This window comes from Equus przewalskii, chromosome 14 (genome assembly GCF_037783145.1).
Source record: "Equus przewalskii isolate Varuska chromosome 14, EquPr2, whole genome shotgun sequence".
Classification (NCBI taxonomy): Eukaryota; Metazoa; Chordata; class Mammalia; order Perissodactyla; family Equidae; genus Equus; species Equus przewalskii.
This window is the reverse complement of record NC_091844.1, coordinates 8,214,170-8,330,164: the sequence shown is the minus strand read 5'-3', so window position 1 is coordinate 8,330,164 and position 115,995 is coordinate 8,214,170. Positions and strand designations below refer to the sequence as shown.

At 42.1% G+C, this 115,995-nt stretch overlaps 2 protein-coding genes, 1 long non-coding RNA gene and 1 other non-coding gene across 4 annotated transcripts; 2 read left to right on the top strand and 2 right to left on the bottom strand.

Moving 5' to 3' along the window:
• The first annotated feature begins 30,629 nt into the window (after nt 1-30,629).
• CNOT11 (CCR4-NOT transcription complex subunit 11) lies at nt 30,630-45,273 on the top strand. Its single transcript, XM_070573463.1, has 7 exons — nt 30,630-31,238; nt 34,120-34,284; nt 37,718-37,870; nt 39,494-39,696; nt 40,997-41,199; nt 43,978-44,074; nt 44,156-45,273. Exons 1-7 carry the CDS (start codon nt 30,716-30,718, stop codon nt 44,351-44,353), a joined length of 1,542 nt encoding a protein of 513 aa, XP_070429564.1. The 5' UTR covers nt 30,630-30,715; the 3' UTR covers nt 44,354-45,273.
• A 1,496-nt stretch (nt 45,274-46,769) lies between these two features.
• RNF149 (ring finger protein 149) lies at nt 46,770-75,673 on the bottom strand. Its single transcript, XM_070573467.1, has 8 exons — nt 74,867-75,673; nt 65,102-65,352; nt 64,129-64,197; nt 60,339-60,421; nt 57,909-58,005; nt 54,301-54,499; nt 48,918-51,123; nt 46,770-47,063 (listed from the first exon to the last, which is right to left on the bottom strand). Exons 1-7 carry the CDS (start codon nt 75,321-75,323, stop codon nt 51,080-51,082), a joined length of 1,200 nt encoding a protein of 399 aa, XP_070429568.1. The 5' UTR covers nt 75,324-75,673; the 3' UTR covers nt 46,770-47,063; nt 48,918-51,079.
• On the bottom strand, nt 48,728-48,841 carry LOC139075879 (small nucleolar RNA SNORD89). Its single transcript, XR_011526791.1, has one exon. It is a non-coding gene; the product is annotated as a small nucleolar RNA SNORD89 (small nucleolar RNA).
• A 607-nt stretch (nt 75,674-76,280) lies between the features above and the next one.
• On the top strand, nt 76,281-111,935 carry LOC139075683 (uncharacterized). Its single transcript, XR_011526327.1, has 2 exons — nt 76,281-76,391; nt 110,788-111,935. It is a non-coding gene; the product is annotated as an uncharacterized lncRNA (long non-coding RNA).
• Nucleotides 111,936-115,995: the final 4,060 nt, after the last annotated feature.

Here is a 115,995-nt window from a genome sequence, read left to right as displayed (position 1 = left end):
CCACAAACAGAACTCACTGACCATAATCTCTGCTTTTACAGAAAAGGAAGACGGCGAAATTGAAGCACTAGCTTTCTAAACTATTGGTGTTAGCAAGTCATTTACGAATATTATTCAGACTGTAGAAATGACTTATGGTCAACTTCTGTCTCCGTAGTGGGTGGTAAGGGCTGGGGGTCAGGAAACACGGGCTCTTGCTCAGCTCTGCCACCAGTTCCAATTCCACGGAGCGTCCAGCCTCTCACTCAGGTTGCTTGTTTCTCTGTTTATGTAGGGCCCTTTGGGTTCTCCCCAAGGGGAGGGCTGAGGGCCTCCTTACAGGAGATGTGGGACCCCAGACCACATTGGGGCTGGATGCAGAAGGATGCCCTGACACTCAGTGCTGTTGTCCAGTGCCTTAAAATAACTATCAAAGCCCAAACAGGGAGATGGTGAAATTCTTTGGAGGAAAAAATCCTGCTGAGCCTTGGTCTTCGTGCTCTCTCTGATTTGTTGTGAAAGCACTCATTGATCTCCTTTCGTATGTCCTGGTTTTTAATTGCTTCAGCGGTACCCCAAGATCTCCTTTCCTCCTGAATCCCTCTTAAAAGTCTTAACTATTGAATTTCACGGTCAGGCGAAGGTTATGAGCAGGATTGTTTTACTGCCTTTCTTTGATTAGTGCTTAATTCTGTTTCAGAGGAAAACTACCCTTCCTGACTTGCCCCACCACACGTAACACAGCTGACAAAAAGACATTTGCAGAATCATCAACTTTTAATGATTCTGCTGAGATTGGCCCCCTCGGAGGCGGCTAATGGAGAATGTGTGTCTGCTCTGAGATTCTCAGCCGGTCCCCAAGGTGGCTCAGGTTCTTACCTGGCCTCTTTATCAAATCTGGCCATCAGATAGCATCGGATTGATTTCACCTGGGGCCCTTTGGCAGAGGAAGCAATCAGAACCGGTTGGCTGAGGGTTTAAGGTGAGCTTGAAAATGTTTGAGTCCTGGAAAGAAATGTTATGGGCTCCAAAATATGAAGAGAAAATGGTAAAATCAAATTAATATTTATTTCTACCACCAAATTGTAAAATCTTTAACATCTTTTGTAGCAACATGCATTTAATGTGGGATAATGGCTCCTGGAATGTGCCTGCTAGTGTGTGGCAGAGGGAACCCGGGCCTGGGCAGAGGAAAGACACCCAGGCCCCCGGAGGCATCTGGGCTGCTTTCAGCCTCTAAGGAGGCCCAGCCAGGCCAGAGTAGGTAGGGTGTGGCAGGTGAGGCACCCAAGATGTGCCACTTGCCCAAGGTCCTCCTCTTGGGTGCGGTCCTGCCCTTGCACCAACCTGGAGTGCCTCCTGCAAATGGGCACCCCAGGCACCCTGCTTGCCGCACCCTGGTCTGGGTCCTAGGTCCAGCTTTGGGTTCTACACACAACCCCTGGATCTGTAGCATAGATTCTTCCTTTTTGCTTAATCCAGCTTGAATTGGTTTGGTTACTTGTAAACAAAACTCTTAAGGCAAGAATCAGGACCCCTTGGCCATCCCACTCCCCCTTTCTACAGTAGGGCAATGTAGTTACTTGGTTAAAGAAAGCAATAAAATATTCAAAACTTGCAAACCAACTTCCACAGTAGGTTGCTTTGGAGTATCTGCTTGGATTGTCACTTTTGCTGGAAGTACCCAAATAAGCAGTTTGTTGCCTATTATATAAGTTAGTGTTTATTACATTTATTGTCTTGGGTCTGTCTCTTTCTGCCCAGATGCTAAGTTCTATGCAGGTATGGATCTTTGTTTTCATCCCTGTTTTATCAAGTGCCTGGTGGTGCTCAATAAAATGTCTTAGGAGAATGGTAAGCACCGTCTTGCTGGAAACACCCAGACCTAATAATAATCCTACTGTTAGAAAGAACCCTTTTGGGTCACTGTCAATTAAACTTTTTACATTACTTCCAAAGTGATTGATGACCACAAGCTAGATTTAGAAGGGACTTCCTAGATTATTTGATCTGGTCCCTTCAGTTTATAGATGAAGACAAACAGGCGCAAAGAAAGGAAATGTCCAAAGTCTCACAGCCCGAGAGTGACAGCCCAGGACAAGAGCCTGGGTCTCCTGGCTCGGCTCCCTGCCGGCTCCAGCACGCGGCCGCCCATTCTTAGCACTGTGGGTGAGACACTGGGCCAGGGCTGCTTTTTCCCTCTGCTCCCTGACAACACAAACACGCCACAGCAGGCACACAGTGACCGGATGGTGGGGGGTTCAGCTTTCCTGCCCTCAAAGCACCAGCAAAACAGAAGCTATAGACCCAAGGACAGTTTTCTTTCCACTCTAATCTATTAAACTAGCTTGAAGCTGGATCCTGATCCTGATCGGAGGGGGCAGCCCAGGCAGTTTCCAAGCTGAATCACACTTTGTCCTGACCCTTGATTTTCCAGACTCAACGGCTCCTTTGATGAAATAATCAATGTCCAAGTTGCTTTGCCCAGGCCAGCAAGATCTTGCCCAGGACAAGATCAGATCCCCTTTTGGTAGGTAACAGAAGAAATGACCATGAGTGTTCAATGGGACAGCATTTCATATTCCTGAAACTCCTATGGTTCAGCATGAGGAAAATAAAAAAAAATCTGGGAAATGCTGCTGGTCCAGCTCCCGAGGCTGCCCAGCAGATCACTGGGAAGAATCCAGGAGTGGAGCGGCTACGTGAATGTATCAGGACAACTCAGCAATGTGCCTCATTAACAGACCAAAAAACAAATCTATTCACCAAGGCCGCCCGTGAGAAAGTTCGGTGTGCTACTGAATTGTGATCATCTCAGAGGACTTCCATTTTATTTGCCATCCATGGTTTATAATGGCTCTAAGCATAGAAACACACACATGATGGTCAAGATACAAAAAGAAGTTAGAAATAAGATATAGCGATAACATGAAAAATCTGATAATCTGGCATGAAATTAGTTCCATGTATGCATTTTTTCTATAATATCCAAAACCTGGGACAAGCTAGATGCTTGGCATTTGGAGAACTCTAGGAATGGAGAGAGAGCCCTAGACACAGGAATATGGATGGTTACCCTAGAAATGGAAAACTGTAGTGTTTTTTGGAGAGGTTTCGCTTTAAAAAACAAAAAGTCCCTTGATTTGTCATCACAAGGGGGTGAATTTTTTTTCAGAGAAGTTTGCTGCACAGTCCTTTTATCTGAGATAGCTGCTCAAGACAAACTCTAGCTGTGGGTACCCTGGGCTGGCAAATAATTTGGCATCCCTTCAAATTGACATTCTTTAAATATCTTTCCAACATTTTCTCAGTGGGGGCAGAAAGAACAGATTGTCTACTAATAAAAACTGTACACCTCTTTCTTTATGTTCAAATAAAAGATTTATTATATGCCTGTGAGAGACAAAAATGCACCAGATAATTCAGGAGATGATTTTATTCAGGCTATTGCAAGAGGAAGAACATTCATTAATGAAGAATGCTTCAATGTAAAGGAAGGGACCTGGGTTTTATAGAGGCAGAAGACCAGGGAGTCACCCACCAGGTCTGTGGCATCGAGAAAGAGTGGACAGCGAGTCTTATCTGAGTCACATGGGCAAGGCAGGTTCTTTTCGACTACGGTTAGTTGTTTCCTGGAGTACAAAAGAGTGGTGGGATTTCAGGACATGAAAAAGTGGGGGGACTTAATGTCGCTGTTTTTCAGAGCACAGGGCTCAGGTCAAGTCCAATATCGTCATGCCCTAAACGACAACATTTGAACTTTTTTAGAATTGTCTTCCACATGACCATTTTCCTGTTCTTTCCTTTTTTTTTTTTTTTTGAGGAAGATCAGCCCTGAGCTAACATCTGCTGCCAATCCTCCTGTTTTTGCTGAGGAAGACTGGCCCAGAGCTAACATCCATGCCCATCTTCTTCTACTTTATATGTGGGATGCCTGCCACAGCATGGGTTGAAAAGTGGTGCCATGTCCACACGCGTGATCCGAACCAGCAAACCCCGGACCGCCAAAGCAGAACGTGCGCACTTAACCGCTGCACCACTGGGCCTGCCCTTAACCACATTTTGTTTATCCGTTCATCAGCTGGTGAACATTCAGGTTTTTTCCACTTCTTAGCTATTATGAATAACACTGTTATGAACATTTCTGTACAAGTTTTTGCATAGACATGTTTTCTTTTCTCTTGGGTATGTACCTAAGAGTAGAATTGCTGAGTCATATGATAGTTCTATGCTTAGCTTTTTGAGGAACTGCCTAATTGTTTTCCAAGCAGCTGCACCACCATCTTACGTTCTCAATGGCAGTGTATGAGGCTTCCAGTTTTTCCACATCCTTGTTGACACTTGTTATTGTCTATCATTTTTAGTAGAGCCGTCCTAGCGGGTGTGAGGTAGTATCTCATTGTGGTTTTGATTTGCATTTTCCTATTACTAATGACTTCAGCATCTTTTCCTGTGCTTTTTGGCCATTTGCTTCTTCTTTGGAGAAAGACGATTTTCATTTCTTAATCGGGTTGTCTTTTTATTGCCGAGTTGTAAGAGTTCATTATGTATTCTGGTTACTAGTCCCTTAAAAGATGCATAATTTGCAAATATTTTCTCCCATGCTGTGTGTTGTCTTTTCCCTTTCTCGACAGTGTTCTTTGAAGCACAAAAGTTTTTAATTTTGATTAAGTTCAATTTACCTATTTTTTTCTTTCATTGCTTGTGCTTCTCACGATGTTTTCGTGCCACTTAGAGCTTCGTGCCCGGGCAGCCAGCTGACGGAATTCTCTTGATCTTCTCCAGGCCGGGGACTTGAAAACATTGGAAAATACCACTATGTAAGGCGTATTGCCGTAATTACTGTCTTTGTCTTTCTCCTCAAAGATGGTGATGATGGCAGTTTCCAACCCTATGAGCAATGTCTCCGAAACCTCCAAGACACACTATAGGGCACAGAGGTGCCACCACTTCCCATTTGAAGTTTCAACAGACCTCTACCATTTTCAAGTCTCTAAGGCAGTCTTTCTCCTGAGTGAATTCTTTGGAATGTTCTTCCCATGGGACACCTGCAGAAAAAGGGCCCTATGGTCAAACAAGGGCATGCCAAACCTCTCTAGAAGATGCACAATATGTGTTAGAATAATAACGTCTCTGAGAAGTTCTGCAATAAATAAATAAGTCTAAACCAAAGCTTCTCAAATTATTTGAGCAAGAAACTATTACAAACAAGAAACTTGACTATTACAAACAAGAAACTTGACTTCACAGTTGAACGGGCAGGAAAAGACAGGCTATCTTAGTGACCTAACGCAATGAAAGTCTATCAACTTTCACGTCAGAGTGCAGCGTGGGTCCCAGTGCCCTTCTGCCATAGTCATACCATATGGAACACATGGCCTCCAAAACAGCCAGGGAAGGGAGAGAGAGAATGGAGGCGTGTGGCTGGGAGATTTTTATGGGCTGGACCTAGACATTCCCTTGGCCAGAATAGTCTCATCTCTCTAGGTGCAACGTGGTCTCACTGTGCACTTAGGAGGAAAGGGTTTGGTGACACGTAGTGTGGTACCTGCCACACATGATTCGGAAACACTGCTCGACTGCCTTGCACAGCTTCAGAATAGGCATCCATGTTGACTGACAGCGTATGAAGAAGCCCCCAAGAGTATCATGGCCTTCCCTCCTGGACCACCTCCTGATGGTGAGGCTCCATCGTGCCTCAGAGCCTGGCCCTCTTTGTGGAGCCCGGGAAAACAGAGCCTACTCTGACCCTGTGCTTATATCGCTATCAATCATGTGTACTTCTACAAAAAACAGGGGATCATTTGAAAGATCACATGCCAAAAAGATCTTGCATTTTCATTCCATCAGAGACAAAATTTGACAGGAGCAATTGAGTCAATGACTTTAGATTGCTCCACTGAAAATCAGGTCAGTGGGATACTAATGTGAGAATATGGCTCTGTGTGCCATCAGACCATATGGAACCCTGAAGACCTGACACAGCCAATGCATTAACACGGCCGACCTATGGCTGTTATTACTTAGAGTCCTGACACGCAGAAAAAATGAGGAGAGAAAAAAAAAATAATGCTAGTGGTAAATATTTGATGTTTTCCCAGAAAGAAAACTAGGTCTTGGTGTGGTTGGTGCATCTCTGCGGTTTAAGGACATAAATAGCCTGAAAGACGTGTTAATATTTTACACAAAAAATCAATAACTCCCTCCTGAGTGCATATGATGCCATTATGGCTTTTCAACATCAAGTGGTGTTGCAGAGGAGAAGGAGAGGTACTGTGTAGGTGGCGATGAAAAAGAAAGCGAAGAACAGATGATAAAAAGGGTCAGAAAAGGTGCTGTGTGTGCCTGCAATTTGAGGTACTTGGGAGGGTCTTCTGGGTGGGGAACAGGCCTGGTGCAGCCCGTCCGAGGTGGGTCAGCCTGCCCGGTGCCCTGGGCTGCTGCCAAGACCAGCCTAGGTCCTGCCCGACAGAGGTGGCTGCAGAGGGACGAGCCCCAAGGCAAAGCTTGTTTTGGAGCTGTGTGGTACCCGGCAAAGAGCACCCACGTTAGAGCCAAAACCTGGCTCTGCTGCTCTGTGACCCTGTACAAGTTCCTTACCCCCAGCAGGGCCCACTTCCTCCACTGTGCCCAGGACTGTAGTGAGGCCTGGAAATGGTTCCGCCAAGCCCTCACGCACAGTGGGCACTCCAGCATGGTGGCCATCCTATTGCCCTCTGTGTGCTCGTATTTCTTTTTCTCTCTTAGCATCCCCATCCCTCACTGCCCAGCGCTCCAGCTCTGATGTCAGAGACAGGGCTGTTTCTCTCCTGGCTCCACTTCTGAGCAACTGGAGCAGTCTTTTCTGTCTCCAAGGCTCAGTCTACTCAACTGAAAATGAGAAACATTTTAGTATCTATCTACTGGAGTGGTTGTGAAGATTAAACGTGGTAATGCACGTAAACTATGAAGACACCGCTGGACACAAGCAGACACAAGATACTAACAATTGTTATTTCATTGCTTAGGTAACCAGTGGTCCCAAAGCTAGTAGAAGCAAGAGTTTCCAAGAAGTGGTGATGGGTCTTGAGCATGCTCAATGTGAGAAAGGATCGAAAAAGGAGTATTGAGAAACACACCCATACACAGCACTGGTCAGTGTGCAGGGCATCCTTTCTCTACAGAGGGCAGCTGTGAGGAAGGAAGAAGGATGGCCTTCCAGATGCTTCTCTTTTGTCTTATAAATATTTCCCAAATAGCCTTTCCTTCATTGCAGTTGATTATTTCCTTACCTGAGGCAGAGAGGTCTTCTCCAAAGTGTCTGCTCAGCAACCTGGTTTTTCCCAATTACTGCACAGGTAAACCAGTAGGATTCGTTTAGGGGTTAAAAAGTAATATTGCAACCCAAATCTGACTGGGCTTCCCAGGCTGGCTCTTCTGTCACCCTACACCCCAAGGCCAAAGTTGTACAGCCATAACTTTTAAAACCCCAAACCCACTGAAAAGCATCGCCAAATAATGTGAATAAAGTTTCATGGAGAAGAAATGGAAAAGGTTCCACCAACATCACACCAGAAAACATTAGAAAATTCCGCTGTGACTCCTGTCTCCCAAGGTTCCACTTCCTTGGGCAGCCATGTGTCTCTTCTCCCGCCCTGCCTCCCGCCCCCAACCCTCCTCGTCAGCGTCCCTCCCCCTTTGCACACACTCTGTGCTTCCCCTGCAGGCTCTCTCTGCACCTCTGCTTATTTGCATGCCCATCCAGAACCTGCTCAAAAGAACAAAGCTTCACCCATAGCTGGCCACCCCCATAGGAAGGCAGGAAAGGAGAAATTCATCAAGAGGTAATAATTTCCTAGTCACAAGGTAAATATAAATTCATATTTAATAGTTTTTCTATTAAGCACATTTGCTAAGATTTCTTTTTCTCCTTTCCAGTAGCAAAGTAGCAAGAAATGAAAATCTCCTGTCTGGTTAGGGAAATGTAATTTACTTACTACTTCTCTCCCAGAAGGGCTCAGCCTGGAGAAAACATTCTCAGAATGTCTAAAGTGAAATTTAGTTTTTACTTTGCTTTGAGGCTAAGTAGCCTAGTAAGGAAATACAGGGGAGCTGAATTTTATGTGAGATTCGTTTTCCTAAGTATCCCATTTAAGTTAAAACACATACAATTGTATGGGAGGAAGACAATTCCTCTGCCCTCTAGGTCCTTCCGGCTGGCCTAAGAATTAGATTGACATGAGACAGAACAACAGGAGAAAACCAAACAAATTTAATAACTTGTATACATGGGAGAGACACAGGAAAACTCAGTAACTCCCCAAATGGCCAAAGCTCTCACCTTAAATAGATCTTCAGCTCAAGACAAAGGAGGATGTTGGGGGTGGTGGTGTGGGACTTCAAAGGGGAGGAATGCAATTCACATGGAGATAGAAAAGCTAATGTTTGGTAAACAGTTGTTTGCCAGGCCATGCAGAGACAAGGGGACATGGGGAGGACTTTGATCAAATGGGCCTTGCTAGGTTCCTCCCTGTCTACCACACATAGTTCATATTATCCTATAGTTATCTATCGTGATAGCTCCTTCCTGCAACAGGCCTTTTATCTTAAACTCTTTTAGGCAGTTAGGGGGAAGGTCAAAGTTTCTCCCTGAGTCTTTGGTCCTTAAAATAATCAGGCCAAAGAGACACATTTTGGGGTAGCAAACTCTGCTCCCCTACACGATTCAGAACTAATAATGGTGGGTATTTTTGTTTAGCAGTCAGTATATTGAGAGACAATTCTCCCTGGGTCTTGCAGAGCAAGGCACTGACTGCCTTTGTTCTGGATCATCTTTCCAAGGATCTGAGTATAATGAACAGCTTGGGGCAAAGGGTGGGCGTGACTAAAGATGTCCCTCTCTGCAACGAAGGTCAAATATGCTTGCCGCCCACTATAAGAGATGTGGATTCCACAAGCTCTGGGTCCTTCTCCTGCAACATGACCCACTATGATGCAGGTGTCACCTGGCCTTCTCGGTGTCACCCTGGGAGCTGGAGCTCTGGAAACTAGCACAAATGCTGCTTCTCTGGCTGCTCCTATTGTTGTGAGTAATAAACATTCCTTCTTCTCTGACCCAGGAGTCTCCTCCACGAGCAGCCATGAAACTGTGCAGGCTAACTTGTCAGGTAAAATCTCAGACTCCTCACAGGGCTTGACTAGGTGATGCTCTCCCAGGGGAAACGAGTAAAACAGTTTACCATTCACCAGGCTCTGCAGCTTGGAAATGGTGTGTTCAAGGTCTCCCTTGCACCTGAGCTCAGGAGCAGGGTCTCCACTAGATGCAAAGTCAGTAATGAGCTGATCCAACACCAGACTGCAGTGCCCGCACTCTGAGTTGCTGTCAGGAACTTTAGTGGAACTTGTTCTACTCTAGTTTTCTGTATTTTGAAGGCCGGTGGACTGGTCTCTATTACATTTGGTACATTCTTCTGTTAAAAGGAATTCTGCAACTTAAAATTTTCTCTACTTGAAGGCAGTGTAGGGGAGGAAGACATTTCCTCTACCCTCTCTGGGTTCGTCTGACTGGAGAACGAATTAAATTCACATGAGACAGAATAGCAAGAGAAAATTAAACAAAGCTTTATAGCATGTATACATGGGAGAGGCTCAGGCAAGCTGAGCAACTCACCAAAATGGCTGAAGCCCCCACCTTAAATATCATCTTCAGCTAACGACAAAGGAGGATGTTGGGGGTGAGGGGAGTCAGTTACAGGAGGTTACCAGAAACAGGAATAAGATTATTATGCAGATTTAAGTCCTTGCCTTTGGTATTGATTAAGAGTTTCTAGAGAGAAGGTCATCCCCTTTCTTCTTCCTGGTACAGAGAGGGAGGGACCTTTACAGAAGGAGATTTCCTTTACAATGTAAATGTCTCTTAACAAAAGGCAAGCAAGTTCCACTCCTCAGAGCCTCCTTCCCTGTCCCAGTTTATCAAAAGCAATCAGCCTCAAATAATCCTCATGCCAAAGAGACATATCTTGGCTGGCCAAGACCAGTCCCCCACAGCAGTAACCCCCATCATTGTTGCAAACAAGTCAGCATGGGGATGGCCTTCATCCCCAGAGTGAGGAAGGGAAGGAGAGCAAGAGAGATGGAGTTAGACCTCCTCTGACTGGGGAACCCTGAGCCCCAGAGAGTGCTCTCCAGGAAGTACTGAGACGCTCTGCCTTCCTCTGGCTCCTCCTGGCATTTTCCATATAGGAAGATTAGAACTAGTCAAATGCTAGGGAGAGACAAGACTTAATAGGAAATTACTTAAAAATTGAAATAGTAGACATGCCACTTGTGAAACTTTCAGACAATACAGAAGCTTATTATAGACACCATGTAAGTTCTCCCCAGCACCCACAGTTTGCTGAGTGTTCCATCAGGCCTTTTTCTTTGCCTATCTGGGGATGGGGAAAAATGTGTATATGAGGGAGGATATTGATGGCTCAGAAGAAAAGCCACGGAAGCTGGTGGGAGCTTCATGCATGACCAATTTAGGGGGAGGGGGCAGAGAACATTTCTGAAGAAGAGTCCAGAAGAGGAGAAGTATATCCAGGGGATCACAATTGTGTTTGTATCTTTGATCTCTTAGCCTGGGTAACGGGCATACAGGTGCTTAATGTAGTAATGTGTATAATTTTTTGTATGCCTAAAGTGTTCTTTTTTTAAGGGAAAGTGATTAGAAATAGGTAAAATTCATTCAGAAAAATAATTCCATATACCATAGATTTATATGTGTTTCATCAGATGTGTGTATAAAACACATCAGGTGTTTATATTGGAAGTAATTACATAACAGTTAATTACAGTTCATCTTCTGTTGTTGCTTAATTGTAAAATAAAGGAAGTGAAGTAATGGGATCGTCATTAGCTAGGGGCCTGGGCATGAAGGTGCTGGCTGGTGACATCTGAACAGTTTCTAATGCCATCTAGTGGTAACGACATATGCAATCTTTGGGAGCAGCCTCTCAGACTCAGCCTCGGAAACACTCCAGGAGCTTTTAAAACTACTGATATCTGGGCCCCGCCCCCAGAGATTCCAATTTAATTGGTCTTAGGTGCGGCCTGGGCATCAGGACTTTTAAAAAGCTCCTCAGGTGGTTCTAATGCAAAGCTGAGACAGAATCACCATCCTTAAACGAATGAGAGAAATGTTTAACGCCTAAAATCCTATGATCCCAGATCAGGCATTCATCCCTTCATTCACTCAGCAAATATTTACTGAGCACATATTATATGCCACGCACTCTTCTAGGTCCTAGGAAAGTAAAGTCATGAAGACATTCAAGAGCTCTGTTCTCATGGAACGTATATTCCATCTAGAGAAGAAAGACGTGAATGAATGCATACAACATCAAGAACCCGTCTGGCAGGGATGAGGACTGGGCAGAGAATGAAAAGAGGGTAAAGGGATGGAGACTGGGGGGATGGCTGCTTTCCTCGGGGTCAGAGAAATCTCTGGGGAGAAGCTGAGGAAGAAAAGACAAGAAGGAGGCAGCTCTTCTGCTGGCGGAAAGAGCCAGAGCAAAGGTCCCAGGCTGGCATGAATTGGCCTGTCTACAGAACAAAGGCCAAGGGGAACAGAGCGTGGAGGCGCAGGGACAAGTGACCAACTGTTCAAAGACTTGGACTTTGTAAACTAGGGAGAGGAGTTGGGATTTTATTCCAACCACACCAAGAAGCCACGGGGCTTTTAAGCAAGCTAGTAAATAATCCGTAAGCCTAAAATACTAGGAACATGCTCCCATTTATCTTAAAATTGAGGCCTTTCCATCAGATTTCTCTAAAGGGTATCATATTCAAGATTGTTTCTACAAGTAGCAGTTAGATACATGTTAATTGTTTATTAAAGCTGAGTATTCTGTTTTTATTAAGTTTTAACCTAAAAAAAACCACTGCAGGGGGCTGGCCCCATGGCCAAGTGGTTAAGTTCATGTGCTCCGATTCGGCGGCCCAGGGTTTCGCCAGTTAGGATCTGGGGGCACAGACATGGCACCGCTCATCAGGTCATGCTGAGGTGGCATCCCACATGCCACAACTAGAAGGACCCACAACTAAAAATATACAACTATGTACCAGGGGCTCTGGGGATAAAAAGGAAAAATAAAATCTTAAAAAAAACCCCACTGCAGTTCAGAGGTCTCCAAGACCACTCTCAGGTTCAGTGATTTGCTAGAAGGACTCGCAGAACTCAGAAAAGCTGTTGTAGGGGAGGAAGACACTTCTACCCTCTAGGTCCTTCTGGCTGGCCTAAGAATTAAATGGACACGAGACAGAACAAGATGAGAAAAACAAACAAAGCTTTATAACACGTGTAGGTGGGAGAAACCCAGGAAAGCTGAGTAACTCGCCAGAATGGCGAGTTGCCACTTTAAATACCATCTTCAGCTAAAGGCAAAGGAGGATGTTGGGGGGCAGTGGTTTGGGACTTCAAAGGGGAGGAAGGCAATTCACATGGAGATGGAAAAGCAAATGCTTGATAAACAAGTGTTTGCTGGGCTGGCTACAGACAATGTTATCTTATGGTATTAGCGCCTTGCTGGAACAGGCCTTCTGTCTTAAATTCTTTTAGGCAGTTAGGGGGAAGGTTTCTTTCAGAGTCTTTTGTTCTTAACAATAATCAAGGCAAAGAGACACATTTTGTGGTGGCCAATTCTGATCCCCGACACTGTTATCCTCACAGTTATGGTTTATCACACAGAAAGGATACAGACTAAAATCAGCTAAGGAAAAAGGCATACAGGGCCATGTCCAGGAGACAGCAGGTGCAAGCTTCCAGCTGTCTCTCCCATGGAGCCATGCAGAGCACCTGCTTCTCCCAGCAACAATGGGTGGCAACACAGGGCATTGCCAGCCAGCCACCTCTTATTTATTACTAAAAGTAATAGATAAAAAAAGGGCAGTATAAACGTCTTATCTAGGTGAGATAAGATGTTAGTAAATACCAGAAAAAGCAACTAAAAGAGTTGAAAGTGGTTGTCTCTGGGAAGAACTTGTGGGGAAGAGGGGGCCAGGGGACGCTGTTTCCTCGTTATAGGCCTGTTAGAACTACTTGATCTCTGGTGCAGCTGTCAATCTGCTAAAATAAAAATTAATGTTTCAACAAATTAAAAAGAGGGTAGAGAAAAGAAAACATTAGTACTTTTAAAAATTGTAAAAATAAACATTTTTTAATGTTTTAAAAATTTTAAGAAAGGATAGAAGATATGAGATATCCAGATGATGTTCTAGGAAGGAAAAAATGGCAAATGAAAACAAATAGTATTTCTCTATGTGATATAAATGTCTTGGATTATTTTGAGTACTGTTTTTTAACTGTTATTTTTATGGACTTGAAAAAGCTATAAGGGTTTTCCTAGGTTCGCTTGCAACATCAGTCCTTCATTTCTTCCCAAAGGTAGTGGGTTTCAACTCATATTTCTCTGAGCCTGTGGGAGGCACCTCCAGGACACCTGGAGGGTTAGTCCAGGAGAGGCAAAGTGAGTGGCACTCTGGGCACCCCCACTTCAACCAGAACGGCTCTCCTTTAGTCTGGTTTACATAGTGGTGTTTTCCACAGGATTTTTTTACAGGAGGGAAACCTCTGCTGCTAAAAGAATATCTGAAAAACACTGCTAGTCTTAGGTGCTGCGGGGATCCTGTGTTTGAGGAAGGATTCTATACTTACATTCAGAAATATCTCATCACATCTCTAGGTACTAGGCTCTTTATTTGGACAAGTTGTGCTAAGTTTGGAGAAGGGGCTGGGGGTCTGGTCCGCTCAGCACTGGCTCAGCAGCAGCAACAACAGGAAGTGTTAGCAGGTTCAAATGATCAAGTTATAGATGAGTGAGGGCTTCTTGGCTCTGGAGGGCCTCCTGGTCACAACATGGGGACTCTCGTGCATTTTTTGTCAGCAGACCTTTATTGAACCCTGTAGTGGACCAGGCACTGGGTAAGAGCTGTGGATCCAGAGGTGAAGAAGGGCGTGCACCTGACTTCACGATGGGCAGTCTAGGTGAGGATACAGCCAGTCCACAGGCAATTACAGGACATCACTGAGCCACATATCTTCCATCTGCCGCCCAGAGTCACTCTCCACATTTCTATACCCTGCCCTCCACTGCAGGAGGCTGGGTACAACCTCCCGTGAACCATGCCAACAGGCTCCCTAGGCTTCTGGCTTCCAGTTGGGTTTTGCCATTGGGCTGCTCCAGCAAGAGATCTGAATGGGCAGAAGAGTAGGGTATTTAGGGTATTTATTTCCCTAGGTCACTAATCCTACATGACTCTTTCCTTCCAGGTTCTGACAATCCCTCCCCCATTCGTCTCTTTGGGGTTAGAGGTGCTAACTGCTCCACTCTACCAGCCCTGGGTTATTGCAATATCCTTTGTGATTTCCCCATCTCATCCAAACTCCCCTAGAGTTGTATAATTTGAGTGTGACATCTGTTTCCTATTGTGACTTTGACCGGAGAAACTCTGAGAGCAATGTTAGGACGGGCACAGAGACTAAAACTGAGTAGGGAATGTCTTATAATGAAGGTGCGTGGAAGAGGTTGTGTGAGTCAGGAACGGTGGGGTGAATTTTGTTGTGTCCTGATTTGATTGGTTAATGGACATCTTGTGATTTAAAAGCCCATAAACAGTTTGGATTGTCTAAAGCAGAGGTCAGTAAGTTACTACCTGGGCCAAATCTGCCTGTTTTTGTAAATCAAGTTTTATTGGCACACAGCCACACCCCTTCATTTACATATCGTCTGTGGCCACTTTCACACTACAACAGCAGAGTTGAGCAGTCCTGATAGAGATTATATGGCCTGCAAAGCCTAAAATATTTACTGTCTGGCTCTTTACAGAAAAACGTTGCTGATCCCTGGTCTAAGGCAGCAGTTCTCAAAGTGTGGTTCGTGGAACCTTGGGAGGTATTTCTGACTCTCGGTCAGTGAGGTCAAAACTATTTTCACAATAAAAGTAAGACACTATTTGCCCTTTTTACTGCGTTGACATTTGCACTGATGTGAAATACCCAGGCTGGGCAAAATTGCTGGTGCTTAGCACGAATCAAGGCAGCGGCCCTAAGTCGTTCTGGCAATCATATTCTTCACTGTATGTACTCACAGGAGAAAAGGAGTAAAAGCCAGTATCACTTAAGAATGTCCTTGATGAAGCAGTAGACAGTATTAATTTTATTAAAAGTCATCCCTTGAGCACATGCTTTTTTAACATTCGATTAAATTTTTAATATCCTATTAATATTCTATCTGACACACTGGGAAGTACGCAGACAGCACTCCTGCTGCATCCATAGCGGTCTCAGAGAGAAGCACTTTGCGATTGTTTGAGTTATGAGCTGAATAAAGCCACTTATTTCATGGGACACCATTTTTACTTGAAAGGATGACCATCAGACAAATGATGGCTCTTCAGCTTTAGGTACTTGGCCACATTTTCTTGAAAACAAACGAAGTGAGCCTGTCACTTCAAGGAAATCTACTGATACTATTTGTTGCCAATGATAAAATTTAAACATTCATGTGAAAATTAGAATTTTGGAAAACTGCATTTGCCACTGTGAGCTTCACAGCTTCTCAACGCTTAAAATACTTTTCTCATGAGACCAGTGATGATACTGATGAATGCAATTTTTTACATTGTATCATGAAATGTTTATAACCAACATTTGGAAGATCTGCATATTGCAGTGAATAATATTTTCCAAAGAGTTAATGTATGATGATCCAAAAATCATCCACGGCAAAAGATCTACACAATGTGCAGGATGGATCAGTGGATTTTTTTTTTTAGGAAGATTAGCCCTGAGTGAACATCTACCTTCAATCCTCCTCTTTTTGCTGAGGAAGATTGGCCCTGAGCTAACATCTGTGCCCATCTTCCTCTATTTTATACGTGGGACGCCTGCTACAGCATGGCTTGATGAGTGGTGCCGTGTGCACACCCAGGATCCGAACCAGTGAACCCCAGGCCACTGAAGCGGAACGTGCCAACTTTGCTGCGCCACTGGGCCAGCCCTAGGCCCAATGGATTTTAATGTAACAAATTGAAAATTCTTTCATATGGTTTCAGATTCTACATCATAAAGAACCTTTAAGAAACTACAACTTTTTTTGTGCAACAATTTTGGTGCTGTATCAAAGAAGAATAGCCACAACTGTGTAAAAAGGCTATTAAAATACTGCTTGCTTTTCAACCACGTATCTGAGTCATTGTCTTCATATCCATCGACCAAAACAACAAGAGTCCAACAGATTAAATCCAGGAGCTGATGTGAGAATCAAGCTCTCTTCCATTAAGCTGGACATTAAAGACACTTGTAAAAACATAGTGTTACTCTTCTCACGAAACGTGTTTTATTTGGGAGAATATAGTAATTTTCATTATTATTTTTAAGTCAATAAATATTTTAACATTTTATCAGTTTTAATTTTTAATATGACAGATCTTGATGGATATAACCCATATCAATGAAAACTCTTTGAGGTCCTCAGTAACTTTTAAGAGTATAAAGGATTCCTGAGAACTGCTGGTCTATTTCAGGGAGCTCTGGAAGTCCTTGGACCTCGAGGCAGTGGTCAGGAGATGGAGACGCTGGGCAGTCTACAAACCCCAGGGCCTGGACGGACGCGATTTTAAATATCACAAGAACCCAGGTTTTGTGTGCTAGGCACTGTGCCAAGCCTTTAGAGTCATTATCTTGTTCACAACGAAGCTCTGACGTTGGTGCTATTAGACCTGTCACTCAGAAATGAGGAAACTGACTCGGATCTCAGTTCTCAAAGCTGGTAACTGGACTGGGGACTCAGATCGTGCCAGCTGGCTTCAGGTCCCATGTCCCTAACTATGACACCACATGACCGTGGACATGGGTCTAAGTCTGTTTTCCTTATGTTCTCTTTCCAATAAACTGAGATGGTGTAGTTTCCCAATAAACTGCAAATGCCAAAGGGCTCGCACTGTAGCTCTTACTAAGTTACCTTTGGTCATGCTGAATGAGTTCCAACACAATTAAATGAAGACAAAGGCAGTCGAAGAGTTCAAAATTATCTTCGGTAGGGAAATGAAAACAGTAACCACTCAGTTTTTCATTTGTTTCCCCTTATGAGCTCATAACTCACAATTCGCAATTTATAGCTGTTTTCAATTCTGTTATTGCCACTAATGAACTAAATGGCACTCCCAGTTCACATCAGCAGGATCGTTATTGCTGCGTGAATGGAAGGGGTCTTCAAAAATATCTACGTTCAGGGCCAGCCTGGTGGCACAGCAGTTAAGTTCGCACAATTCGCTTCTTGGTGGCCTGAGGTTCACCATTTCGGATCCTGGGTGCGGATATGGCACCACTTGGCAAAAGCCATGCTGTGGTAGGCGTCCCACGTATAAAATAGAGGAAGATGGGCATGGATGTGAGCTCAGGGCCAGTCTTCCTCAGCAAAAAGAGGAGGATTGGCAGCAGTTAGCTCAGGGCTAATTTTTCTCAAAAAAAAATATTCTTAAAAAAAAAGAATCTACATTCATAGGTCTGGTCTTTCTCATTGGAAGGATTTAGAAATACTTGAAATTAATTTCATGTCAGATGTCTCATGTTGAGGTAATCTAAAGGCTAAAATAAAAGTTTTATTGAAGAAGGTCAACAGTACAGCCAGTTTTATACTTAAAAGTCCACAAACAAAAATTAACTCTTTTCAAGAAGCTCTTTCTCAAGATAGGTAAGATGAGGCCGGGGAGCCCAGGAGAACAGCTCCCTTCCCTGTGGATTTTCTCTGTCACCCAGAAGAAGAAATTGAGGGTCAGACATGTCAACAGCTTGACCAAAGCTACAAAGTAGGGGAAGAACACTGAGCTCCTCCTCCTCTAGCCTGAAGGCTCCTCCTCAAGGGCAGGGACGGGGTCCCCTGCACGATGTATCGCCAGCTAGTGGCACAGGGCACGCAGTTGGGGTTCGGCAGGTGTTGGCTGAGCTGCGTCCAGGTCGCAGACCATGCAAGCCTGGTTCTGAAGCTCATGCTCACCTCCCTAGCTTACTACTGTTCTGATGGGGTTAGTCCTCGTTTGAGAGCCCTGATTTGAGAAGAAATCCCAAAGGATTGATGACTACATGCGGAACATCGAAGGGCTTTGGGGAGAATCAGAGAAGCGGAAAGAGCTTTCTGATGCTGACATAGTCACTGGAGGTGACTGTGGGCAGAAAACCAAGTGTCTTCACTGAAGCTGCCTCCCTCTTTTTGCCTCTCCCAGTTTTTCTGAAAGAACCACTTGGGAGGGATAAGAAACAAACTAACCGCGGGGCTATGGGACAGCACCACGGGGAGACTTACACTGTTTTGCCTCATGTTTCAGAGTGTTCCACGTGGAAAGTGGAGTGAAGCTGCTGTCAACAACCTAGACAGGAGCAGGCCGGTGTCTCAGGAGGCAGAACAAAGGAGAAGGCACAGCTGGTATGCCTTTCAGTTTGGGAAATGGGGAGACCTCAGAAAGAATATATGCATGGGCAGATGTCTGAGTGAAAAAGAACAAACTCCAATCATAGGCTTACGATGGATGTTCTCCCTCTTTCAAGAAAATTTTTGGGGGCTGGCCCCACGCATAGTGGTTAAGTTTGGCGCGATCTGCTTCTGTGGCCCAGATTCACAGGTTTGGATCCCAGTCGTGGACATACACCGCTTGTCAGCCATGCTGTGGGGTTCACCCATGTCTAAAGTGGAGGAAGATTGGCACAGATGTTAGCTCGGTGCTAATCTTCCTCAGCAAAATAAATAAATGATTTTTTTTCCATCCTAAAAATAATACATTTATTTGGAAGTCACATGAATGTAAAAAGAAAAAAAGGTATCCATCTAAAGACAATTACTGTTTACAACTTTAAGTATATAGGTGTGTATGTATGTATACACATACACACACATATATATCATAATTATTTTGCTTTAGCATTATGCCATAGGACTGTTGCTATATTTTTTTTAATTTTTCATTTTGAAATAATGGCAGATTCACAGGAAATTGCAAAAAAGTGTAGAGTTCCCATGTACTCTTCACCCAGTTTTCCTCAATGACAACATCTTGGGTAACTATAATACACACTCACAATGAGGAAACAAGCAATGTTACAACATGTGTGTATAGTTCTATGCGATTTTATCACGTGTACCTCTGTGCAGGCACCGTCATAGATAAGATACAGAACTGCTCCATCATCACAAAGCTCCCTCATGCTACCCTTTTAGAGTCACACCCACCTCTCTGCTCCCTACTATCTCTACTCTCTGGAAGCCATTAATCTATTTTCCATCTCTAAAATTTTATTTAAAGAATGTTATATAAATGGATTCATAAGTATGTGACCTTTTGAGACTGGCTTTTTTCAGCCAGCATCATTCCCTTGAGATGCATCCAAGTTGTCACATACATCGATTTTTCATTCATTTTTAATTGCTGAGTAGTATTCCGTGTATGGATTTATCTCATAATTTTAAATGGTTGGTAAACAACATATACAATGACTGCATAATATTCCCAGTGGTAGAGATGCTGTACATTTCCTAGCAGGTCCCTTATTTTTGGACATTTAGGTCTTGCTGATGAAGATAAATGCTGCTGAATATCTTGTCCAAAAAGGGTTTCCTGATTCTGATTTCTTTAAGATAGACTTTCAGAAGTGGAATTATTTAGACAAAGGACATTAATGTTTTTCAGACTCTTAATGCATATTACCAAATTACTTTTCCAAAAGGTGTATATATGTATATAGCCCCACCAGCCATTTAGAGATTACCATAAGAGGTTTTCCTAAATTACAGGCTGAATAATAAATGTGTATCTTGCTTTCTGCAAAAGCCAATTCAATACTCACAGGACAAGCTAATGAGCCCTGTTATGTCTGAGATGCATTTAGTTGGGTTTGTATGATCTAGAGTAATCTTGGTATTGTGCTGCCCATTGTGAGCAGCATGACTGGAGGCAAAATCTTGCAGACACGCTTGGTACAACGATGGCCAGGAGGCCTGTGTGTGCTCTGATCTGTGCTTTCTCTGGATTTTTGTTGGCTATGTCAGAGAGGCCGATCTCTGGAAGAAAAGAAGGAAAAGTGAGAGAATCAAAAAAGCTCAGATCTGAGAGGACAAGTGAGTGACATGGATGTGCATACCACTGACACGGACTGTTGCTATATTTTTTATAGCAAGCTGACAAGCTGAGCCCACCAGTGACAACAACCAGCTGAGAGCTCCATCTTCAGGACTGACCAGTAGTTTAAATTAAATCGACCGATTTGGGACCCTTGTTGTAACATTAGTGGTATTAATCAGCTAACTTCAGGAACAAAAATTAAATCCTAAAGGCGCCTCATTCACATAGTACAAAGATCTCTGAAATACTGACATTCCATCTAGTATTAACAATTGACAAATTTTGGCTAAAGATGCTACTGTCTTACCACTGCGTGTTCAGTGTTATAAGCAGCCCCACCCTCATCACGGGACACATTGATAGCTCTAGCCCAGGGAACTGCAATAAGCTCTGACCTGCCAGGACCTGGAGCCAGCTGGGGAAACTGACCAGGCGGCCAAACCTGTGAGAAGCTGGCCAACTCCAGTGGGTCCTCGGCCAGTGGAGTCGACAGGACCAGGAACCAGCACACCATCTCTGCTTGGAGAAGACAATGGTTCTCAACAGAATTGCACATCTCCTTTGTAAGTCTAAGAGATCCACTTGGACCTAGAAAGGGGAAATTGGAACTAAGGGGTTAAGATTTGTGGTTCAGCTCATAGAAGTTACTGCAACATGCTTCACTGAAGGCAAGCTATGCTGGAGGATTACAGCAAGCAAAGGTTACAAGCCAGGAAAGATGAGTCCATCAACATATGCAGCCCCCTCCACCTCATCTCCCCTGATGTTAAGGTACATAGCTGCAGAAGTCAGCAAGTACACACGCTCGGCATTGCTTGGACTCACACTCAGGACTGAGGCGGTCCCAGTCCTTCTGAAGTGCCTGGGTTTTATGCCGTGTTACAAACATAAAGTCCTGTAGGTGTTGGCCACAACAAATTCGGCTGCAAGAAATCAGGAACTTAGTCATAGGAAACCATTAATAGAGTGAAAAGCAATCACACAGTGGGAGGAAATATTCACAATACCTGTATGTGACAGAGGACTCACGTATAGACTACATAAAGAGCTCCTACAAATCCGTAAGAAAAAATCAGACGGCTGAATACAAAAGTGGGCAGAAGACTTCAGTGGGAGTCTTGAAACTCCCATTCATAGCATCTGAAGAAGTGCTGAACTTCCTTAGTTATCAGAAGAGTGAAAATTAAGAGCACAATGCGATACTGCTACGTACCAACTGGAAAGACTAAAAAGAAAAAGGAAAGTATTGACTGTTGGTGTAAGGAAAACCTCCTTCCTCTGTGCACTACTCACTGAATACCTCTGTGCTCCAAATGTGTACATTTTCCCCACAACAAGCAATTCTCCAACTCTCTGGCAGACATCACCTGACGTCCTACAATTTAAATCAATTCTGACACTATCTTCCTGGAGTTAGCATCAGACCACACAGGTTAAGGGCTCAGTCCCATACGACTGCCCCCAACCCCTGTGTACTCCACACACCAGTCACAAGTCTTGGTTGTCATCTGGGCTTCTGACCAACTGGCTATAAATTGGAGATCCTAGGACCCCCTCTTTGGGTTCAATAATTTGTTAGGATGAGTCACAGAACCCAGGAAAACAGTTTACTAGTTATTGCTGATTTATTACAAAGAATATTTCAAAGGGTACAAATGAACAGCCAGATGGAAGAGATGCCTAGGGCAAAGTAGACAGAAAGGGGCGCAGAGCTTGCATGCCCTCTCCAGAAGTGTCACCCTTCCAGCATTTCCATGTGTGCACCCACCTGGAAGCTCTCCAACATCCGTCCTTTGGGGTTTTTAGGGAGGCTTCATTATGCAGACATGATTGATTAAATCACTGGCCTTTGGTGATTAGGTCAACCTCTAGTTGCTCTCCCCTCCCCTGACATTGGGGGTAGGGACGGAAAGTTCCAACCCTCTGATCTCATGGTTGGTTTCCCTGGCAACCAGCTCCATCCTTAGGAGCTTTCCAAAAGTTAATTCATTAACATAAACTCCAGGGGGCCAGCCCTGTGGTGTAGTGGTTAAGTTTGGTGCACTCTGCTTTGGTGGCCCGGGTTCACAGGTTCGGATCCCAGGAGTGGACCTACACCACTCATCAGCCATGCTGTGGTGGTGACCCACATGAGGAAGACTGGCACAAATGTTAGCTCAGGACGAATCTTCCTCAGCAGAAAACAAAAACAAAAATACAAAACTCCAGTGTGGTTGAATTCCTGGGGTTTTAGTAGCTCTGTATCAGGAATGAGGACTGGGACAAATACATATTTCTTATTATAAATCGCCATATCACAGTTGGTGACTATGTCATACACTGCTGAGGGAAATAAAAGTTGGTACTGACAAATAAAAATGGCAAGCAATAGGATATATTGGAGTATATGAGGAAGCCATTTGGTATAAACCTAATTCGGCCTGACTTTGTTTTTTCCAAAAGGGCCTGGCTGTGGCTATTGAGCATTGCATATCTGCTTAGACATTTCCTATGGCCAGAACAAAGGCCCTTGAGATAAAGGTGCAACTTCCCCCCACATTAGCATTTCCTTAGGGATAAGCATTTTTCCTTAGGCTAGGAACTGATTGCTGCACTCATCTTTGACCACCCAACTCACCTGTGACCACCCAGCTGGAGACAACAGACTGCCACCCTGCTGTGTTCACTGAGACAGAAGACCTACCTGCTGTTTCCATCAATCGCTGTGCCCACAGAGCAGTCTCGCGACTTTTGTAAAAGGGACATTTCAATCCTATGTGAAACATCCTCTCTGGGGGTATATAACCAGTCTGTGCACCCCACTTCTTTGGTGCCCTTTCTTCCCTCGGGAAGAAAGGCCCTGGGTTATAATCCTCAGATTTAAGCTCAGAATAAACTCGCCCAAATTTTCATTTATAGATTGGTTATGGATTATTTTCGTCAACAGTACAAACACTTTGGAAAACCGTTTGGCAGAATTTACTGAAGCTGAATTTACTGAATTTCTATGAATTACCTGTGACCCATAATTCTACTCCTGGGTACATAGCCAAGAAAAATTGAAGCCAGGTACCTCAGGAGTAGTATAGATATCAAACCAATTTGCTGCTTCTCCTGTTTAACTTGAGGAGTGATTCAGGGGGGGTCTCAGGATTTGTGTTTGTGGGCTTGTTTTGCAGAAGAAAGAGAATGCCTTTTGGGAGGTTGCAATCACCAAATGACAATGGCAGGCCCTCAGCTGCCACTGAAGCCCAGAAGTCAGATTGCCCAGGGGCTTATCAGGAGTGACCCCTTCGTCTCCCTGAAGCTCCTCCTGCCGAGTCCCTTAGCTCTATAAAAACTCCTGCTTTCTGCTCTTCAGGAGCCAGATTTGAGGAAATCCAGGCTCCCGCCTACTCATTTTGGCCAATTTGAATTAATCTGTCTCCATCTCCAAGCACTGATGTCTCAGTGGTTGGCTTGCTGGGCATCGGGCACAAGAACTTGAGGTTAAGAGGTTCGGTATCAAAATCAGTGCCTAGGGGCTGGCCCAGTGGTGCAGCAGTTAAGTGCGCACGTGCAGCTTTCGTGGCCTGGAGTCCCCCGGTTCGGGTCCTGGGTGCAGACATGGCACCTCTCCAAGTCATGTTGTGGCAGGCGTCCCACATATAAAGTAGAGGAAGGTGGGCACGGATGTTAGCTCAGGGCTGGTCTTCCTCAAAAAAAAAAAAAAAAAAAAAATCAGTGCCTATATGTGCAAAAAGAGGTTCACTTGAATGTTCATAGCTGCTCTATTCATTATACCCCAAACCAGAAACCACCTAAATGCCCATCAACAACAGAAGGGGTAAATAAATCCCTGTAGACTCACTCATGGACTACTGTGTTGGTTATACTACAAACTGGGTGGCTTAAAAAAACCCCAGAAATCTATTGTCTCACAATTTTGGAGGCTGGAAGTCTGATATCAAGGCATTGGCAGGGTCGTGCACTTGGAGTCTAGGTAAGGATCCTTCCTCGCCTCTCCAGGTGCTGGTGGCTCCAGGTGTTCCTCAGCTGTGGCAGCGTCACTCCAATCTCTGTCTCTGTCATCACACGGCCATCTTTTCCCTGTCTGTGACTTTGGTAGGAGCAGCCTGTTCACTCGTCCCCCTTCGGTTTTGAGCTTCCTGGAATTCTTGCAGCCAATTGAGAGACTGGAACATTTCCTCGCCTCCTACCAAAGTTACTGCTCACTCTTTGTTGTGGGTTGAGTTGTGGTCCTCGTTGCCCCCTCCACCAAATTCCTATGTTGAGTTCTAACCCCAGTTAGAATGTGACTGTATTTGTATAGAATAATTAAGAAGTAATTGAGTTAAAATGAAGTCGTCAGAATGGGCCCTCCTATCCTGTTATTGGTGTCCTTATAGGAAGAGATTAAGACACAGATAGACAGAGAAAAGACCATGTGAAAATACAGGGAGAAGACGGCCATCTGTAAGCGAAGGAGAGAGGTCTCAGAAGAAACAGACCCTGCTGACACCTTGATCTTGGACTTCTAGCCTCCAGAACTATGAGAAATAAATCACTGTCGTTTAAGCCACACCGTGGTACTTTGTTACGGCAGCCCTAGCAAACCGAAACAGACTTCAAGCTACCTTTCAAAGGGAAATCCCTTGCCATAAAGCCCAGGAAAGAGAGTGGTGGAAGAGAAGTGTAAGGATTTTTACAAAAGGATGACAAAAGAATGTAAAGCAAACTCCCAGCCAGATTTTAGCTCAGATATGAATGCCAAATATGCATCAACCTCAGCTACCTGCATCTCAGCAAGGAAGGAGCAAACGATCAGGAAACTTTCTAAATCAGCATCACGAGATCAAGTTTCCAGCAACCACACACGCTCTCACTGCATCCTCTTGTTTGAACCCCAGCTGCAAGGTTTACTCTCATGGGAGAGTAACAACAACCCAGCAGAAATAGGAAAACTATAAAAGACAGACACAAGAAATAAAAAACTATAGCAATTGGAGGACACTGTGTGTGGGGCAAGTAGTTCTCTATGCCTCATTGGCCCTGTCATTAGTGTGTCAGAGCATAATACAGTTATAACAATAGCAAGGTTAGCTTATGTCTGTGCACTCATTCTAAAAAGAGAGGGAAATAAATGTGTGGTCCATTTTAGAAAGAATTTAAAACAGTTTCAGTGGGATGTTTTGATTAAGGTGAACTCAGTTATCAGGATGAAGTGAGGCTCCAGTGGGGGTTCTAGACTGCACTGATAGTGACTGGGGGGCTGACCAAGAGGCCACCAAGCCCCTTCAAGTGTTGTGAGGGCAGGGCTGGATCTCTTGGTCACTGCCTTTGAACAAGGCCTATAACACTGTCTGGCATAGAATAGGTGCTCAAACCATATCTGTTAAATGCCCAAATGCTGGTGGAGAGTTGAAGGGCAGAGATGAGGGGGTGTGGAGGAGAACCAACACATATGCTCAGGAGAGCTTAGGGCCTCTACTAAGTTGAACCACGTCTCCCCAAAATTCATGTCCACCTGGAACCTCAGAATGTGACCTTATTTGGAAACGGGGTCTTTGCAGATGTAATTAGTTAAGCTGAGGTCATCCTGGAGTAGGTGGGTCCTAAATCCAAGGACTGGAGTCCTTATAAGAAGGCCATGTGAAACACAGACACACAGGTGATACCAAACCTCTTAATCTCAAATTAGTGCGCCCGATTCGCAGCAAGCCATACACTGAGACCTGGGTGCTTGGAGATGGAGAAAGGCCCCATTCAAGTTGGCCAGGACAAGAAGGTGGGAACTTGGGTTTGCTCAAATCTGCTTTAATCAGAGCAAAAAGTGGGGAGTTTTTATAGAGCTAAGGGGCTTGGCAGGAGGAACTTCAGAGAAACAAAGGCGTCACTCTCAATAAGCCACTGGGCAATATGCAATGGCTGCTGGGGGTGTTACCACCCAAGGGGAGTCATCTGCCCGCCTCAAGACATGCCAATAGTTGAGAGGCAAGGTGGTAGGAGAGAAACGGTTTTATTACAGCTTGCTAGCAAAGGGGAAGATGGCTGACTAACGTCCGAAAGAACCACCTTCAGAACCAAGACTACAGGCCAGTTATATAGGAGGCTGGTCTCTGGGTGGGGGAGGCATCTGGTCTTCAGGTGAGGCAGACATCTGGTTTTAGGTCCTGATAATCTTGTGTTTTACTGGATGTGCATCAGAGACCTGAGCAACACCCTATACCCAGATCTTTCAGATGTCATCAATGGGATGGCTATCAGCATAGACTCTCCCTGGGGGATCATCACACTCCTAAGAACTCAAAAGAACAAAGTTACCAACTTCTCCCAGCTGGGAGGGTCCGTAAAATCTACAGAGCATGTATATCTCCTGGAGGATGCCTTTCCAACTGGGTTAGCTAATAGGAGGTCATTCAAAGTTACAATATGGTTTCTTTTCTACAACATGGCTTCCCTTATGTCAACCTTGTGTTGAGCCAGTATCAGGGGCCGGCCATCTGGTGATCACAATCTCCCTGAAGGCATTCTATTTCTTCTGCAAAACAAACTGACAAATCCTCGAGACTCAAGTCATCCCGCAAGTTAAACAAAAAAACAGCAAGTTGACAAGATTCATCCAAGTCTGTGTTGGGAACAAGGTCAAAAGGCAATCATGTTCTTATTGAATAGCTACAGTACCACTCAGGTACCCCTGCTTCACAGGGAAGAAGGCCATGTGACTGCAGAGGCAGAGATCAGAATGGTGCAGCTATATAATCCAAGGGGTGCCAGAGACTGCTGGCAACCACCAGAAGCTAGGAGACGAAGAAGGATTCTTCCCTGGAGCCTTTAGAGGGAGCAGGGCTCTGCTGACACCTTCATTTCTTTTTTTTTCTTGTTGAGGAAGATTAGCCCTGAGCTAACATCTGCTGCCAATCCTCCTCTTTTGGCTGAGGAAGACTGGCCCTGAGCTAACATCCGTGCCCATCTTTCTCAACTTTATACATGGGACACCTACCACAGCATGGCTTGCCAAGTGGTGCCATGTCCACACCTGGCATCTGAACCGGCGAACCCCGTGCCACTAAAGCGGAATGTGTGCACTTAACTGCTGCGCCACTGGGCTGGAGCCAGACACCTTCATTTCTCACTTTTAGCTTCAGGAGCTGTGAGAGAACAAATTTCTGTTGTGCTAAACCACCCAGGGAAGGTGACGTCGTGGTTATGAAACGGGAAAACAGTTAGCCATTGATCATTAGGTAGCTAGTAGCTAAAGTTCTTTTTTTGCAATTACTAATTACAGCTTTCAGTTGTTCTCCAGCCCATTGGTAACTGTGCTGCTTGGGCAATATGGTGTCTGACTCCCGCTAGGTTCCTAAAGATAACATCTTCCTGGCGCCTGGGTCACCATGATAACGATGGTTGAGCTGTTTTTCAGGACTTAAGACTCCCTGTCCAGTTCAGGCCGGTTGAGACCACCAACCCATCAAGTGGGCCTGCGCAGGTGTCCAGTAAGTGACCTTTTCACGTCAAGAAGCTAAAAACTCCAGCCTCAGATCATGCTAATGCCACCATTTTGTGAACATGCCTCCTATGAAGAGACATGAAATCTGACTAGGCTTGCGCAAATCCTCAGTTACCTCACCTCCAATCATCTATCTCCATACTTCAGATCACCTTGCTCCTCTACCCCATAAATATCCCTGAACCCCCACTTTTGGGGAACTTGAGGCTCATTCTCTCACTTCCTCACTTGGCTGCCTTGTGATTAAAATCCTCTCTCTGCTGCAGTCTCGTCCTCTCGGTGATTGGTTTTCCGGGCCATGGGCAAAAACGACCCGGGTTCAGTAACAGTTATTTGTTACCAGGAAACCAATGCAAGGCCTGAGAGTTGTTTTTGGGGAACATGTAGGAACTTTGGATATCATTTTGTGTGTGTGTGTGTAAGATTAGCCTTAAGCTAACATCTGCTGCCAATCCTCCTCTTTTTGCTGAGGAAGACTGGCCCTGAGCTAACATCCGTGCCCATCTTCCTCTACCTTATATGTGGGACGCCTGCCCAGCATGGCTTGATAAGTGGTGGGTAGGTCCACACCCGGGATCTGAACCATTGAACCCTGGGCTGCTGAAGCAGAATGTGCAAAATTAACCGCCGAACCATGGGCCGGCCCCTGGATATCATCTTAATTTTGAAAATACTCCTACAGAAAGAAAAGCATTTAGTCCTTTTTGGGGAGTGGGGGTAATATATAATGCTCAAAGATTTTGAAACATCTTTTAAAAGAAAGTAAAACCTATGCATGTAGGCTAATTGCTATAACAAATAGACCCCACAATGTAAAACGGCTCTGCTAAAAAGAAATAACAGACCCAAAATGGAGGCACTTGTGCTAAGCACTGCCAAGGCTTAATACCTAACCTAACTGCAGTTTCAGCCTCTCCCAGGAGCGGAAATAAATCAATTGGTCTGGAATTTTCTGATCAACACTAGCAAGATAATCTACCTGATGCGACCCCTTGCCTTCCCCTAAGGGAAGGTGATGTTGACACAAAATAGGCAATAACCATTCTACAGATAAGAGAGATAAGGTGAATTTTACTTGAGCCAGAGTGAGGATTACAATCTGCCAAGGCAGCGTCCAAAAAGGAAACAAGTGTTCCGGAGAAGCATGGTTTTCAGTACAGTCTTGTATCTTCTTCGAACAAAGAACATTAAACACTCTCAGTATACCCTCATCAAAGTTTCAAAGAGGTATTCAGTTGTAACTTAGCAAGGTCAACATGACCCCGAAGAGGGGAAAGGGATGAACACAGGTGTTACCCACAGGAAAATAGCACTGGGAGGGCAAGTCTGCATTCTTACCTTAAGACAGTGCATTCTTTAATAGTTAAAGCCATGTACAATCTATGTTTGATAGGCCATGTCAGACTTCTTTCTTTAGTTCAAGCCGAATCAGTTTTGAACCGGAACAGCTACCCCCTATACCTCAATATGTGAAAATTTCTTGTCAGTAACCTTGCCTGAAATAATCCTTGCCTGAAACTCTTAACTTCTTCATCCCATCCTCTTTCTGCCTACAAAACCCTTCAATTTTGTCCAGCTCCTTTCTACTTGCTAGATGAGATGCTGCCTGATTCATGAATCACCGGAAAAAACCAATTAGATCTTTAAATTTACTCGGTTGAATTTTTGTACTTTAACAGTTCAAATACAACAAAGATTTTTTTTTTTTACTATAGTAAAAAAATAAAATGAGAGTACTTTCAAGTTAATTCGAATCGGTTTCCCCAGAGTCTAAGGGTCAGCAAATTATATTTGCTGCCGTCAGGAATGTTAACTGGCAGGCCCTTTCTAGAGGGCAATCTAGCAGTAATTGAAGAAGCCTTCAGAACCTGCATACCCGTGACCCGGCAATTTCCCTTCCTTCAATTTTACTTTAGAATTAAGGCGGTGCTTAACTAATGATTTTTTTTTTTGAGGAACATTAGCCCTGAGCTAACATCTGCTGCCAATCCTCCTCTTTTTGCAGAGGAAGAATGGCCCTGAGCTAACATCCGTGCCCATCTTCCTCTACTTTATATGTGAGATGCCTGCCACAGCATGGCTTGCCAAGCGGTGCCATGTCCGCACTGGAAACCCGGGAACCCGGGCTGCGAAGCGGAAAGTGTGAACTTAACGGCTGTGCCGGGCTGGCCCCTAACTAAAGATTCTTGAGCTGCTAGCATTGTTTAGCGCAGACCAGAATTCCCAGACTTGCCTCCTGGGAATCGCTGGTGAAATCCCCCAGGTTTCCGGCGGTCTAGGGAGGAGCCGGCACTCGGCGGTTCTCAGCCCCGAGTGCGCATTCGCGTCCCCTGAGAAAGTGTTTCTGTTTTTTGTTTTCTAATACTGGAGTCATCATCTCTGGGGCTGGGACCAGGCACTAGTATTTTTAAAGGCTCCTCAGAGGCTGCCAACGCGCAGTCAGTGCCCAGAATCAGCGCCCTAGGGCAGGCTAAAGAAAAAGTTGCGCGACAATTTTGTAAATGAACATTTATCGGAAAAATTTTCCGGAAATCTTGTTAAAAATAACCGTGTACAAAAACTCATGTGCAATAAGATTGCATTACTGCAAAAAGGATTGTAAGACTGGAAATTAACTTTGGTTATGAGAAAGCGTGGCGTCTTTAGTTATTTGCATTTAAACAAATTTTACCGTAAATAGTCACGTACGTTATATTAAGGGAGCTATTTAGAATTCAAGATGCATTCTTCCAGACAATAATAAAGCCCACATTTATTGGGATCGTCTGGTACTAGGTAGCGCCCTGGGGACTCCTAAGCGCTCCGCTTCTGCTCGCCCAGGGGCGTACCCCACCCGAGCGCCAGACCTTCGCGCAGGCCTCTCGCAGCGCGCGGTCCAAGCCCAGCCGGCCAGCTCCGCCCCTCCCGCAGGCCCCGCCCCGATGTCCGGAGCTTCCCCCGCCCACTCAGCGTGGCGGGATCCTCTCCCTGGCCTCGCTCTCGCTCCACGCTGCCCTTCACTTCCGCGGTCATCTGGCTCCCGGCGTGTTTTGTTTGCGACGCTGTCGTGTAACAGCGCGCTTTACGGCCGCGGCGACGGCGCGAGCCGGCGCCAGGGCCACTCCGGCCGGGAAGCAGGACAGTCGAACGAGTTTGATGCCCGGCGGCGGTGCGAGCGCGGCGTCTGGCCGGCTTCTCACCGCCGGGGAGCAAAGAGGGGCTCGGGAAGCGGCGGCGTCGACGTCGAGGAGCGGCCCGGGGGGCTCCGGCTCGGGCGGCGGCGGCAGAGGCGGAGCAGGCGGCCCCGGGCCGGGGAGTGGAGGCCCGGGGGGCCCAGCGGGCAGGATGAGCCTGACTCCGAAGGAGCTCTCGAGCCTGCTGAGCATCATCTCGGAGGAGGCGGGCGGCGGCAGCACCTTCGAGGGCCTGTCCACCGCCTTCCACCACTACTTCAGCAAGGCTGACCACTTCCGCCTGGGCTCGGTGCTCGTCATGCTGCTGCAGCAGCCCGACCTGCTGCCCAGCGCGGCGCAGCGCCTCACGGCGCTCTACCTGCTCTGGGAGATGTACCGCACCGAGCCGCTCGCCGCCAACCCCTTCGCCGCCAGCTTCGCGCACCTGCTCAACCCCGCGCCGCCCGCCCGCGGCGGCCAGGAGCCCGACCGGCCCCCGCTCTCAGGTACGCCGGGGGCGCGCCGCCCGCCGCGGCCGGGTGTGCGTTGGGGGTCGGTGGGGTCATCAGTTTTCCACCTGCGCTTCTGGGAATTCGCCCGCAAGTGAAATTGCCTCCTTTTGAAGTTATCCCCCCTAACTGTAAAATATGGAGAAGCGGGGGCTTAATTATAAATTCATGGCACCGAAAATTATTGCTCTCAACACTACAGGCCGTCGAATCTTGCAGCTCAGTGTGGGCCTTGACGTTTCTAGTACTTCAAATACAGTTCTTTCTTATAAAGCTCGTCTGAGGTGTGTAAAATTGCGGCTAATGCCATACTGATCTGCCCCTGGTTTTCAGTCTCAGACGAGTAAGTAGAAGTCGTTATTCAGAACCCGAAGAATTTGGACGGAAATACGCGTTAAATAGCGTTTGAGGACTTTGCAGCTGCCTTCGTTGGTCTGTTGGGTGTCTTTGGATGATGTGATGGGGGCAGGGGATAGAGGTAGTCTCGTTCACGGCCTCGAGCAGAAGACGCGTGACGACTGGACGTGACGTAAAATGTATACTGTGCGACACTGGTAAGATCAGATCAGTGGGTTCCACGCGAGGCTGCCTTTTTTCTTTCTTTTAAATTCAAGCAAGAGATGCTTTATGAGACTTGACTTTAGGAGAAGACTCGCAGCCAGGAGAGGAGACGGTCACAGAGGGGATAGTGAGGAGGGATAAGGGGACCTGTAAGTCACAGACAGGGATCAAGGGGGAAGCTGGTAGAGGTGGGAACAGCATGATCTTACAGGACCTAACGAGTGGGAGAAGGGGCAGATGACTCTGTGAGGAGGGGCTGCTATAAAGGAGTCAGGGGTTAAGGGAGCGGATTTTGAGGTAGTACCAGGAAGTGTTTTGCAGCTCAGGAGGGCTTCTGCATTATAAGCTAGCCGTTGTCTTGCCTTGGCACCACTTCTACATCTAAAGCATTTTCCGGTTGGTTTTCTGCACTGCCCTTATCTAAGGGGCAGTCTTTGTGTTGCTTTTAAGGTACAAGTACTGAACCTGGCTTTCAGGAAGTTTGAGAATGCCCAGAAAGGGAATGCAACAGTTATGAGTGGTCAAAACCCACTCCCGGGGGCAGGGGACATGGACGGCCCCACCCAGGGTTTCACCGGTTCGGATCCTGGGCGCGGACCTAGCACTGCTGGTCAGGCCATGCTGAGGCGGCGTCCCACATGCCACAACTAGAAGGACCTACAACTAGAATGTACAGTTATGTACTGGGGGGCTTTGGGGAGAAGGAAAGAAACAAAAACCCACCACCCTGGGGTGCCCTTAGCAGAGGATGGGACAGTGTGGGATTTAGTCAGAGGGTCCTTCGAATTCAGAAGGATGGGTTAGGTAAAGGAACTATGACTTATATAATGTTCTCAAATGCAGTGAGTCTAAACCCAGATCTAGACCATAGACTGCATGGAAAGAGAATCCATGGATTGGTTATTTTACCTGTTTGTGCCTCAGTTTCTTCCTCTGTAAAATGCAGATGATAATTCCTAGCTTGTAGAGGAGTTATGAGGAACAAAAGTATCTGTGATAAGTGTTACCCATTATCATCATTACTTTTATTAAAGTAGGTAGGGATGGTAGTGCAATACACATCAGGGAGTATCAATGCCAAGGCTTATAATACAGCATGTGTAGTCTGAGCATATAGTGAGTATATTTTTAAAAAGTTTTGCAGGGGGCCGGCCCTGTGGCCGAGTGGTTAAGTTTGCGTGCTCTGCTTCGGTGGCCCAGGGTTTCCCCTGTTCGGATCCTGGGCGCGGACATGGCACCACTCGTCAGGCCATGCTGAGGCGGCGTCCCAGATGCCACAACTGGAAGGACCCACAACTAAAATATACAACTGTGTGCTGTGGGGATTTGGGGAGAAAAAGCAGGAAAAAAAAAAGATTGGCAACAGTTGTTAGCTCAGGTGCTAATCTTAAAAAAAAAAAAGTTTTTCAGATGATTCTGAAGCAGAGCCAGAGTTGAGAATGCATCTGGAGGTAAATAAGATGCTTCCCAGCTCTCAAGAAGCTTGCGGTGTCGTTGGGGACGGAAACATAGTCAGGGCACAGTGTGGTAAAGGGCTGTATGTAGTAGGTGTCACAGAATGCTCGGGGGCACAGAGGAACGTCCACCTGTGTAGCTGGAGAGATTGTCAGAGGACGTGATGTTTTTGGTGGATGTTGATTAGAGGTGGGGGTGGGTTGGGAAGGGTGTGGCCCTTTATTTAAGTTTTTTGAGGAAGATCAGTCCTGAGCTAACATCTGCTGCCAGTCCTCCTCTTTTTGCTGAGGAAGACTGGCCCTGAGCTAACATCTGTGCCCATCTTCCTCTGCTTTATATGTGGGATGCCTACCACAGCATGGCGTGCCAGGCGGTGCCATGTCCGCACTCAGGATCCAAACCGGCGAACCCCTGGCCTGCAGAAGTGGAGCGTGTGCACTTAACTGCTGCGCCACGAGGCCGGCTCTAGTGATTGCTTCCTTGTCTATTCAACTTCTTCACAGTTGCTGGTAGCAGCAGAGAAGAAAGAAAAGCATTTCTGAGTGCTGTGGTTTTGTTTGTTCTTGCTTGCATATGTAAGCTTTAACCTTTGCAGGAATTGCGGCATGTTAGAAAACAAAATTCTTAATAGTTACAAAACCTTTAAGTTTCAATTATATTGCCACAAATCATAGAATTTCAAATGACCTATTAATTACATTTTCATAAATGTATATATTTGGTTAACTAACACTTAATTATAATTTTGTCTTTAAAAATATGTGAGTTGAGGTGGCAAGTATAGCAAATGCTAATTTTACCAGATTCAATTTAATTTTTAAAAATAACCATCGGAGAAATCATTATACATTTTTGTTTACAGGATTTTTACCTCCTATAACTCCACCAGAAAAGTTTTTTCTTTCCCAGCTGATGCTGGCACCCCCAAGAGAACTCTTCAAAAAGACCCCTCGACAGATTGCCTTAATGGACGTCGGAAACATGGGCCAGTCTGTGGACATCAGTGGGCTTCAGCTAGCCTTGGCTGGTAAGGAGGAGTCAATGGTTTGGGCATGCTTGTGTGGTACTTAGGCCTTTTTTTCTTGAAGTACTTCATTTAAAAGGAAGGTCTTTGTCACTGCTAAAAGGTTAGTATCTTCCATGAAAAACGTAGCTTCAGTACTGGATCCTTGCCAGTATGGCATATAAATTCATTTTGAGTTTTCTCTTGAATTGATTGCTTTTCCAATGTAAAAAGAATGCTGGACAAAATTTAGTTTAAGAAAATTTTCCTGGGACTGGCCTGGTAGTGTACTGGTTAAGTTCATGTACTCCACTGAGGCAGCCCGGGGTTCACAGGTTTGGATCCTGGGCGGGGAACTACATACTGCTCATCAGGTCATGCTGTGGTGGCATCCCACATACAAAATAGAAGAAGATTGGCATAGGTGTTAAGTCAGGGACAATCTTCCTCAAGCAAAAAGAGGAAGATTGGCAACAGAAGTTAGCTAAGGGCCAATTTTCCTCACCAAGAAAAACCACTTTCCTGGTGTCAGTTCTATTCAAAGTGATTTACAGATTGAGTGCAATTCCTATCAAAATCCCAACAATGTGTTTTGCAGAAATAGAAAAACCCATCATAAAATTCATATGGAATCTCAAGGACCCTGAATAGCCAAAACAATGTTCTCTTGGTACCCTGGTTGAAAATCATTTGACCGTATGTGAGAGGGTGTCTTTTCTAGGCTCTGTCCTATATCACTGGTCTATATGTCTGTCTTTAGGCCAGTACCACACTTTTGATTATGGTAGCTTTGTACTAAGTTTTGAAATCAGGAAGGGTGAGACCTCCACTTCGCTCTTCTGTTTCAAGATTGTTTGGCACCTTCTGTGTTACACATATAAGCAAGTGAATAGGTGCTCTAGAAGCAAAAGCTTGTCGTGACAGAAAATACTAGAGGGACCTTGAGCTGGGTGGTCAGAGGAAGCAGTTCTGAGTCCTGAAGGATAGGATGAGGCAGCTTTTGCTCACCTGCTCTAATAAAATACAGATGCCTGGGTCTTAGCACTTGAGAGTGATTCATTAGGGAAATTCGAATAGAGAGCCAGACTTGTGAACCCTTGACCTTGTGAGTAAGGGAGCTGCAGTGTTAATTTTGACAGTGCCGCATCCTTAGACTCGTGCGCCTGTGACATTTGGCTTCTTAGAGAAGGTGACATCTTCCAGTAAACTACTGTTTTCTTTGGAGCATTCTGAACCTCACTTTTTAGCTACTGGGTATTAACCATACAACAATAGTTATTTTCTGAAACCAAGAGAAATCTTTTTAAGACTTTGAAGATTGCAGGTACACAAAAGTACTCATTAACTACTAGTGCCAGATACAATCTATTAACAGAAATGAAATGATTATTTCCTTAACCAAAGACATGAAAACTGGGTTACAGAGGTGATAGGCAATTTCAGTCACCTTACTCAGAAGCCATGTATGTTCTGAGGGTTCCAGCTTTGTATTCAATAAATTTGTATTCAATATCTGACCTCTTTTTTCAACTTGTGCTGACTTGAGTCAGCCTGTGAGGAAGTTTTAAAGTATAAGAAGCTCAGAAAGGAATATGTGACTAGAGTTAGATTGAGAAGCTTGGCAGAGTGGCTAAGCTTGCTGCTTGCTGTTCCCTAGCCGGATCGAAGGTGTCCCAATCTATTCATTTTCACAAGTGCAAAAAAAAAAACCACCAAAACTAATACTCTCTGGAGCTGGCTTGCATAGATCATCTCTGCAGAGGCCTGAAATTCCGATGTTTTAACAGTGTGCTCCAGGGACCAAACATGTACTTAGGGATGATGCGTTCTTAACTTAAAAAAAACAAGCAGACAAGTTAAACATAAGTAACTATAAGGGGCAGAATTTTACACTGTTAACAAAATGACAATGTTTATTTGAGAGGTTTCGTTAAAAGTCCTGCCAAACCCCTACACTAGCTAATTTACCACACAAGGTACCAATTTTAAAATTTTTCTTACATCTTGGTCAATAGTATGTTTTCCGACTTTTTGTATTTCAGCAACCTGAGATGAAAAAATGGCATCTTGGGATTATTTTATTTTGTTTTATTTATTTATTTTTTTGAGGAAGATTAGCCCTGAGCTAACTACTACCAGTCCTCCTCTTCTTTGCTGAGGAAGCCTGGCCCTGAGCTAACATCCGTGCCCATCTTCCTCTACTTTATATGTGTGACGCCTACCACAGCATGGCGTGCCAAGCGGTGCCATATCTGCACCCGGGATCCGAACCGGCAAACCCCAGGCCGCCGAGAAGTGGAACGTGCGAACTTAACTGCTGCGCCACCGGGCCGGCCCCTGGGATAATTTTAATTAACATTTTTTCATGTTAAGTCAGTGAGGTTGAACATCTTGTCACATGTCTAAGGCATCTTTCATATGTTTGGCCATTTTTCCATTGGATTCATAGTCTTTTATTGACTTTGGTAGCTCTTTAATCAGGAATTTAGCCATCTTGTGTTTTTAAAATTACAAAATCTGAAATATGGTACTTTATAAAACATGCATGTGCATTTTAAGGAGTTATAATAAAGTGAATAAAGAGCAGCCACCACCCTTGTTAAGAAATGGAGTATCCAGGACTTAGAGGCTCCTTGTGTGTTTCTCCCCATTGCTGCCCCCATCACTAACCTGACTTTTGTGGTAGTCATTCACGATTTATTTTATAGCCCTCCCTCTTGTGCATGCCTAGAGTTTCACTTTGCATGTTCTTGAACTTTATATATATAGAATCATACTGTTTATTTTTTTGTACTTTTTCCTGTTGGTGGTTATTTGTGAACTGAATCCATGTTGATGACATGTAACTGTAGTGGTTGCTTTTCATTGCTGTGGTGGTATACTCACACAGTGGAGTACCAAGTTCTTTATCCAGGCTACTGTTGATGGACATAATGTCGCTGTGAACATTCTTCTATGTTCTCCTGACATAACACGTGAAAGTGTTTCTTCTAGATGGAAACATAAGCACATGTAAAAGTTTACTAGGTCATGGCAAATTGTTTTCCAAAGTTGCTGTGGTATTTTTCATTCCCATTAGCAGTGTGCAAGTTACCTGCCAACCCCTTCTGCATTTGATAATGTCAAGCTTGTTAATTTTTGCCACTCTGCAGAGTATGTAATAGAGTCTTGTGTTTTAATTGATTTTTCCCTGGTTCCTAATGGGATTGAACAACTTTTCAGATGTTTATTGGCAACTTAAGCTTTTTTTAAAAATAAAATGCTTGTTGAAGTCATTAGCCTACTTTTCCCCTATTTTTTAAAATTGATTTGTAGGCGTTTTGAAAAAGTATATATATTCTGAATCTGGCCCTTTTTGTATGTGGTGCAGATAGCTTCCCCCAGTTAGTAGCTTGTCTTTTCACTGTCCTTGTGGTGCCCTCCATTTTACAATGTCTCCTACTTTAACCTTTTTCAGAACGCCAGTCTGAATTGCCAACCCAAAGTAAGGCTAGCTTCCCTAGTATTCTCAGTGACCCAGACCCGGATTCTTCTAACTCTGGATTTGACAGCTCAGTTGCCTCTCAGATCACAGAAGCTTTAGTCAGTGGACCAAAGCCACCTATTGAAAGTAGGTATATATAATTTTATACTCTTGGTTTTATTTTATCAGCATCCTCTGAGACTTTTTGGTTTTCTGAAACATCTTGTTATTTTTGTTACTGCTTAAACTTGAATTTAATGAGAAACTTCCTAGTATAGGGTCTAGAACATAGTAGAGATGCTCAGTAAGTTTCTTCTCTAATAAAATTACATACCAAGTTTTTTATTATATACCTATCATCAGCTACCTGAAGAGATATATTCTCTGATTTTACTGAAATGAGTCTATTTTTATACCTTATCACCTTTTTGTTTTATACCTCTTTATTAATCCATTCTCCATTGTAAAGTTTTACTTCTAGCTCTTAATTTACTTTAATTCAGAGAAAACACCTATGAACTTGAAATACCGTGGCTGCATCTTTTGGTTTTATAGGTTTCTCTGTGGTTTTAATGGTGAAGGCATGCTCTCTGCGTGGGGATAGGCACATATCTTCCAGATATGGTGTCACCATGAGTTTAAAACTTGCACTGTGACTTTTTCTGCCATTTACAGTAGATCTTTGACATAAATGGGTGTAATATTTGAAGTCTCAGCCAGTCACAAGTTTGCCTGAAGGTCCACGGCACATATGGTTTTTATTTAATACTTGCTCAGGCACATCTGTGACTTGCATGGGCTACCAGAAAGGTCTGTGAAAAGCAACTCAATCAGGTAGTGAGTCCAGCGCACCACCAGGCATCCCCACCACCAGGCATCCCCACCTCACGGGAACTTGATCACATAAGTAGTAGTTCTTGTGAAATGTTAAACGCTTCCTTGTGTAAATGGTCTGAAGAGAGATTCAGATGCTAGTTCTGGTGATGATAAGTGATGAGAGTGTAGTTTAAGAGAAAGGGATGGTTCTTAGCCAGAAAACAGACATGCTCAATAAACTAGAGACTAATCTCAGATTTCGTGGGGGCAAGTCTCCCTGCTAGGAATAACCCTTTTAGGCCCTTTGTGGAAACCAAAGTGAGGCAAGAAACTTGTTCAGCAGAAGTCCCAGCCAGCATTTATTTTAGTGGGTTTATAACTTAAAGATCAATCTTGTTTTATAAAACAGTTGAGGTATTAAGTTGAGTCACTTCATTTTCCTGTTGTATGAAAATGAACATGGCGTTTGTGAATTTAGGGATTTATGAAAGTCTCCAGATTCATTTGAGAATGTCAAAAGTCAATTATACTTTTTTCCCCCTGCCATTTCAAGATTATAAGATGTAAAGGTAAAACTAGTACAAATCATAGTGGTCTCTGAAGAACATAGTGGTAACTAAGAAGAGGATGAGTGAGATCAAAACGTATTTCATTTTTCCCATCAAAAGACCGTTACCAGTGTAGTAAGTTGTGTCCTTTTGCTGTAAGTGGTGATGATGCTTGAATTAAAAGTTGTCAGGTTGTGGTAATGCTTTTCTTTCCTCTCTCCAAAAATAGCTTTGGTTTCTTGTTTGTATTCTGAATAAAACCCTGACTTTGTATATCATTTCTGCTTCTCATTTTCAAGTCTGAGAGTTTTATCACATTATTCTTGTTAAAAGAGGTGTGGGTGTACCTCATTAACTGAAATACGTGTGAGGTGGGCACAGTCAAATATTACTGCTCTCATTACAGGCCATTTTCGGCCAGAGTTTATTCGTCCGCCACCTCCACTGCACATCTGTGAGGACGAGCTGGCTTGGCTAAACCCGACAGAGCCTGACCACGCGATTCAGTGGGATAAGTCAATGTGCGTTAAGAATAGCACTGGTGTAGAGATCAAGCGAATAATGGCCAAAGCCTTCAAAAGCCCCTTATCTTCTCCTCAACAAACACAGGTAGATATTTATTGTAAAGATTTTCTTATCTTCAATCCATCAAGTGTTTATTTTTGGTTTTCATAGTGATAAGTGACCAATAAAATGATCCTGTCAACATGAGCCAGCAGTAGGAAGTTTTGGGATCCAGAGCCTTTTGGATCTCCGAGGCTTCGTTCTGCTGCTCCCGCTGTGGTGGGGCATGAAGTCTGATGACTACAGACGCACCACCTTTCACTGGGGATCCGTTTGACTCAGGGAGAGAAGAGTAGGATGGGTCTCGCTTTGCACTCCGCTCCAGCTGTGTGCTAGCCGGGCATGTCACATATGTTGTTACACGTAAGCTGGACAGTCACTCTCCTGAGGGTTGGCAGAATCACAAACATTTTATGGCGGAGAATGAGGCCCAGGGAAGGTAAACTAGCACCCATCACCCAGCTGGTTAGTGGTCGATTTGAGATTCAAAATAGTCCCTGTTGTGCAACGATAAGACTCCCCACAGGGGAAAGGCAAGGACACCGCTCGGGGGTTTCTGGTTGGTAAATTGTGTTCAGTTTCCATACTTTCACATCAGATCTTGTCAGGAGATAGTGACAAAAATATTATTTTCAAGGTCAAGTAATAGCTGTGTTCGTAGTTCACCTTACTAGACCATCCTGAAATATAGTCCAGTGTGGTACATACAAGTAGGTAGGGGAAAGAGCATAGAAAATTTAAATGAAAAAGCACTTATTTGGCAGAAAAAAACTTTTTGAGGATACCCATTTGGATCATGCAGTGTGAGTGCGACTTGCCCAGTAAAATACTGCCGACTGGTGGGTGCGGCAGGTGAGAGCTCCCTCTTCCCCTGGCGCTCCTCCAGGGGTTTCTGTTCTCCACTGGGGCTAGGCGGGGCTCTTCCTGATGTTCCTCACTTCTCTGTGCTCTTCGGGAGAACCAGTTGGTGATTAAGATTATTTTTGGTTATAATGGATGACAGAAAAAAACCACCTACAAAGGACTTGACGGTATTGTTACAACCCAGACAATATGTATCCAACCAGACAATACTGAGTCTGGTTTAATGCCCAGGGGGAATCAAGCATATTTCTAAACTGTCTTAAAGGTGTTTGTATTTTACTATCTTGGCAATTCAAATATAAATTAAAAAATACCAAGACATGATGATTATGGGTTTGAGGGAAAAACTTATGAAGTTGGCTCAATGCAGATCATTTTATGGTTTTTAGTATAAAATACTTGTTTTTGTATGTAGGAAAGAAAAAGAATTTCTAATTTGACTCAAGAACCTCTCTTTCTTTAAAAATTTGATTGTATTTAGCTCCTTGGCGAGTTGGAAAAAGACCCCAAACTTGTTTATCATATTGGCCTCACTCCAGCCAAGCTTCCTGACCTGGTGGAAAACAACCCTCTAGTGGCTATAGAAATGTTACTGAAGTTAATGCAGTCAAGCCAGATCACTGAGTACTTTTCGGTCCTGGTCAATATGGACATGTCTTTACATTCAATGGAAGTTGTAAATCGGTAAGTTTCTATACTTGATCAAATCTGTGTGTGTTTGTTGGGGGGGGGGGGTAATAGATCCTGATTAAATGGCACGAGGGAAAAACTAGCAACAATTTTTATTTTCCTGATACTGTTAGCCTGAGAAAACCCTTTCAATAAATATTCTGAGCTATAGTGTTCACTGCATGTGAGTTTAGCATCCATTAGTAGGAACTTGAAGGATAGGACTTCAAATATTTAGCATTAATAGAAGCATAAATGAAACTTAATTGCTGAAATTTATTTCTCTATATATAGTTACATCTTCTTTACCTCTGCACAAATACAAACATTACATTATTGTTTTGTTAATGAGTAACGGCCATATCGTGGGAAAGTATGGGTCTTAAGAGCTGAGACAATTCTGGGAACGTCATCCTAGAAGTCCCTGACTCTTCTCCCAACCTTTTTCTTTTTGTTTTTTTGAGTAAGATTAGCCCTGAGCTAACATCTGCTGCCAGTCCTCCTCTTTTTGCTGAGGAAGACTGGTTCTGAGCTAACATCCGTGCCCATCTTCCTCTACTTTATATGTGGGACGCCTGCCACAGCATGGCTTTTGCCAAGTGGTGCCATGTCCACACCCGGGATCCGACCAGCGAACCCCAGGCTGTTGAAGCGGAACGTGTGCACTTAACCGCTGCGCCACCCTCCCAAACCCTTCCTGACTCTGTCTCCTGACTCTTGTCACTGTCCAGGAAACAATGCATTCCCTTTTTTTGTTTTTAAAGATTTTATTTTTCCTTCTTCCCAAAACCCTCCAGTACATAGTTGTATATTTTAGTTGTGGGCCTTCTAGTTGTGGCATGTGAGACCGCCTCAGCATGGCTTGACAAGCAGTGCTGTGTCCTCACCCAGGATCCGAACTGGTGAAACCCTGGGCTGCCAAAGCAGAGAGCATGAACTTAACCACTCGGCCGCGGGGCCGGCCCCCCTGCATTCCCTTCTTGATGTGCTCTGTACAGTGTTTTCCCATTTCATATTATTTTCCTTACTGACACGTTTTAGGTAAGTTATGAATTTAATAGGCTTGGGAGCCTTCTATTGTATTACACTGTTTATTATAGGGTGGCCGTATGTCCAGGTTTGCCTGAGGTAGTCCCAGTTTTAGGCTTCTTATTGTGGGCTTCCTTTCCTGTGTTCTGTTTTGGGTCCTAAATTATATGTCCTTTTGCTAACTGAGGAAATCCATTCTGAGGGCCAGGCAACTCCATTTCAGTTAGAGCACATTTTTTGAATGTTCATTTGTAAGTTGGAGATTATATTTTTTTAAGTTCTTGGAGTTGCACTAAAGAATATGTCTTTTGGGGCCGGCCCTGTGGCTGAGTGGTTAAGTTTGTGCACTCTGCTTTGGCGGCCTGTGTTGCACCGGTTCGGATCCTGGGCGTGGACCTAGTACCGCTCATCAGGCCACACTGAGGCGGCGTCCCACATAGCACAACTAGAAGGACCTGCAACTAGAATATACAACTATGTACTGGGGGGCTTTCGGGAGAAAAAAAAGAGGAAGATTGGCAATAGATATTAGCTCAGGGCCAATCTTCAAAAAGAGAAAAAAAGAACATGCTTAAAAAAAAAAGGAGATGGTTCAATTATATTTAAGGGAAAAAACGTATGTCTTTTAAGTTAATCAACTGGTGAAAGCAAGCCTACCAAGTATGTGCATAAGAGAGTGCTGTTTTGGGGGTGGGAGAGGGAGGAAGCATGCCGTTTTTAAGTTTATTTCTGTCACTGGCAAAACTAGTTAGCTGCTTGTTGAAAACGTGCCACTTCACTTCTGCCCTCTGCTTGTTCAAGCCGTTCCCCTTCCGCTGGGCTCGCTCTTCTTTCAGGGCTGCGTTCTGTTCAAGTCCCTGGGCTGCCCGGGCGCTCAGTGCTCGCTGCTTCCTCTTCACTACATTCTGGTAGCGGTTATTGTCTTACCAGACATTTGGCACTCAGTCCAAGAACAACTGCATGTTTTTATCAATATTACTCTTTCTAGAGAATAATTTCAAGGACAAGTTCTGCCCCCCTCCCCTCGGCCCCCCAGCACCTGCCACAGTGCGTTACCTTTAAGTGTGAAACACTTGTGGATGGCACACGCACATCTGCCTACGCCATCTTTCCTTGGAGCAGCAGCTCCTCAGTGCCTTATCCAGAAAAGTCCTAGTCAAGTAAGTTTAGAAGTACCTTTTGGAAGTTCATACCGTATAGCTAGTGTAGCATACCTTTATCTGAGCAGGGACTTCCCACTCCACCTTTTTTTTTCCTTAAAACCTTCCACAGAAGCCTTTGGAAAACCCCAGCCTCCCCCGTCAGGACTCTGCACTGACTCGGATACGCCGCCATGGCTTTTGTTACACTCCAGCCAGGTCTTCCCCACCGCGTTCCTGAACATGCCGATTCCAAACTTTACTCAGACTGTTACTACTTACTCAGTTATGAGGAACACTTCTCTCCTTAGCTTTCAGTTTAAGTAACTTGCCTTTGTAAGACTTTTTCCCAAGTCTTTTCACTTATTACTCTTTTTGCAAACATCTCATTTTAGTATTTAGTTATATATTGTAGTGTTTAGTTACTAAACTCACATCTTCCTTCAGACAAGTGTGTGGCTCCTAGGTTTGTTTATGTAAGTATATTTCAAACTAGGTAAATATTGGATCATATATCAGAAATTTACACTAAATTGACTGAAGGAAATTTTATATTTTATGGTTATGTGTTTTTTAATGTTAGCAAATAAATTAACAGCCCTCACCTTCTGACTTTATGAAACAGACTGACTACAGCTGTTGATCTGCCTCCTGAATTCATTCACCTTTATATATCAAATTGCATCTCTACTTGTGAACAAATTAAGGATAAATATATGCAGGTAAGTAATAGAAATTTCTGTAAATTTTATAAATACTTGCCAAGAAAATGAGCACACTAAAATTTGTTTCTTGTTTTTCAGAATCGTTTGGTGCGTCTTGTGTGTGTCTTTCTCCAATCCTTGATCCGTAATAAAATTATCAATGTGCAGGACTTGTTTATAGAAGTACAGGCATTCTGTATTGAATTCAGTAGGATACGAGAAGCGGCTGGCCTTTTCCGGTTGTTGAAGACATTGGATACTGGGGAAACGCCTTCTGAGACCAAAATGTCAAAATAATACCTCAGCAGAACCATCCATTCATTGTTCAGTTGTACTGTGATCGCATTTGTAAAACTGTTAAAACCCTGAGTGGATTGCTTAGTCTAACGCATTTAAACAAAGTGACTTTATCTACTTAAAGCAAAGTTTTGCTTTCCTGGATGACTTTTTCCTTTAGATGAGTTTTTGGTAAGAACTTGGAAAAATAGGTCTTCTAGGTGTCTTGCTGATGATTATCCATAGGAAGAATGGTTATCCCCAAAAAAGTTGTTGCAAAAAAAGTAGATGAGGTCTTTAGCACTTAAGAGCAAAGTGCTTGTTTTTGTTTAAAACACAAGTTATGGGCTTCTGGTAAGTCAAGAATCCAGTTTTCCTAAGCTTCCCATGTTAAAAGTAGTATTTAACGAGTAAATGAAGACCTTCTTAAGAGTTTCTTGTATTGCCCTTGAGATGAAGTCACTTGAGTGTTTTGAATCATCAGGTGGCGAACAGAAGTTTGATCCTTGAACCCATTTATGTGCACAGCTCTTAACTTCTCATTAAGCACAGTTTGAAGCAAGGACATACTTGGAACTTTATCCTGTCTTCTTATGAGGACTTAGTTGACAACAGAATAAATGCATTTCTTGGGCCTCTTAGAAACCTTTTTTGAGGCTATAATAGCTGGTATAGTTTTCTGGTTTTCCTCTCTTGAGATGTTCATTAGTTCTATTATTAAAGATAGTCATTTTTTTGTTTTAAGGAAAAACAGTGCTTTGGGAGGTCATATCACTGAGGGACTGTCATGTAAAACTGCTTGCCGAGTGTGTCTGTGCCTCCTGCCAGTGGTGGGGCAAGCGACCTATCTGAGGAGAGGAGAGTACGGGGCATCGTGTGGGCTGTTAGCCCTCATTTCACTTTGGACAACAGTGCCTTAAATTAAAGTTCTTTCTTATGAACTCTATTATCTGATGTACTTTTTTATTTGATGATGTGATGAAAACTTCCTCATTTACTGAGTATTTTTCAAAGCATATTCTTTATGGGGAAATCTTTCAACAGGAATTACCTTCCAATCCAACTCAGAGCAAAAGTTAAAGGACACCAAGCCTAGTGGTAGTGTGTTTTTTTTTTTTAAAAGATTTTATTTTTCCTTTTTCTCCCAAAGCCCCCCAGTACATAGTTGTATATTTTTAGTTGTGGGTCCTTCTACTTGTGGCATGTGGGACGCCACCTCAGCATGGCTTGATGAGCGGCGCCATGTCCGTGCCCAGGATCCGAAGAGATGAAACCCTGGGCCACTGAAGCAGAGCGCGTGACCTTAACCACTCGGCCATGGGGCCGGCCCCAAGCCTAGTGGTTTTAAGATGAGTACAAGTTCCAATCTTGCAATACTGTAATATTACAGTCTTGCAATATTTGTGAAAAAGAAGTATTCCTAGTTTTATAAGACATTTTATATCTTAGGTATTATGAAAGTAAGAGATTTATAAATATGTCTGCTTAAAGGAAATAAGGACCCAAGCTGATGTAATAGGGGAGTGCCTTCAGACATGTAAAATGGCAACAACCTTGATTTCTCCCAGTACCTGAAAGTGGGCGTCACTGTTGTGCATATTAGCACTGGGAAAAGAAACATGAACTTAGTCACATACTTTGTGGAATGGCAAAGTTTCAGCCACTGCCACTGCTGGAAGCAACGCAACCTCAGGCTCCAGGACCTACCAATTTGCTGATGCCATTAAACTGGCCAACAGCAGTGGAACTCATGGCTGAACGAAGCTGATCTAACACATATCTTCTCTGTTAGGCACAGCACAGCCGCCTTGTGCTTAGACCACACTTAAGCTCTATGCTTAAGGGCCATTTTAAACTGAAATCACCAACAAAAAGTACAAAGTTTCAGAAAATGTGACACTAAGTAGACGGTGAAAAGGACAGGTGTTGACAGTTTGAGAACTGAAACCAAGGCAGAGCATCCTCTTGTTTAACCTCAACTGGGAACACGTTTCAGGCAACTCACAACCTGTACCACTTGGTGGTGTCCAGATAACCGCAGAAGTGCACATACACTGATGCTGGGGTTACAGAAACATCTGAGTAAGCAAATTAGCAAACGTGGACTCTGCTAGTAAAGAGACTGACTGCTGCTAATTATTTCAAGATCACGGTATTGGTATTCACTTGGAAGAGGAAATACGTTCAAATTTATTTTTGTTTTTTTGGTGAGGAAGAGTGGCCCTGAGCTAACATCTGTTGCCAATCTTCTTCTTTTTGCTTGAGGAAGATTGTCACTGAGCTAACGTATGTGCCAATCTTCCTCTATTTTGTATGTGGGACGCTGCCACAGCATGGCTTGATGGGTGGTCGGTATGCAGGTCCACACCTGGGATCCGAACCTGTAAACCCCCAGCTGCTGAAGCAGAGTGTGTGAATGCAACCAGTATACCACCAGGCCAGCCCCAAAATTTATTTTAAATAAATAGCTTAGAAAGAATAGTTAGAGAACATTTCATTTAAAAAAAAAGTCAAGATTTACATTTACACCAGCAAAAGGTTCTTCAGTAAACATAAAATAGAAGAAAGTTTACCTGAAATAAAAGAAACTATAATCCTGGGATTCAGTATCTGCAATCAACTTTTAAGTGTAATCACATGAGTTCAAGGTAACTGTCATGTTTTAAAAAATACATCTTGAATTCTGTGGATTTTCTAGTTGCAATTTCTAGCTTTAATATCTTCATATCACCTGTTAAAAATAAGACAGCACTGAGTAACATCTTAGGGTAGAATTCAGAGAAGTTACTTCAATATACATTTTGTAATGATTCACATTCCCATGGAGAATGACAGATCACATACCTATTTTAAATATTTTGAGTGTTATCCCTTTAAGATAACATTTCAAGGGTATGGAAAATTAAGGCATGGGAAGAACTTTTTACATACTGGATAAAACTTCCCAGCCTCTACCTAAAGACATTTTGCTGATTTCATTTTATATCTGATCTGCCTTTTCCTCTTATGCAATCACTACTGCTCTTATGGGGAAAATCCCTAAGGTGCTTCCAAGAGCACCTGTGTCACCCTGGGATTCAATAAGTGTCCAGTCAGCCCTCAGAAGTCCTGGCGTCCCAGGTTTCTCATCAGCCCATAGTACAAAAGCCTACAACTCAGCAAAAAGAATGGACTGACTGACCTTTTACTTTTTTGAGGAAGATCAGCCCTGAGCTAACATCTGCTGCCAATCCTCCTCCTTTTGCTGAGGAAGACTGGCCCTGAGCTAACATCCGTGCCCATCTTCCTCTACTTTATACATGGGACGCCTGCCACAGCATGGCTTGCCAAGCAGTGTCATGTCTGCACCCGGGATCCGAACCAGTGAAACCCGGGCCGCCGAAGCGGAACATGCGCACTTAACCACTGTGCCACAAGGCCAGCCCCTGACCTTTTTTTAACATAATGCAAATACTTTTTAAAATTTACAACTTATTTTATACTTTGCTGTTAGAATGAGGGCAAATCTCTACCTGCATGACTGATTGTGACATTGTAGAAATTTCACTTGTAACTAGCAATACATGTATTAGTATTTTTGAAAATGAATCGCTTTAAAGTGTTTTTAAAACTTCAAAACCTACATTAACTGGGAAAGGTGTAGGTGGCTTTCCTCATTGGTTGTTGCATCACAGAAGCACAACGTGGGTTAAGCCACAAAACTAGCTTTCGTTCAGGTCAGCATCCTGTGCTTCATAAAAATCACAAAGCAGTTTTACACTGAGCCCGAAGAAACTGCTTTTGAGTAAAACGTATAATTACCTCAGATTCTAGTTACTAATATATACATACCAATTTAACCTCAGCCTTCATTGAGCAAATGAACTTTTTTTGTGGGGAAGATTGGCCCTGAGCTAACATCTGTTGCCAATGCTCCTTTTTTTCGCTTGAGGAAGATAGTCGCTGAGCTAAATCTGCGCCAATCTTCCTCTATTTTATGTGAGATGACAAGCAGTGTTGGGTCTGCACCCGGGATCCGGACCTGTAACCCCCGGGCTGCGGAAGTGGAGCGGGCGAACTTAACCACTCCGTCACCAGACCAGCCCCCAGATAAACTCTAATGTGAAGACACTGTTGCCAAACTAAGCTATCTCACTAAGGAATTTGGTTACACTGGGTATTTCATCTAAATGGGAACAAATGGGATCCAAATGGAAGTCTATGACTGTTTTTATGATCTAGCATCCTTGACTCAGCAAGGAGATCACAAAGTGTGCAGACAGGTATTTACTACTCGTTTAAGCCCCAAAACTGTCCGAAGGCTCACTGACTGCTTTTCCTTAAAACATTTGAGTGCTCTTTGGGAATGCCTTTCTTGGAAAGCTGCTCAAGGTACGGGGCTTCCAAGTTGCGGTTACTGAGGTCAGACCAGTGGTTCGCTTCAGGAGATTTTGTCATCGTGTACCCCACAAGAGAGCAAACTGCTGGAGGACACTGCAATTCGGCCTTTTACTGTCATCATTCCCCAGTAACCACAGGGAGCAATCTTTCAGGAAAGGCTGCGCACACTCAAGGTCCCCGGAAGCCGGCGCGCAGGAACGGTTACCTGCCAGGGTGCTGCGCGTCTGCCCCGCTCCAGACCGTCCGCTCTTCTGGCCACAGCGCGCAGGCGGCCACGGGCCGAGGAGAGCTCCACACCCACGGACGCGCGGCCTTGCGCACGCTGCTGCGGCTGTGAGCTAAAAAATACTGTTTCTCTATTGTTTGTGAGTAAATGGCCTTTATGACAATTGTTGAAGGAAAATGATTACTGCCATAAATAATATAACTAACCCTTCCCTAAACCTCTCAGATTTACTATCCTTTCTTCATTTACATTCCCTATAATCCCCACATTTTATCAACTTTATGTTTCAGCAAAAATTCTGGTTAACATTTGATCCTTCTTTATGCTTACTTCCATCTACAAAAAACCTAACAAAGGGAACTTTTTCCTTTTGAAGTACTGAAGAGTTGTCTCTTCTCTTGCTAACTTCTCTATCTGCTATTAAAGATGTGTGTTTCTAGAGATGAGGCTACTACAATTCTTCCAATCTCTTCTATTCATAATTTAGTGTTCAAACTTCTGAATTAAGGAAAGCTGTATTTGTTAGCTGCTGATCAAGATTAAGAAATCACACTTCCTTCATCTGTCACAGTATTCTTTTTAAAAGTCAGTTTCATTGGCTACTGGGAAGAATTGATTAAAGCATTTCTTGCTGGTATGTTTCTTCAAATACAAAGTGCAAACAATCTACTTAGTATAGAATCAAGGACATATTTTCCTATTCACAATAAACCACAGAAGGCTGACTCCAAGCATAACGGCTATTATGGAAACCTACTTTGAAGCTGTCTGTTAAAATAAGAGCTCACAGTAAGACAAATTTTCTATTTCAGTAGCTCCTCAAATTGAGTCTGGCCACAGAGTTGACGTCAGTAAAACTATTTGCTTACCAAGTAATTTCACTACGAGTGGCTGGAATCAAAGTGAGGCAAACTGAAGAAAATAAGCTATAGATAGATAAGCTTTCTATCTTCGATACAGCTATAAGAATAAATTTTTAAAAATTTTAAAACTCTATTTTTCTCAATAATCATTTTGACCCACAATATAAAGACATACACAGTAACTAGTTTAGAAGTTACAAAGACTACAATTTCAAGTTCTAAAAAAATACCTCCTTCATCATCCTTGACTCCCACCTCCTAGAAGTGAGAGAACAGAGTGAGAGTGTTTATTTAATCACTTTATATAAAACTCAGTCTGCACGAGATCTCCATTAGCCTGCTCCTTTCACCTACAACTAAGAACACCAAGTGAGTTTTTAAAGAAGACAGATGATTAAACAAGGTCACGGTCAGTAAGTTTCCTTTAAAGTTACTCAAGAAAACTGGTTACTTATTTATTTTGTTACAATAATCAAAATTCTCCATCTATCACCGTTTTAATTGTAAAGTTGCAGTTGGAACCAATATATTCATCATTTACCAAAAAATCAGTCTGCCTACTCGATTTCCTTAACAAGGCAATGAAGAAATTCATACTCATTGCAATACAGAATCTTAGCTTTTTTATTTCTAGAAAAAATGGACAAATTTGCCTCCTCTTCAAGATGTCACAAGAAATTAGGTAATAAAAGGGAAATATGGGAATCCTAAAGTCATCTAATGCTTTTCTCATAATTCCCAATAGAAAATAATAATTAAAAAGTGTTCTCAGGTTGTGAAATCTCTCTATGCAATACAGAGGTGCAGGAAAGCTGCAGACTTCGCTCACCTCATTTATAAGTTTAATGTACTCACAAAGTCCTTCCTCTAGGGAAATTCACGTGATCAATTATTGCATTTAATTACACAACTCCACTTCAACTAGTCTAAAAGCACCCTGGAGAAGCAGAGTTCGCTTCAATCCTACAGCGCCGTGGTAGCTGTCTAGTACTCAGAGCCACCACTGCCCTTTACAGGGGAGGCCTTCCTGGTTGTCCCCTCCCCAATGGTCTGAAACAACATATTCATCCTAACGATATATTTCAGTTGATATATAAAGACTAATCAAAAAGTCTCTTTAAGAATAAAATATCTTAGCCCTTTGCATATCAAATCAGAACCTGAAAAGTAAAAGAATGTACATTATTTTCAAATATACAAACTATGTGCTAAAGTAAAAATAAAGTGTCCTCTGAGTCAAGCCGAAACTCTGTCCATGACTCCAGCAGTGGACATGTGCTAGCAGACAGGTCCTCCCCGCTGAGGGTCGCTCCTGCCCGTCTCTACAACAAAGCACAAAAGCCAGAGTTAGGTTAGTGGGTTGGCATATTCTAAACTTCAGTTACATAAATGTTGTTACTTGTTTGGAGATTGTAATTCAAGAAACAGACTACAGAAAATTTTAAATGAAATTTACAAGTAAAGATGGCAACCCATTCCAGAGAAACAGTCAAGAAAAATAGATAACCATCTTCCTCACATACAGTATGAGAGGTTTTCTACTATTAGCCTACTCAATAGTAATCTGATCAGCACAGTGCTACAAAGAAAGATGCAGTCTGAGCTGGTGGCATTAGAGTATGTTTCCAAAAGTCAAACAAGTAGCTCTGGTGATGACGACGATGGTGTCACGGCCCATGAAAACAAGAGCTAGCACTTATTGGGCAATATATATACTGACACAATGAGAGAGACCAGCAGGATATTATTCCCATTTTACAGATGAGGAAACTGAGGCACAGAGAGGGTTAAGTATCTTGGAAGAGGGACAGGTATTTGAATCCAGACAGGCTTGTTGACTAAAATAAAGAGTCTAGGTTTTATTAGTGAAGGAGGTTACTCAATAATCAGCATGAAGAGTTTGAACCCCAGGAAAACAGTTCACAGAGCGCTCTGATGGAACGGCTCCGAGGGCTGTGAGTTTAAGTGCAGCTTGTATCTCTTTCACAAACGGTGTACGTGCAGGGAAGAGGAAAAGAAGAAAACCTTCAACTAGACTTCAAAAAGGGATAGAGCACATCGGGGCTTTTCTCTAGATTATACATTGAAGGTAACATAAACAAGAATTTCTCAGTTGTACATGAAACAAGTTCAGAGATGCTGACGGTATTTGTGTGTGGAGGGAGGCAAGGACCAGGGTTGTTAATTACTCCCTCAATCTCTAAGAAATGCAGCTGGAAATGAGAGCGAGGTCCCCCTTGATCTCTTCCTGCTGTGGATCTGTCCAGCTGCTGTCTTCAGTCATGAGACGTGCGGCTGCAAGGTCACTCTGACACAGGCTGAAGACCGCCTGCACTGCTGCCTCACAGCATGGCACGGATTTTACTGTACTGGCTTAGAGCCCGTGCAGCTTGCTCGCTGGATTTGCCTGTTAGACCAAGGAGAGGGGGCCCCAAAATCTGCCCAGTCTGATATTACCAGGAGGAGGAGTACAAAATCTCCCAATTGCCTGAGAATCTAGTCCATGTTTTCTCAACTCTAAGAGAAGCTACATTATATTCTGAAGTACTGTCTGCTAAGAATTGACTTTTCCAATTTAATATTTCTCAAATTATATTGTAACAATTTTAAGGTAGAAAGAACATGAACATATAAATTAGCCGTCAATTTACTAGTGAACAAATACTCGGAAATGGAAATACAGGGCAAAGAGAGAAACTAGAAAGCAAGCAAAAGGCGGGTGGGGGAGGGGCCCAGCTTCTTTAGAATGTGTCTGACATTCTGGTGTTTTGTAACCTAGACTCTTTTTCCACCTTTACTTCTATCCACTACTTCAAATTCTATTATCTTAGTTCCAAGAGGGCATTTGAGGAGAGAGACGGACAAACTAATGTGGTACAGGTTAACAAGAATGCAGAAAAATCTGGAGACCGCTTTTGAAGGACGTGCAGTCAGGATAAGAGGTTTATCTGTCTTTAAACATCTCAAGGGTGGTCAAGTACCAGAGACAGACACTTCGTTTCCTTTCTGGAGACTGAAGGCAATGGCAGCAATAACGGTGGTAGCACTTTGGGCTTAACACAATGTTATTCCTAAAAAGAAGAGCCATTTAACAGAAGGCGTTGCCTTGTGAGGTGGTTCAGTCCTAGCAGGAGCTCACCACAGATCAACCTTTCTAATTCTCTGAAATCTTCCACAACGCAATCTTTCTTCTTCTGGTCCAATTTAAAACTTAACTTGTAATATTTCAAACTATCTTTGCCTCACAGATCCTAAATATGTACACACACACACACAAAGACAAATTGATGCAGTTTGACTATTACTGACTTGGAAAAATATACTTTCTCTTCCAGGATGGCAAAATTCAGAATTAGAAGCATCAATTCTTCCAAGTTAAAATAATCTGTAAGTTAACTATAATAAAAATTATTTACTATATATACAGATGTTACATATATATAATCAACTACGACAAAAATCCTCATGGGATCTTTTATTTGGCAAAATGATTTTAAGATTAATCTTAAAAAAATGCAGAATAATCCAGAAATTTTTTTAAAAGAATAAAGATGAAGGAATTTGCCTTGATTTGCAAATATCAAAACATACCATTCACTAAGCAATTAAAAACTGGTTAAACATTTGGGAAAGAAATAGGTTAGTTAAATCTCCCCTTAAACAATGTGGATTAAAAATTTAAATGTAAAATACAAAACCACAAATAGCAAAATATAGGTCAATGTTTTTATAATCCTGAGACGAGAAAGACTTTCCTAAATTAGCATGCTACCAAAGGCAGGATCATGAAAGAATGTGCAGTTGGACTAGATAGAAATCAAAATTTTTGATTTGCAAAATTTTTGATTTCTATCTAGTAATACATCAAAAAGTCAAAGAATGCTGAAATTGGGGAGAAAATATACAATATATACGACAAAGACCAAAGACCTCCTACAATCAATATGAAAAAATTAGTTTCTCCATAGAAAAATAAGCTAAGGATGAAATGGGCAACTCGTAAGACAAAAAATACAAATGACCAACAAATATGAAAAGAAGGTAATCTCATCAATAATGAAAAAAAATTTGATTCACTGTTTTACCTATCTATCAATCAGAATGACAGAAAACAGGTGATAAATATATATACATAATGATGTCAGAGTGTTACTGATGATAAAAGCCCATCAACGGGGTGTGGTTTAAAGAAATTATAGTAAATCCAAAATGTAATAATGGAGCTACAAAATCGTTTTTATCTACTGATACAAAAAGAGCTTCATACATTAAGAGAACAAAACAGGGTACCTAATAGCAGCACATAAATCATCTTCTCCCCATGCTTAAACACAGAAAAAAATCTGAAAAGATATTTATCAAAAAGTTAAAATGGTATTTCTAGGTGTGGGATTATGGTTTTCATACTTCCTTTATGTTTTTCTGCATTTTAAGTATTTATTCATTTTCTTTCAACTACTGGTAACATCATTTTGTCTGACAAACTGCAGGCTAGTTACCTAGTAAGGCTGTGTTTTCACCCGCATCTTCTTTAAAGGTAGCATCGCACTGCGGCACGGACTCATTAGTGGAAGACGATGGCAAGTTGCTCCCATCACTTCTGTCATCATCTTCTAAAGTAATACTCAAGTTTGCAGCCAAAACGCTTCCAGGGGTCGATTCTGGAGTGGGCAGCTCCTGCTCATCCTCAAGCTCTCCCTTGAGAGTTAGAACAAAAGGAAACATCTTTTCTAAGTAACATGATCCAAGCTCACCTATCATCTTTTGCTCATAATTCATACAAAATATTTACTTTTATACATGGAATATGGCAAAAAGCACATCCATGTGTTCTTTATTTAGCATCATCAGAAAATGAATTACTTCTCAATGAGCAGCTTTTCAAGACCTAAATGCTTTTTTCTCTAAAATCCATTTTTCCCCTTGATACAAGCATGGCCACCTTTTAAACTATTTACTGCCGGAACGTGCTGTGTCACAAACGCACGTTCCTGCCGTCTTGAGCAGAGGGTGGGCATCGTCTGTCTGCCGACCACTTACGGCTGGAGCCGCGAGCTGGAAGTGCTGCCTCTAACTGCTGTGCTGTTTTCAGCGGGGCATAGGGAGCAAGGTTTCTGAACAACAAAGGGCTTCAGATTATATTTTGGTTCACTTAAAAATAATCACTTCTGGCTCCTTCCTTATAGACAGGGTGTCTGTCAGCTGTCAGTTTGCCACCAACTTCCCCCATCTGCTGCTTAAAGAAGAAAATAAGACAATGAAAGTGAGGGCTGGGACTCTACCTGCATTACTACATTAACTCTCCAAATCTGGAGCTATCCCGAAACCCTTTTTGATTAATACCAGAGTCAAAGCTGCGTTGTGATGAGAGGAGACTGCTGGTAACGTGACCCACTCAGTGACGCTACTGTGGGTTTCCTGTGGCCTGTGGCTGAGACGCCACCTCGGCTTCAAGAGAAAGCACCCACAGTCACGCCCCCTCCCCTCCTCTGGGCTCCTGGGACCAAGGGCACTGCTGGCCTGCTGCTCCCACTGCCAGCTCCACCAGTGTTCGAGAACCCTCCTCCACAGTCCGCATACCATGTGGTACACTGCCGCCTTCTCATGGGTAACTGAACACCCACAGGACACCACTCCTGACACATCAAGCAACAAAGCCTGTTGAGCTGCCATAATGTCCGAACTCCTGCTCAGCCCACCCTAATCTGTCTTTCCAGGTATTTATTGAACTATCTGCCAAACTTAAATAACTACTGCCAGCCTCAAACCCCACAGGTCCACAGTCATCAATCTGCAGTGCACTAATCTGTCGGACAAATCCTTTAACACCCAGCTCAGATCCCCTTTAAAAAGCCACTCCCTTTACCTTCCCCCTTTCCCCTGGGAGTCAATTCCTCCTTCCTCTGTGCTCCCACAGCAGTTCAAACACACCTCCATGCCATGCTGTGTGGGTATGCCCTGAGCGCTCACTAGTCCAGAGTGGAATCCACAAGAGCCCATGAGCAGAAGGCTGTGTCTTATTCATCTTTGTCTCCCTAGAGCCATGTTCAGACCTAGCACCTAGGAGAGCACTCCTTTGATAAATGCTTGCCAGATGAATGAAAATATTCAAGTTATGTGAGGCTGGCACATCAAAGTGGTTACAACCGCAAACCAAGGACCACCCCTGAAGTCTGTGTGGAGGATGCTACCAGGTCTCTCATTGCGTCATTTTCTTGCAAGTGAGTGTGTCATAACAATGCATAAAATCCAACGCAGGAGGGGTCAAGGGTCTAAAGAAAATGGCATAGTTGTCAAAAGAGGAAAAAAAGAATTAAAGGCAAGACAAGTTCATTTCTTAGTTTGACTTAAAGTTACTGTAGGCTTCTGTTCTTCAAAAAAGAAAGTAAGCTTTCTGGGAACACATAATCTAGCTTTCTGAAATTAACATTCTAAGAAAACAATTCAACTTTATGTAAAATGAAGAATCTTGCTTTTTAATATATGAAATGTTTATGTAGATATATTTCCAAAAACAAAACTCATAAGGATTAAAGTCTCAACGCTAAGGTCAGTGAAGTTCCTTAGATATGAATTTCTAGAAATGAAAAGCAAGTTTAAAATTACTGACTAATGAAGAAAATAACTTAAAATGAGCTTCAGAGTGTATCTAAGGAAAGAAAACTCTGCCAAGAAGACACCTGTCAAGCTCCTGTACCTATTGTTCAAAATGCTGTTCCAGGAAGGGGATCAGCCGAGCTCACGAGAAGGCATGTTACGCCATGCTAAAGTGAGCCATCATCATTAAAAACTATGAATAAACGAACGTTAGAAATTCTAGAGGGAAGACAAACTTTCTAGACATCAAAGCGGAAGTTTTCAGGCAGTCAGTCCTTGAACACTGACCTTCCCCCTTTCTGTGTACCTATGGTGAGGGCATTCTGGAACTCACACTGGGAAAACCTAAGTCATAGGAAAATCCAGTGGCTATGAAGGCAGCGGTCTCTCAACCATCCTCATGAGCTTGAAGCTGAGGGGCACCCGAAGCAGACCCGCCGCTCGGAGGGCTGTGACAGCTTTAAGTCACAGGAAATGATTTATTATCACAAAAAACCTCTTTGTAGTTTCCAACTCTATAATAAATGCTACAGAAAATTCTAAAAATATGTTTAGCAACAAGAAAAATATATTTGATATTTAAATTACTTCTTTCAAAGATCTTTACTTCAAAACTATTTAATATTTAATCAAGAATATTTTGACATATTAATAGATTATATGAAGACTCTAAAAACAACGTAAACTTAATCTAGAAAAATCTGTTTTTGCCTCCCTACGCCCTCCACTTTTGGGTAAGATAGTATTTAAGAGCTTGGACCCTGGAATTTAGCAAAGTTCTATCTGAAAGCTGATTCCCCATTAACTAGCTGTGTGACCTCAGATGAGCTACTTCAGCTTCTCCAAGCTCGAGTTTCTAATTAGCGAAATAGGAGGAGTACTAGCACTGACCTCGGGGGGCGGCTGGATGAAACGCAGTAACGCACACATGGCATTTGGCACACGGCTACCTACAATTACGCCTTCTCCTTCTGCCCCACTACCTCTGTGTTCTGAGGAAGGTCCTACGACCATCTAAGTATCTCAAACTGATGGAGCAAACTCCGCGCAGGACAGGTTTCCCAGCAGTATCTGACTTTGAAACCCAGGAATGGGGAGAACGGGTGTCAAGAAGTGTTGGCTTCAGTTTCCTCACGTGTAAAACGTGCACCTTGAGCCAGAGAAAGTTTGAGGCTCGTTCCATTTCAAACATTTTATAATGCCTGTTTATGCAAAACTGACTAGCATCTATACACTCTGCAGCATAGTATACAAAATATACTGCTCTAAGGTGTTACAGACTCTCTGGGGAAGCAGGGAGCATATGATTCTATAGTCACAGACTCAGTTCATCAGTTTTTTGGAATGTCTTAAGAATTCATTTTTAATAAAGAGGAAACTTTCTTCAGAGAACCACAAGGATATCAGAAGGAGCATTTACTCCATTCCTCTTGCCTCTGGTCAGTAATGAAATCCAGTCACTCAGGAAGAACCGGGGCAGAGATTGAATATAAACAAAAATGCAACAAACCCAATATCCCAGGGCTTTGATGACATCAAGTTTACACATTGGACACGTGCGGTGATCCAAAAGCCATGGGTCAATGCATATTCTATGAAAAATATGCCTAAAAAAATTAAGTATGTGTTAATGTTTTAAAACAAATGTTTATATCTTATAAAGGAAACAACACATTCCACCATCTCATCTTCTCATTACAAGTTAAATGTCAAATCAACATTCTAGTCTACTGACTTAACCCTAGGTAATTATCTATTCTATTTCCCACGTTAAACAGAACCTGACACTTATAAGGAAATTCTCCCTTCACTCCATAAAAACAGCATGGTTTATTTCCGCCTCATGCTAGCTTGTGTTTTTATGTACCTCTGTAAGGTACTTGAAAGCTTTCTGGCATACATGGCATATACGGCACATGTAAATGTAGTGTGAATAAACTAACAGTAATAAACTAACATGAAACTGATACTCCAATGGAAATACAGTAAAATATTAACAAATCATCTCTGGGTTGCAGGCTTAAACAACACATTTTCTGTCTTATGTATTTTTGTTTACTCTACACTTTTCTATAACGAACACCTATCACTTTGAGAATCAAAAAAGGAAAACGGAAAAACCACATATGTATTTTCTTCTTCCACTGATGGGTCTAGCTGGCTAGCTTCTCCTCCTCTGTGGTGAACCTGTTTTCTATATGTGATGAAGATAAGGAGTTACGAACATGGGTACTGGAGCCTGACAGACTGGGCTCCAACACCAGCCGTGCAACTGCACATCGTGACTTTGACCCGGCTCTCTAACCTTGTTGCACCGACACCACAGGCTGTTCTGAGGAGGACACGTGTAAGGTCCCACACAGTGCTGGGGACAGTAAATACTTAGAGGACAGGTGTAACGTCCCACACAGTGCTGGGGACAGTAAATACTTAGTCATTGTTCGTTATTACTGATGTTGTCTGAAGACCATCTCTTCAAACAGAAATCTGCTTAGTGCAGTTAAAAATAACATAATTACATAACGTAGTCTAGTCCAGCTTGTCTTTTGACCTTTCCACCCTCAAACTGAAACTGACTGATCCACAGGAATAACTGTCACAAAAACACAAAAGAAACATGTTGACTTTATTGGGAAATCTGTTAAATTAAGCACGGAGAAAATGGGGGCAAAAAATAAAATCTCAAGGGGACCAGGAAATGTGCAGAGGTAACACGTCTGCTTATGAAGGTCAAGTACAAAACCCGGCTCGGCCGTCAGGATACACCTGGTGCCAGGAAAGGAAACAGCGTCAGGCTGCTCATCTGTGCAGCATCCTAAATCAGAAAGACTTGCCCTGAACTGGCCTACAGTAAAAATTCTTTTCTATTTTAACAGTTTTCTACAGGACACGATCAGCTCATACTGCCCCCAATTCACTGAGTACCCACCACACCAACCCACATAAATGCCTGTAGATCTAAGTTAGCTATCTTTATTCAGAAAAATTTATTTTATTTGATACTCATTCCTCCACAGAATTACTGAGAACTTAATCTACTATAAACTACTGGTATATGTACAAAAGTACTTTGCAAACATAAAGCAAAACATAATTATATATTAACTTGTGACCTGCTTCTAATAGGTGGGAAATATAATTAAAACCAATCAGACTTCAAACATAATTTCTGTATACCTTTCTGCTAACAAAGCAATTCTTTTAAAAAGTTATTAAAGTATCCCATTAAAAAGGAAACATAATTTCCTCTTGCTTAAAAAAAAGAAAAAAGCCCCTGGCATACCCAGAGTAAAGGGAGGAATATTTATTTTACCCAACTCTAAAAATAACCCAAACCCAGGGTACAAATAATACTAACCACTGCCCTCCCCAACCCACTTTCTGCTGGTTGTTTCTGGCCTCTCCCAGGGTCTTTCCACCAGTCATACTTCTGTTTCCTTTTTCCCAACACAGCACACTTTCTTTTTTTGGTGAGGAAGATTGGCCCTGAGCTAACATTTGTGCCAATCTTCCTCTATTTTATATGTGGGATGCTGCCACAGCAAGGCTGACAAGTGCTATGTGGGTCTGCGCCTGGGATCCAAACATGCAAACTTAACCACGACACCACTGGGCCGGCCCCCATAGCACACTGTTTGCATCACTAAATGTATAATGGAATTCCCAATGAAGCCTTGCTTAGACTAAAAGCCAATCTATGAGAAAGGTATGTAATGGGTCTTAATGGTCACCTAAAGTCTCCTAAGCAAAGCAATTTTAAAGTAAACCAATACAGGAGGAGCCTTGAAGACTGGAAGCTTCTTTTCTAAAAGATGAGATGATCGCAAGATCATCACATGACAGCAAGACCTTCAAATCATGAAAGACACGTAACTCTGTTGTCAGAAACCTGAAACCTGTCCAGTAATTTTCACCATCTCAGGAGGTAAAAAGAACATACTTGCATGGCAGGATTCTGATAACATCCTTTACTTTAAAATTTTCAATACACACTGCACAATTTTCAGCATCAACATCGATTCCCTGCAAAGAGAAGAGGAAACAGTTTACTACATCCTTGGTAAATAGTATATCCTTGCTAAAACTCACAGCAACCTGGTAAAACAATGATGAATACTATTGGCATAACTTGTATTAAACACAGATTATCTCTACTCAGTATTTACTTTTAACCACTATCAAAAGATTCCTTAGAGAATTTGGCTGAAAAGGAAAAAAATTCATTGTCTATCAAATCAGACATGAAGAGTGTTTAAAGACTAGGCTACTGTTCATTTTTTTTTTTTGTTTGTTTGTTTTTTTTTTGGAGGAAGATTAGCCCTCAGCTAACTACTGCCAGTCCTCCTCTTTTTGCTGAGGAAGCCTGGCTCTGAGCTACCATCCGTGCCCATCTTCCTCTAGTTTATACGTGGGACGGCTACCACAGCATGGCTGCCAAGCAGTGCCATGTCCGCACCCGGGATCCGAACCAGCGAACCCCGGGCCACCGAGAAGTGGAACGTGCGAACTTAACCGCTGCACCACCGGGCCAGCCCCTACTGTTCATTTTTTTTAAGTGTTCATATTTAAGGCCTGTAGAAATGCAAATAAATGCTTTACTAAAATAATTACTTTTCAAATATAAAACTTATAAAAAGCATGAATATCCAATTAGCTACTTATTTTCTGGAATCATTAAAAACAAAAGTACTTTCATTAGAATCTGCTAAAGAACAGAGTTACCACTCACAAATGAGAAAATGCAAATAGTTAAATATCTCAAAATATTCACCTCTCTAGTGATAAAAGAACTAAAAATAAAAATACTGGTTTTTATCTATCAAATTAACAAAGGTAAAAAGAAACAAAAATTGCTGAGGAGGAAGCAGGCTTGTGACAAAATTTCCACTTCTAAGAATCTATGGGTCACAGACCTTTTTGGTAGTCAGTCACCCTGCCTTCCCTGGGTCCCCCCGGATCTCTCCACCTGGCCTCATTCCATCACCCAGAGCAGGTGGGCCAGAGCAGTTTTGTGACCCAAGACAGGACAACGAGACTCCCAGGATTTGGGGATGGGGATTTGGGAACTACCAATCAGTGTGTGCGTGTGGCTGCAACTCGAGCAAGTTAATTTTGTGGAACATGGCTATACTGTCCTTATGCACTTATTTTAAAACATATTTAGCCATGTGCATCACTTGCTAACAAGAAGTAAAAATTGATTTTATATGTAGATACTGTTATCAGATTGTATTAAAATTAATTTTGCAACACTTAAAATTATATGTTGCAACTAAAGTGAACATTATGACTTATTTATCAAGAGCCATACAAGAATGATGAAATAATTTTTAAAGTTCGTAATGGTTTGAAGTTTATGCATTACTGTGAATGAGTCCACAAGAGAAAAAAAAATTAGAAAACAAACACCAGTCTCTAGAACTGGACAAAACGTAGATTTAAGAAAACACATTTTTCTGCAGAAGTTTAAAATGTAAAATTTTCAGAAAATCCATGTATATACCTCATGGACCATTTATGGCTGTTTTTTCTAACCATTATTGTGACAACTTTCAAAAAACAGTCTGTGGAAGCATATTTTCAAGAATGTTCCATCCAGGAAGAGAATAATATCAACTTGCTTATGTTCTCAAAGACCCAATTCAGTAAATTAAACATATGAATCTATGTCTTCTCATAGTTACGGACTGAGATTTCCTGCTACTGGAGAGAAGGCATGTCCCAGAGGAGCATGAGAGCACACGCCTGTCCAGTCACGGTCTGCCGAGCGCATGTGGAGTTTATCATGGGTGTCCCTGGAGGCCCCCAGGACCCTCAGTGGGTGGTAAACCAGATGTCAGTCTTACTTAACACTTGAGATGGCAATTTTTTTTCACTTTTTCTGTTCCACATGAAAAGAAGCCAGTACCTTCCACAAACTATTAAAATTCAACTGGTACTACAAGGTAAAAGGCATTAGGGAAGTAATGGCAGCCAACAGCACAATTCCAAGAGTATCTTAATATTAAAGATATCACATAAACCATCAATATCAGATTCCAAAGTTTTAAAGTCAAAGGTCTGTAATCTAAATAGTGTTTTGTTTTAATCTTTTAAGTGGGTCAGAGGAAGGGATATATACCATAAGTGCAGCTATTCCTTTTTTTTTTGGAAAGTGGAGTGGTGACTAGAGGGTGTAAGAGATTAAGTTTCAACAACTTAGTGAGATAAAATGAAAATTGAAACAACTGAACCAACCCATGACTCTGTCAACAGTTATCAACATTTCACAGCACAGAAAATGGACTATTAAGAGAATCAACACCACTGCCTTAGACTGTTTTCCTTCTAAGGAATCTATCCTCTAAGAATCTGAGGTTCTAGATTTAGGGTTTATCCTATTCCAAAAATGCTTTAAAACTCTGGTATGATTTTGGCTTTTTAAGTCTCAAGCTGGCCATGCCAAAATGTTTCTTTTTTTAAAAAGTAGTTTTTATTTTTTGCTGAGGAAGATTCACCCTGAGCTAACATCTGTTGCCAATCTTCCTCTTTTTGCTTGAGAAAGACTGTTGCTGAGCTAACGTCTGTGCCAGTCTTCCTCTATTGTGTATGTGGGTCGCTGCCGCAGCATGGCCACCGACGAGTGGGGTAGGTCCTCACCCAGGAACCAAACCTGGGCTGCCGAAGCAGAGTGCACCAAACTTAACCAATAGTCCATGGGGCCAGCCCCAAAAAAGTAGTTTTAAAAACACCTTTTTTCAGGGCCGGCCTGGTGGCGCAGTGGTTCAGTTCATGTGCTCTGCTCTGGCGGCCCAGGGTTCGCAGGTTTGGATCCTGGTGAGGGCCTAGCACTGCGTGTCAAGTCACGCAGTAGTGGTGTCCCACATAAAACAGAGCAAGATGGGCACAGATGTTAGCTCAGGGCCAGTCTTCCTCAGGCAAAAAGAGGAGGACTGGCAACAGATGTTGGCTCAGGGCTAATCTTCCACACACACACACTCACAACATTTTTTCTCCACAAATCTCAATATTTTCTCCCTGTAATTAAGGAAATCAGAGAGAATGGACACACAGTCTCAGATTTAACAGAGATGAATTTAAAGTATCAAGGGTCTACGGTATAGACTTTAACTTTAAAATCACCTGTATCTGACCAACAGGTAGAACTTCCTTCGATGATGGACATGACAGAGCCATCCAGTATGGGAGCAACTGGCCAATGTGGCCATCTGAGCATTTGAAATACAGCTAGGGTGACTGAGGAACTGAATTTTAAGTTTAATTCATTTAAATTCAAATAGCCATATGTGGTTAGTGGCTACCTGTCCGACAGCATAGGTCTAGAAGGCTCTTTGAATATACTGTCATCTGCTGTATAATGACCTTTCGGTCAACTATGGACCACACATGTGATGGTGGTCCCATAAGATTAATACTATATAGCCTAGGTGTGTAGTAGGCTATATACCACCTAGGTTTGTATAAGGACAGTCTATCATGTTCACACGACAAAACTGCTTAATGACACATTTCTCAGAACGTACCTCCGTCATTAAGCAGTGACCGTATAACAGAATATTTCTGCCAACTCTTCTTTAAAATGAACACATATATGAAAGTTAGAACTAGCCCAAACACCATATGTTTGATACTGTGAATTCAGCAGACTGGAAAGTATTACTTAGACATATAAACAGATAGGTAGTTTAAACAAAAAAAGAAAAGGAAAAAACACCCCACAAGAATATTACCTTTTCTCCATGTTTCACAGTATGAAGAGGAAGCTGGCCAATAACTTTCTTAGTTTCTTTTCTATGGCTCTTAGGTAGGAAAAATATTACTATTATTATTGAAAATTTTAAGTGACTATTTTTAAAAATTCACATATTATAACAAGCTTACAGAAATTTTTAAAATTTCATTTAAAAAGCAAAGTTAAATGGCTATTATGAAAAGAACTTTAAAAACATGACCATTTAAGTCTTAATGTATAGGATAGTCACATGTAACTTAAGAGCTTAAGAGTACCTATTTTCAATTCTTGATTCAGCATCTGAAGAAGAAACCAATTCTTAAGTCCAAATATTGGCAGGAAAGTAGTAAGCTGAGGACGAGGGTACCACACACTCGTCTACTAACATCCCTGAAAGGAAGGAGGCTTCCTGGTTGTCGGGTGGAAGACAATCCAGACAGGACCGTGCACTGCCCACAGAGGCAGGAAGGGCTACTTTTCAAGACCACGGAGCCAAGTGTGAAATTCAAGAAGCCTGCCCTTGGAAGCCTCTGGCCCCTCACCTGCCCTCCTCTTGGCCGTCACTGAGACAGTGCCTGTCTGCACATGGACGGCCGTCAAAGTTGCTCCACAGCGGAGCCTTCAGGCCCGGGGCTCTTTGTAAACACAGAATCAGTTCCCTCTACCTCATGCCTTTTTGTTATTCCTTTATGTCTGGAAAAGGACAAAAGGGTATTTGCAGGAGCAAAACGTGCAAAATGCGATTTAAGGGTATCTAATTTCCCACAGAACAGAAAACTTAATATATTCTAATTTAAAAGTTATTTTCAAAAAAATCATAATACTATTTAAATATTACGAGTAAAAATGAAATTAAGCGTATGGTCCAAGAAAAAACTACGGTCTAATATAACTTCAAGCGATACATATATGGGAAATATTTATAAACTATCCTTTAAAAAGCAAAGTTAAAAAGAGTTATCTACAATTACCTGACTTCCAAACTGTGAGCTCGTATAGAGGAAACGCTGTATGTAGTAAAATATTAGCCAGGCTAATGAGATAATCATCATGGTGATGAAGGCAATGGCCACAAACACCACGGACTGGCCACCGATGAACTCCTGCACGTGACGGGTGCCAACCCCTATGGTCATCTTGACTGGAATTCCTTTTTGCACCAGATCCAATATTTCTCTTCCTTTTGGGTAGCTAACCATAATGACCACTATATTTCCTGTTCCTGTAGGAAAGAACAAAGAAATCAATATAAAGAACACAAAATACAATACAGAGAAATAAGATACTCATTTCATAGCAGAAATGAGTACTATGTCCTGTCTATGCACACATCCGAAAACTTTGATAAAATGGGTAATTTTCAAAGAAAATGTAAATTACCAAAACTGGTCCCCAAAGAGAAAACAGACTGATTACATTAGAAGTAGAATAAATCAGCCCAGCACTGATGGCCTAGTGGTTAAAGTTCAGCACACTCTGCTTTGGCGGCCCAAGTTCATTCAGTTCCCAGGTGCAGAACCACACCACTCATCTGTCAGTGGCCATGCTGTGGTGGAGGCTCACACAGACGAACTAGAAGGACTTACAACAGAACATACAACTATGTACTGGGGCTTTGGGGAGGAAAGAAAAAAAAGAGGAAGATTGGCAATAGATGTTAGCTCAGAGCGAATCTTTCCCAGAAGGAAAAAAACAAAGTAGTAGAATAAATCACTGAGAACTTATTCCCCCACCAAAGCAAGAGTCCCATTCAGTTTCATAGGTGAATTCTACCAACAAACCTTTAAGGAACAAGTAATACCAATGACACTTAAATTGTTCCATAGATTAAAAAAATAAGTTTTAAAATTATTTGTAAGATAATAAAACCAAACATGGTAATTAAAAACAAACCAAAGAACCATACAGACCAATTTCACTTATGAACATTAATACATAATGCCTAAAGCATGCCCATTAAACTCAGAGAGGCCATCTGAGAATTTCTACTATGATCGCTATTATTTAATGTTGGTCTGAATGCACGAGCAGACAAAAGACAAAAAAATAAGAGAAATAGAAAAGAAGGGGTAATCAATTTTACACAAATCTACCTATAAATTAATGCATAAAGTATCAATAAGATTTTTAAAACCTTAAAAATGCCACTTCTAAAGTTCAGTTAAGGGAAAAATAATCGAAAATGATCAGGAAAACTTTTTAAACATTAAAACCTGGACTATAAAGTAATTACAACAGTGTGATAATAACATACGAAGATGACCAGAATAATGGGACAGGATAAAAAGTCCAGAAACTAGACCCCAAGACATAAGAGAACTTAGTACAGTCATGTGCCACATAACAACGTGTTGGTCAATGGCAGTCCGCATAGACAACAGCAGTCCCAAGAGATTGGTACCCTACAGCCAAGGTGTGCAGTGGGCTGTACCATCTACGTTTGTGTAAGGACACTCTATGATGTTCACAAGACCAAATCACCTAATGACTCATTTCTCAGCACATATCCCTGCTGTTAAACAACGCATGACTATAAATCATACAAATGGACTTTCAAATCAGTGGGGTAAAATGGATTACTAAAAAAATAGTGTGGGGGCAACTAGCCAGCATCTGAGGAAAAAGAAGCTGCATCCCTTTCTCACAACTTATGCCAAATTAATTCCAACCAAATACAAAATTTAAATATTTAAAAAAGAGTAAACATAAAAGAGCCAGAAGAAACACAAAAATTAAAATTAGAGAAAAACTTTTCCAAGTATTGGAGGTTCTCAGAGGTTCTAAAAAAAAAGAGGATTGGACCAACTATATAAAAACAAAATTTTCTGCACTGACTAAAGGAGAGGAAAATCAAGGAATCCAGATCTACAGAGCAAGTGGCCAACTGGGGAAAATTACATGTAACATAACAAAGACAAAAAAAAATTTCCTATAAGAAAAAGAGCAAAAGAAAAACAAAGGAAATGAAATCAGTCTGCAGAAAAGAAAATAAGTTTTTAAAAAATAGCATCGTTAGCGAGATATAATTCACATGCCATACAATCTACCTTTTGTAAAATGAATAATTCAGTGGATTTTAGTATATTCACTAACACTGTGCACCCATCATCACTATCTAATTCTGTGCCATTTTCATCATCCCCAAAAGAAATCCTGTATGCATTAGTACTTTCCAATAGATGGACTTTCCAACAGATGGATTTTAAACATACGAAAAATCATGGTACAAATGAAAACATCATACCTATAAGATCAGCAAAGATCAAAAAGCTGGATACACTATATCGCAAGAGTGTGCACAAATCTGCACACTGCTGGGGGAGTGAATTATTACAATCTGGTATGGAGGGCAATGGTTATCAAAAAATCTTTAGGGGCTGGCCTGGTGGCGTAGTGGTTAGTTTGTGTGCTCTGCTTCGGCGCCCCGGAGTTTGCCGGTTTGGATCCTGGGCTTGGACCAAGCACCACTCATCAAGCTGTGCTGTGGTGGGATCCCACAGAGAAGAACCAGAAGGACTTACAACTATATACTGGGGCTTTGGGGAGGGAAAAAAATATTTTTTAAATGCACATGTCTCTTTGACCCAGCAATTCTGTGTCCAAGAACTTAATTGCACAGATATACTTACATATGTACGTGTTGGGTATCTACAAAGATACTTATTGCCAGTATTTTTTCCATTTTTGCCATCACAATCTAAATGTCCATCAATAAGAAAACAGTTATATAAATTACAGTATGTGTACAAGATTGAGGCAGCAGCTGTTAATACTGATTGTACTAAAGATAGGAGAGAAAAAAGCAACATGTAAAGCTGTGGACAAAAGATCTATATGGTCATATCAATAGAGACAACTCTGGAAGGCTACCCTGGGGACTGAGGACCCTGAACATCTCTGGGAGAGGACTTGGGCACAGTAAAAATTCTGTACCGTGTGCATGTATTACTTACTCAAAAACCAACTTTAAAACACATATAAAGAATGTTCCCTAGCTCACACTGAAACCACATTATAACATTATTTTATTGTGTAGAGGATGTTAACCTGTAGCAAATCCACTGTGGCCCTCAGTCATCAGTATTTAGTTACTGAAACACCAGAAGGGCACCCTTCTAAGGTGGCTCCTGTCTGGAAGCTGATCCTATGACCCTGGCCTAAAACTGTCACTTTAGCAAGAGCTGTAGCTGTCTCAAAACTCACATAATCACCATGTAATCCCTGGGGAAATACAATAAGGAGTAAGGCGTTTCCTGCCTTCAGGAAAAGAAACGTCTAGTAGCTCAGAAAGACAGGTACAGAAACAATTATGGTGGTGACACCACTTATAATTTTACGGCACTTTACAAAGTCTTTTTCATAAACCTCCTTTTGTGGAATTTTCATTATCGTTTTACACGAGGGCTCAGAAATCTTAAGAGAGCTACTTGATGTCATACACCACCCGGAAAAGCCAGTGCCAGGGTCTGAAGACCCAGCTCCTTCATAGGAGCCCTGCGCTGCGCCCTTGCTGTGGGGGACACAGGCGTCAAAGCCACACAGGCTAGGTTCAAATGGCACTCTTCTCCGCCGTCTGGGTCTTCTCCGAGATTATTTCTTCAGCTATAAGATGGCGGTGAGAATTTTTCTATTTTAGACTGTTGCTTATTTAATAAGAAAGTGGAGTAACAAAAGAGCAGCAGAAATGAAATGATAATTTTGTCTGGGGTGGGAGGGACCTCTTTCCTTGGGAGTTAATTTGAGCTACATCTTGAACGACAGGAAGCGTTTACCAAAGGAAGGAAGTTTTCTAGGCTATGAAACCATCATAAAAACAAATTTGGGATGGTGACTGGTCCAGTTGGGTTAGTGACTAAAATATATGTAAAGGTATCTTGTCTATTTTACCCCCAATGCCTCACATAGGAGCTGGCACATAGTAAGTATTTAATGAATCCTTGTTGAATAAATGAACGAATGAGTGAGAAGTGGAAGATGAACTGAGATCAGAGAGGTTCTTGAACACCTAAAAATATCTGAAGGGGCTGGCTACTGACACATGATGATTATCAGAAGGATACCCTGAACTGAACACACTTGCAATGTCAATCTGAAATTTTCAACCTAGGAAATTAATCTTAGTTCACTGAGTTAAAAGAAATCATTTAAAAAAAATACTGTGCCTGGCATGAGGGTTAAACTGTTTACTATAGTACTATAATTATAGCAGCAAGATTGCTTCTGGAAACTACTTTAAATTAATAAAACTCAGAATGAAGACTCATTCTATTCTTGTGATTTGCTTTTCTGGGACATTTTTTGGGATGCACTGCAGGCAGGGCAGTTGAATAAAAATGCACGAGCTTGTGGTCACCACGTGTACAACCCCAAACAGTGCCAGGCACCGGTGCTGGGTCTTGCCCTGCCCTTACCTCCTGATGCCCCGTCTCCCTGGGCCAGCCCCAGAGAGCCTTATAGGCACATGAGAGCAAATCACAGTTTATTTCCAAACTAAACAGCTGAATTTCTTCACGGAAGGCACAGACACTCGAAGGGTCAGCAGGGGGTAGAAGAAGCCCTTAGAATTTTTTTCTTCCTTAGGCCTTAACTTTGCTACCAGTCACGTTTGACTAAAGGTCATCTTGGCACCCCTGTCCCTCCCCGAAAGAACCTGCACGCTCACCATTAGAAAGGTAGACCCTTGAAGGTAGTTTATTTTTGTCTTACACTTAGCACAAGATCTTCCCACATAGTACGCGACGATCATAAACCTACTTGTCAAATAATAATAAATATGAAATACGGTATTTTCCAGCAAGCCCAATTATCCACAATATAAAATTATTCTGTGCCAAAAATAAAATTACGTGTACTTCTGTTTCCTTTCAAATTTGTGTTCTCTTACCACCTTGTCGAAAACATAAAAACGTAAAAACACATATTGGTCAACAGCTTCAAAACTCTGATGGGTTCCATTTGAGTCTAGAGTACCAGTACTCCTCCCAGGGAAACTAAAGTACTATTTCAACATTCTCTTGAAGTAGATCAGAACTACTGAAATACTAAAAGTACTGGATTAGATTTCTGTTCTGGAAACTAATTCAGGCAGCAAGAAACACACTTTAAAGTTCCAGTTAAAATAATCCCACGAACTGTAAGGCTTTCTTTTTTCTAATAACTTACTTTCCATACTCTCTCCACCTTTTTTCTCCCAACCTGGAGAATTCCTGGTCAAATCTTGAAGATTCAGCACAAACTCAACCAAAGGCTTTTCAGCACCACCCATCCCCTCCCTTTGCACGCACAATGCCTCTTAGATGTACACCGATCGCAATTCCCTTATAGGTCTCTCTTTCCCTCACTAAACGAGCACTTCCTGCTCTTATTTATTAGTTTTTGTAGCCCAGCATCACGCAGTGATGGCTCATGGAAGAGATTCTGTACGAAAGAAATCAATACGAAAAACTGGCTAATCTTCTGGCATTATTGTTGAAATGACCCAATAAGGAGAATATTATAGACTCATTTGCAGGGGAAATAGTACACCAAATACGAATGTCAATATCTCCAAAATTTGAAGCTATTACACAAAACAGAAACATTTTTATAGGGGGCCGGCCCCGTGGCTGAGTGGTTAAGTTTGTGCGCTCCGCTGCAGTGGCCCAGGGTTTTGCTCGTTCAGATCCTGGGGGTGGACATGGCCCCGCTCATTAGTCCATGCTGAGGCGGTGTCCCACATGCCACAACTAGAAGGACCCACAACTAAAATATACAACTATGTGCCGGGGGGATTTGGGGAGAAAAAGCAGAAAAAAGTTTTAAAAAAAAGAAATGTTTTTATAGTTTGCTAGGGCGCGTGAGGAAATAAGTGCGATTCTCTTCTTGGAATTTTAAATTATGTTTCGGATAATTTGGATTGCTCAAAAATATTTTGTATTTGTTGAATATACTACTCAACAATTTTATTGAGAACTCTTTGCACTTTTCCTAAAAGCATTACTTTATCTCAGGCCTTCAGCCTTTTGCAATGTTATTCCTGCCACCCAGAATGTCCGATAACCCACCCACCCCTACGGCACTCCACACGCACCCAGAGACACCCTGTCCACCAACTTAACTTGTCCTTCAAAACTCAATCTTTCTGGGAACAGTCCTAGTTAATCCCACCCTCTATGAGGCTGTGAGATGCCCTTTCTTCCCAGAGCACCAAAATACATTCTAAATTCAAATCTAAATTTTTAGATCACTTATGAGAGAGTAGCATTAAAGACCATCAAGTATTATTCAATCATAAAAGTCTATTTACCATGCTTTGCAAATAAGAGACACACCTCTCTCTCAAGGTCAGAGGCTTCTTAGGCACCTCCATAATCTCCCTCCACAACTCTGGCCGCTTCCCCAGACACAGCCCTAAGCCCTGCCAGCACTTGGTAAACAACTGTTCACAGAATGAAAGCGCCATTTTAAACGGCCACACCAAGACTTCAGCTCAAGGATCACCCTATTCATTAATCAAGAATAACCACACCAAGGCTAATACCCCATAAAAGCTTTCGTTTCAATGGTTGGCTTGTATCATTTTTACCTCTCTTGGTAAAACTAATTTCTACATAGTCATCTTTGCAGATAATTCCGTCAAGGTCCAAACCGTATCATCTGGAAAGTTCTGTTTATCACCCTCACTAGGCCACAAACTCCTCAAAGGCAGGCAGGCGTGTCTCAGGCATTTCTACCCCTGAGGAGGCACAATATGTGGCCTAGACTGGCTGCTCGATACGTCTGCTAAAGTCAAGGGAACTGACTTTAGGCATCAGGGCAACAGTCCTTACAGCTGTTCTGATAGAATATTATCTTAAAGTCACAATTTATTTTAGAACCACAATAAAATAGTGATTTAAATCCAAAATACTTTGTATTGGATTCCAGTAGAAACAAGCAACAGGTTTAAGAAAATCTGGAGAAATTCTCCTGGAGACTTAGGAAGAAACTATATTGATTTGATTTTACAACCAGCCACCTCTGCCTACTTTGTAGAAGACCAGTGTTACAGAGGAACAGAGACCTACTGAATCCGTGGTTTTTACTGGTTCTAGCCACATTCTGACAAAATGCAAGAAACCTAAGTCTGAGCTGCCTTCAAAGGTTCTGTGTAACATTTCAAATTCAGTTATGTCAAAGGTGCTTCCTCTTCCAACTAAATTCCCTTCATTCCATTCTTAATTCTATTCCATTTTCAAAAAGTCATGATACATTTGAACCCTCAGCCCCAATGAGGCCAGGTTCTGAGAGGGTCATTCTTTTCCATTTCCACAGTCACCACTATAGTATTGGCCCTTGTATTTCTAATTGGACTAGTCCAACACTCTAGGTGGATTCTGTTTACAGCTCTTCCTCTTTTTAATCCATTAGTCACACTGCTACCTAATTAATTTCCCTTTAGTCATGGTTCAAAACATTGGACAGTTTTGTCATCCCCTCTCCCCCCGGACATTTGGCAACATCTGAAGACATTTTGGGTTGTCACAACTGGATGAGCGCTACAGGAATCTAATGGGTAGAGGCCAGGGATGCTGCTAAACGTCTTGTAACGCACAGAACAGCCCCTCCCCCAACAAAGAAAGATCTGGCCACAGACTACCTTGTTTCCTTGGGCGAGTCATTTAAATGCTTTGAGCATCAGTTTCCTTATTTGTAAAATTGGGTTAGAGTGTGTACCTTAGAGGCCTGTCAGGAGAATTATGTGAGCTGCTCGCTGTATGGAGAATACTAAGCACAGGGCCTATGCGCTGGGTACTTTCACACATTTTTAAAAAACTGCTAACTCTGTTACTTTTGTCTTTTTTCTCAAACAGAATTATTCTCACCATAAAAAGGCTAGAATGGACACTGATAAGGGGAACAGAAACTCATGAGAAGAGGATTTAAAATAAACATCAACCAGGTGTTTTTCTGGGTCTGGATAGATGCTATGTCAATAATATAAGCAAGCAAAGTTGCTGAAGCATGAACAAGCGCTACTAGCCTGGAAGGATGTTCATGTCATCATCAAAAAACGCAGTAAACAGACTGAGAAAATTGTAGGCTGACGAGCCCTCCACTGAAAACAAAAGGTCTACCTTAAGATGTTGTAGACTCAGAAGTGATTGCAAGGACCCAGGATCAGAGAATTCTGACACACTAACCTCTTTTCTTTGACAGAACTACTAAAGTTGGGGAGCCCTGTGGACAGAATGTATCTGGAACGTGCCATGTGAAATCTGACAGGACTTTTCATGACAGCCTTGTGGAAACATGGCTTGGGTACAGAGATAATTAGGCAGACCTGTCATCACTGGAATAATTGCACCAAAGGTGGTGCCTTGCCCAATGCCACCACATGGACACCTGCTTCCATTTCCTCTCCAAACCACTTCTTTTCTGTTGCAACTGAGGGATTTCCCCCCTACTGAGGCCAACCCCTCCACAAGTATCCTGGACAGAGTCTTCTTCCCTTATCACAGGCCTGACTCTTTCAGTTACCTCTTCTCTACCGTGGATCTCTACTAGATGCCTCCTACCCAATTTCCAATATGCCTCCCACTGTCCATCCCACCCTCCCCCACCCTACAGTTTCTGCCCATTTCTCAGCACCTCCCAAACCCTCACAGCCAACCTCAAAAGAGCTGTTTTAACAATCTTCACTTCCTCACCTCTCAACTGACTTCCGTTCCTATCACTCTGCTAAACTTGGCCAAATCCAAAGTCACTTTTCTGTCCTCATTTTACTGATAAGGTTCTGAATTTGCACTCAAGAAGCCAAAACAGAATGCAAAACAAAAGTACAAGAAAAAGGATGTCTGACCGGCAGCAGCAGAAACTTTAAAAAGAGATTTTAATCACAGTAACTTGAGAATGAGTCATGATCTTAGAAGGCATAACAGAAGTATGTTCACTTTGCTGTGTACTGGTCGTCCAGCATTTGAAATTCACTTCGGAGCATAATATCTTGCAAAGCAAGACTTTTAAACTATCATTAATGCTTGAAGAAGCAACCTGTTGCCCTGGGGAATACCTGTGCATAGGAAGGGTCGCCTGGCAAAAAGCAAGACCTTTTCTTGAATGAACACAACTTTAAAAATTTCATCTAAAGCCTCAAGGGATCTGATTGGCAACAGAGCCAGTATTATAACCCAATATTTAGCAAGAGAGAAAACATACTCGAACTTAAATCCAGATTTTCTGACTCAAAGTTTAGAATATTTAGATATGTTTTATGAAAGTGAAGAAACCAGAGTGCCACCCAGCCACCACTTTACGCTGATGAAGGGACAGCCAGACCACGCAGTGCGTAGGCAAAGAGGTTCAATTCCTACCCGACCTGACTTTGGGAAACGCTGAATTTTGGAAAGGGACCCATGATTAGGAATCATGAGACAACTCACCGATGAGAACCACAAGCCTCCTGTGGGTTTCATTTCTTTCGTTCTCCTCATTGCCCTCCTGCAGAGGGCACCTCCCTTCACCTGGACGACCCAAGGCGAAGACCTCATCTCATCTGCTGGCTTGCCTCCCTCCTAATAGCAGCCCGCGGGCACACCGAGCACCTCTAGTCTGCCCCGAGACTTCCTGACGGCTACAGGCCGTCAAAGTAGCGCCCCCGGCCCATCTCGCCGCCCGCCCGCCCGCCCCTGGGGATCAAGGCGGAGGAAGAGAAGGCCACGGGCCACGACCGCGGCGCAGACCCCTGCCACCTGCCCGCGCCCCACGGCTCGGCTCACCCGCGTGGGACATGGGAGCGGTGAGGTTCCCATAGCGCTCCTCGTTGTAGAGGACCACGGCCGAGGCGTTCCTCTGCGCCGCCAACACCACCTTGTCCTTGAAGGTGCAGCCCCCGCGCGCCACCAGGGCGACCCAGGGCGCAGTCCCTCGGCCGCCGGGCGCGGGCACGAGGAAGCTCGTGTCGGGCGCGCAGCCCTCGGGGTCGCGGTCCGCCGCGCGCGGGACGCCCACCAGGCCCTGCGCGCCCTCCTTGGGCGAGCTGTCGCCGAAGCGGCCGCTCTCCGAGACGCTCCACACGGTGCGGTTCGTTTGTGGGTCCACGTACTCGGTGCTCACCACGGCCGAGTACCACTCGAGCGCCCGGCCCCGGGCCCCGCGCGCGCACAGGGTCAGGGCCAGCAGAGCCAGCGCGCCGCGGGCCCCAACGCCGGCCCCGGGCGGCCGCCGCCACGCCATGGCCCCACGGCCGGGCAGACGAGGAGGGGGCCGGGCCGGGAGCCGGGGGACTCCTTGGCCGGAGGGCACGCGCCTGCGAGGCCGCCGAGGAACGCGGAGGAGCGGGCGCCCGCCGCCGAGCCCGGGAAGAGCCAGGCGGGGCGGCGGCGCACGCGCACCTGGCGGCGCAGGGGGTGGGCGGAGCGCAGAGAGGGGCGGGGCGATGGAGGGAGGGACGCCCCGCCCCCGCCCCTCCGCCTGCCAGGCGCGGTGGGTGCGGGCGGAGGCCGCAGCGTGAGTCAGCGAGCTTCCCGGCGCCCTCGCCTCGCCGAGCCCGGGGCGACGTGCGGCTACCGCACGCGGGGTCTTGCGCCACGCCGGGCGCCCTTGGGAAGGGGCGAGCTTGTGCAACAGGATTTCTCGCGTGCCCGAGGCCATGGGAAGTGACCCAGAGAAACGGGAAGCTCTCCGCAAGCAGGCCGAGAGGCGTGGGAGCGCGGTTGTCTCAAATCACCCCCCGGATGTTTATGAAGAATTCGCCGTGCAAGGCACATGGCAGGGGCCTTGCTTTTCTGCAACGTTTAAACATACGGCTTAAAAAAACTCAAGGCTACACGCATATTTTCCGGATACGGTTTGTATTCAATTTTGTAATGGAAATTGATTTCTCATTCCTTCCCTCAAGTGTTACACCCACAAGAACCGTTTTTATTAGGCTAGTTTATGTATTATCTGTAGTTTCAAAATAAGTGCATTAAAGTACGTATTTAGATGAGCACTTGTACAGCAATAAGTAAATAGAAAGGGATTTGTTGTTTGGAAATGAATACTGGGTGATAGAGAGTCCATATAAAACTGCTGTGGATTCAAAACCTTAACACTACAGAAAAGAAGTCTGGAGCATTACCTCCTGACGGCCTCGTCTTCCTGCTTTGTACAAGAATCTATAATTGTAGGAAGTAGGTTATTGCCGCTCACACCAGGCGTTTTTGTTGAGCCTTAAATCCTCACACGTTTTTTCTTTGTTATCAGTCTTTCGTGGTCTGCGTTTTACATCTGCACCCCAAAAGGCAGCCTGGCCCACAACCGGTAAGTTTTCTTTGAAGTTGGATCTCGTCTGCCTTTTCCATCGGGAAACTAGTTTTAAAAGGCTGAAAGGGGGGCCGCTCCGTGGCCGAGTGGTTAAGTTCCCGTGCTCTGCTGCGGCGGCCCAGGGTTCGGATTCTGGGCGCCGACATGGCACCACTCGTCAGGCCACGTTGAGGTGGCGTCCCACATCCCACAACTAGAAGGACATGCAACTCAGATATACAACCGTGTACCGGGGGGTTTGGGGAGATAAAGCAGAAAAAGAAAAAAACAAAAAAAAGATTGGCAACAGTTGTTAGCGCAGGTGCCAATCTTTAAAAAAAAAAGGCTGAAAGGATCCCAGGCTTAAGGCCTTCCCCTTGTCCCAGGCCTAGAATAAGGGACAGAAAAGTATGGTCATAACATGTTGGGGCACAGGTCCGAGGACCCCCACATTATGTTCCAGCAAAAGACACACTTGTAGTTGCCAGAACACGCTTTTGGGGTTTCATGATGTGTGTTGCAAGTTCATTTCCTTCTTGCCGAAGTGACTGACCTCCTGCTCCGGGCTCTTGTCCTGGCAAACACCAACTTAAATCTTCAAGTTTTAACTCAAAAGCTGTTTCTTCTGTGAAACCTTCCCTGGTTCCTATAGGCAAACTTGGGTGCTCCTGTTTTTTGCGCTGCTTGTGTCTACTATGCTCACGCAATGATGTTGTACCAACAATACTGCCTTCCAAATACAGTTTTTAGACTTCTTATGATGGAGTGAGTTTTGTGAGAGCAAGGATTGGGTCTTGGCTGTTTTCATGAGCCTATCTCAACCAGTACAGCGTCATGCAAGTAATTAATGTTTGTTAAATGAGCAAAATAGCTCTTTTTTACCATTCCAGAGTTAAGGACTCTTATGATTGTTTATAAGCTTGTTGCTCACATTAGTCCAACAGGCTGATAGGAACAACCTTGCAGCTGTTGAGACCTTAGGCCCAGCCCAGTTTCTTGGTTTTTCTTTTTTCATTACCAGCTCAGGCCTCAGCTGGTTCCCCCCGATCTAAAAGCTTCCCCCACCACACTTTGTGTGTCTGTGTTGGAGGGGGTCACTATCTTTTCTTGTAATAGTTTATTATGGAAAATTTCAAATGTTTCCAAAAGTAGAGAGACTAGTATAATGAAGCTGTATGCACTTGTAACTCAGATTCAGCAATGATCAGCTCACGGCTAATTTCATTTCGAGTATACCCCCGGCCACTTCCACTTACCCCAGTGGATTATTTTGAAGGAAATTTCAGACCACATCATATTTTATTTGTAAACAATAAAATATGTATGTAGCTTTGAAAGTAAAAACATAATCAGAATATTATCACAATTTTTTTTAAAGATTTTATTTTTCCTTTTTCTCCCCAAAGCCCCCTGGTACATAGCTGTATATTTTTAGTTGTGGGTCCTTCTAGTTGTGGCATGTGGGACACTGCCTCAGCATGGCCCGATGAGTGGTGCCATGTTGGTGCCCAGGATCTGAACTGGCGAAACCCTGGGCCGCCAAAGTGGAGCGTGCGAACTTAACCACTTGGCCACAGGGCCAGCCCTTATCACAATTTTTTAAAAATTGTCCACAGTTCTTTAATATCATCCAATGTCTAATCAGTGCACAAATTTCCCAATTGTCTCCTGAATATTACTTTACATTTAGTTTGTTTGGATCAAAGGACAAATGTTCACACACTGAATAAAAGAAAATAAAAGTTTCCTTTATTCATAAGTTTTTTCTCTTTTCTACTTCTTTTGAAGAAATTGAATGATTTGTCCTGTATGATTAGCATGTACCTTTGTCCCCTGTACGTCCTGTGAACTGATAGTTAGGACAAGAGGTCTCATCTGACCCAGGTTGGAATTTTGGGCAAGAATCCTTCATAGGTGGTGCGTGTACCTTCGTCTGGAGGCAGATGATGCTGAGTGGTCTTTCTTTTTTGTCATGTTAGTGGCCATTGATGATCATTACCTAAATCTATTATTTCACTAAGGGTTTGCAAAATGGTGATATTTTATCATTCCTTCTTCATTTATTAGCTAGAATACTTCTATAAAAGAGAAACTAGGGGCCAGCCCGGTGGCACAGCAGTTACGTGCACATGTTCCACTTCAGCAAGCCGGGGTTCGCTGGTTCGGATCCCGGGTGTGGACGTGGCACCGCTTGGCAAAAGCCATGCTATGGCAGGCGTCCCACATGTAAAGTATCAGAAGATGGGCACCGATGTTAGCTCAGGGCCAGTCTTCCTCAGCAAAAAGATTGGCAGTAGATGTTAGCTCAGGGCTGACCTTCCTCAAAAAAAAAAAAAAAAGAGAAACTACCCCTCACCAAATAGGGGTTACCCCTAGGTACAATTTGTAAAAAAAGAGCCAGGTTAAATGTTTAATTCTTTTATTTATCAGTTTTTAGAATAATGAATCCCTAACTCCCCCCAAAATAATTCTTTTAAAATTACCATTAGCAATGCATCAGTTTAGCATACTTGTTGAGTTTCAATCCATTGCTGTTATTCTTACTGAAGCTTAAATTCTCCTATCCCTGGCCAGTGGGAGCCTCTCTAGATTGGCTCCTCAGTCCATTTGACAGGACCCCTTTGGTAGCTTTCGTGCTTTGAACTCAGCCGAGCATCAGCCATCTCTCTAAAGAGGCTTGTTTCCTTTTACTAGGAAATGCTCTTTAGAGACCACAATTTGTTGCCTGGCTTTTTTTTTTCCTCAATAATTATATAAATAATTCAAGTCTATTGTAAAAAAAAAAATCAGAAGATATAAATTGAAAGAAGATGTAAAATACTGTAATCATGCCAGAGAAATATTGTCAAACTTTCATAAAGCACATTCCAGACTTTTTTCTCTGTCCCTATAAACATTGGGGTTTGTTTTGTTTTGTTTTGTTTGGTGAGGAAGATAGGCCCTGAGCTAACATCTGTGCCAGTCTTCCTTTATTTTTTGTATGTGGGATGCTGCCACAGCATGGCTTGGTGCTGGGTGTGTATGTCGGTGCCCAGGATCTGAACCCACAAACCCCAGGCTGCTGAAGCAGAGCATGTGAACTTAACAACTCTACTACCTGGCTGGCCTCTATAAATATTTTTTTAAATGGTAAAATACAATGCATATTGTTTGTTTATTTGTCTTTTAAAAATTCAGCAAACTCTTATGAACATTTTTCTATACCATGAATATACTTCTCCAAGATCATTTAAATGGCCTCATAGTATTTCATCATTTGAAAGCAGCACTATTTTTATGATTTATTCCGTTGGGCATATAAGTTGTTTCTATTTTTCCATATTGTAAGTAAAAACATAATATGAAACATTTTACAAAATTTTCCATATTTATAACTTATAGTAATATTTCATTTTATAATAGTTAGCAATGAAAATTTGTAAAATCATTTAATTTTTCCCCCATAGGATTAATTCCTAGAAGTGAAATTGCTGGACCTAATGATAGGCACATTGAAAAATTATTTTTAATATAATATGTTCTCATAATTCAAAATTCAAAAGGTGTAATAGAGCATACTCTTTGCAACCCTTGTCCCAGCTACCCCCCACCAAGACATCCAATGTTTCTAGTTTCAATATAATTTTATTCTGATGCAACAAATTAATTTATATTTACTTTTCATTCCTCCTTTTTTCCATAAATGGTGGACTGTTATACACTGTTTTGCACCTTGCATTTTTCACTTAAAATTTATTTGTTGAAGATCTTTGTGTAATAGTTCATAACAAGCATCCTTGTCCTTTCTTAGGCACTATAGAATGTTCCATCATCTATTTAACCAGTCCCCAACTAATGGACATTTCGGTTATTATCAGCCTTTGCCATTGCAAACAATTTTTCAATAAATACCTTCTACATATGCCCCTTTACACATTTATCTATAGGATAGATTTCTTGAAGTAGAATTGTTGGGTGCAAAGGGTAGTGCATTTGTAATTTTGGAGCCAAAATGCTCCCCCACAGAGGTGTTACCAAATTCCCTTCCATCAGCAGTGTGTGAGGGTACCCTCCAATGCAGTGTGTTAGCAAAATTTTTCATCTTTGCCAATCTGACTGGCAAGTAATATCAGAATGGTTTTATTTGGGTATGCATTTTTTAAGTTTTTTGCCTTTTTTCAAATTGATCCCCTGGTATGCTTTTATTTTGCCATTGATCATTATGGGAACCAGATGAGGATTTTAAAAAATAACCAACACGGGGCCAGCCTGGTGGCATAGCAGTTAAGTTGGCACACTCCACTTCAGAAGCCTGGGATTCGCCGGTTCAGATCCTGAGCGTGGACATGTGTACCACTTATCAAGCCATGCAGTGGCAGGCGTCCCACATATAAAATAAAGTAGAGGAAGATGGGCACAGATGTTAGCTCAGGGCTAATCTTCCTAAAAACAAACAAACAAACAAACGGGAAAACTCTGTTATTTTGTCCTTGTTGTTAGTGCAATGGAGTCCTGGTGCCCCTGTGGACAGCAGAGCAGAACCCTGCCCAGTCTTTTTACGTCATCTGCTCACCTTCCAGCCCCACATCAGACAGTGCTCTGCTGCTCTTCACAGGGTTTTCATGGCAAATTTTTTTCAGAAGTGGGTGGCCAGGTCCTTTTTCCTAGTCTGTCAGTCTGGAAGCTCCACTGAAACCTGTCCACCATAGGTAACCCTCCTGGTATTTTAAATACCACTGGCATAGCTTTCGGCATCACAGCAGGACAGTATGACAAGAAATAGGTAGTGTGGTTCCTTAGTTGGAACGAACCCTTGCTGCGCTGGCTAGAGCACCAAATCTCAACCACTAGACCACTAGGGCTGGCCCCTTGGTAGCTGTTAAATCAGTGGTTCTCAACTTGGCTGCACCTATGACTATCCTGTGGTGTTTTTTAAAAATACCAGGGCTGAAACTATTGTGTGTGATACCGCAGTGGTGGATATGTGACATTATGCATCTGGAAGACCAGAGAATGGTACAACACAAAGAGTGAACCCTAATGTAAACTGTGGACTTCAGTTAATATTGTACCAATATTCATCAATTCATCAATGTTCATCAATTGTAAAAAATATAGCATACCAATGCAAGATATTAATAGTAGGGGATACCGAGGAGCGGAGGGGAGGGGAGGGAGAATATGGGGACTCTTTGTACGTTCTGTTCAATTTTTCTGTAAACATAAACCTGCTCTAAGAAATAAAGTCCATTAGTTAAAAACAAAAAACAAAACAACCCAAGGCCCACTTCCCTTAGAGATTCTGATAATTGGTCTGGAGTGGAGACAGGCCTCAGTATTCTTTGAAAGGATCTTGGGTGTTGCAAATGTGCACCCAGGGTTGAGCCACTGCCTTAAAATGGTAACTGAAGCCCCAGCAGGCTTTTACTCAGGTCGCACCCCAGACCAGTTAGATCAGATTCTCTGGAGGTGGGACTGGGGCATCCTCAGTTTACAAAAAGTTCCTAGATGATTGTCATGTGCAGTCAGTCCTAGTTTAAATGCAGATGGATAAAGGTTCAACCCTGGTCTGAGCCCAGAAGATCTTTGATGTGGGCACCCAGGAATCTTCATTCTTGCAAGCACATCCAGTCAAGGCAAGCAAAGGAGGGTAGCTGGAGTTGGTTCCAGTGGTTCTCAAAGGGTGGTCCTTGGACCAGCATTGTTGGCATCACCTGGGACTTTGTTAGAAATGCAAATTCCTAGGCCCCACCCTAGACCTAGACTGGGGAGGGTGGCGAGGGAGGAGGGCCCAGCTGTCTATATTTGACAAGCCTTCCTAGTGATTATCATGCACACCCACATTTGACAACCACTGATTACTCATAAAGCAATTCCTCCTGGTACCTGGACTTTGACCTTGCCCCTTGAGAAATGATAAATTAGCATTATGCTTATATATTACTAACTTGGCAAGAGCCCCCATATTACTGGTAATATATTATTATTCTTAATGGAGCTCCAACTTTCAAAGTTGTAATTAAGAAACACTTAGTTAAATGTGTAATACACCAAATTCTATTTCATTCACACCAGAGACTTTCCTTGTGCCACCAAGATAGCCTTTTTTTCCCCTCTTTTGCCTGTGTCTGGATAAAGCTTTTTCATCTCTACAGATATTTTAACTTTAAAAAAAAATGGTATTAATTAGAAAAGTTATAATTCTGTGTAGGCCTGCTCAAATAACATTGTGCAAATGAACCCAGTACTACCTTTCAGTGTAATTGAAGATTTCCTTCATGGTGTGCAAAAAAGCCCTAATAAAGAAAGACCTAAGAGGGTGATGTAAGACTGAAAGTGTCACTCATAATCCCCAATTAAAGAATTTGTATTCATTGAAATGGTTCTTGGTCTCATTGAATGACTTTATAATATGTGTAGAGGGAACATTCTCAGTTTATAATTTTACAATCTCAGGTATGCAAGAATTCTCCAGTTCTTTGTTTGTTCTTTTTTTTTTTTGGGTGGTGGTGGGTCTTTTTTTTTTTTAAATAAAAATAAATTATGTCATCTGCAAATAGTGACAGTTTTACTTCCTCCTTTCCAATTTGGATGCCTTTCATGTCTTTTTCTTGCCTAATTCCTCTGGCTAGGACTTCCAATACTATATTGAATAAAAGTGGCAAGAGTTGGGGCTGGCCCGGTGGCGCAGCGGTTAAGTGTGCACGTTCTGCTTCTGGTGGCCCCAGGGGTTTGCTGGTTTGGATCCCAGGTATGGACATGGCACCGCTTGGCACGCCATGCTGTGGTAGGCGTTCCACATATAAAGTAGAGGAAGATGGGCACAGACGTTAGCTCAGGGCCAGCCTTCCTCAGCAAAAAAGAGGAGGATTGGCAGCAGTTAGCTCAGGGCTAATCTTCCTCAAAAAAAAAAAGTGGTGAGAGTGGGCATCCTTGTCTTGTTTCTGATCTTAGAGGAAAAGTTTTCAGCGTTTCAGTATAGACTATGATGTTATCTGTGGGCTTCTCATATATAGTCTTTAATATATTGAGTTATGTTCCCTCCATACCTACTTAGTTGAAAGGGTTTTTTGTTGTTGTTGTTTTTTGGGGTTTTTTTTTGAGGGAGATTCTCCCTGAGCTAACATCCATTGCCGATCTTCCTCTTTTTTTGCTTCCTCTTTTTTTGTTAGCCCTGAGCTAACATCTGTGCCCATCTTCCTCTACTTTCTGTGTAGAGGGATGCCTCCACAGCATGGCTGACGAGCAGAGTAGGTCCGTGCCTGGGATCCACACCTACAAACCTGGGCTACCGAAGTGGAGCATGTGGAATTTTAACCACTCGGCCACAGGGTTGGCCCCTGTTGAGAGTTTTTATCCTAATTGGATGTCGAATTTTGTCAAATGCTTTTTCTACGTCTATTAAGATGATCATATGATTTTTATCCTTCATTTTGTTAATGTGGTGTATCACATTAATACACATAATGTGGTGTATTGATTGATTTGAAGATGTTGAACCTGGCTTGTATGCCTGGAATAAATCCCACCTGAGCATGGTGTAGGATCCTCCTAAAGTATTGTTGAATTCAGTTTGCTAATATTTTGTTGAGGATTTTTGCATTTATGTTCATCAGAGATATTGGCCTGTAATTTTCTTTTTTTTGTGGTGTCCTTGTCTGGTTTTGGTATCAGGGTAATGCTGGCCTCATAAACAGAATTTGAAAGAGTTCCCGTCTCTTCTATTTTTTGGAAGCGCTTGAGAAGGATTGGTATTAATTCTCCTTTGAATGTTTGGTAAAATTCGCCAGTGAGCCATTTGTCCTGGACTTTGGTTTGCTGGGAGGTTTTTGCTTACTGACTCATCTCCTTACTAGTAATTGGTCTGTTCAGATTTTTTATTTCTTCATGATTCAGTCTTGGTAGGTTGTATGTTTCTAGGAATTTATCCATTTCTTCTAAGTTATCCAATTTGTTGGCATATAATTGTTCATAGTAGCGTCTTATGATCTTAAGTATTTCTGTGGTATCAGTTGTAATGTTTCCTCTTTCGTAGAAAACCCTAATGAGTCCATCAAAAAACTGTTAGAACTAATAAATGAGTTCAGTAATGTTGCAGGATACAAAATCAGTAGACAAAAATCTGTGGTGTTTCTATATACTAGTAATCAACTAGCAGAAAGAGAAATTAAGAAGCTCCATATGGGTGAAGTAACAAAAAAACGCTCATTTCAAGCCCACTTCTGGGTGAGCAACCTAAGACATGCGTTTCCCTGTGCTCCCAAGTTGTGATATGACTTAACTTTTTCACCCTTACCACGTCTGTTACTTGGCTGACCCTGAAAGTATCTGAGTTCGTGGCCCCTCTTCCGGGCGTTCTGCTTGGCTTCTGGGAAGCACTGAGCCAGCTCTGTGGTAGGAGCACCTCAGGGAGAAAGATTTTGAGCAAGGTCAGAAGGATGGGTTAATGAGCAAGATCACAGAGGTGGGCCCCTACCTCCTCCTTCCTCGTTTTAGCCACACTCTCCCCAGACCCCAATTCTGCTTCTATATGTTGGACTCCAGGCAGGCGAAGCGGCTCGAGGAGCCCAAGTCCAGTTTTCCAAAGTGATTCACAATAGGGCCTGACCCTAAAAAAAAAAAAATTAAATAAGTAATCAATCAGGCTGTGGGTTCAGTCCCATGATGGGTTCTCAGTCAACATAGGGGCGCCTCTAAATGCAGTAGGCTCCAATGGGATCCAGAATCCAGGCCTGGGGGCTGAGGAGGAGCTCGATTAGCTCCCCCCGTGGACACACTGACCCTCACTGTCAAGGTCTCTGGTGGGGCCTGGAAGTCCATTTACACAGTACTGCCCTGTCCATCATGGGGGCAGGAGGAGGCTTCGCTGGCCTGGGAACCCCAGTGCCACCTCGCTAAGATCTCAATGGCTTCTTGGATACAGCCCTGGAGCCTTGTTTGTCCCTGGGACTGGCTCCTTCTCTTCCTCCTGGCTCCCCAAGTCATGCCGCTCACCCTTCTGCCTCTGGAATCTTCCCTTGAACCCAGAGGTTGTCTTACTTTAATGTGGATACTCATCTCCTGAAGAATTTGTCATAAGAGTTTCCCGGGACTTACCCTCAGAGATCTGGGCTCCAGAGGCCGGGCAGGGCCCGTGAATTCACATTTCTAACAAGCTCCCAGGCTCCTCGGAGGATCACCCTCTGTAACTCCGGCCAGGGCCCCTTAAAGGGTGGAAGAGCTTTAGAACAGCTTCTGTTGTCCACTTCCTGAGGCAAAGAAACACCCCTGCACCTGCTTCTTTTGGGGAGGGGTGTGGGCTGACGAGGGCGTAGAGATGAGCACAGACAAACCAGAGTTTCAGAATAAATATTACCGACTTGAAGTTATGAAATTAGGTTCTGCTACTAAAACATCACTTGTCTGATTTATATGTGGACTATATGCGTACTGGAATTCTGTTGAGATTGAAAAAAAATAAAGAAACTTCTAAAGAAGCTTAAAACTACTTTTCCTAGACAGAGGTCCTTCATGATGGCAGGGACCACGTCTTTTAGATTTGTATACCCAGATAAGCATAATAATGAATGAATGAACAATAACTTATTAAAATTTAAAAACACACATAGTCACCTTCACATATGTCAAGTATGTCTAAAAAAAGGACTTGAAAGGATATCATGTAATTGTTAATAGTGGTAGTTTTTGGTGTTGGTACGACTCTGCGTGAACAAGAATTTTCTTAGTTTTATTTCACTATGAATATAAAATATTCTTTTCTCTATTTTAGACATTTTCTTTAATGCACTTGTATGATTTTAATGGTAGTAAAATAAATACTACAAGCTTAAATAAAACCTAGGTTGCTAGGTCTACAAAATCTTCCTAGTTCTGTTTGGGGTGTGCAGGTGCATGCTGGGGGTGGAGGGTAGGGGAGAGGACCTGGAGGAAAAAGGAACAGACGTCTGCTGGGCTCTCCGGTGAGCATGGCATAAGGCACTGCCCATCACTGCCCATCTCACCTCCCAGATGAATCCTACAGTTCTGGAAAGAGCCTGCCTCAGGGTAAACTTCTATTGGACTCTTCGAACCAGAAAATCTGGGGTGGCTGCTGAGAAGAAGTCTCTCTGGGCTCATCTTAGTCTAAATCGAGGCCGCCGTAGTGGCTCCAGATGGACCAGACTCTAATATGGGTCAGGGGTGCCTAGAGGCCTCTCTTAACTTGTCAATCACTATTTGAAATAAGTATTAATGAAAGAGCCCATAAATATGGCACTGAAGCCCAGAAGGGGGTAATTAGTAATGTTGCTCATTAGGCCATAAATTGGAATATCGTCAAACATCCTTTCCAGGGGTCGAATCAAACTATAATTAGACCCAGGCCTGGGCACCCATTTACACAGTAGCCTGTTTTCCTTTTTTTTAACCTGCTAACTACCTATTTAGTCTTCTGAACACTGCCAGCATTAAGAAGTGATGCATTAAACCTGAGTCCATTCTCTAAAAGTTCTCAATGATGAATTTTCAGGACGAAAATTTCTGCAGGCGTTCCTGGAGTTTCTGCTTGTCTGTGATGCCAACTCCAGCATCCTCCCTTTGAATGTGTCAAGTTGTCTGTGATATACGAGGTCACCACTGTCCAAGAGACATACAATATGGGTCACGTAGGTAAATTTAAGTTTTTTAGTAGCCACATTAAAAAGGTAGAAAAGATACAGGTGAAATTAACTTTAATAATATATTTTACTCAGTCCAATATACTCCAAATATTTCAACATGTAATGAATATAAGAGTAATTGAGATTGTTCCCTTTTTTTTTTTTTTTACTAAGTCTCTGGGATACAGTGTGTGTTTGACACTTCTAGCACATCTTAATTAGGACTAGTCACATTTCAAGTACTCAGTAGCCAAACGTGGCTAGTGGCTATTTTATTGGACAGTGTAGGCCCAGGTGAATACAAGTAGATTTCCTGAGATATCGCTGTCGTGTCTAGCAAGAACATCTTCTTTCTTAATGGACTCAAAATACAACGGTGTCTTGATGTCACACATGAAGTCTTAAAAGATCTTTCCTGACATTTGCTCAATCAAGCTTCTTTCTCAAGTACCAAAAATCTCAGTTCCCAGGCTTTTTATGTGTCTAGTGTCTCCTGCTTTCAAAATATGATTCTCTAACAAATGTTCCTAAATGGATCATTAGAAACTTTGCTTTACTATCATTTGAAAATTTAGCTCCAGTATATTAAAAACATAGTCTACCAGATGATGAAAAATTGTGAGATTAGGTGTTTGCCAAAACAGTCGTGTAAAACCTTTCTTTATCCTTGTGAAATAAGCAGGCTGTGACATTGTACAAACTCCGTAAATACACAGATTTGTAAATGATTGCTAAAAGCCCATAAGCAGGGTGTGGGGGTGTGTAAGGCTTTGCCTGCAGGTCCAGGCTGTAATTTGTAAGTTCTTAAGCGCATTCCTAGTGCTGGGTCATCCAGTGATTACAGTTTGTGTTAGAAGAGCCTGTTATACAATGTAATAGTCCACCCTGGTGAGAAAGTCTTCCATTTCTCCAGCTCATGGATTGCACTGCTCTTTTGGAAACAAGTAATACATTTATACTCAGGTAATGAGCCAGTCTTCTGAGGACATCGAAAAGAAAAGGCAAAGTTCTTCAGTCCTGCTTCTCTGATCCTATGTGGGTAAGCGGTTGTGTTTTTAGAGGGGAACCTAAGAGCAAAATAAAGAAATAAAAGAAGACTCATCTGCCAATATTCATAATGTGCCATCTCCTTCCTTAATTTTCAACTAGTCTTTGGAGATATGTGTTTATGGACAGGCAAATAAATATGGTTCCATTTTGTAAATAACAGTGTTATATTTGTCTTTCTAAGAATTTTTCTGTTTCATCTAGGTTATCTATGCTGGCATATAATTGTTCACAATATTCTCTTATAATCCTTTTTATTTCTGTAAGGTCAGCAATAACGTCCCTCTTTCATTCCTGATTTAGTAATTTGAGCTCTTTTTTCTTGTTCAGTCTTTTTTCTTGGTCAGTCCAACTAAAAGTTTGTCAATTTTGTTTGTCTTTTCAAAGAGCCAATGTTTAGTTGCATTGATTTTCTCTGCTGTTTTTTTCTATTCTCTGTTTCATGTATTTCTGTTCTAGGCTTTTTAAAATTTTTTGGGGGAAGATTAGCCCTGAGCTAACATCTGCTGCCAGTCTTCCTCTTTTTGCTGAAGAAGATTGGCCCTGAGCTAACATCTGTGTCCATCTGCCTCTATTTTTTATGTGTGTGTCATCTGCCACAGCATGGCTTGACAAGTGGTGTGTAGGTCTGTGCCCAGGATCCAAACTGGCCAACCCTGGGCTGCCAAGGCAGAGTGTGTGAACTTAGCTGCTATACCACCAGGTCAGCCCCTCTGTTCCATGCTTTTTTATATCCTTCCTTCTGCTTCCTTTGGGTTTGGTTTATCCTTTTTCTAGTTTCTTAAGGTGAAAATTTCGGTTATTAATTTGAGATCTTTTTTCTTTTTTAATAAAGGCATTTACAGCTATAAATTTCCCTTTAAGCTTTGCTTTAGCTGCATGCCATAAGTTTTGATATATTTTGTTTTTTGTTTTCATTCATCTAAAAGTATTATCTAATTTTTTCTTTTTTTTTTTCCTGCTTTTTCTCCCCAAATCCACCCAGTACATAGTTGTATATTTTTAGTTGTGGGTCCTTGTAGTTGTGGCATGTGGGATGCCCCCTCAATGTGGCCTGATGAGCAGTGCCATGTTTGCGCCCAAGATCCAAACCAGCAAAACCCTGGGCCGCCAAAGCGGAGTGTGTGAACTTAACCGCTCTGCCATGGAGCCAGCCCCTTTTTCTTCTTTTTGATTCTTTGACCCATACGTTATTTAGGAATGAGTTGTCTAATTTCTACATATGTGTGAATTTCAATTTCCTTCTGTTGCAATTTCTAATTTAATTCCACTGTGGTTGGAGAACATCCTTTGTATGATTTCAAGTATTTTAAATTTATTGAGAATTGTTTTGTAGGCTAAGGTATTGTTTTGCGGGCTGTTTTGGAGAATGTTGCGTGTACACTTGAGAGAACTATGTATTCTGCTGCTGTCGGGTGGAGTCTTCTGCAAATGTCTCTTAGGTCTAGTTGCTTTATAGTGTTATTCAGCTCTTCTCTTTCCTTGTCAATCTTCTGTCTAGTTTTTCTACTCATTATTTGAAGTATGGTAACGAAGTCTATAATCATTTTGGTTGAACAGCTTGTCTCCCATCAGCTTTGTCAGATTTTGCTTCATGTATTTTGAGGCTCTGTTATAAGGTGCGTATGTGTTTATAATTGTTATATATTGTTTATAATTTTTATATCTTCCTGATGGATTGATCTTTTTATCATTATAAAATGTACTTCTTTCTTTCTTGTAACAAATTTTGTCATGAAGCCTATTAAATCTGATATTAATATAGCCACTCTAGTTTTCTTTTGGTTACTATTTGCATCGTATTTTTTCCATTCTTTTAGTTTCAACTTATCTGTGTCTTTGATTCAAAAATATGTCTCTTGTAGAAGTATATAGTTGGATCATGTTTGTTTTTAAATCTCTCTTGCCAATCTTTGCCTTCTTACTGGGGTTTTTATTCTATTTACATTTAATGTAATTACTGATAAGTAGGATTTACATCTGTCAATTTGCTATTTATTTTCTATATGTCTTATGTCTTTTTTGTTTTTCATTTCCTGTGGTTCTGCCTTCTTCTACGTTAAATAGATATTTTCTATTGTATCACTTTAATTCACTTGTCACTCATTTTACAATTTTTTTTTTAGTTATTTTCTTGCTGGCTGCCCTAGGGATGATAAACAACATCTTAACTTATAACAATCTTGTGATTAAAACCAACTACATTTCAAAAGAATGTGAAAACATTGCTCCTACATAGTTTTGTTCCCTCTTCCCTCCTTTTTGTAGTTATTCTCATACAAATTATATCTTTATACCTTATGAGTCATTAGCACAGATTAATAGTTATTGCTTTATGTGAGTATGTTTAAAAGAAGAAAAGAATTACAAAGAAAGAACATGATTAAACTGTCTTTTTATATTTACCTCTGTAGTTACCTTTACCAGTGTTCTTTATTTCTTTGTGTGGATTAAAGTTACTGTCTAATGTCTTTTCATTTCAGTGTGAAGCACCCTCTTTCATATTTCTTATACAGCAGGTTAACTAGCAACACATTCTCTTAACTTTCTGTTTGTTTATTTATCTGGAAGTGTCTTCTCCTACTTTTTTTTTTAAGTATAGTTATTCTGGGTATAGACAGTATTTTAATTTCAGCATTTTAAATATGTCATCCCTCTACCTCTGGCCACCAGGGTTTCTGATGAGAAATCAGCTGGTAATCTTGTGGAGGATCACTTGTATATAATGAGTCACTTCTCTCCTACTGCTTTCAAGATTCTGTCCTTCCACAGTTTCATTATGACGTGTCTAGATGTGAATCTCTTTGAATTTATCCTACTTGGAATTTTTTGAGCTTATTGGACATGTAGAAAATATTTTTCACCAAATTTGGGAAGTTTTCAGCATTATTTCTTCAAGCATTCTTTCCTCCCCTTTGTCATCTCCTCTGGGTCTCCCCATATACATATTTTTGAATGCTTGTGGTGACTCAGAGGTTTTTGAGGCGTTTTTCATTCTGCTCGATCCTTTTTTGCTTCCTGTTTCTCCGATTGGCTAATCTAAAATAAACTATCTTCAAATTTTCTGACTATTTCTTCAGCCAGTTCGTATCTGCTGTTGAGACCCTGTAGTGAATTTTTCATTTCAGTTATTGAACTTTTAAGTCCATAATTTCTATTTGGTTCTTTTTTTTTCTAAAAAAAATAATTTCTATCTCTCTATTGGAATTACCTATTTGATGAGAGACAATTCTCATACTTTCCTTTAGTCCTGTAGATCTAGTTTCCTTTAATTCTTTGAACATATTTATAGTAGCTAAAGTCCTTGTCTAGAGAGTCTAATATCGGGGTTTGCTCAGGGACAATTTCTATTGACTCCTCTTTTACCTGTATATGGGCCATATGTTCCTGTCTCTTTGCCTGTCTCATATGTATATATATTTTTTCTTTTTCTCCCCAAATCCCCCCAGTAGAAAGTTGTATATTTTCAGTTGTGGGTCCTTCTAGTTGTGGCATGTGGGACACCGCCCCAACATGGCCTGTTGAGTGGTGCCGTGTCCATGCCCAGGATCCGAACCAGCGAAACCCTGGGCTGCCGAAACAGAGCGTGCAAACTTAACCACTCAGCCATGGGGCCGGCCCCAGCTTATCTCATATATTTTTGGTTGAAAATTGGACTTAAAAATAATATAACGTGGAGAGTGATATCAGCATCATGGCAGAGTGAGTTGTTCCCTTTGTCTTTCCTCTGCAAATTACAACAAAAGAGACATTCATTGACCAGTAAAAGATTCCCTACATAGCACAACAGGATGCCTAAGAGATCCATGCAGTTATATGTCTGAAGATGGGTGGACTGGACTCCTCGAAAGCAGTGGAAATAGGGGATCAGACCCTTCTCCCTCCCCCGGCAGCAGAGATCCAGGGTCTGGACCCTCATGCAGCAGCCTGCATGACTGTGAGTAGAGGCAAAGGTGCCTGTCCCTGTGCATGCAAACGCCTATAGAGTGGTAGTGGAGACATGGTAGCAGCAACAGTTGGTGGACTGGTTACAGTGGTGGTGGCCTGACCCATACAACTGAGCAGATGAAGTGGAAGCAGAAAAACCAGTACCTTCCCCTTCCTTCTACCCCTTCCCCCGACCCATCAGGAACCATAGGAGAACTGATGACCCAGCCCCCAGTGGTCACACTCCCAACATCAGCTCCACCAGCAGCAGGGGCTGCATACAAGTCCCCACGTCCCTGGGCCCCCACTGGCAACAGTGACACCCGTGAACCCAGCACCCCTGGCAGCGGTGCAACCAGCACACCCAGACAACTCAGGAACAGCAATCCAGGTGGTGCGTGGGAGAGCAGCATCTTACCCTGTGGAGAGCCAGTGGAGGAACATGAGACCCAGGTGACCTCAGAAGCAACAGAAGTGCTCGTGATCTAGTGACCTCAATAGCATCACCAGAGTCTGCAATGACACTTAAGCAGTAAGCCACCAGCAACCCCAGAGGCACAAGTGGCACAAGGAGGGCACTGATGATGCTTTTGGCAGAGGCAGTGGAGGGTGGAAAGTGCAGGCTCTCAAATACAATCAGAAGCGTCTCAGAACCAAAGCAACAAAAGCCTTACCAAAATAAGAAAAGGTGATTACTATTACAAATGCACCAGCAGAGCATCAATGCATCAAACACCATGAAGAACTACAGTAACACTGCAGAACAGAAGGAAAATAACAACACTCCAGAAACCAAACCTGAAGTCACGGAAGGTTACAATCTAACTAACGGAATTCAGAATAGCTGTCCTAAAGAAACTTAACAAGTTACAAGAAAACTCAGAAAGACAGTTCAATGAGCTTAGGAATAAAATTAGTGAACAGAAGAGATACTTCACTAAAGAGATTGAAGCTCTAAGAAAACCCCAGAAATTCTGGATATGAAGAACACAATGAGATAAAAAAAATTGTAGAAAGCATTAAAAAAGAGCAGACTTATGGAGGAGAGAATTAGTGACCTCAAAGATAGAAACCTAGAAATGCTTCAGGTGGAGGAGAGAGAAGTAAGATTTTTTAAAAATGAAGAAATTCTTCAAGAAATATCCAACTCAGGGCTGGCCCCGTGGCCGAGTGGTTAAGTTCGCGCGCTCCGCTGCAGGTGGCCCAGTGTTTCGTTAGTTCGAATCCTGGGTGTGGACATGGCACTGCTCATCAGACCACGCTGAGGCAGCGTCCCACATGCCACAACTAGAAGAACCCACAACGAAAAAAAAAAAAAAAAAAGAAATATCCAACTCAATTAGGAAAAGTAACATAAGGATTATAGGTAAACCATAAGGAGAGGGAGGGGGAAAGGAGCAGAGAGCTTGTTCAAAGAAATAATAGCTGAGAACTTCCCAAACCTGGGTAAGGAACTGGACATACCAGTATGTGAAGCCAACAGACCTCCTAATTACATCAGTGCTAAAAGACCTACTCCAAGGCACATAATATTAAAACTGTCAAAAGTAAATGACAAAGAAAAAATATTAAGGGCAGCAAGAGAGAAGAAAAGGACCTACAAAGGAACCCCTATCAGGCTTTCAGTGGATTTCTCAGCAGAAACCTTATAGGCTAGGAGAGAAGGGAATGATATATTCAAAATACAGAAAGACAAAAACCTTCAGCCAAGAATACTCTATCCAGTGAAACTATCCTTCAGATACAATGGAGAAATAAAAGCTTTCCCAGATAAAGAAAAGCTGGAGTTCATTGCGACTAGACCGGCCTTACAAGAAATGATGAAGGGAGGCCTCCCACCTGACATGAAAAGGCAAAGGTTTACAAAGCTTTGAGCAAGTAGATAAATAGACAGACAAAATCAGAAAATTGCAGCTCTGTATCAAAATAGGTTAGTAGACATGTAATTATAATATAAAAGATAAAGGGAAAGAAAGCAACAAAAATAACCATAAACACTTCAATTTAGTCACAAAGTCACAGCACAAAAAAGAATAATTTGTGATAACAAAGACATAGAAGGGGAAGAGGAAAGAGATGGAACCTGCTTAGGCTAATGGAGATAAGAGACTATCAGCAAATGGACTATCTCATCTATGAGATCTTTTATACAAACCTCATGGTAACCACTAAACAAAAAAATCAGAGCAGAATCGCAAATCATAAATAAAGAGAAAACTGAGAAAACCATCACAGAAACCCACCAAACTGAAATGGCAGTCAGAAATACAAGGGAAGAGAAACAATGGAGATATAAAACAACCAGAAAACAAGAGATAAAATGGCAGTATTAAGTCCTCATATGTCAATAATCAAAGTGTAAATAGATTGAATTCTCTAATTGAAAGACACAAAGTGGCTAGATGGATTGAACACAAGACCAAACAATATGGTGCCTCCAGGAAATACATCTCAGCTCTAAAGACAAAATAGGCTTAGAGTGAAGGGATGGAAGATGATACTACAAGCAAATGGCAAGCAAAAGAAAGTGAATGTAGTTGTACTTACATCAGACAAAGCTGACCTCAAAATAAAAAAGATAACAAGAGACAAAGATGGGCATTATATAATGATAAAAGGGACATTCCACCAAGAAGACATAATGCTTATTAATATATATGTATCTAACACAGGAGCACTGAAGTATATAAAGTATATAACAGACCTAACGGGAGAAATTGATAGCAACACAATAATAGTACTGGACCTTAACGCCCCACTTATCTCAATGGATAGATCATCCAGGCAGAAAATCAACAAGGACACAGTGACCTTAAGTGAAACACTAGACCAGATGGACTTAATAGATACATATAGAACATTCCACCCAAAAATAGTAGAATACACATTCTTCTTAAGTGCACATGGAACATTCTCCAAGATAGACCATATTTTGGGAAACAAAGCCAGCTTCAATAAATTTAATAAGATTGAAATCATATCAAGCATCTTTTCTGACCACAATGCTATGAAACTAGGAATCAACTGCAAGAAAAAAGCTAAGAAGGACACAAATATGTGGACTCTAAACAGCATGCTACTGAACAACTATTGAATCAATGAAGAAATCAAAACAGACATCAAAAAAATATGTAGAGACAAATGAAAATAAAACCAAAACATACCAAAACCTGTAGAATGCAGCAACAGCAGTACTAAGAGGGAAATTTATAGCAATACAGGCCTACCTCAACAAACAAGAAAAATCTAGAATAAACAGGCTTACACTATGCCTAAAAGAACCAGAAAAAGGAGAGCAAAGCCCAAGTCAGTAGCAGGAAGAAAATAATAAAAATCAGAGCAGAAATAAATGAAATAGAGAATAAGAAAACACTAGAAAGGATCAGCAAAACTAAGCACTTGTTCTTTGAGAGGATAAACAAAATGACAAACCCTTAGCCAGACTCACTAAGAAAAAAAGAGAGAAGACTCAAATAAATAAAATCAGAAATGAAAGAGGAGAAATTACAACAGACACCACAGAAATACAAGGGATTATAAAAGAATACTATGAAAAGCTATACATCAACAAACTTGATAACCTAGAAGAAATGGATAAATTCTTTGAATCATACAACCTGCCAAAACTGAATCACAAAGAAATAGAGAATCATAATAAACCAATCATGGGGCTGGCCCTGTGGCCAAGTGGTTAAGTTTGTGCTCTCTGCTTCAGTGGCCCAGGGTTTTGTCAGTCTGGATCCTGGATGTGGACATGGCACTGCTCATCAGGCCATGCTAAGATGGCATCCCACATAGCACAACCAGAGGCACTCACAGCTAGAATACACAACTATGTACTGGGGGGCTTTGGGGAGAAGGAGAAGGAGAAAGTGGCGGGGAAGAGGAAGAAGAAGAAGAAGAAGAAAAGAAGAAGATTGCCAATAGTTGTTAGCTCAAGTGCCAATCTTTTTTAAAAAAAGAATAAACCAATCACAAGCAAAGAGATTGAAATGGTAATCAAAAACTTCCCCCAAAACAAAAGTCCAGGACCAGATGGCTTCTCTAGTGAATTCTACCAAACATTCAAAGAAGATTTAATATCTATCCTTCTCAAATTATTCCAAAAATTGAAGAGGAAGGGATTCTCCCTAACCCATTTTATGAGGCCAACATTACCCCAATACCAAAGCCAGACAAGGGCAACACACAAAAGGGAAAATTAAAAGCCAATATTGCTGATGAACATAGATGCAAAAATTCTCAACAAAATATTAGCAAATTGAATACAACAATACATTAAAAAGATCATACCCCATGATCAAGTGGGTTTTATACCAGGGATGTAGGGATGGTTCAACATCCACAAATCAATCAATGTGATACACCACATTAACAAAATGAGGAATAAAAATCACATGATAATCTCCATAGATGCAGAGAAAGCATTTGACAAGATCCAACATCAATTTATGATAAAAACTCTCAATAAAATGGGTATGGAATGAAAGTACCTCAACATAATAATGGCCTTAGATGACAAACCCACAGCCAACATCATACTCAATGATGAACAACTGAAAGCCATTCATCTGAGAACAGGAACAAGACAAGGATGCCCACTCTCACCACTCTTATTCAATATAGTTCTGGAAGTTTTAGCCAGAGCAATTAAGCAATAAAAAGAAATAAAAGGTATCCAAGTTGGAAAGAAAGAAGTAAAACTGTCACTTTTTGCAGATGACATGATTCTATATATAGAGAACCCTGAAGAATCCACTGAAAAACTGTTAGAAATAATTAACAAATACAGCAAAGCTGTAGGGTACAAAATCAACATACAAAAATTGGTTGCAATTCTATACACTAATAATGAACTAACAGAAAGAAAAGTCAAGAATACAATCCCATGTACAATCACAACAAAAAGAATAATATACCTAGGAATAAATTTAACTGGGGGGTGACATACCTATACACTGAAAACTATAAGACATTGTTAAAAGAAATCAAAAAAGACATAAAGAAATGAAAAGATATTCCGTGCTCATAGATTGGAAGAATAAACATAGTTAAAATGTCCATATTACCTAAAGCAATCTACAGATTAAATGCAATCCCAATCAGAATCCCAAGGACATTTGTCATGGAAATTGAACAGAGAATCCTAAAATTTATGTGGAACACCAAAAGACCCAAAATAATCAAAACAATCCTGAAAAAAAAAGAATAAAGTTTTAGGTATCACATTCCCTGAATTCAAAATATTCTACAAAGCTATCTTGATCAAAACAGCATGGTACCAGCAGAAAAACACACATGGATCGAGGGAACCAAATTGAGAGCCCAGAAATGAAATCACATATCTATGGACAGCTACTCTTTGACAAAGGAGCCAAGGACATACAATGGAGAAAGGAAAGTCTCTTCAATAAATGGTGTTGGGAAAACTGAACAGTCACATGCAAAAGAATGAAAATAGAACATTATCTTACACCATACACAAAAATTAACTCAAAATGGATTAAAGACTTGAATGAATGTAAGACCTGAAACCATAAAACCCTTAGAAGAAAATATAGGTAGTACGCTCCCTGACATCAGTTTTAGCAGCATCTTTTTGAATACCATGTCTGCTTAGGCAAGGGAAACAAAAGAAAAAATAAACAAATGGGACTACATCAGACTAAAAAGCTTCTGCAAGGCAAAGAAAACCATGAACAAAATGAAAAGACAACCCACTAACTGGGAGAAAATATTTGCAAATCATATATCCTAGAAGGGGTTAATTTCCAAAATATATAAAGAACTCACACAACTCAACAACAAAAAAATGAACAATCTGATCAAAAAATGGGCAGAGGGTATGAACAGACATTTTTCCAAAGAAGATATACAGATGGCCAACAGACACATGAAAAGATGTTCAACATCACTAATTATTAGGGAAATGCAAATAAAAACTACAATGAGATATCACCTCACACCCCTCAGAATGGCTATAATTAACAAGACAAGCAATAACAAGTGTTGGAGAGGATGTGGAGAAAAGGGAACCCTCAGACACTGCTGGTGGGAATGCAAACTGGTGCAGCCACTATGGAAAACAGTATGGAGATTCCTCAAAAGATTTAAAATAGAAATACCATGTGATCCAGCTATCCTATTTCTGGGTATTTATCCAAAGAACGTGAAATCAACAATTCAAAGGGATTTATGCACCCCTGTGTTCATCACAGCATTATTCACAATAGCCAAGATGTGGAAGCAACCCAAGTGCCCACCAAAAGATGAATGGATAAAGTAGATGTGGTATATATACAGGATGGAATACTACTCAGCCATAAAAGAGACAAAATCATGCCATTTGCGACTACATGGATGGACATTGAGGGTATTATACTAAATGAAATGTCAAACAGAGAAAGACAAACACTGTGTGATTTCACTCATATGTGGAAGATAATCAAACACATGGATGAGGAGAATAGATTAGTGGTTACCAGAGGGGAAGGGGGTGAGGGGGTGGGTAACAGGGGTAAAGGGGCACATATGTATCGTGACAGATAAAAACTAAACTATTGGTGGTGAGCACGATGCAGTCTATACAGAAACTAACATGTAATGATGTACACCTGAAATTTCCACAATATTATAAGCCAATATGACCTCAATAAAATAAAAAATCATAATAATGTGACACCTCTGGAAATCAGATTCACCCTCCCCAAGGTTTGTTGTCTTTGCTGTTTAGTGGCTTTCCTGAACTGATTCTGTAAAGTCTGTATTCTTTGCTGTATGTGGCCACTGAATTCTCTGTTCAGTTAGCTTCATGGTCTGTTAATGACAGGTCTGAAATTTTTTTTTTAATTTTTTTTTTTTTTGAGGAAGATTAGACCTGAGCTAACATCTGCCACCAATCTTCCTCTTTTTGCTGAGGAAGACTGGCCCTGAGCTAACATTCGTGCCCATCTTCCTCTACTTTATATGTGGGACGCCTGCCACAGCATGGCTTGATACATGGTGTGTAGGTCCACACCCAGGATCCGAACCCGTGAACCCTGAGCCACCAAACGGGAACATGAGAACTTAACTGCTGCACCACTGGGCCAGCCCCAGAAATGGGGTGGCTTTGTTTTAGTTTAGTTTTTCTTTTTTCTTTTTGAGGAAGATAAGCCCTGAGCTAACATGTGCTGCCAAATCCTTCCTCTTTTTGCTGAGGAAGACTGGCCCTGAGCTAACATCCATGCCCATCTTCCTCTATTTTATATATGGGATGCCTGTCACAGCATGGCATGACAAGTGGTGCTAGGTCCGCACCTGGGATCCAAACCAGCGAACCCCAGGCCACCAAAGCAGAACGTGCAAACTTAACCACTGTGCCACTGGGCTGGCCCCCTCGAGATTTTCTTAAATGCCTTGAACCAGTAAGTCTCCCGGCCTTTGCTGAAAGGCTCTGTGTGCATGTGGGGGCACGTATTTGTTCTTCCAGAAGGCAGTGCATAATTCTGCCTCAGTTTTCACTTCTGGATTGTGCAGAGCCTCAAGGTCATCCAGAGGTGAGAGATTAGGGCCTTCTCAGTCTTTCCTGAGCCTGCACACAGTTCTGAATAGGCGTATGGCCTTTTAGATGCCCAAGAATATGCTGGAGGTTTTCCAAATCCCTATGAACATTTCAGTCCCCAGCTTTTCAAGTTTTTTGATCAGCTTCTTATTCGCCCCAGCTGTTAATATCACCTCAGGCAGATGGGAAGTTAAAAAGTTGCTGCTGATTATTATCAACAAATGCCCCTGGGAAAAGTCTGTTTTCACTGAATGAGGTCAAACTAAGATAAGCGCTGTTGTGGGGGTTACCAGGGAACTTCCAGATAGGCCAAATAATGCAGTTCTCTGGGAATGGGATGTTATGGGGAGCTCCAAGCCCATTGTGCAACACCGGGTCGGTTGCTAGACTACTGGTTTTCATGGCTATCACAGTTGCAAGGCTGTTGGTTTTCAAGGCTACTGGGCAGCTGGGGAGAGGTGGATGGAAGTAGGGCATGTTAAAACATGACAAAACTCACTGTTCTCACTGAGATTCAGCCATTTTTCTTGAATTAATGCTCCTTGGATTGTGGCAAGCCTTTGGTTAACTTCCAGGGTTGTGAAGAGTTGATTTTGACCATTTTCTGGAGTGTTTTCGTTGCTTTTGTGGAGATGTATGTTTTCAGAGGTCATGAGTCGGCCATTCCAGAAGTGTTCTTTTTCTGAGTATTAATTTAATGTACTCATCTTTGTGTTAACTTACCAAGACGAAAGAGATTCTATATCAAGAAGCAATGAGAAAATTAGAAATTGCTTAAGTTCTTCTTCAAAGAAGAGAAGTCAGGTTGGGAGAAATTATTCAAAGTATGGAAGTAAGGTTGGGAGAACTCTCAATGAGTTCATATTACGTGGTAGAAACTATTTCATCTGCTCTCTGTATAGTTTATGGGAAATTGTACCATTGGTCTCAATGATTCCTGATAGGCCAATCTGTAGGTGGTAGAAGCTGGTTGCTAGTGTATCAGAACCATCCCTCCACCACAATGTCAGGTACCACAGTGGATGCTTGCTAAATGATCGGATACTGAATGAATGAAAGAAGGAAGTAGGATAGTGTTATGGGTTGAATTGTGTTACCCAAAAAGCTATGTTGAAGTCCTAATCCCCAGTACCTCAGAGTGTGACCTTATTTGGAAAGGTCATTGCAGATGTAATTAGTTAAGATGAGGTCATACTGGAGTAGGGTGAGCCCTTAATCCAGTATGACTGGTGTCCTCATAAAAAGAAGAGAGACGCAGAGAGAGGGAAACAGCAGGTGAAGCCATAAACCCAGGGAGAAGATGGCCATGTGATGACAGACGCAGAGATGGGGTGTTGTATCTACAAGCCAAGAAACACGAAAGATTGCTGGCAAACAGCAGAAGCTAGAAGAGGCAAGGAAAGATCCTCCCTGACAGGCTTCAGAGAGAGCAGGCCTACCGACACCTCGATTCCAGACTTTCAGTTTCCAGAGCTGTGAGAGGATAAATTTCCATTGTTTTAAGCCATCGAGTTTGTGGTACTTTGTTAAGAGTAGCCCTAGGAAACTGACATGGATAGGTAGGGAATTATTGAAAGGGCCTAGCAGGTGGCACTAAATGGGAACTAGTTAGTCAATAAGATCATCAGTAATGATTCAATAGAGAAGGGTCAGACAGCCCAATGGCCGGAGCGCTTATTCATTTAAAATGCGTACTGGAAGGTACTGAGTCCTGGGGCAGGACTACATCAAGTGTGGTCTGTGGTCCGGTGCCAGACAGTGGACTGTTTGTTAATGATCTCCCGTGAGATAGGGAACTTGTACCAGAGTGTAAATTAATCTACTGTTTCCTTTATCAAAAAAAGTCTTGATATACAAAGAAAAAACTTCAGGTGAACTGAGCAGTATGCTTAATGATGTGGATATTCCTTTAACTGTATGAGGCGCTGTGTGAGGGGATGCTAAGATAAATCTGACATAGGCTTACTTACAACTGAGTGGCAGAGATAGATGCTCACATTTCTATGGCTTGTTGCTAGGTAAATTGTAGCCGGTACCATGAGAAGCTCCAATCAATATGGAGAGAGCTTCCAAGTGGAAAAATCTGGCAATGCGTCATGGAAGCAGCGAATTTGAACTAAACTTTGGATAATGGTTAAGATTTATTTTTAGGGAGAAAATTTTTTTTCCAGCTTTGCTGAGGTGTAATTGACAAATAAAAATTGTATATATTTAAGGCATCCAATCTGATGATTTGATATACTTATACATTGTGAAATGATTACCACAATCAGGTTAACACATCAGTCACCTTGCATAATTACCATTTTATTTTTGGTGTGGTGTGAACACTTAAGATTTACTCTCTTAGCAAATTTTAAGTATACAATACAGTACTATTAACTATTTTCATGATGCCGTGCCTTGGATCCCCAGAATTTATTCATCTTATAACTGAAAGTTTGTATTCTTTCACCAACATCTCCCCATCCCCACCCTGCAGCCACTAGTGACTGCTGTTGCTTGTATGAGTTCAGCTTTTTTAGATTTCACATAAAAGTGACATAGAGATTTCATAGACAGTATTTGTCTTTTGGCATCTGGCTTATTTCACTTAGTATAATGTCCTCCAGATTCATCCATGTTGTGGCAAATGGCAGGATTTCCTTCTTTTCTTATGGCTGAATTATATACGTGTGTGTGTATATACACATATATATAATCACACTGTCTTTTTTTATTATTTTATTGAGGTCATAGTAGTTTATATCGTTGTGAAATTTCAGTTGTACATTATGCTTTGTTAGTCACCATATATAAACGCCGCTTTACCCCTTATGCCCACCCCCCAACCCCCTTCCCCTCTGGTAACCACTAATCTGTTCTCTTTGTCCATAGGTTTGTTTATCTTCAACATGTAAGTCAAATCATGCAGTGTTTGTCTTTCTCTGTCTGGCTTATCTCACTTAACATAATAACCTCAAGGTCCATCCATGTTGTTGCAAATGGGACGATTTTGTCTTTTTTTCTGGCTGAGTAGCATTCTGTTGTGTATATACACTACATTTTCTTTATCCATTCATCAGTCAATGGATACTTGGGTTGCTTCCACATCCTGGCTATTGTGTAATCACATTTTCTGTATCCATTCATCTGTTGACAGGCACTTCATGTCCCGGCTATTATGAATAGTGCTGCAGTGAACGTGGGGTGCACATAGCTCCTCAAGATACTGATCTCATTTTCTCTGGATAAATACTCAGAAGTGGAATTGCTGGATCATATGATAGTTCTATTTTTAATTTTTGAGGAAACTCTGTGTTGTTTTCTATAACCAGTAAACTGTTGTGGAACTGGCTGTGCCAGTTTACATTCCCACCAACAGAGTTCCCTTTTCTCCATATCCTTGCCAACCCTTGCTGTCTCTTGTCTTTTTGATGACAGTCATTCTAAGAAGTGTGAGGTGGTATCTCATGGTGGTTTTGATTTGCTTTTCTCTGATGATTAGTGATGTTGAGCACCTTTTTTATACCTGTTGGCCATTTGTATGTCTTCCTGCAAAAATGTCTTTTCAGGTCCTCTTCTCATTGTTTAACTGGGTTATGAATGATGGTTAAGATTTTGTTGGGGTGGGTGGGGTGAAAAGGTATTTGAGGTAGGATACAGTATAAGCAAAGGTTTGGAAGTGAGAAAATGAGGGCTCTGTTTGGAGACCAGTAAGTAGTCAATTTTGAATGGAAACAGGGTACAGCAGTTAGAGTTAGGTCAGGTCAGAGAGTGTTTGATGCCATATTAGGAAGATCTTGGATTCCATACCATGGAGTTGATCCTCCATTTGGTGGATAATAGGGACCCATTGACATTTTTTGGACCAGGAAGTGATATGGTCCTATTTTCATTTAAAAGATTAACCTCATATCTCTGAGGAGTAGGCACCTAAAAAGGAAGAGACTGGAGTGAGATAGACTAATTGGGATGCTATTTAAATAATAAGAGACCAATAATGAGGGACTGAACCAGGACGGTGACAGTGGGATGTGAAAGGAATGACAACGTATAAAGAGTTACGATTGAGGCAGGATCTACAGGTCTTAAAAACTGCTCAAATATGAACAACAAGGGAAACAAAGGGTGCTTGGAAGGAGGATGGTGCCAAACCAAGGTAGAGAAGGCAGCAGGGAGGCAGGAAGAACTGGTTTGGTGGGAAGATGATGAACTGGCTTGGATTGAGTTTGAGGTGCTTGGCAAGCCATCCAAGCAGAAATGTGTACAGACCATGTGGGTCAGCAACTTGAGAGAGAGAGACGTGAGGTCTAGCGATCCTAATTTGAGAGGTGACAGCAAAAAGATGATTAGAGAACCTTGGAGGAAGGTTCTCTACCCTTGGCCAGGCGAGAACCTTGGGGGAAGAAGGAGTGGTGGTTGGGAAGGGCAAGAGAATGAAGAAGAGACATTGAAAACAGCAGATAAATGTTGAGAGAGGAACAAGACCCCAAGGATTTCATTGGCTGTAATATTGGGGCTGTACGAGTATACCACTCTAAGTAGCCTGAGGAGAAGCAAGACTGGTAATTCCAAGGATTAGTAGGATTGAGAGAAACGTTTTCTTTCTTGGGTGAAGGAGATGGGAATGTTTGTAGGCTGAGGAGAAGGAACCAGGGATAAGGGGTGATTGAGAAGGGAGGTTAAAGGAAGTGGTTGATGGGGGCCGGCTTGGTGGCACACATAGAGTTCTCACACTCTGCTTTGGTGGCCCGAGGTTCACGGGTTCAGATCCCTGGCACAGACCTACACACCACTTATGAAGCCACGCTGTGGCAGGCGTCCCACATATAAAAAAAATACAGGAAGATGCGCACAGATGGTAGCTCAGGGCCAATCTTCCTCACCAAAAAGAAGAAGAAGAAGAAGAAAGAGAAAGAAAAAAGGAAGTGGTTGATGGATCAAGTCTGCAAAAAGTTGCTGAAAGGGTGGGATTGAGGTAGAGGAGGCAACCTGAGAAGGAAGGAGGTGTATTTCTTTCTTTGACACAGGAGAAATGGATGAAAACGTAAGTGTGACTACAGAGACATTTTCATGTGTAGAGGCAGGAAGCTGAAGGCGTTCTCACTGGGTGACTCACTTTTCTCAAGAGAATAGCAAGTGAGGTCACCAGAGACTGGGATGAGACAAGTGTTGGGTTTTGAGAATAAGGGAAGGGACTGAAGCAGCTGCTGGGGAATGAGATACAGAGTCCACCAGAAAGGAGAAAACAGACTTCACTGGACACCCAACTAAGTCTAAATTCAAGAATGTGTAGTAGAACCAGTGGGCATGATCATCCATGTGAGGCCCCTGGACGGTGGAAGGAAGAAAGCAGATAGTGGGGTCTTCCAGAGACATAACCTAGAGAGCTAGCGATGTATTGTACATTGTACTGCAGGTGAAGAGTAGGTTCACACCTCACTCAGCATTGTAGTCCCAGTACCCACACAATTACCACACTCATAATCAGCACATGCGTATTGAACAAATAAACAAATGTGCAGCAGCTTAAAAATTCTCATTAGCTAGCTACCATGTAGCAGAAGGAGAGAACAGTGTCATTACTGAGGCTGAGTCAGTACCATGCCAGCAGCCGCCCCATCTCCACATGCCAGAGAGAAGCTGTCAGAACCTTGGGTCCCTGCCCCCTGCAGAAGCTCACCACACCTGCCTATGGAATGGAAGAGATCCTCAAGAGGCGCCCACCCTCCTTTCCTTTGTCACCATGCTTACCTTGAAGTCCTGGTCTCTAATTTGGCTTCCTAAGATCTAATAGGTCTAATATCAAGGCCATAATTGTGGTTTACTACAAAGATTTTATCTTCTTTTAACATTAATAAATTGGCACGATGACTTATAAACCAGTCTTGTGTGAATTCAACTCATGGGAGGCATATTAATTCATGGATGAGTTAATAAAACAAGTTCTCAAGCTGCAAATATGGGCATCAGCATTAGGATCAGGGGCAATTTACCGTAATAATATTTCTTCCAGAATCAAATTTTTACATTGCTAAGCCTTAAGTCAAGAAATACAGAATTTAGAGCTCTCTTCAATTTGTATTAGTGCCGTTGAGTTGATTCCAACTCCTGGTGACCCTGAGTAGAGCAGAGAAGAATCCTGCCTGGTCTTTTTTCTGCCATCTTCTCATCTTCTGGTGCTATATGAGACACTGCTCCACTGCCCTTTGTAGGGTTTTCATGGCCATCTCTTCAATTAGAACTTCTAATATTTTAGCAAAGGACACAGGCTTTTCTCAAAACCAAAAAACAAAAACAGAGACCACACACGGAAGATACAAGAGAAAATTAATAATTATTCGGATATTATATGGACATTTTTTGTCAATAGATCTAAATTCTCAGAAGTTCATATTTCTGGGCAGAACACTCCTTTAGGGATAGATGACTGTGAACTTGCTGTGGCCGTAGAATGCATCTTATTCTGTGGGGCGTAATTGACCACCGCTGCTGACCTGCTCCTAGCCAACGACAGGGTGCTTCAGCCAGGGATGCTAAGGCAATTCCCAGAAGACGTGGACCTCTTCTGATGGCTGACTTTGACTTGAGGGATCTCCTTTGGTCTTGCAGAACCTTTCTTGCCTCACACAGAAGTCTAGGGTACCTCCAGCCAGTCTTTCTCCCCTCTCTCTTTCACTTGGGGTCAAATATTGCTCCCAACATTTCCCAATTCCCTAACCATTATCTCTCAGAGACATAATAAAATCCTTGCACCATTCATCTCATCCTGGAGTCGGCTTCTTGGAGGATGTGGACTGATGCAGACCCTTTGCCTTGGAGCCCAGAGACTAGGAGGGGCTGATGGCAGGTGAGAGTTTCCATAGCATTGCTGTAGCCACTGAAGAGGTTGATTGTGATACAATAAGAAATACATATTTTGGTCTTGGTTCCTGGGAGCTGCTGGTCTCAATCTGAGTCCAAAAGCCTGAGAACTGCGGGGTAGATGGTGTAAGTAACGGTCTGAGTCCAACCGGAAGTGCCAGTGTTTAAGGGCAGGAGAAGATGGATGGTTCCAGCTCAAGCAAAGAGGAAATTCACTCTTCCTCCTCCTTTTTGTTCTATTCAGGCCTTCAGTGGGTTGGATGATGCCTACCTGCATCGGTGACAGCAATCTTCCTTACTCTGGCTACTAATTCAAATGTTCTCACAGAACACATTCAGAAATCGTGTTTAACCAGCTATGTGGACATCCCATAGCCCAAGCCAAGTTGACACATTAAATTAACCATCACATGCAGTTTTCCTCTTCTCTGTTGAATAGATGAGGAGACAAAGGGGCTGTCTCAGTGAATGAAGATTTGACTGGGGAGCATATTCCTTGTGACCAGGCCACTGAGCAAAGTGAGGTGGGCATTTGTTGGATGTGCCTGCCCAGGGTCCATTTCCTGTTCTTCTGCCAGGAGAACCACCATTTTGTTTTGTGGAAGTAGCCTTCCACACTGGATACAGTCTTGATGGGAGGTGCTTCCCCTCCCCTGCGCAAGGGTTGGCCAGTGACTCAAGTTAGTACAAAGGGGGCTCTCTCCCAGAACCTGAATTGGAGCAGCACAAAACTGGAATTGGGAGCCAGCCCTGTGGCTGAGTGGTTAAGTTCGCTTGCTCTGTTTCGGCGGCCCAGGGTTTCGCTGGTTCGGATCCTGGGTGCAGACATGGCACGGCTCATCAGACCATGCTGAGGCAGCGTCCCACATAGCACAACCAAAAGGGCCTACAACAAGAATATACAACTATGTACCGGGGGGCTTTGGGGAGAAGAAGAAGAAGAAGAAAAAAGAAGACTGGCAACAGATGTTAGCTCAGGTGCCAGTCTTTAAAAAAAAAACCAAAGCTGGAAATGGTTGGAAGACACCCATTCAAAGGCTCTCAAGAGACCTTCCTCTGGCTCCCTCACCAGACCCCTAGGAGCTCTGCCTTCATCCTTCAGGAACTTTGGCTTCCTTTCAAGTCTGTGGCCATCCCTGAAGCCTTCCAAGAAGGTCCTCCTTTGCTTAATTTAATCAGAAGTGGTTTCCATTGGTTGCATTTCAAGAGAGTCCCTTAAAGAAAAAACCAGAAAAGGACAGCAAGGAAACACTGAAGTTTGTCCCCTCACAAGCAAACCACACCTTTCTCTTTAAAAGCACCTTCAAGAAATTCAGCTTCTCCGTGAAGCCGTAAAGTTCCTCCTCCTCCTCATGGGTAGACAGAGCCTGCCCAGAGTTACCTACTTAGCGAGTGATGGGGTTGGTACACATGTTCAGTTGTCTGACTGAGTAATTCTGCACTGCACTCTCTCAGATCCCTCCTTGGAGGGCTCACCTTGGTCTCGGGCTATGATTTGGACCCCACCACTTACACGCTGTGGGAGCTGGGGGGCCTTCTCTGGGCCTCCATTTCCGTGTCTGTAACATGGAGTTGTTGGATTGCCTGTCCCCGAAGTCTCCTTTCCTCTCTCAAATTTTCCCTCTCTCTGTGTGAAATTGTGGGTAGAAAATGGAATGTAAGAATGACTAACATTTTCTCTGTGCTGAATGTGTGCCAGGCCCTGTTCCGAGCGCTGATGGGTATTAACTCCCTTACTTCTCATAGCAATCTGCTCTGTGATGGAGGCGCCATGAGGGCGTGGGCTTTGAGTTGTTCAATGTTGTATCCACTCTGTGCTTGGTGTAAAGTAGATGATCAGTAAATGTTAGAATAGATGAATAAACAAGTTACAAAATAAGAAAAAAGTCAATGAAGGAAGAATAGGGAGAGGAAAGAGGTCAGTTTCCTCCAAATCTAATTATACAGTCTTTTGATTTTCTTGAAGCTCATTTGGGTTCTCATTATTTCTCAGGTAGGCTCTAGATATTTTAAGGAGATTCCTGAATTAGTTCTCTTTTCTTAGTTGCTGTGAAGATATGATTTCTGAGTCTGCTTCATTTCTCTTTTTCTTCTTTCAAGTAGAACCGATAACTGAGCCCAAAGTTTCAAGTACTTAGATGAAGAATGGCTATCATTTATTTTACCAGCATCTAGAACAGAGAGGCTCTAAGGGTTGTGAGATGGTCCTTATAGCCCGCATAACCCAGGTCTGATGGGGAGTTTTCTTTGACTAGTCCCCTGAGGAAAAACACATACAAGCTTGGTGTAGTTTATGACATGCTGGCGTCAGCTGGAAATGGACAGCTGCAGCATTGTGCCTTCAATCACCAGCCTCCCTAAAAGACAGCAGGGAAGAACTGCCTGGATGGAGAGGTGGTCTATATTGTCTCATGGACAGTTGTTAACGGTTTGGCTAGATAGCCAGGGACCTGAAAAATGAAAGATTGGTGACAAGGAGGCCTGCGAAGGGGGACTGTGGATGGATATCTCGGAATGGGCAAAAATTGTGAAGATATTTATATCTCATGTAAATGCTCACCAAAGAGCAGAGAAGGACCTTAATAATCAGAACAAGATGCCCTATTCTGTGGATGTCACTTAGCCTCTTTTTCCTGTCACCCCTGCCTTTGCCCAACGCAGGTGGGGAGGTAGGTAACACATGGATTCAACAACTCATACTTCCTCCCACAAGGCGGGTCCCACTACTGTGACTACCACTGTGTGGTGGATCTTCCAAAAACAGATGTCAATGGTTAGTTCCCTAATATGGCACCATTCCCAAAGGGATCAGCCATCCACCTGGTGGGCAGATTTATTACAGGAGACTGTCATTTGACCATGAGGGCTCTTCATGCCCTTGAACCAACAGGCAGGTTGGCTGGGGTGATTGATCCTGATTAACAAGGGGAGAAGGGCTCCTGGCACACGAAGGTGGTAAGGAGCACGATGTTTGGAACACCTGTTAGTAAAATGTTATGGAAGGCTCCAGCAACCAGTAAAGGTAGGATGGCCGGGGAACAAGACCCTCTAGGAAAGGAGGTTTGGGTCACTCCCCTGGGTAATGAACCTCGCCTGAACTGCTAACTGAGATGAAAAGGAACACGAAATGGATAGTGACAGAAAGAAGTTATGGATTTCAACTGTGGCTTTGTGACCAAGTAGATAACAAGGACTGTAGCCATTATTACACTTTCTTCCTTGCTTGTTGTTTATATATTCATCTGTATTAACTAAAATTTTCCCTCCTCCTTTCCTCTGTCATTTTATATGAAGAGTGCTGTTGTTGATTAATGGTATAATTTGGTCTTTGGGCTACAAAACATTCAGGCAGGAATTAACATCACCCAGAGTGGGCGCAGGGGCTCATGGGACTTTAAATTTCCCCCTTTCAGGAAGAGAGTTTTTATTTGTACAAAGTGTATTTGCATCTTATAAGGTGGACATGTGGTTTGTTGTTGTTGAATGGATGTTTAAATGTGTATTAAAGGGTATAGATGCTGAGTGGTTGAAGGGGTAGACTGTGCCAATTATTGACCAATTGTCTGTCACAGCTGCAATATCTCTTTTCTACTTGGTTCTGTAATGTCAAGGCTGGGAGTCTGCCATCTCTCTTCAAGTGTGGGATCTGGGAGTCCCAGGCTCTCCTGCCAGCTGACTTCCTGTTAGCTTCTGCCAATAGGAGGCACTGATGGGAGATCCAAAGACACGAGAAAGGGAGAAAGTGTGCTCCTTCAATAGGTGAAACCCCATGAGTATTCTAGAGTGTCTCTGTTCAAATTAACTGGAGAATAAGAAGTCATTTTCTCAGCTTTTCCAGATACTTGAGTCTTATATGTGAAGTCTCTAATTGACTGAAGATTTGAAAGAACAAATTACATAGTACTAAAAAATACAAATGTCACCATGTAATCTTATTGCTGATATCACTAATACCTATCAAATTTACCCTGGAAATTCTCACTGTTGTCTCTTGAAAAGCCTGTGGAACATTCTCCACCCCGTAGGTCATCAGGCATTCCCGATTTATTAAAATGTGTAAAGAGAGCACACATTTTTCTCAGCAGTAGCATTAGGAGCCCCTTTGATCTCTGTTGACATCTTAGCTGGACGGATTTGGACGTCTTTGTTGGCATCAGAAAAGACAAAGAGCTGTCAGTGTTGAATAGCTGCTTGATATTCGGCCTCTTTTAGCTGAAATGATTGGAGTCTTTATGGGGATCATGTATTACTATTTGGTGAATAATTGTGTGTCTTAAAGGTCTGTGAAAATAAATGAAAAAAATAATTTTTAGGTTGCACAATATTGTGAATGTACTAAAAGCCACTGAATTGTACACTTTAAAATGGTAAATTCTATGTTATGAGAATTTTACTTTAATAAACAAATTTTTTCTTTTTCTTTCTTCTTTTTTAGGAAGATTAGCCCTGAGCTAACATCTGCTGCGAATTCTCCTCTTTTTGCTGAGGAAGACTGGCCCTGAGTTAACATATGTGCCCATCTTCCTCTATTTTATATGTGGGACGCCTGCCACAGCATGGCTTGACAAGCCGTGTGTAGGTCTGCACCCGGGATCCGAACCAGCGAACTCTGGGCCACCGAAGCACATCCTGTGAACCCAACCACAGTGCCACTGGGCTGGCCCCAACAAATTTCTTCTTAAAGTATCTTTTTCACATTGAAAAATATATTTGGCTGTAGTTTCACCTAGATTCAAGGATATTTAAAAGGTTTCTCATAGCCTACTTCAGCTTATCCTTCTGTCAAGAGCCATTTCATAGATCTCAGATCTCAGAATTTTTATTTTCAGTGAAGCTCATGATTTTCAATCACTTAAGAGATGAAACACGATGTGGAGGGCTTTTTTGCACTTATTTAACCCAACTATTTCAAAAAGATGAGAAGAATCAATTGTGAAAAATACACAGAAGTTTCAAGATAGGTTCCTTATGCATGCTCAGAAAAATTACCAATTTTAAATTTGTATGAAATCATTAAAAAGGAACTTTGGAAAAAAATTAAACTGGGGGAATTTGTTATGGCAGTTAAAGGAAATATTATGACACGAAGGCCAAGAGTTCTGAAGCTTGCTCTTTATGAATTTATTTTTCACATTTCCTGCTTCAATATATAGCAGATTGTTCTTTTTCCAAAATAAAGCTATTTAGAGGCCCTGCAGGAAAATAGTGACTAACAGAATTAGCATTGCTCTTCTTCGAATGTTGTTGAAGATTTTTCTAATAGCAAATTATGAGGACTATCCTTCTAAGTTTGTCTGGAAATTTCAACTTTACATATACTGGTAGAATATATCCTTTGTTTATTACGTTTTGTCTTTAATCTAGATATCAAGTTTCAAAACATATATTACTTTTTGGGGTCGTTTTACCAAAAACCAAATTTCTGTAATAATGATGCCAATTTATAGCAAGAAAAGTTATTTTTATTGTATGTGTGTGTGTAGGGGGGGCTACGTCAGACTTTCTCTCATTTCTCCCCATTTTTACTGCTTAGGTCTCTGGCATAAAGAATAAAAACCAATTATCATTATTATTTTTAGAAAATATTCCAATGTCACCTCATTTAATTGCATGGAGCAGGGTCCAGTTCACTTGTGTGAACTGAGTTTTGTTTTTAACCGGATCCTTTCCTTTACATTTTACTGATTTTTCATGGGAGCTAACTTTTCAGGGCTATGAACTGCATTAATTTCCTATCACTGCTATAACAAATCATCACAAACTTAGTGGCTTGAAAGAACTTGAATGTATTACCCTAAGGTTTTGGTGGTCAGAAGTCTAAAATAGTTCTCAATGAGCTAAAATCAAGGTGTCAGCACAGCTATGTTCCTTTGTGGAGGCTCTAATGGAGAATCCATTTTCTTGCCTTTTCCAGCTTCTAGAAGCTGCCTACTTTCCTTCGCTTGTGGCCCCTTCCATTCTCAAAGCCAGCAGTAGAGGGTTGAGTCGTTTTCACATGGAGTCACTCAGACTCTGACTCTCCTGCCTGCCTCTTTTACTTATAAAGACCCTTGTGATTACATTAGACTTACCCAGATAATCCAGAATAATCTCCCTATCTCAAAATCCTTGACTTGATCACAACTACGAAGTCCTTTTTGTCATGTAAGGCAACCCATTCAGAGGTTTTGGGGATTAGGATGTGGAAATCCTTGGGGGGCCATTAGTCTGCTTACCACAGGTAACAACAGGGATAAATAATAAAAACGTAATGTTGCAAAAGGATGCTGACAATATGATTCAAGTTACGCTAATTTTTCAAGCACAGAAAATAATACTATAATTGTGTGGGGTACACACGGAGTTTGGATAAGTATGAAAATAAGCATAGGATGATATATCTGCCATCTGCTGGCTAGTGGAGACCACGAGGAAAGGAAGAAAGAAGGGAGAGGAAAGGGTTGGTGAGTTACCAGTTTATTTCTTTAAGCGAGAGATCTGAAGCAAAATGTTAACATCTTTTACATCTGGATGGCTGTTACATGAAAGGATGTCTGTTATCTTCTCTTATATGTTGCAATACTTCATAATTAACAACTAAAAAAAATTAAGATAGCATCCAGCAACTTCTCAAACAGTGTTGAATAACTTAAACAACTCCAATTTGATTTTATGGTCAGAAAGAAACTAGTTTTCTGTAACTTTTACAAAGCATATGGAAAGTGAATGAAGATTTGTTTTCATTTTTATGATATTTGTTATAGAGTCTGTTTCTCCACACAATATTTAGGTTGCTAGTTAGAACTAATATGTTTTAGTGTTTAGCATTCAAATTGATATGCTAATTCAAAGCGTTGATCTCTTCTGATTCAAGAAGATAACTATCTGGTTAGTTGGAGGATTTGAGTGTTAATTTGATGACGACAGGAATGACAGCCAGAAAAGAAAAAGGACCTATCCATTGGTACTGAAGAAATTAACCCAGAACTATCAACTCTGAGACATTGCCCAATAAAGCCCTTAGATTTTTTAAAAAGATAAATCCTAAAGGCCCCCAGGCAAAAATATCTTTGAGCCATAATGCTAGGCCCAAAATAATAATTCAGCCTCCCTGGTGCAAATAAGAAACGTACCCAAGACAAAATTATTCCGGAAGACTAAAAATAAAGAATGGACAAAGGTATATCAGACTAACGGAAAAATGAAAGGAAATGAAATATAGAATGAAATGAAATATATTGTCAAGGCAGAGCTTTATTCTTACCCTTACTTATTCTTTTGTGTTGATAGAATTTTTAATTTTTCGAATTGACCAATGGACATAGAAAGTTGCTCTACATTTGTACGTGACGATACTTACTGTCTTTCCGTGTGCTGAAAGGCTGTAGCAATTACAGCTATTACTTGAAGAATGATTGTGACACCCCAGCTACAGCACTAAGAGGGTTTATTTACACATCTCATTTAGTCTTCAGAACAACTCTATGGCATTTCTGTATTATTATTCCCAGTTTACTTTTGAGAGAATGAAGGGTCTGAGAGGTTAGGTTGTCCAAGTGTCACTGACTAAGTGCCCCGAGTAACTCGAAGGAGGTTCTGAAAGCACTTAACTGTTCCTCAAAGTTGTTCTTCAGTTATGTTAAGAGATGCAATCACCAACCGCCCTGAACTGGTCCAAACCCCTCTGCAAAAGCAACGCCTGCACAGACAGGCTGAGAAGTGTCCAAAAGTGACCTTTGCTTCATTTTAATGTTAAGATCTCTGCCCCAGGAGAAGCTTAAGCCTTATTAGCACAACACACAAATGGACGTGAAAGCGTGTTTTCAGATTACACCTGTGAGAGCTTCTACCCGCTTCTACAGGAGACAACGAAACTTCCCTTTTGAATATTCGTTCCCCATATGAAATAAAAGGCCCCTGCTTTCCTTTGCTCAAGGAGCCACGGCTTTGAAAGGGACTCCCTGTGGTCTCTGTATTTGCTGCAAATAAATCGTATGCTGTGTGACAACTACTTCTGGTGAAGGTTTTGATTTCAACTCACCAAGAAGTGAACTCACTTTGGTTTGGTAACACAAGGTCACATGCTAGTGAGTGGTGTAGCCAGAGCTCAAGCTCAAGTCTGTTTGAGTCCACTGCCCTGGACACAGCCAGTACTCCACATGGCCTTATCTTTTACCAAGTCCTGATGAGGTGTTTGAAAAATATCGACAGGTTGCTAGAATGCACATTAAATTTTATACCAAATATAAAAATATACTAGTTGGAATAAATTACATTCATAGAAAAGACTTTCAAAATGTCTCTCCTCTTTACCTTTTCTATTTTTAATAAAGAAAACCTATGGGGAGAAATGGGCTGATTTACATTAACTGAGCATTGCAACAGAGGTCATTGTATAAAGCAAAAGATCATTTCAGGATCCTAAATTAATTATACCGCTATTATATATATATATATATATAGCTTATATATATAGTTAGTTTTATCAGTTTTTCTTTGGGCACAATCAAAATGAGCCATTAATTGTTATATTTCCCTAAAATATTTTGATGTTATTATAAACTTTCTCTCCTTCTGAATTGCACAATTTCTACGTCTTATGGATCCTAACACAGAATGTATTTGTATTCTAGAGCTGAGGAGTATGAATATGCTGATATACTAGAACACAGACAACAATAAGGACAACAACAACAAAAGCTTTCACAAGGTTGCATTCATATGAACTTAATTTAAATAGATAATATCTCCCTTCAAAAACGATTAATATTAACTTTATTTTTATCTGGATTTAAATTCCCTAAAAACTCTAGCAAGAGGCATAATGAGAATTCCTGGCCTCAGAAACTGTGATCTAATCAATGTTTGTTGTGTTAAGCTGCTAGGTTTTGGGGTAACTTGTTACACAGCAATAGGTTACTAGAACACCGAGATACAATCTAAACCAACTAAGCAGACTGTATGGAAATTATTGGTTGCTGTGGCAGGACTTTCTCAAAACTTACTGTGTAGTTCTAATTAAATCAACACATAATAAATTGTTGGAGACAGAATGTCTCATGGCTTATACTCCTAGAAATACAGCTTCATTAGAGATATCAAGCATTTACTCATCACTGTCTCCTAGGGAGGGAGCCACCAAATCTGGTTATAAGAGCAATTTGGCTGCATTCATTCTCTGGTGAGGAATAACGATGATCTCGTCTGCCTGTCTCTGAATTTAGGGGAATGACCCCTTCCAATCCATTCTATTGTTTTCATCTGTTATCATCTGCTTATCAGACAACCCTGGAATAATAATTCCGCTTCCTTGGTGGCTGGTGAGGAGTGTAGGGGGCCCTGTTTATCAAGTGGAAATATTTGGGTCTGTGGATACAGTCGGAGCCTGCTCAGTCAAAGGCCATCAGGACAAACCTCACGTTAGACAAAGTCAGGTTTATGGGCTCGTGGAAATGAAGGAGACTGAGTGCCACAGAGCTCCGGGGCATTTCACCAAAGAAAGAAAGAGAGAAGGTGATTACTTGATTTGTGGGAAGGGAGTTTAGGTAAAATTTAAATGAAGCCATGTTTGAACGGCCTCAAGGCAAACAGGGCTGTGTGTAAGGGGTCAGTTTTGGGTCTAAACTGCAAAGCCCACTCAGGGCCCTGGTTCTTGGAAATTATG

What these genes read in the sequence shown, in the direction of transcription:
- CNOT11 (XM_070573463.1), top strand. Translation starts at nt 30,716, where the DNA reads ATGCCCGGCGGCGGTGCGAGCGCGGCGTCTGGCCGGCTTCTCACCGCC. An exon ending in ACCAAAGCCACCTATTGAAA is followed by an intron (nt 37,871 to 39,493) that starts GTAGGTATATAT and finishes CTCTCATTACAG; the next exon opens with GCCATTTTCGGCCAGAGTTT. An exon ending in CTTCTCCTCAACAAACACAG is followed by an intron (nt 39,697 to 40,996) that starts GTAGATATTTAT and finishes GATTGTATTTAG; the next exon opens with CTCCTTGGCGAGTTGGAAAA.
- RNF149 (XM_070573467.1), bottom strand. Translation starts at nt 75,323, where the DNA reads ATGGCGTGGCGGCGGCCGCCCGGGGCCGGCGTTGGGGCCCGCGGCGCG. An exon ending in ATCAGAATCCTGCCATGCAA is followed by an intron (nt 58,006 to 60,338) that starts GTATGTTCTTTT and finishes TAATTTTTTTAG; the next exon opens with GCATATTTTTCATAGAATAT. An exon ending in TCAAAGCCCTGGGATATTGG is followed by an intron (nt 54,500 to 57,908) that starts GTTTGTTGCATT and finishes CTAACTCTCAAG; the next exon opens with GGAGAGCTTGAGGATGAGCA.